The sequence below is a fragment of the Heptranchias perlo genome, chromosome 29, assembly GCF_035084215.1.
Source record: "Heptranchias perlo isolate sHepPer1 chromosome 29, sHepPer1.hap1, whole genome shotgun sequence".
NCBI lineage: Eukaryota > Metazoa > Chordata > Chondrichthyes > Hexanchiformes > Hexanchidae > Heptranchias > Heptranchias perlo.
In genome coordinates, this window is record NC_090353.1 from 9748417 (window position 1) to 9892595 (window position 144179).

Below are 144179 nucleotides of genomic sequence, written 5' to 3' on the forward strand. Positions count from 1 at the left end.
TATGTCCTCCCACAATCTCCTGCAGTCTTCCCTCACAATGTGCCGTACTTCCTAATTTGGTATCAGCAAGCTTCAGTATCATCCCAAAGAACCATTGAAGTTTACAGCGCAGAAGGAGGCCCAAAGTGCTTGTCCCTATGTCCAAATCATTTACATAAATGGCAAACATGAGGTCTCAACATAGATCCCTGGGGCATTCCACTTCTCAAATTCAAATGGATCCATTTACCTCTATTCCTTACTTTCTGCCCCCTAGCCACTGCTCCATGTGGCTGCACTCCCTTTAATACCATGTGCTTTCATTTTTACAAGTCACTTATTTGGCAATTATCAAATGCCTTGAAAGTCCATGTATACAACATCCACTATGTCCCCTTTAGCTACACAGTAATTTCCTCAAAAATCTAACTAGTCAAGCATAACCTACCCTTTTCACATCCATGCTGACTGTCCCCAATAAGGCTCTGCCTTTCTAATCGTTCCCTAATTTCCTTCCATATTATAAACTGTAAAAGTCTACTCACAACTGACGCAAGACTAACTTGCCGACAACCCTTTTCTTGAACAGGGATGTAACATTTTCCAACACTGACACTATTTTTGTTTCCAATAGATTCTTGGAATATTATGAATGGTGCTGCCACCATCTCCTCTCCAACTTCCTTCAGTATTTTGGGATGCATATCATCTGAACCTGATTATTTTTTAACTTTTAGTCCTATTAATCTTTTTAATGTAGTTTCCTTTTGAATATCTATCTCCAGTACAGGCTCCAACACATTCTTCTCAGGTACTCCTATAGTCTCACTATTATCTTCCTCTGTAAACACACAGGCAAAATATTTCAGCACCTGCATCATTCTCTCATTTCCCAAGTACAAGTGGTTTCATCCCTTTTGACTATCCTTTTATTTATTTATAAAAGTCCTTGCTATTTCTTTAAGTTTACTGTCTACCTTCTTTCATACTCCCTCTCAATCTCTCAATTTTGCTTCCCGACCACATTTTGTTTTATCCCATGTTTTTCATATCCCTTTTTCTAAACCTCATTTTTTGCTTTAATCTCTATTTATCCATGGAACCCCAGCCTTTGATACTCCTAATCACAATGCAATTTAACCTGTGCTTTATCCATCTCATATTTAAATAACTCCCACAGAGTGTCTGCTGTTTGATCCACTTTTTCCAATCAATTAAATCAGAGCTAAGCCCCCTATCAGACCACTGAAATGAGCTAACTCCCGATCCTAGGCTTTGAGTTTTGAGCACCAATTTCAATGAAAAACCTTCCTTTCAATGGCTGTAATAATGTCCTTAATTAGAATCATAGAAGTTACAACATGGAAACAGGCCCTTCGGCCCAACATGTCCATGTCGCCCAGTTTATACCACTAAGCTAGTCCCAATTGCCTGCACTTGGCCCATATCCCTCTATACCCATCTTACCCATGTAACTGTCCAAATGCTTTTTAAAAGACAAAATTGTACCCGCCTCTACTACTGCCTCTGGCAGCTCGTTCCAGACACTCACCACCCTTTGATAAGGCCTCCCACACCCTTCCCTTTTTCGTTCTGTATTTTTTCTCAAGTTGCTAGCAAAGTATATTTAGTTCCCCTTCTTACCCTGTCTGAGGGCAAGTTTCTATCAAGGTTGCGACATAATGTCCCTCCAATCTGATTACTGCCTCTAGTTTCCCCAACTTCATTTTTAATGCTTCTTACATTGGCATATAAAAACTACAACCCTGAACTATTTATGCTCCTTGGTACATTTTCTCCTTTTTTATTCTTTCCTTCTCTAACCTTCGCCTTAACCTGTCTCCTATCTGCCCTAAAGATTGTGTCATTACCTCCTCTACTTGAGCTTACTACTTTAGACATTTTTTTCCAGAATTGCTATACTTATTCTTAACCCGTGCCTGAAAAGTTTAAATCCTCAACTTCTCTCTATGGCAACACTGGTATAAGTCTAGAAGTAGAGTTTTTCCTATACTCCATAAATTGCCACAATGTCCCAGGAATGTGAAAACCCCTTTCACACCAACTTTCTAGCCATTCCTTAACGTATCTAATCTGTTCTTCCAACATATGGCACTGAGAGGAATAGGAAGATTAATTGTGTTGCACTTTAATGCAAAACCAAGCTCCTCAACCCTTTGCAAGAACACCACCCTACTCTTTCCTATGTAATTGATTCTTCATGAACCACTACCACTAGCTGGATACCCTCTTTTTCCCCAGATTTTTTTCACGTGTTCAGTTTGTCCCTTACTCTGGGACCTGGAAGGCAACACACCATTTGGGATGTCCAGTCATGACTATAAAACAGGCTCACAGTCCCCATAATTATGGTATCCCATTACAACCGCCACTCTCCTGTTATGGACAGTGTCGTTCTTTTCCTCATGGGCACTCATTGCTCCACAGGTCTGCTCTTCATTACTTCCCCATGTACCTCCACTTTTGTTCTTATAGGTGTCAAAAACTATATCTATTGGACAAGTCCAGACCCACAGGGGTTTTGGTGTACCTCTCATCTTCTCCTCCTCCCAAACCCAAAGAATGTCACCCACTTCCCTTCATCTGCTTCAGTATTCCTTTCGATCTGTGGGGTGACCACCCTTTGGAACTTGTCTTTGAGAAATCTTTCCACCCTGTATGCGGCAGAGTGTATCCAAGCTGGCTCTTGTGCAACACAACCCTAACCCTAACTCTGCATCAGTATCAATCTCCATTTTGGGTCAAACTTGCTTCCTTACCTTCTTTCTGCAAAAACACTTAGTCAGTTTGCATCTTCCAATTCAAGAACTTCTAGTCTTAACTTGAGGCTTGTTAGTTTCAACTTATGCTCACAGTCCAAATAGCCTGCTTACATCTTGGCATTTAACACATCTGGATCATTTTCCTCTCTTTCCATCTTCTTTTCTCCAATTATGCATCTCAAGAATATTTGACTATAAGGCAAACCAAGTTATTCTAACCTCAGATCTCTGGTGAGTTTACATTTGAAACACTGTGCAATTTTGGGCATTCTACTTTAAAAAGGATGCAGATATATTGGAGAGGGTTCAGAGAAGATCAACAAAGGAGGATTTTGGAACTGAGGCTCAAGTTTTAAAAGGAGAGAATCAGTGCTGAACTTGTTTTCACAAGAGGAAAAGATTGAAGGAGATATGGACTTCAACAACCCCAAAGGCAAAAGCAAAATGTCAAACTCATGACACCAGCCTGTCCCTCTTCAAAGTGATTCTTTTTTTAAAAAAAAGGAAACTGCTGCAAAACTAGAAGCTTTCTGACAGAATTATATGCATCACTGCAAAACCAAAACATGATAGAAAATAAGACAAACTAACCAGGAATGAATCAACTGTGCCAGAAAACCAAAGTTGACATGTGGGCAAGCAATCTTATATCCGACTGAACAATCAGTAGTGTTATGGCTTTAAAAAGTAGATTTATGATAAGCAACTCCCAGCTATCAGTGAACATCTGCTTTTAAAACATCTTAAGACTCCATCCCAAATAAGTAATTAATATCTATACAATTTAACAAAATGTAATAGGTGTGACCTTAAAATCATCTCAAAAGATTTTGTTGACATCTTAACTATCCACGTGTCCTTTTGCTCTTTCAATCTTTTCAAGGCCTCACTAAAGGACCTTCAACTTACGTAAGAATTTTCTATCAAGTAATATGTAGGTTATTCAACCTATTAACACTCATTCTAATTGCAGTTTCTGTTTGCTCTCTTCCCTCTTTATTTGTAGCATTGAGCTCATTAAATTCCAGTATTTTAAAGAGAAAAACAGTACAATGCCTGGTGAAGAAAGCAAGATTTGCATTTATGCATCAACTTTCACATCCTTAAGACACTCAAAGCACTTCACAACCAATTCATTACTTTTTGGAGTGTAATCACTTTTTATAGGCAAACACAGCAGCAAGTGGGGGAAAGGAGTGTGGTTGCACTGCCACCAATATTGGGACAAAGAGAGAGGGGAATATACTGCCACTAATGGTAGGTTAAAGGGAGTGTGGATGATCAAAGGGAGTGGAGATGCACTCCTACCATTAAAGGAATGGGGGGGGGGGGGGGGGGCGCGCGGGTTAGGGGAATTTACTGCCAGCAATGGTGGAGCGAAAGCAGGTTACAGAGGGCTAGAATTGGAGGATCAACAGCTGTGGGGAGGATTGTAAGGCTGCAGGAAATTGCAATGATACAGTGTAGTGAGGACATGGAGGAATTTCATGATGAGTTTAAATTCAACACATTGGAGGGTACAGGGAGCCAGTGTAGGTCAGTCATTACATGGCTGATGGATGAGGGCATAGTGCAGAGTAGGAAACAGGTGGCAGAATTTTGAATGAGTTAAGAGTTTATGAAGGGAGCAGGATGAAAGGACAGGTAGGACATCATAGAAATGGATTCTGGAGGTGATGAATGTGTGGATAAAGGATAGTGGCAGTAGGTTGAAGTAGCGGCGAAGGTGGATGATTCTGTGGGAGTGGAATTTAGCAGTCCTGGTGATGGATAGTGTGTAGAATTTGAAACACAGCTCTGGATCGAACAGGACACAATGGTTTCTCATGTCCTTATTCTGCCTAAGCAAGTACCAGGAATGGAAACAGTTAGCAAAGTTCATGACCAGGGCCTAAAATGGTGGTTTCAGACTTTCTAACATTCAATCGGAGGAAACGGTGACTCATTCATGACGTCAGATGGCAAACTAACAATACTGGTTTTGGGGGGAAAATGTAGGTGAAGGATCAAACCCATAGTGTAGCACACCAGCAAGGTTAAAGAGTAGGATGTTGTGGGGTTGATGGAAGTGCTGATGAGGTGGAGCGGAGTGTCAACAGCAGACATATGGAAGCTGACCATATGCCTGTAGATGATGTGGATGAGGAAGAGAAAGGAATGAATCATATAAGCTTGGGGAAATTCTGGAGGTAACAGTGTGCAGGCAGCAGGAGTTATTCTGGATGCATTGGGATAAGTGGGAGTGAAATCTAGTCATCGTCCTACTCTTTAACCTTGCTGGTGTGCTACACTATGGGTTTGATCCTTCACTTACATTTTCCCCCCAAAACCATACCAACTAAAAGTTCAATCTACCCTATACAAAAATGGTTAATGTACTTGCCTGTCACATTATCAGCAGCATGTCCTCCATTTCAGTACAGAGTCCCATGTGCAGGTCTCATTAGCTCTCTGAAGGTATTCCATTGGGATGTGCACGCACACAAAGAACCATCTTGCGCTGCAGTCCACTAAATTGTGATCATATATATCTATCACAATTGCAAATCAGTAAATCTGGACTTGACACCTAATTCTGAAATGACATTAATCACATACCTGAAGTACAGGAACAGGAACAGCAATCAACCAACCAAATTTGGAACCTCAAATGAAGTCTCATTTCCACTCATACTCTATATTCTGTGCTCAAATTGAGTCGTCTTATGGTTTCCTGCTCTACTTTATCCTCTCAGGATCTCAAAAATGTGTAGCGGTCCTTACCTCCTTCAGTCTCCTTCCTCCTGTCAAGCAGGCTAGTTTTATGACTGAAGTTAAGATTTTAGGGGCTAGTTATCTAATGAACCTGTCAGTTCTACCACATTGAAAATGTGAACAATTACACCAAATCTAAAATTAGTCAGCAGTTTATTCATTGCAAGACTTCCAATAGGGCAGCTGTTTAATAGGTAGTACCTTTCCAAAACGCATTGATCTTTGATCCGATTAATCCATTTTAAGACAAGACGTAAAGTAGCTTTCCCGAAGGTTTACTGGTGAAAGGCTTTGTTTAGTGAGGTACTAAGCCATACTGATCACATGGTCCCCCAGATTTCATTTGCGGTATTACAATTGGCTATATAGTGATACTGCACTCTAGAAGAGGAAAAGAAAACTCTGCCAAAACTCTCATTCGTAATAGTTATCCATTGACTCCTCTGGAAAGTGAAGCTGTGTGGATAGCAGATTGTAGAACGTGTTGTCATTTCCCAGATCAGTGCCTATCTCTCCCTCAACTTCTTATATAAATACCTCCAAACAGGTTTCTGTTGCTCCCACTGCACTGACGTGACCCTAACCAAAGTCGCAAACAATATTCTACGACACTGACTATGGGGTATTGTCCCTCCTCTGCCTTTACAACTTCTCTGCAGCCTTTGTTCCTACAATCTTCCATTATCCAGCTTGGTGGGACTGCTGACACTTGGTTCCAATGTAACCAATCCAATCATAGGCAGAGCATCTCCACCAAAGACTTACTCCCTCGCACCATTACCTCTAGTTCCCCAAGGATTTATCTATCTATGGCACTCATCCCATCTTTGTGACCTTCTCCAAACCTACGACCTCATACTCTGGCCTCTTTTACATCCCTCCCACCCTTTTACCCCACCATTGGTAGCTACACCTTCAGCTGTCTAGGTCCACACTCTGAATTTCTTGCTTAAACCTCCTCAGCTCACTCTCTTCAAAACCAAGCTTTAGGTTATTTTGCCTAATTTATACTCTTTTAGCTCAGCATCTGTTTTTTTTCCCCCTTGCACCTCTGAAATGCCTTCAGACATTTTACTACATTAAAGTCATTATAAAAATGCACGTTATTGTCACTTTTGGATAAGGACAGGATTGGGCTGGGCTTGTGTATGATGCCTTCCACAGTTGAATACACTGCTGACATCAATGTCTAAGCCTACACATGAAGAACACAGGATATAATGTATTTAGAAAGGATAAGGAAGGAAAAGGGGGGGGTGGTGGGAGTTTGCTGTACCAGAGACAACATATGGCAGTAGAAAAAAACATTAAGATAGGAACAGAATCCATATGGATAAGGATAAGAAGGGATCAATCACATTAATAGGTATATTCTACATATCACCAAATAGTTCATCCTCCACTTCCCTTCCACTATAGTCAAATCTGTGAAATGAGTAAAAAACATTGAACAATCATGGGAGATTTCAACTACCCCCAAAAGCTGGCAAGAGGAGATAGTGAAAGGTAATGGAGTTTTTTTTTTAAAAAAAAGGTCTACAGGACTCCTTTCTTACCCAGTATATGAGAAGCCTAAGAGAGGAATCACTGTTGGATCTAGTAATGGGAAATGAACCAGAGCAAATGAGAAGTGTAGGGGAACATCTAGGCAATAGTGATAACATAAGGTTTAAAATAATGATTAAGACATAAATAAGACAAAGACCAAAGATTGGAAAAGTGCTAATTTGATGGGATAAGAATGAAACTAGGGAAAGTAAACTGGAAAAAAAACTGACAGATATAGAACAGCAGTGGGAAATATTTAAAATCAGCGATCAGGAGTTGAGGAGAAATATATTCCTCTAAAAAGCAAGAGGAAACTAGTAATAATGAAACACCATGGATGAATAAAGGTAAAATTGAAACTGAAGAAAAATGCATACTTTTAAGTACACAGACAATTGAGAGGATGACAAAAAGGAATACGAAGAGGTTAGGAAAGTCAAAAAAAATTATGAAAGTAAAGGGGAAGCTAGATAAGCATGAGGGAGAAAATAGAAGGGTATGCTGATAGGGTTAGATGAAGTAGGGAGGGGAGGTGGCTCGTGTGGAACATAAACGCTGGCATAGACTAGTTGGGTCGAATGGCCTTTTTCTGGTTTGTAATTTCAACGTAACTCGATGTAACAGCCACTTAGGTGAGGTACTGGAGGGCAATCAGCACCTGCGGAACCGTAGCCCAGTAGGGTTGACAGCTTCAGGAAAGCAGGGCAGAAAACAGGCAGAGAGAGTTTGAGAAATAACATGCACTGAATTAAGCGTTACAATTATTTTAATGAGTTACAATGCCATACACTCATTATAAAAGAATAAGAATCCATAAAAATATTTTCTTTTAATAATACGCACTTTGAATACTCAGTAAAGTTGTAGTTGGCTCCTGCCCTGAAACACACTCCTTGGGTGGTGCTGCTTGCAGAGGTTAAAACTCAAGTCTTTTATTGAATGATGAGAAACCAAGTTCCTATGGGGATGCATTTCAGAAACACGGCTGCTTACCGGAACAACTGAAGCGTGTTTTTTTTTTGCAAAGTGGTACGTCAAATTCACAGCAGCACGTTTGGGCATGTCTTTTGAAGCCAAGAGTAATCATTTGGCTTTAATCTTCTCTTTCTCCCTACCGTCGTGCAGTTTTCAAGGCATGTACAAAAGCTGAAAATCAAAGCTCATGTACAGTTTAGGTGAATTAACTGATTCCACACTGTACCGTTAACACTCATGTAAATTAAACCAAAGTAAGTGAATGTTAGGTTTCTGAGTCATCAAATCACAGTTTAAAACCAAATTCAATGGGATGTGTAGTATCCCCTCTTTGCTCAGAAATAAAGTTGCAAAGAAAATGCTAAACTGGCGTAGTTAGGGCTGAGGATTTATGTGGGGGGGCGGGGGGAGGACACGTTGTTTGACAAAAAGCAAGTCACCAGGGGCCGAAGAAATCAGCAACGGTCTAAAAAACATCTTTCCTTTCTTAATTGTCGTTCATTTTTTTTCTCAGAGGTATTCCTGTAGGAAGTGTAGCAGCATTATCTCATAGTGCTCTCCAGACTCAGGGCAGCGAATACTGTGTCTTTCATTAGGATAAATCTGCAGCAACAGACAGACAACATCCTGTTATTTGCAAAGCATGGTTACATTGGAAAACTACTTACACAGTTGGGTAGCTCAGAACTAAGGGATACAAGTATAGTGCCCCTCGAAGGCAGTGGTACAACATTGAGATTCCCAACCCTTAGAGGGAAGGCAAAATTCCAAACACAGCTAAGATTAAAATCATTTCCCTAACTTCCCTGGTGGCCTAGTGGATGAAGACAGGGCCCGATGTAGCAAAAGGCCAGAAGGTTCCAGGTTTGATTGCCAACCTGTGCTGTTCCAGTACAGCAGCTGGGGCACTAAAGTTAGGGTTAGGGTTAACCCTAACGAAGCTCTGATTCCTATCCAGTGACCACTGCTGGAAACTCGTGTGTAACCATCAGGTGAGAATGGACTGGGCCTGGCTGGGATACCATGATCGAATGGCTCACACTTGAAGAATGGCCACTTGTGCGAGTTATTGAAAGGTGACCAGCACCTGTGGAACCATACACCGGGGAGAAGTCAATGTTTTCGGTGGAAGGGGGTAAAAAGCACATTCTGGAGCAGTGTATATTCACGCTTGTTTGGATTCAAATTCTGCCTGTGTTTACATTCCAGAATGAATGCCTTCATTGGAAAACTAACAAAAGGCTTATTAAACAGCAAGGTTGGCAAAGCTTTAATGCCACCAGGAAGTGGAGCCTTAGCTTCTTCCAAAGCTTACAGCTCCCCTACACCAGTATGGATAAGGACACACCTAGCACATGGTACACAGCTTAAAGAAAATTGGGGCCAGTAATGTATTTGATCTATTCGCTGCTCGAGATTACAGGATTACGGGTTTCTATGCATGCCAGTAATTAGATAGCTGCAATGCGCATTTGACATACGTCTTTCTAGGGTGCTGGGCTGGCTAATTGGTGCTTTGGAAAAATCTTACTGAACATTCAGATCTCAAATGTGACTAATTAGTCATATTTTTAGACATTTAGGAATTGGAGCAAAAAAACTGCTGGTATAATGTAATTAGTGAAGGTAGTTAGTCACAAAATACTACCTTACCTGAAGCTGATATGGCTTTCCGGCTCTGATTAGTTGTGATACTAAGAAATTTGTGTGGAAAAAGTGCACATTTTCATCTAAAAATCCATGCAGGATCAGCAAACGGTTGGGCCTGGATGAATAAAGTAACAAAACATCACAATAATGAACAAAAGGCAAAATTAACCTAAGATGACCGTTCTTTTCCTTTTAAATTTGGCTCCATTTTCTTCCCATCGGTGCTGTTCAGCAAACATCCTCCTCTGGCCGGGGTGGCCCAGGCTATAGATATTTCCACGACCTACCATTAATGCGATTTTGTAGACAACCAGCAAGAGGCAATGCAAGTACAGCAAAATCGTCTTTTCAACCTCTCCATGGAGACAAAATACTGTGTGGAGCCTCGTTGAGCAGTCTAGCTAAAGGTAGATAAGACTCATTCAGCCAGAGGGTCCAAAGCCAAGGTTGAGTTTGGGTAATTACTTTGTTGACCAGCCAATCTTCCATTTTATTTCAATTCTAATTAAGATTTGTCGACTGGTATCCACAGACAATTCAAAAACGCTCATTTACAAGTCACATTAGCTTTATCTAATTGAAGCAAGTCCATTATACCCATCTCCTTCAAAAGAACTATTAAGTGTAAGTGAGTTTATGTGAATTTGCACTGAGATTATGGCCAGATATACAGAACTAGAATGTCTCAAATCAACCTAAAAAACTGAGCTTGGGCAATATGGTGACCGTTAATGAATCTTCAGCAGTAAGATAAAGATATTACCAATGATTCCATAAATCTTTTACAAATTATATACAAAACTCTGGTTGAGTTTCATTAAATACCACTCCTGAAACAAAGTCCAGATATCCGGTTCAGATAATATCTGGCAGCTTGTGATTATGAACAATTAATATCAAATTCCAATTATTTTAGACTTTAAATAAAATTATTTTTCAGATTTAGAAAATCAAACTCAACTAAAATCCCTCACCCTTCTGCATTTCAAAAGGTACTCGCTCTCCACAAATGAGCGAACTGCAGGTAGTACTGTTCGGCATCAGGACACTGGAAAGCTGAGTGTGCTCCAATATTCGTGTATTCCACCCCCCACCATACTCCATGCATGATTACACAACTCAGGGCGAGGAACTGATATCCAACTATTAAAGGCAACTCAAAAAATGTATGGATATTATTGTCATAATCCAATTACCATTGGGCTCTATGCTGCCATAAGAATTACCTTAAGCTCATTACAGTCAGACCTGTTGGTCATTGGGAGAATGTAGGCTGTACCATTATAACATTCAACATATACTGTCCTCATTCAGATAATGTGTTACCGTCCTGCAAATCATGATGCATTAAAACACCTAATCTAACACTTTATTCAATTTCCACTCATGTTCCTGCCCTCTTGGGGCTATTTATTATTCATCTTTAAATGCACTCAGACTGAGTGAGACATCCTTTGTACACCATCCAGCACTTTTCACCTCTTTAGCTTAAAAAAATGTTCAGTGTCTGTTAAACCTTTTAGTAATAGTGCTTATATATTTGCTTCACCAGTTGGTCTCCCCTCTGTTTTAGTCAGTCAGTCTTTTTCCCCCCTTTTCTAATGAAGGGTCTCCACCCAAAATATCAGCCTGTCTTTTTAGATGCTGACAGGCCTGCTGAGTATTTCTAGCATTTTGTTTTCCTGTCAGATTTTTTCCATTTCCAGGTTTTTTCCCCTTACCTAAACCTCTATACAAATACTTCCTGTATGAGAGCAGAGATAATGACACGGTGTGTCAGAGATCTGAATCCAAGTCACTTCTTGCAATCTACAATTCAAAATTACGAGTGCACGATCAACATGGTAGAATCGTCCCTCACATCAGAAACGGTACTAGTCAGAAATCTCAAACTCAATACTAAAATGCTATCAATTTTGAGCCTTTACATGCCCCATGTAGCACTCTGCTTTGAGAAACAACTATATTACTCACTCATTCGGTAGTTTATCAACGTGTAGCGCCACTGAACCAGCCTCGTAACCCTGTCGGTTACTCTCTGGGACATCCATATAACGCTCAGTGTAACCAGTGTCGTAGGCCATCCAGACTGTGACTGGTGCACCAGCTACAGCAACCTGCAAGTTATCAAGATACCTTGTTATAAACGAGATGAAATTTGTGTAGTATGTCTTTTATCACATGGAGCAGCGTCAGTGAGATCAACTGCTTCAATTAAAAGAATCTTTTGCCCGTTTTTGTTTGTAATTTCTGCTTCTTCCTTAAAATTACTAACAACACATCGCACCTCAACTAGGAAGGTGGGCAGACAACCTGTTGCCAGCCTTACAAACACTGGCATTTATGTAGCACCTTTAAACGTAGAGAACATCCCAAGGTACTTTACTGGGGAGGGGGGTTGAGAAATAGAACAGATGCCAAACTGTGGTGACAGAGTTAGAAATGCAACCAAAAGCTTAGCCAAAAAGATGGATTTTGAACATTTTTTAAAAAAATGTACGGAGAGGAGCAGGGAGGGAGTTCTAGATTGTAAGGCCAAGGCAGCTGGTGGGATGAAGGGAGATGGATATGCACAAAAGTCCACAGTCAGAAGGCTAAAGGGTGAACGAAGGGTCTTGAGGTTGCAGAAGTGTGGTGTGGTGAGGCCATGAAGATGAAGATTGGGAGTCAGTGTAGCTCAGTGAGTTTGAGGGTGATGAGCGACTATGACTCAGTTTTGGACAAATTGGAATATATGGGAGAGGGTGACACAGGAGGCTGACAAGGATAATAATGGAGAATTCCAGGCTAAGGGTGGCAAAAGCACGGACAAGGTTTTTGGCAGCGGTGTGGGAGAGATAAGGATGGGCCGGGCACTGTTGCGCGGACGGAAGTGGTTTTGCATTGGATGTGGGGTTTGAAGCTCAGATCTGTGTTCAACAGGACTCATGGCCTGATTTAGTCTATGTGAGTGGCCAGGGAGTGGAATTAACAGCAGGGGGAAGAAACACTGGCCTCTGTCTTCCTAACATTTAGTTGTAGGAAGTTTTGACATCCACGACAATGACACAGGTAGTAGAACAGCAAAATGGTTAATCTTAGGGGTTGTGGTAGAGCTAGATGTCAGCAGCATGTAGATGGAAGCTGACTATGTCTATGGGTGTAATGACCAAATGACAGTATGTAGATGAGGAAGAGGAAGAAAATAAGGATAGTTCCACAGGGGACTCTGGTCAGGAAGTGAAGCCACTGTTGAAGCTTTGCTGGTTGTGTTGGAACAGATAACACTGGAACCAATGAAGGGTTGTCCCAAGTGAGTAGACAACAGAGGAGAGATGATGGAAGAGGGTTGATGGAGCAGGATGCATTAGGGTTAGGTAAAATGCCAAAGGTTGAGGTGGACAAGGAGGGATAATACACTATGGTCACAATTACAGAAGACTTTGGACAGAATGGTCTTGATGTTGTGAGCAGGGCAGAAGCTGAGCTGAAGGCACGGGAACATGGACTTGAGAGAAAACTGGGCAAGCAGCTGGGATGTGATGACACGTCCACAGATCTGGTGGGGGGGGGGGGGTGGGGGCGGTAGGGAAGGGAGGTTAAAGATGGAATAGTAGTTGGAGAGGATGGACGGACTGGGCATGGGCTATTTGAGGAGGGAGGACTGATGGCAATTTTGAAAGGGAGGGGAACGTGCCTGAGGAAAGAGCCTTCAATGTCAACAAAGTATATGACCTGAGGAAGGAGGTAGCCTCCGAAAGCTTGTGAATTTAAAATAAAATTGCTGGACTATAACTTGGTGTTGTAAAATTGTTTACAATTGTCAACCCCAGTCCATCACCGGCATCTCCACATCATCAACAAAGTATAGGAGGAAGGAGGGGTAATTAAGCAATAACCAGCATTGAAGGGATGAGCTTGGAGGGGACGGGAGTGAGGAGACAGCATACAAACTGCAATGAAGGTGGAGTTGGAGGTAGAGTAGATGGTGACAGGGACAGCTGTTCAGGGGGAAGGGGTTGGGCTAGTGACAGATGGCCTCTATCTGAGAGACACAGAAATCCATGAGCTCTTCACATATGGCATTCCAGGTCAGGCTGGAGGGACGGGGCAAGGGGTTTATCATGGAAAAAAGGAGCCGTGGGCTATCCATCCCCTCCAGGTTAATCCTGAAGCACGATGAGGATTTGACTGAGGAGAACGAGACAGCCATGTTTAACCTAATTTAGTCAGGTCTGATGGTGAATGACTAGATCAGGTGCACTGAAGTTTCAGGCCCTTGACTTAAAGGAACAAAGTTGGGGCCTACTGAGGGAATGGCATGGGTGGGAGATGGCATTCGATTTGGTGGAACGTTCAAAGTCAGATGCAAGGAAGCAGCTGACTAAGTCAATGGCAATAGTGGTATTGTGATGGGTGGAAGGTCAGACAGGGAAGAAGACAGAATTAGTGAAAGGGTTTTGGTGGGGGGGGGGGGGGGGCACGGTGGGGAAAGGGGAGCAGATGCTGGTGGTCAAAGGGAACATGGTAATGATCAGAGTGATTGAGACCGTGGAAATGGAGGGCTTGAGAGTCAAATGAGGGTTGTGGGTGACTGAGTGAGGATGGAAGGACAGAGAAGTCAAAGAAGAAACTGGAACTTTCAGTGAAGGTTGAAAATCTTAGGATAAGGCCTCAGAGTAAAGGGAAGAGATCTGAGTAAACAGACTAGTATGGGAGTTGGGAGCCCTAATCTATTTACAGCTGCTGTGAAATAGGCTGCTCTGGAGAACATCTACAGCCTCCAATGGACAGCAGAGATCAGAAATGTTGTATATTTAGAAGAGGACAAAGCTTTACCTCTCCCCTCTAGAGTACAGCAGGCTACAGCAACACACCGACATCACTACAGTACAGGAGATTACAGCACCAACTCACTGTCACTACTCATCAATGCAGGTTACACCAACTCAATGTGCCACCACTCTTTGCATGTCTCTCGTGTCTCAGTGGACACGGTGTTCAGGGTATTGTTTTAATAGAACACTGTACACAATTTAAGGATGTCTTCTTTTGAGGTGCTTTCTTTCCTTATTTATGGGCAAAACAAGTTCACAACTTTTTACAGTAAAATTATTCCAAAATTGAAATCACATGCTGACAAAAATGCTCCATCACCATGTGATAATAATCACTAATTTGCGTGCAAAAATTAGGAATTTCATCTCGGATTCCATGACCTAATGTTAATTGATTTGTGCAACTAAACAAGTAATGTACTCCGCAACTGATCCCAGAGATGTTATTTTATCCAGCTTTTAAATAAAATGATTGGAAGTTTTTAAATATTATTCATCCGACAGATTCCACTAGCGCTTTCATTACCTTGAAAATTTTGGGCCTGTGGATCAAACCCATGAGGGAGAGAAAACCTCCATATGACCAGCCATGGATGGCAACTCGGTTCAGATCAATGAAGCCATATTTCTCCGCGACCCACTGTAGTCCCTCCACCTGATCCTCAATCTCTACCTGGCCCTGTGGCGGAAAGGAGAAAATGGAGATGAAAGGTTTCAATAATTACAGAGTTCCACACCTAGAAGTTGAACGCCTAAGGGTAAAAACAGAACATTGTCACTTCTATAGACTGCCTAGTGGCTACTTTATGAGCATTAGCACAAGGCTGGAAGCAGATCACCTGCTTGTTCTCTTGCGTGGAGAATGGTGCAGGGGCTTAGGTAGTGACATTGAGAAGCTGGGAATTATTTTATGTTCTAAGAAAAATGGACACTGAAGAGGAGTTGAGTTTGGTTTAGTTTTATCAAACAAGACTTAAATCCTCTCCTCTCCTCTCCCCCCACCCTCAATATTTATTTAGTAGGGTTACCTCGGTCTATTTACAATGGGACAGTAGCAGTCCTGGGGAAGTTGAAAATCCAAGATTCCAGAATGTTAATTCATGGTAAGTCAGGCATGTGGGACTGCAGCCATAAACCTAAATAAGTGAAAAGCTAATTCAAAGCAGACCTCAGGGAAAAAAAAGTTATTCAGAGGGTGATGAATGCTTAGAGTTACCTACCCGATGAGGTTAGGACCTTTGAATTCTATGGAAGGATGAGCCAGATAGGCCAAATGAGCTCCCTCATCTCTATTCATCTTTGTGATTAGGTGATTTTAAAATGTTAGATGGCTGCCCAGCTAGGTGAGTTGGATTACTAGATGTACAAGCTGGATAGGCTGAATACTACTTGCTCTTCCTTGACTTTTTCAGCACCAAGTTGATGTCACTGCTTCAGATTTGGGAAACTAAAAGGAGAATAGCATCTTGGATTACCCACTGCAAAATCTGGCAAAGCAAGGCTAGCACATACACTGCTTGGCAACATGATACTGATTTCTTATGTGGCAAGCTCTCTCAATTATGCCTTCAGGCATTAATGCTTGCCAGCAGGGAGGGAAACAAACACCCAGAGTCCACTTTCACATCTCTTGATGGTGGGTGGTTACAAAGTGGCAGAGGCCTCAAAGCTGGTCACATCCCTGCCTTATTGGGTGCTGGAAGAAATCTACAACAGGAGAAAAATTGGGACGTGGGTTGAAATCTAGCTTAGCCTGATAAGATGAAAGTCGTCTGTCTTGGTTGTTAAATGCAAAGTTACTGTAGCGTCAGTCCAGTTCTTAATAGCATGGCCCTCAATATAAAAATTGCCTTGAATTTGGCACCAATTGGCAATCGAAGAGGTCACATTGGTGCAATGTTCTGAGGATGGAGCCAAGGCACATTGTTGGGGCTGAGTAGATAAAGCTTTATTTTGCATCTAGCCATCCTGTACTGACCTGGGTGTGCTTGGGTCTGACAGGAGCTGCCGTTATGGAAACATTTCCATTCCCCAGTGCTGGCATTGTCATCTCGAGCAGCAAAACATAGCCACAAAGAGAGTATGGGCAGAAGGGGGTACTAAAAATTTCCACTTTTTTTGTGCAGCAGAGAACACATTTACTCCTGTTACACAAAGCATTTAACTGGCTACTTCCGTACATTAAAATTAGATATGCAACGGCAGCGTGTTTGAAGTTATGGGTGAACATTGATACAAAGCACTCAACTTGTCCAGATTCCAACTGAAATATCAAAGTTGGGAGAGAAATTCAACCCTTGATAAACAGAATCCTTGATTTAAAGCAGTACATTTACAATAATGGTCAGTGTTGCAAGTCAACTGGGTGCTCGAGTTGCTTGTTTGCCACATTCTTGAAATAACCTTTTTTAATGGGGAAATGAGCTTTTAGGAGGAGGACTGTGTCTGCTCACTACTGAGGTGTGTGAATATTTGGAATTTTCTACCCCAAAAGGCTGTGGATGCTGAGTCGTTGAGTATATTCAAGACTGAGATCAATAGATTTTTGGACACTAAGGGAATCGATATGGGGATCAAGTGGGAAAGTGGAGTTGAGGTCAAAGATCAGCCATGATCTTATTGAATGGTGGAGCAGGCTCGAGGGGCTGTATGGCCTATGCCTGCTCCTATTTCTTATGTTATGTTCTTATGATACTCTTATTTGCCCACGTTTGCACAAAGTTTGTGGAAAAAAATATGATGTCTTATAGCAATGGGAAGCAATCAATGTACTATAACCAGTTCAACTCTGAGGGTACCACAGAGAAAGCTCAGGACCAAAAACCTACAGATCATATCTCAGCAAGTAGCTTAGAGTCAGAGCTATTGGCACCAGGGAATTTGAACATGGAGCAGTGTTGTAAGAGTGACATGTGTCAGAACACATCACATTTTTAAAGTAAAATGAGTGATGACTTCCAGGATTAATCAGCCTATTAGCACTCAACATTAAGGATTACACATCAATAACCAGTGTCTGTGGAACCTGCGTCCAGTGAGGATATCCATGACTTCCTTAGAGGAGGGCTTGAAGTTGGAGGTTTTTTTTTTGATGATCTAGTTCTTCTCCCACCTCCCCTTACATATTCAGGCCACAGATACCCAATCCGATTTCAGACTATATGAAGAACACAGTGGGCATGGACATGTTTAATTAGATGCCACTTTAAAACTGCTGCAGTAAAATAGACAATACCATTTTGTTTTTGAGGGCACCTTCGAACAAAAGACCACGTTGGCAGGACCCCCTGCCATCGATCACGACTACTGCATAGCCAAGAGACGCCAGTGTATTCAGCCTCAAGTACTTTATTCCCTTGAACGAGTTGTTCACCAGCTGGACCTGCATGAACAAGGAAGCAAATTCCAGTCAATATTCTCAGTAACCAGGTGAGTGAAAATGTTGAGTTGAAAGAAACTCTTCCAATGTTGAATGAACTGTCTAGTCTCAAACTGAGCCTCACACTCTGTTGGTTCCCAGTTCAACCTGGATCTGTACTTGTTACCTGATTACAGCCGTGGTGGCAGTATAGACACTATAATTGCCCTAGGCACTCAGATAGAGACAGCGAGCTATTGCAAAATATAGCGAGAGAAAATCAGCCAAGGTTCCCACCTTGGCTGCTTTACAAGAGCCCACATAAAAGTTTATGCGGATGTCAAATAAGAACACGATTAAGGTTGGCTGTGAATATCGCCATGATTGAAAAGCCTGCTGACTCACTGAACAGCCAAAATACTGCACCTGTAACCTAACCGAGAAACTTCAGAAGTGGAGAACACAGCCTGCTGGAGATGTTCAATCTTGCAGGAAAAACAGGAACTCTAAACTGTTAGCATGCAAATGCTGCAATTCAGCACTTTCAGAGATAGTGTTTCACTGGCTGAGATCACACATTGAGTCAATTTAACAAACTAAATGCAAATATTTTGTCGTTGCAGCTGTGCAGCACCTGATGCGAGCAATTAATGAACTCCCACTGAAATGAACCAAGAAATCTGCAAAGTGAACCTCAAACCACAAAACCTTAACATTGCAATAAATGTGTTTGTGTCACTTTATGGCACAGAGGAAATTAAATCCTTTTGTGCTGTCACCAGTGACAGCCAGAAAAAGAATAGCAGGCTGGGGACTGGGTTCATGGCATCATTGATTTAAAAAAACTCCAGCTCACAGGCAGCTTTTGACCAATAGATCTAAAACTTAAACTTCGGGGAGGGCCAATGAACAGAGATCCCCTTTAATACCATTTCAAATTAAGTGGCAACTCATTGCAAAACTGCATATTTCCAGCCTGTGATTTCTTTTTCATTAACTTTAATGGACACAAGATTAGAGACTGGGAATGCGAAATTTTGTGTGTTTATCAGTGTGTGCCAGGAGCAGGTGCAGGAGAATTTTTAACCCTTTTGTGCCTATACAAAGCGTGCGCACATTTGTTGCTACACTGCTACATTTACTGTATAACACATCATAAAGCTGCTGCGGTACATTGGCTAAATCACAGAACGGCAAAATCCATGTGAGTATCTTCTTCACACCATCTGCTCTGGACTCAGCTGAGCTGTATGTAGGAGGGGTGGGGAGAAAAGTCACAAAGCTCCACATGTTTCCACAGAGGCAGGAAAGAGATTGGCCATGCTCTTCTTGGGCAACACTTAGTGAGCAGGACACCTGTTTGGCCAGAAAGGTTACATGGAGAGAGCAAGTGAACGAGAGAAAATGTAAACAGATTAAAAAGGTAAGGGAGACAGGCTACCTCGAAGGCTGTGTATAGATGCACCATGAGATTAGTATCGAACCATTCAGACCAGGAAGTGTCCCTGGTTTGATTTCTGGTCTGTGACATTACTCAACCTCAGCCAAGCGAGTAGTGGAGATGCTACAGTTGACCTCTATGCCCTTGGTGGGTGGACATTGGGTGAGAACAGATTGCTCTTGGCGTGATACCCCCACAGGTGGATAATATTTTGAAAACACAAACATCAGGACGCACCGAAGAACTAAATATGTAGAACCACATTAAAAAGGTCACCGACTCCAAGTTAAATAGGGTGCAGTGGGACAGCTCCACTCAGGGACTCCTAAAATCCTGCTACTAAAACAAGCAAGTTTCAGCACAAGAGGCAAGTTTAATATAGGGAGGTAGAACTCAAAGCAACTGCTACCATAGAGTCTTACGATGTACAGCACAGGCAAAAGCAAATTTAGACAAATTAAGGTCTAAGTTAAGTGAAGGAAAGCTGAATTGAAAGGGGAGCACCTGTGATAATCAGAAGTTAAAGGGGATCCAACTGAGTTCAAAGGAAACAAAGTGAAGTAAAATCATAAAGAAGGCATACGAGAGAGGGGCACATATTATGGAGACGTCATCACCTTGAGGAAAGGGAGGTTGGAGTTGGGCAGAAGGTCATGGTTGGTTCGTTGTTTTTTTTTTTGAGGTGATGACAGCACTTTTGAAAGGGGGCAGTGTGTGAGAAGAAGGAACCATTTACTAGCATGGGGGCCAGGAAGGGAAGTTGGGTGGTCAGCAGTTTAGTGGGCATGGGGTTAAAACAGAAGGTGGGTTGCATGGATAAGATGAGCTTGGAGGGAGGGCAAAGGGAGATCAAAACCAGAGAAAGACTCAGGTTCAGAGTTATGGTGGAGGAGCAGAGCATCAAAGGCAGCTGAACAGATGGCCTCAGTCTTACTGAGAAATAAGACCATGAGCTCCTTCCACACATTGGTGAGAAGGGTTTAAGGAGATAGTTGGTAATGGAGAAAAGAAACCAAACTTTATCTTGGTTCCCCAGGATGATCGTGGAGTAGTTGGCTGTTGGCAGAGGAGAGAGAGGCCCAACAACACTTGATGTGGTCCAACCAGATCTAGTTATGATGGAGGCTATACCAAGGGGAACAACTGGGGTGGTTTTGATGGGAACAAGGGATCAAAACATGGAGGCAAGGGACCGGTTGAACAAAATCAATGGCTGCAGAAATATTGTGAAGAATGGAGGGCCAATGGCTAGGCGGTTGAGTCTTTGGAAGTGCAATTGTGAGTATTTGCACCAGTAATATCTGACCCAGTGCTTACCAAAACAAACCGGGGACTTCTTAAAAACTGCATCAGAATTTGCATGCATTAGGATGGCCGGTCAATGAACTCAACTCCCTTCCGCAAACACTGTAGTGCTACTTCGGTTGTGCGCTACATTTCCTCATCTGAAGTATTCGCAATATATATTTAATGCAGCACCGATGCAGAATAATTCCAGGAAGTGGAAAGCTTGCTAATAATTTGGTGTGAACAGGCACACAAATGAGTATTTCCACACAGAGCGATCAATGGCTGAAACAGATTGCCAGCCAGGGTGACTGAAGCCAGGACAATGGGCTCAAGAGATTGAAGGGGTTTTGGAAAGTGTGGGGGGGGGGGGGGGGGGTGGAGAAAAGAGGGGGGCAGCAGGGTACTCAAAAAGATGCCAAATGTCCAAAGGGCTTTCATCCAAATGTGGGTGAACTCCCCAACACTCTCTGCCAATACTCACTGTTCTAAAGCATACTAAAAAAGCTGCTGCTTTGGGGAGGTACTCAAAGCTATCACAGCCTACCGAACTACATGCCAGCATGAATCATCTACAGTGTGCAAGAAGCAAGAAGAGAAACCAGAGCCTAAAGTGGAGAACAAAAAGAAATGGATGACAAGAACCTTTACTTCACTTGGTGTCGACAGGCACAGAAACCCACCATGATTAAGAGTCTCCAAATCAACCTAATGTCAGATATAAAATAACCCTTGCACTTATAAAAACACACTTCCTTTTGTTGTTTAATTTAAAAACCGACCGCAACTAAATACAGCTTGAAAAAAAAAAATCTCCTGGTAGCCTTACCTGTGGCCCTCCATAAACAAAAAGGACTGTGGGGTGCTTGCAGGCTGGCTGTAGATTGTGAGGTTTATACAACATGCCGTACAGCTTGAAACCAGATTTGCTAGGGAAGTTGAAAATTTCAGGTGGCACGTAATCAGGGGGGCAACCTGTACAACATAAAAGGAGAAAAGTTATAACTTACCTTATCAAGTAACAACTTGCAGCTATATAGCACCTTTAACGGCATAAAATGCACTAATAAAATTTGACACCAAGCTACATAAGGCGATATTAGGACAGGTGACCAATAGCTTGGTCAAAGAGGTAGGTTCAAGGGCCATCCTAAAAGGTAGAGCGGCACAGGTGTTTAGGAAGGGAATTCCAGAACTTTGGAAAGCATGGCCACCAATACAGGTCAGTTTATTGAAGTATTGTCCAGTTTTAGATACTGGCACCAGCGGTATTAGCACTGTTCAAAGCTCAGTTGCAGCTCCCCCATTGACATGGCAGATATTGTATAAAGTGAAGGACTAGTATAGTATAGTTTTAGGGCTCTAAAACTGACCTCAACTCCCTTATGTTGGGGTTCCCACTCAATCATTAGCCAGTGACCTGTACTGGCAATGCACGTGTGTGGATGTCAGAAATACAGCATGCGGCTCGGGTTTTCCCATAGATGAACAGCCTGCCAACACTATTCGTCTATGTTTACACATTATGAATCTTCAGTTGGATGAGATGTGTACAGCAGCTGGGACTGCACCCAAGCAACAGTCACTGACTTCAGGGTGGAGGGAGAGAAAAGAGCTCAATTAGACTCAATCCATCATTTATTTTAAGATCGTCCCTCTCCCAGTTAGACTGCCTGAAACTGTCCTTTAGAGCAGTGTCCAAACTTTGTCTTTACAGGCCACTTATGTGCATATCATGGAGCCTCGCGGCCCCATGTAACATTTAAATAAATATTCCCATTAATCTGTACATATTCTAAGCTGTGGACTTAAAACATGATTTTGATGTTCTGATTTAGAATTTATCCATCAATGAGTCAACAGGGTTAAAAATAGCCCTTTCCAAAGCCAAAGGCCCACATAATTAGAGCAGGACACACCAGTAAGCAGTAAACACAATTAGGACTGAGTTACTTGGGCTTTGAGGACCAGAATTCCAGGGCTTGCAGGCCTTAGTTTGGGCACCTCTGCTCTGGATGAGAGTGTTTTCCATCCAAGCCACCCTATGATGGGCAGCAGGATGCAGGACTCCTTTCTCTGAGGCAGAACTCCACCTTGTGGCTGGCCAAGGAATGTCAGCATTTGCAGTTTATTCCTTTTTAATCTCAGTTACAGGTAGTCTCCGCAGGACACAAAACTTGTGAACTCTGCTTACAGCTGCATTCACTTCTCATGCTTTAGTAAACTATAACACCTCCTTAAAGGCGTTGACTCTTACTGGAATATGATGCCATGGTACCAGTTGCACACTGGTATCTTAATAGGGAGGCTATTCTCATGGGTGCTCTAGACAGTGAATACCAGTAGGCTCTTCAATTGTAGGTGCCATCATAGCCAAGCCCAAATCCGTCCTCAATTGTCACCCACAAACCTGCAATTCAAAAGAGGAGTTTGCTGGATAGTAACCAGGATCACCGAGGCCAACCGAAGTGTCCCTACTGGTGCACAGGTAATTCAGCATAAACCAGAAATTGCACCTAGCCTCACCTTCCTGAATTTTACGGCTCAACTATTCAGTGACTCAACCAGCTGACCCATTACGGAATCCCAGTCATAGCTTCAAAGATCAGTTACTGCAGCAGCTGTGTGTGAGGTTAACATTTGATAGGTATGCAACAGAAAGTACCAACAGTGGAAGTTAGTTATCGCTTCAGCAATTAAGCAACTGATTTTAGGACTCAAATGGTGTGCATTTGTAAATTGTAATCGTGGGAACAACCTTCATTTCATTTGTTGGGATATTTTTAAAAAATATATTCACTCCACTGGCATACATCTATCCAACCAAGGATTAGGGTGGAGCTTTATATAGGATAGAGTTCATACCACAAAAGAGAGCAAATTTTTCATTCATATACTTATTATAGAACTATTAATCACAATAAATATTTTTGCAGAGCTGCAAGATTAGTAAATAATGTTGCCTTCTATGCAGCATACAGGTGAAGTGCACAGCATAATTTTAAATTTTCTGCCAGTAGGCAGGTGCTCCACACCCGTGAACCTTTCTTTGCATGATTAGAAACTGTTCGAGTAAATAGGTCTGGCAAAATCTGCTACAGTATTATTTTTCTACCACTAGAGGAAGATGTCATGAATTTGTAGAGTTTTGCTGTGCCTTCCTTACTGTTAGTACAGCAAGAATGGTTTAAAAAAAACCGTCCACTTTACTGGTAACGAACAAAATTTTAGGACTGAAAATATGCCCTCAAATATGCTCCCCACTACTACAGATTCCAAAAGCAACAAAATATGGTACAACTGTATTTAATTTTCCATTGACAATTTTCTCCCCACATTAATTTCTTGCTGGAGTGAAGATCCACAAACTAGCTTCAGCACCACCTTGAAGTGGCAATTTTTTTTTATATGCGTGAGCCTGGACAGTGGACTATTCTACCGTGGAAGCCATCGCAGCCAGTCCAAACCTATCGTTATCAGATATCCACCCACATGCTGGAGGCACTGCACAACATAAAACCTGGCTGCTTCCACCCCCCACCTCCCCCCCACTTTCCTTAGCCCAGGAGCAATGAAGCAAATTGTAGCACTCCAGCTGCCACCATGGTTACGATCAGTTATGGCTGCACAGACTAGGCAACCTGCGATCTGCCTTTATCAACTGAGCTATTAGGGAGCTAGCTGCTTTCTATATGATGGGTCAATATGCAAACAGTATTTACTCTTCAATACGATGGCACATTCCATCAGGACACTCACCTGCAGCTTCCATCATGCTGGCACAGAATTCCGGCTCTTTGTGCAAGGGGTCTCCTTCGGGACCTGTCAGTTTGTATATGTGGACGCAGGGAGGAGTGCTGACATTACTGTAATGGCTGATGAACATGTCAAAATTCTGAGGAAAATTTGAGAGAGACTTTTTCAAGATCAGTACTTCACTGTTTTATAAGATCAGCAACGTTCTACACTGTGAAAGATACACACTTGTGTACATAAACATGCATGAAATCTTGATTTTACACAAAGTGACTAAGTGAGGTTTTTGCAGATCTAAGAATCAACGATTACAGCACTGGAGATGCTCCTTTTTGGGTGGACAGTTCAGATGCCAAACAGTAGCTTTTACAGTTCAGTGTTTGTTTCTACTCTTCTCCCCACTCTAGCCTTTGAGGCCAATTCCCTCCTCCTTTCTAGCCTATTTCTACTCACCATTTGAGTCACCAGGAAGCATACTCAGCATGAAGCAGTGATGAGAATCATTATAATAATTTTTTTACTGTCAATTTAAAAAGTTGGATTTTTTTTGAAGGGTTTTTTCCCAGTCTTTTTAAACACTTAAAAAAAAATCTCAGGGGGAAAATGGACCCCAAGAAAACAAGGAGACTTAAAGATAGGGTCAAGCTAAATGACAACCCACAACATTCCATTTTTAAGGGGCTCACCATCAGATTCTGCCTTAACCCCTAGATAGGTTATTGATGTAACTCCAGCCACTTATTTGCCACTATGATGGGATAATAAAAATTGTTACAGATTACACAGAGAACAGCTAGAATCTTGCTTTTGGTAAGCAATGCCTTGGTGCGTGACCCAAGGTGGCTTTCGATTGATGACCTCCGGCTTAAAGAGACTATCAGTGTGGTGACTGACTCAGTGCACTGCCTTCCCTACTCTTTACCTAGCTAGGAATGGAAGATTTGCGAATGCTGCAGCATAAAGATTAAGGCCCAGACAGCGCTACATAATGATGACCCAGGTCCCCTTAGAATAAATCTAAAAATTGCATAGCCATTTGTTTTGTTTCCTGTCGAAGGATCTATTCCATAGATGCACACGGAACATATCCATGGCCAGCAAAGCACGCAACATGTGATGTCACTGATGTGCATGCAGCTCCAGGCCTGATTTTTGTAAGAAAACACTGGGAAATTTCAGGAAAGTGAGGAGGAGAGTTCTCAAATTTAAGACCAAGTTATTTTTTTTAAAAAAACCAATTCAACATCTGAAACAAAAAAAAAAATCTGGAAATCAGTAAAACCTGATCCCTATCCAGTGAACACTGCCAATCTGATCTTCCTTAGGGAAATAGCCGCACCTCCCTGTAGCAGCACTGCTGATGTAAGGAACACAGCAGATTCATGGAAATTGAACCTGGGGCCCACCACCCTGTTACTGATCCAAAAATGTTACACCGATCAGGAAGCAGCAAATAAAAAAAATATTTGACTCCCTCCTCTGCTTCAGCAGGAATGTAAAATAGATTCATGAAGACTTTTTTTCTAAATGGAGAAACCTAGGTGAAAACCCATAACACAGAACATCACCAAGGTTGAAAAGTGTAGAATAGAGGCGATATATCAGGAAGAGATGATCAGGCTTGTTTGGGTTTAAAAGCCTGTAAACTGTAGGATAAAAGGAAGGCAGGATTGTAGGAGTCCCATAGTTGAGCTCTTGGAAAACAATGAGTTACAGTAAAATACTCAGGCTTGAAATTATGCTGTGCAATATCAGCATATGAATGTTTAATGTATTTGGATTAAATTCCTTTTCTATTTTAACTGCAGTGTTAATTTTGTTAATGAGTTAATAAATGTTAAAATTGCAGACAAAGGAATTTAACACAGGCAGGTTAAGCATTTGCACCCCATTAGTGGCACAGCATTATTTCAGGCCCTAGTGCATGGTGTGGTATGGAGTAATGCAGAACAGGTAGGTTCCTGGTTCAATCCCCGGTCTGTACTGTATTAGTCGATAACTGGCCACCTTCTCGTCTTGCTATAAGTGGAATAAGCTCCTAATTATTTTTGATTTTTTTTCCACTACTTCCCTGAATTCCAGGAGTGACAATACTCACCTGGCTCACTGAGCAGCTATGCGAGAAGCCAGCTTTTGTTAGCTGAACTATTTCTCCTGGAAATTCATAATTTACCACATAGAGGTGATGTTCTAATGGAGTGTCTTTAGTGGCTTGGAAATAGACCAACTTCGTTGCTTCGTTCACCCAGATCTGAAAAAAACATAACAGGCACAAATGGTCTTAAGTCCTAAAGCGTTTCAAGGCAAACACACTGTTTGAAACCATCACACAGTGTTCTTACATAGCTTAACATTATACGAAATCACACTTAGTGAACTTTAATGTTATGATAGTCCCAATTCAAAAGGAACAAAAATTGTTCCCATCACTGCCATCACCAGCATTAGATCCGTAACGATCAGTGTTGTACAGCACTTTCCAGGCACATTCCGCATTTGGCAGGACAAAATTCACAACTAGAATTGTGCAGAATACTCTTGAAGAAAACACTAAAAAAGTCACATGCCCACCACTGCGCTCCCAGTGACAACAACGTCCAGGTATTGCTAACAGAGGAGAACTTCGGGTGAATGAGGGACCAAGCTTGACTGTGCTGCCCTCCCCTCCAGGATTGAATTGCCTGCCATCAATCACTATCTAGGCTCAGAGATGAATAGTGTACAGGTGAGCAAAGGTGAGGAAGTGGCCAGGGTTTCGGCTCTGGGTCCCTACCCAGCAACACCAGTTGGAAGTGGTGCGTGGGGTTCAGGGGAAAGATTAGGGTCCTGTGGCAAAACAGCCCACCAACACTCACGTATTGTGGCCTCAAGACGAGGATCGGTGCCTATGGAACTGTTTCTGAGCAAGCAGTCAACCCCTTCAGGAGAGAAGAAAAATAGTTTGGAAAGTAAAAGTTTGGTTGAAAACAAGAAACAAAATCATGTACATGCAAGTATTATGGATACTTGTATGTACACAGGTAGAGTTATTTAAAACCCTGCTTATAGAAATTGCTCAATTAATTGGAAATTATTTTTTAATAAACCTACAAGAGGACACCGACAATTCTGTTGATAAAAGCAGTTTGTAGCAGTCATATAGCCCAGAGGGCCCCAGTTTAATTTACCTATCTACAAGCACACCAAAGTCTGAAAAGTGATCCATTGTGTGAAGCACTTGGAGACATTCTGAAGACCTGATCAAGCTCAATGTATTGCTTTTATCTTTTGATCTGCAGTATGTGCAGAGTTAGCTGACCTCAGTTGGGATGGCAATAAGGTCACTGTTCTAACTCTTGTACTCTGTGCCCCTAATTATAAAACCCAAAAATGCTGTTGCTGTTTATGGCTTCATCGACCTGTAATTCACATTTTTAGGGAATTATCCCTTAGGTCTCTGTTTATCTACATCCTTTAGTGGATGCCTTTTCAGTAAGTGTATATTCCCATTCCTTATTTTTCCTCCAAAAATGTATTACCTCACACTTATCCACAATCTCAAGCACCACATATGCACAAGTGGATATGTGTATGATTGGTCACTGACAATGAGGGTCCTGTGGCTGAATAGTGAACACTCATCGGCAAGGCTCATACATGCGTAATGAGCACTTAAAATAGTTATCAGTGGGCAACTTGTGCCCATGGAACTGTACCAGAGCAAGCTTCCAACACCTTCAGGACAGGAGAAGAATATTTCAGGGCTGCAGTCTAATCATGAGTGCCATTCACTCGGTTTACAACCTTGACACAGCATCGCTACCACTCCCATGTAGCTCATAAGCAAAGCGATCTTTACAACCCATCCACTGTAAACTTACCCTCGAGCCATGTCTTGCCAGCACCTCCCACTCACCACTAGTTAGTGCAACCTCCTCTTTGATTGGGCATTTAAAATCATCTGAAAACAAAGCCAATAATTAGTCCGACACAATGGTACAATAAAAGCAAGGTTATGAGAGTAGCTTGCGGAGAGGGGGAACGGAAAAATGGAATTGCGAGGCGTTGAATTTCTGACCACTCATCTGCAATTCCACCCACGCCACCCCAGAAAAACAAATTGTGGAGTACAAGTCTCAAAATACCATAAAAATGTTTGGAAATCCCACAACTGCATATAATAAAATCAGTTTTTCACTTCTCTTGCCATAAAGTGGTGGGCCCAATTGTAAAATGGACAATTGCAAATACAATCCTACAAATCCCAGAATCCCATGCAATAATGGAATTTGACTCCGCTGTTGTAAACCTGTGGCCCTGACTACCGGATATTCAGTCAGACACAGGACCACCTTTTTGTCTAAATTAGGAATTCATTCAGGTTTTGGGACAGCCTGGCAACAAAAGGACTTTTTATTTTAGGAATAAAAATTTCTGAACACTGTTCTTTAACATGTGGATCTCACCCCTTTTAATCAATTTTCAATATCTGCTATTCCAGCTTAGCTTAGATATGTCTCAACTACATAGGTTTAAGAGAAATAACTGTAAAATGTGGCAAAAGTCAAAGCTTTGTGCTGATATGTTCTTTGATGGAATGGTCATTGCAGTATAACTCAAGGGCCCAATTTTTAAAACCAAACGTTATAAATCCCACTGCACCCCATCCCCACCCCCACAACCCCAAAAAAAAGACACAGGCTTATGTTCAATTCCATGGGGGCTGGGAGATCTCTACTGTAGTTACGTGCCTAGACAGAAAGCTCTTTCAGAGCTGGCACAGGCACAATAAGGCCGAATGGCCTCCTTCTGTGTTGTCTGATTATATAAGTGCAAGTAAGATATAAACAGCTAAGCCCAAACTTGTTCTCACCATATGAACCATATGCAAATTTTCCAGCAGGGATCATTGTTGCTGTAAATTGTATGAAACTAACAAGCCATTTGGCCTAACTGGTCTGTGCTGGTGTTTATGCTTCATACGAGCCTCCTCCCACCCTACTTCATTTAACTTTTTGCATATTCTTCTATTCCTTTCTCCCTGATGTACTTATCTAGCGTCCCCTTAAAGGCATCTAAGCTATTCGCCTCAACTACTCCTTATGGTAGCAAGTTCCACATTCTAACTACTCTTTGGGTAACAGTTTCTCCTAAACTCCTTATTGGATTTACTAGTGACTCTTGATTGGGAACGTGAACTTTGGCTGCTTTTCCTCTCGCTAACCCAGGGACGCTGAGGTCAATTGAAGTGCCCCAATTAGCACTTTGGCTGAGACCAATTAAGCACAAATCAGGTCTTGAACCTGGAATTTTGAGTCAGGTATATGCTCTCTTGACAAATGGCCACCATGGCAGGGAGTGGGGGCTGGGACGAGCTCTACAGTAATCTTCCTATTATTCACAGTATTTCCCTTTAGTCAGCTGCAATCAAATTGCTGATAATTTATTACAACATGCAACAGAATTCATTAATGTGACATACACAGGAAATAATGACAACAGTCGCCACAGCAATCAAGGTTTGATATCCTGTGTCAGCATCCTAAATGCATCCCAAAGGAACAATTTTATTTCGCTGTTAACAGCAGACACCTCTGACAACATGATTGCAACATTAAAAATATGGCCAATTTAAGAACATGTATTTATTACATTCATGGTTAGACATGGTCACAACAGATTGAACATTGTCCATTCACCTCTGGGACCTGGACAGGTTTGAATAAAATCCGGATAGTAGGAAAGTCTGTCAGCTGTCGCGATCTAATGTGGAACAGTTCTGATCATTTTTAACCAATTTCTTAATGGCCACAAGTCAATTGCACTAAACTGCCCATAAATTGACACCTCCGTTCAAAGGCCACAATGATATTTTTTTTCTATTTTGCCCAACAAACACCAATGCATCTGGGATATGGTATATTATTAGACTGAAAAGCTTTACTCTGCACCTGGCTATAATAATTTAACTTGCAAACATCTGATGCAAAAAACCACCAAAATGCTTAATCCCTGCTCCAGCATCCTTCACTTTTTTGTACTATAATTAATATATATTCTATCTGCCATATTTAATATAGTAACCCTGCGATTTGATCCTGATTCTCTGTATTCAGCATCCCCTGCACAGTATAGATAATGAGGTAGGTAAGTAATAAGAAAGAACAGTAGCTCACCTGTACTTGGACTGAATTGCTTTGCCCATCGGTAGCAGCCTGGTTTTAAAATTGAAGTCATTCTATATAAATGGCAAAACCCTGTCTGTGATTCATTAGCCCAGATAAAAGATACTTCATCATCTCTAGTTTGTACAAAGGGATAGAATATGTCATGAACCTGAGAGAAAGGGGAGGGAGAAAGGACATTAGCATGGTTCTATAGAGTAAACAAGTATGGTGCAAACAGTCTGGTAAGAACACAAGAAAACATGGAAATCAGAAAAAGGTCAACCCCCCCACCCCAACAAAGACTCAAATACCCCATTGGATTCTATTCCACCTATTTAATCTCCTGAAACTTCTACATAAGCACTCCATGATTCTCAAATGTAATCAAATTTCCAGAATATTCATCCACCCATCTCCACTATTCAACCCTAGCCTGTTTATCTAGCTTCTCTGACAACTTTGGCCAAGAATCGTGTGCGTACGTACACTTGTGGTTAGGTGACATTTATCTCTGCCTCTTATTTTACAGACTTCAATCATAATTGCGCTCAATCATCTTTTCTCCAATGGAAATAAGTTCAGCTCTTCAAATCCCTCAAACTGCTTGCTACAGTCCTCTGTAGAGAGTGGCCCAAAGAATTGCAGAATCTATCAGAGAAGCTGCACTCAGTGGACAAGCAATTTAGGAATTGAAATCTGCAACCATCTGGCAGCCAGTATATTGCCTGTGCAACCAGGTCATTCCAAAGCATTGATCAAATTTTAGTCAAACATTTACACTGAGGAATGCAGCGTGTTAGACATGGGCCTTTCACTCTGGTGGCCCGAGTTCAAATCCAATACAGACTAATAGAATGGAAGTCCCCAATGGGGGTGCGTTGGGCTCAGATAGAAACCCCATTGCTTAATAATGCAAATGTGGGACTAGGCCCCATATTTACTTCCCTGCTTCAGGGGCCCTAACTAGCTGTTGGGTACGACATAAAATGAATCTGGTAGTCTAAATCTAGTTTGTAGTTAGCATAGGCTAACAGAAAAGTTACTGATGCCAATTGGCTTGATGTCAAAACTGAAAGACTTGTAACAGAAAATGTCCCATCTGCCCACAGTGAGAAATGTAAAACTTCTCAAAAAAGAAAAAAGTTTTGCTCCTCTGACTGTTCTGTACTTACATTTATCCATATATCAGTTACTTCTTCATAAATAATGTGTGGATGAACATTTTCTGGCACAGCCTCTACAAACTTAATCCGTTCGTTTTCATCCTTAGTTACAGGAATAAATAGTGATGGAGGAATCAAAACTAAATGGAGTCTCTGTTGAGGTCGATCGAGTAACACTGCCCAGGCACTGACAAAGAAGAGAGAAAAGAAGTTATTCACTGCTGTAATTTGGGTTCTCCAGTGAGGGTCTCCCTGGAATAAGCATCGGTTGCCATGTTAGAGACAATAAACTTCAGGTCTAAAGGTAAGTTCACTCTTCCTGTCTCCAGTATGAGATTTACATGTTCTCTCCTCTCCAGGCACCAGTCTTTGCGCTGGGCTCAGATAGAAACCCCATCGCTTAATAATGCAAACGTCGGACTTGGCCCCATGTTTACTTCCCAGCTTCAGGGGCCCTTACTCTGACCACAGATTTGCAGAGCCACACTTTCATGAGTCAATGATGCAATCAGTTTCTATGGGTTGGGTCCTTTATACTTATATACTTTGTGCACAGCTGTACTGGCTGCACTCCTCTAGTGTAAAAATTCCTTTGAATTCCTCTCTTGAAAAGATGCTAACATAGTACTGGGCTCAGAGGACTCAAACTATTCAGGGATTTTGAGAAATGAACCAACTGCTCTCCTAATGGAGAACAATTGAGGTCTGACAAAGCTATATTATAAAAACAGTTAACAAAATCCAGTGATAGAATTTCTCTGAACTTCTGTACTCAGCGTTGGGCATGAATACAAAATTTGTACACAATGTTTTCCACCTTTTTGCAATTTCTAACGTACTCAATAAAACAGTTGGACTTATACGACAAGACAGATATACTATATGTATATTTATAGAATAGAAAATTTCAAGGCGGGAAGAGACCATAGGTCCATCTAGTCTACTGATGTGTTTCTCTCCAAGATACTTGTCTGATTTTACCATGGAGATTGAAGCTCCTTGCTCCTACACCCTCTCAGTAAGCTGTTCCAAAATGAGCCTCCCATCAGTAAAGCAACATTTCTTAAAAACACTACCCAATTCTACCTCCTCTTGGCTTATATTCACGTCCTCTTGTTCTATTGTCTCGTGACAATATAAATAGCCCTAATGACCCTCTACAACCAGGCGAAGGATTGGATTAAAAAAAAGCTAGTCCCAAACCAGCATATCGACATTAGGTCAGGGAGACAGTGGAAGTAGAAGGTTCTTGCAAATTTAAGAGAAATAGGAACAATGTTGGAGGTGAAGGGGAAAAAAAAGGGCAAGCAGTTGAGGGGTAGTGGTTTTTTGAACTTTGAGTGTGCCTAGATGTATTACAATGGTCTCTTCCTACCCTTATCAAAACACTCAATTTTATTACTTTAGTGAACTAGCATAGTTACTTTTTTAAAATAAAAAAAATGGTCAGTGTCAACTACATGATAACACACAAGGACTGAAACGTACAAATTTCCATCTTTCGTCCATCCAGCTCGTGCTATGTACTCAATACCAGGGAAAAGAATCTCAAATGGCTGAACCAGCTCTTTATCTTGTGCACTCAGGATCTACCAAAGGAAAAAACATTAGAGTTAGGATTAGCACTGTACTGTGTTGTACAAACACAGTGCAAAAAAGGCCATAAAAAAAGGCAAAAATCAAGCACTCGGGTTCATTTCCATTGGGATAGAATTGAAAAGCAATTATGTTAAACTTGTATAGAAGTTTGGTTAGACTACACTTGGATATTGTGCAGAGTTCTGGTCTCCATATTATAGAAAGGATATAGAGGTATTGGAGAAGGTGCAAAAAAGATTCACAAGGATGATATCCTTATCAGGAAAGGCTGAACAGGCTGGGACTCTTCTCTAGAAAAGGAGCTGAGTGGTGGTCTTTAAGATAATGACATGATAGGATAGACATGGATAAAATGTTTCCACTTGTTGGTGGGGGGGGGGGTCCAAAATTAGAGGTCATAAATATAAAATAGGTCACTAATAAATCCAATAGGGAATTCAAGAGAAACTTCTTTATCCAAAGAGTGGTAAGAATTTAGAATGCACTAATCACAAGGAGTAGTTGAGGCAAATAGCATAGATGCATCTAAGGGGAAGCTAGATAAGCACATGAGGGAGAACGGAATAGAAGGGTATCCTGACAGTGTTAGATGAAGTAGGGAGGGAGGGAGGAGACTCGTGTGGAGCACAAATAGTGGCACAGGCCAGTTGGGCCGAATGTTTGTGCTGTAGTTTAGATGTAACTCGAAGTAAAACATGGGAGCATCAACCCACTTGGGATTTCTTCCACCACATTAATTCTAACTATATTTTCAGGGATCCTGCTAATTGTGGAATTTGCAACACACTGTTGGGGGGCAGGTGGGGGGAGAAAGAGGGATCACAGTTTGTTATACAAAAATTTAAGTGGTCCTGGCATTGTGATCCCCCAATATTAAAGAATCATAGAATTTTATGGCTTTAAAGGAGGCCACTCAATCCCATTCACCTGCCTTTTTCCCCCTGCCATAGCTGTTAAAAGGGAAGTGCATAAATATTTAATACGGTTCTTTTTCTGCTTCTACCGTAGTTTTTGATCGGGCATGCCCCAACATTGTTGAAAAAAGTCAATTCAGCTGCCCTTTCATTAGGATCTTAAATTCATATCTTCTACTGACAGACTCTGCCTAGTGGAAAGTCTTCTTTCTCCCCCCACCCCATCATTTACCTTTTCAAAACCCTCCAGTTGTTGAGCACCGCTTAACATTTTACATTCCAGTAAGAACAGTAAGTTTCTCTAGCTCCTTTTCATAACTAAAGCCTCTTATTTCAGATATCATCTTAGTAAACTTCTTCCATGCTCTTTCCACAGCCTTGATATCCTTCCCAAACTAGCGTACCCAAAACTGGACATTGTTGTAACTGTGACCTAATCAATGATTGAATAGGTTTGGCATTACCTCTTCACTTCTGTATACTAACCATTATTCATTAAACCTAGGAACCCATAAAATATTTTTTTTTTTAAAAAACATATCAACTTGCCTCTCACTAAGATTTATGCATCTCAATCCCAAGTCTTTCTGCACTGCCACTCCTTTTAAAGTTTTATCATTTAGTGCACATTTAATCATATTCTTCCTCCAAAAATCTATCCAAGGAATACCAAAGTCTACAGGAGTATGGGCAGCATCTGACATTTTGTATTAAATCAAAACGCCCAAGTTTCACTGCCTTTAGGAGAAAAGGAGATAAAATGGGGAAAAAAACAAATCCACAATTTACAATAATCTGAACCTCTCAATAGGAATAAATATTTCTAACCACTCCCAGGCATCCAATAAGTTACATTTGAGGAATACTCACCGTCCCATGGCTGTCTGCTCTGAACTCAGATAATTTAAGTGTTATCTTAGGATTCTTACTCCCTGTAAGAATGAGATATTAAAAAAAGTCAAAATGTTAGTTCCACAACAAATAAAGTTCTAATGGAATTTCAAACCCTGCCCCTGTAATTTTAATAGGTTACCAACACTTTCAAGAGACTTGTTAAATTCCATTCCGCAAATGCATTAATAGAAAGTCACTTTTTGAAAATACCACGTCTCAAAAACAACAGTTCATTAACAGATGCGTTGACTGGAGCAGTCAGAAACCATTCTACGCAGAGCGGTAGCAATTGCAGCTTCAGCCACTAACTAGAGCATAACCTATACAAATGGGACAACAGATAGCAACTTAACTGATAACATAAAATACATTTAATTAATGGCACTCAAGATTAATTTCCAGAATATAACAGTTAAATTTTGAACATCCACTTCACAGACCAAAGATTTTCAATGTTGTTTGGATACAATGTTCAACAAAAATTTTGTAGACAATTAAATGCAATTCTCTCCCTGATAAAACTGATCTTTATGGAAGCACAGCTTACGCTCTAAAATATGACATTTGGAATATGAATTACACATTTTAAATTATATATATCTAAATGTGTAACATAACAGCGGATGGAAACTGTATAATGGCTCTTATCACATGTAATATCACTGAGTGCCATCATAATCAATCACTTATACCCGCCCTCTAGTGCAATAGAAAAACTTGCACTGTCCTTCACTGAATCCTTTACCCAGGGAGGCAATGATCGACTCCATGAGCCTCAACAACTGCTCAAGTACATCCAGTTTATATACTTTTAGTTATGAAGTGTTGCAGGCTGCAGCACAATGTTACAGAGTGTCACTAAGCTGACAGCGACACTATCAGTACTGTTAGTCATATTACACACGTATTCTATGAATAACACAGCAACAACTTGCACTAATATAGCATCTTTAACGTAGGAAAACGTCCCAAGATGCTTGACAGGACCTTAAGAAAAATTATATACCTGTATATCAAAGATCACCGTATACAGGGTATGGGTGGCGGGTTCCTACATTAGTCCTGCAATAATTATTTTTTTCACACTTTTGAAGCAGCCAATGGAGCCACTTGGCCTCAAGTAAATGTTAGGCAGCTCTTCTGGGTTGGTACATAGTTCCAGATTTTAAGAGATCACAACTTTAAACATACAAGTCAACTTCATATGGGAGAGAAATTGATTAAAATTCCACTGAATTTCAAAAACTTATTTCCCTAACCTAAAAGTTGATTTTTAAAAAATCTGTGCAATGTATAAACAATAAAGCTTTCACATTGATTGTTATTCTCTTAAGCCAGGATATCAAAAATCATGAGCTCTACTTCCAACCTGTTCTTGGGTATCTGTAGGCATCAGCTTTCCTCTCTTCCAGCGTGGGGGAGGGCACATGAATGATCTCCACCTCTGACTCATCCACTTCCTCGTATAAAAGATAATACGTCCTTGCACCATCTGGACCTACAACCAAGACAAAAATGCTTTCATGCAAGTCAAGGTGATGCTGAAAGTTGTACCTGGCCTTGGTGAGCTGGAGTATTGTGCTCAGTTCTAAAGAAATACCTTGCCTTTATATAGCACCTTTCACAACCTCTGTGTCTCAAAGTACTTTACAGCCAATGAAGTATTTTTGAGGGGCATCCGTTGTAATGCAAGAAATGTGACAGCCAATTTGCATACAGCAAGGTCCCAGACACAGCAATGTCCCACAAACAGCAATGAGATAATAACCAGATAAACTGAGAGTGATGTAGGTTGAGGGATAAATATTAACCAGGACACAATGCCCCTGCTCTCCTTCAAAATATGCCATGGGATTTTTATGTCCACCTGAGGAGACAGACGGGACCTTGGTTTAACATCTCGTCTTAGTATTGCAGGAAAAAACAACAGAATTATTGAAGTCCAGGATGGAGCTGCAATTCTGATTCCTGAACCACGAGGGCTGATATGAGGAAAGACTGTCTACCCTGGGAGTTTATTCTCTGGAAAGGACGATGATGGGGGACTTGATAGAGGTCTAAGATTTTCATATAAGGAGAAGTTGGATCCATAGTTCTGGTCAGATGCAGGATTCAAGGACTAGGTGACACAGCTTAAAGGAAAAGAAATTTAGGCAACATTTCTTAACAGGGCGATTTAACTGTGGAACATATTACCACTGTGGTGGGGGGTGGGTGGAAGAGGAGAGGGTGGAAGGGAGGAAGGTGGCAGAACCAAAAGCAATGACCTGGTTTAAAAAAAACAGATGAATTCCTGTAAGTAAAAGGATTACAGGGCTATTAGTTCTAGAATCAGGTGCCCAACCTGATGGAAGGTTTGAAAGGTAAACTCGATAGACCAATGATTATCTGCCCAAAACATTACAATGTAAAGCTATAGTTATATCCCCAACTCTTCAGGACTGGTTTGCAGATTTCACATTTGTACATATTCACGTGCCGCCCGACAGACAATAACTCAAGTCACACAAAGAAATCAGAGTTTAGAGATGGTATTGTAATGCAGTCTCTACAGTTTTGGCGTAGAATAGGAGGCCTCAACTGATCAGTTCTCCATTCCATCCTGTAGCTTTCTAAATAGTACACTAAACCAGAAGCTGTCTGACCTCAACATGGTTATTGACATGTTAAGCATTTGACGACAGCTTATTACTTGCTCCAAGGTGACTGTTCGATACAAAGAGGGCTTCAGATCAAGCTTGCAAATTGGTCGTTCTGCACATTTTTATTTGGTTTGGAAGCGATTGTTTTAGAACAGAACCACCTGCTTTTGGGAACGTTGGAAGAATGCTACTTCTAAACTCCCATTACCTTAAACCCACATGCACAACTAACCACTCAAATGACAAATCAAGACATGGTTACTGTAACCCTAATTACTTTGATGGGATCTTCGCAGAATAATATTGCAAACATTGTTCGATGTATGCTCAGACATAAAGCATAATTTAGGTGTTGTTTCAGCTTATGGTCATCCAAACTTATACATCGTGTTTAAAGCACAAGGGAAAAAAAGCAACTCCTACAGAAATTACTGCAATCATTTTGGGCATTAAAAGCAAGGCCGGCTATCTACCTGCAGAGTGGAAATTTGAATCTCACTAGTCTAGACTGAATTTAAAGTCAGGCGAATCAATAATGCACTAACTTGCTGAAGGCAGTGTGATTTTGAATTGATATGCAGACTGGGGCTGGATGAACAGTTTGAATGAAACACTACACTGTTCAAGAGCAACAGCTGTTAGGAGACCACTGCTTCTTATTTGAAGCCAAGAAACCACTGAAAGATTATTTAGTCCATGTCGAGCTTAATCTTTCATCAGCTGCAAGAACACGGAGTACTGCTACCAAGGTCATACCTTCAGTTCCTGTAGGGCACCACCAGTAACCTGTAAACCTGTCAAATTCTTCCTGTATTACAAAGGTTGCTACTCCTGCAGACTTGGGATCTTCGATTACATTAGGCAAACCTGGTAAAGAGGAGAAACATCTTGGTCACATTACATTCTCCTGTGTAATAAAAAAGGAACATTTAGGCAAATGTACATGTTTCTCAGTCGCAGTTCTCCATCAATGTGTGACACATTCAAGCCACGGACAGCTAATCTGGACCAAAACAGACCGTCAGCCAGCCTCCACCAGTCACTGCACTTCAAAAAAAAAAGTAATTCATTATTTGAAGAACTTCGAGAGGACACATTTTAAGGCATTATGCAAGTTTAAGTATTATATGGAGCAGAATCTATAGCTTCTATGTATGGCTGTAAATTCAGCTACCACAATAGGTTTAATTTGACTAAAGGCTCTCCAGGTAGCCGAGTCAGTAAATACAGCTATTGTTGATCCAACAGACCAGGACAGGCCAAGGTTTAATTCCTGGTCTATGTAGACTCAGCTTGGCTCAGTTAGTAACACAGTTCGGCTCAGTTAGTAACACAGTTCCAAGTCAGAAGGAAGTGGGTTTGAGTCCCACACTACGATGTGAACAAGTCTAGACTGACACTCAAATACTATTTATTCTGAGGGACAGTGCATTATCTGAGGTGTTATCCTTTGCCTACCTCTAAGGTACGCATTAAAGATCCTATGGCGCTATTTGAAGAGCAGGAGGGTCTTCCAGTACCCTGACTGGAATAGGTCTTCCTCAAATAATACCACCAACAGATTAACTGGCCATTCATTCTTGCAGGATGCTGCTGGTGCAGAATGGCTACATAGCAGTAGTCACTGCCCTTCAAAGTAATTCACTGTGCAAAGTGCTTTGATATAAGGGCCATATATATGCAATATCATGGTTACAACAGCAGTGGTGATCTTATAGTTGACCTCCATATCTATTGAACATGTAGGTCTCCTGTTCGTGACCATCGACAGGTAAGTTTGTTAATGAGGGTAGAATCAGTAAACTGACAGCAGTTCCAACATTCCCTCCCCCACTACCCCAAGTCCTTTGGCCTGTCAACATGAACTAGGGTCACACATGAAGAACAGCCACTTTAATATATCAAAAGGTTAGCCTCCACCCATACAACAATACTCCAAGCTCGAGCAGGGGAAGACAGGAGAACTTGGGAGGGGGGGTGGGGGGTGGGGGGTGTGCAGAGATAATTTGCACAATTCTCAGTGTACTTTTGTCAACTCCAACTAATCACTGCCCTCAAAGATGGTTTGAAATTGGTTCCAACATAAATGGAATTAGAGATTGAGAAACAGCCCTGCTGGAGTCTCAGCTTAATCTTCTGTCCAGCACTTGGTTTAAAAGTAAAACTGGCTGCTGCAGAAACTGTCGTTCTGACTCAGAACTGTGTTACTAACTGAGCCAAGCTGAGTCTGCATAGACCAGGAATTAAACCTTGGCGTGTCCTGGTCTGTTGGATCAGCAAAAATAGCTGTCTGGGGCGAATCGTCCAGTTCCTGGGGCCAAAGCTGGTCTTGCAGAACCATTCGCTGAAGTAGTTCCACAACATGTACTTTAGCAGCCTTTTACTATCCAATGGTAAATTGCCATACCTTTATGGCAAAATGTTAATCGCTTCTCCTCTCCAGATCCAATGTTTGATATCCACAAGTCATTGTTATTTATAAATGAGATGAAGGAGGGGTCTTCAGGACATATCTTGGGATCCATCCGAGGACCTGAACAATGTGTCTTAATCTCTACTGGCTTCATTGGCGATATCTGTAAAAGAGGAGCGATCTAGCTAAGGAAAAAGGAACAGATCGCATTTGTGGTGACAAAGCATTATGGTGCTGGCCACAGCTTAGATGTAGGTAATACAGACCTAGCATAACTTTAATTGGCAAAACCTAAAACACAAATATCTCAAATAAATACTTTAGGACCCCATATAGGTCTGCTCCACTTGATCAGAGAAGCTACCTCTGGTGAGATTTCATGCTGCTTGATCTTGGTTCTACCCCAATTTACTACTACTCTTCCAAAATGGCAGAAACTATTATAGAAGGTTATAGCACGGAAGGAGGCCATTCGGCCCATCGAGTCAGCATTGGCTCCATGCATGGGCAATCCAGCTAGTCCCACTGCCCCACCCTTTCCCCGTAGCCCTGCACATTTTTTCGTTTCAATTACTTATTCAGTTCCCTTTTGAAGGCCATGATTGAATCTGCCTCCACCACCCCCTCGGGCAGTGCATTCCAGATCCTAATCACTCGCTGTGTAAAAAAGATTTTCCTCATGTCACCTTTGGTTCTTTTGCCAATCACTTTAAATCTATGCCTTTTGGTCAGTGACCCTTCTGCCAACGGGAACAGTTTCTCTCTATCTACCCTGTCTAGACCCTTCATGATTTTGAATACCTCTATCAAATCTCCTCTCAACCTTCTCTTTTCCAAGGAGAACAATCCCAGCTTCTCCAGTCTATCCATGTAATTTAATCCCTCATCCCTAGAATCGGTCTAGTAAATCTCCTCTCCACCCTCTCCAAGGCCTTGACATCCTTACTAAAGTGCAGTGCTCAGAACTGGACACAAATCTCCAGTTGTGGCCGAACCAGTGTTTTGTAAAGATTCATCATGACTTCTTTGCTTTTGTACTCTATGCCTCTATTTATAAAGCCCAGGACCCTGTATGCTTTTTTTAAACCGCTTTCTAAACCTGCCCTGCCACCTTCAATGATTAATGCACATATACCCCCAGATCCCTCTGTTCTTCCACCCCTTTTAGAATTGTGCCCTCTAGTTTGTATTGCCTCTCCTTATTTTTCCCACCAAAATACATCACCTCGCTTTTCTCCGCATTAAACTTCATCTGCCACGTAACCACCCATGCCACCAGATTGTCTATATCCTCTTGAAGTCTATCACTATCCTCCTCACTATTAACCAAATGTCATTCTTCATGTTTAAATCTAAACAGTGAGTGCTGGCAGCATATTCAGTCCTGTCCCATTGTTCAGCAAGAGTTACTGGATAGCAAAAAGAGCTGTTTTTTTCCTCTAAGTCCAGGCACCCATTATTGCTATACTGGCTCGGAACAAAAAAAGTGCCTTTCATTTTAAAAAAAAACAAAAAGCACTTATTTAGCCTGCAATTAAATCACCCCAAGACTGCAAGTAATGCAAACAGTGCGCACAGTCATAACACAAGATGGCGAGAAACAACAGGAAATCTGGTCAGACATGCAAGGAACTCACTACCAGTAGCTACAGCATCAACCTTGTACTTACATTAAATCCATTTTTCCCTCCATCCTTGCAATAGAAAAGGCTATTGCTAGCTTGGAAAAGGAAAAGTCCACTATCCCTGTGATAGTCATACGAGGTAATTCCAAATGTCCCGAGGCGCTTCCTCTCACGCAGGAGCTCCTCTTCCCGTGAGTACATCCCATGGTGTGGAGTCGCCTAGAAGATAGAAGAACAAAAACTAATCTGCGACAATTTGTTGAATAATGATGTACAACTATTAGCAGAATTGGCTCTATTCAAAATAACCCCAAAACACAGCCAGCTCTCACCTGAGGCCACAATAATTTTAAAAAAAAATTAAGGTCAGTATGCACATATGCAAAACTACTTGCATGATGCATGAATTAAAACAGTGAATAGGATGCAGAATACAGTGCATAGAAGGGAATGGATGTAGTGATCTGGGAGGCTGTCTACATTTCAATGCTCTGAACTGGAATAAGATAGTGTAGCGCTGGTTCAAATTCCACCGTGGCAACTTCATAGTATGTACAAGCACAGGAGGAGGCCATTCAGCTCATCATGCCTACTCTTTGAGCTATCCAATTAGCCCCATTCTCCTGCTCCTTCCCCATAGCCCTGTAAATGTTTTCCCTTTCAGGTATTTATCCAATTCCCTTTTGAAAGTTACTAGTGAATCTGCTTCCACCACCCTTTCAGGCAGTGCATTCCAGAGCATTACAACTCGCTGCGTTTAAAAAAGTTTCCTTATGTTGCTTCTGGCTCTTTTGCCGATCACCTTAAATCTGTGCCCTCTGGTTACCGACCCTTCTGTCACTGGAAAGATTCTCCTTACTCGGTCAAAAGCTTTCATGATTTTGAACACTTATCAAATCATTCTTTAACCTACTTTGCTCTAATGAGAACAACCCCAGCTTCTCCAGTCTATCTAAAATTGAAGGCTCTTTATCTGAATGCACGGAGCATTCGTAACAAGATAGATGAATTAGTTGCACAGAGATAAATGTAATGATCCAATAGTCATTACAGAGACATGGTTGCAAAGTGACCACGGTTGGGAACTAAATATTCCAGGGTACATGACATTTAGAAAAGACAGGCAGAATGGAAAAGGAGAGGTGTAGCCCCAATAAAGGATGACATAAGGACAGTGGTGAGAAAGGATCTTGGCTCGGAAGATCAGGAAGTAGAATCATTATGAATGGAAATAAGTAACAAGGGGCAGAAACACTGGTGGGAGTAGTTTATAGCCCCCCCTAACAATAGCAACACCATTGGGCAGAGTATTAATCATAAAATAATAGGAGCTAGTAACAAAGGTGATGCAGTAATTGTGGGGGACTTTAATCTACACATAGACTGGGCAAAATAAATTGGAAAAGGTAGTTTGGAGGATGAGTTCATGGAATGCATGAGAGACTGTTTCCTAGAGCAATAAGTCATGGAACCAACCAGGGAACAGGCTATTTAAATCTTGTATTATGTAATGAGACAGGGTTAATTAGTAATCTCACAGTAAGGGATCCTCTGGGGAAGAGTGATCATAAGTTCCTCACTCTCAAACATCATATTAAGTCAGAAACTAGAGTCTTAAACTTAAATAAAGCCAATTACATAGGTATGAGGGGCGAATTGGCTAATTTGATTTCCTAATCTACCTTAAAGGGTATGACAGTTGAAAAGCAATGGCAAACATTTAAAGAAATAGTTTAATATTCTCAACAATTATACATTCCATTGAGAAATAAAAACTCAATGGGAAAAGTGATCCACCTGTGGCTAACTAAAGAAGTTAGAGGGTATTAGGTTGAAAGAAGTTCAGTATAAATGTTGCCAAAAGTAGTAGTAAGCCTGAGGATTGGGAGAGTTTTAGAAACTAAAGGGCGACCAAAAATAGAGAGAAAATAGACGAGCAAAAAATATAAAAACAGACTGTAAGAGCTTCTACAAGTATGTAAAAAGGAAGCGAGAAGCAAAAGTAAACATTGGTCCCTTAGAGGCTGTTTCAGGAGAAATTATAATTGGGAAAATCAGGAAATGGCAGATGCATTAAACAAATATTTTGTATCTGTCTTCACAGTTGAAGACAAAAAACGTACCAGAAATAGTGGGGAACCAAGGGGCTAATGAGAGTGAGGAACTTAAAGTAATTAATATCAGTAGAGAAAAAGTACTCGAGGAACTAATGGGACTAAAAGGCGATAAATCCCCAGGATCTGATGGCCGACATCAGAGGGTTCTAAAAGAGGTGGTTGCAGAGGTTATGATCTTCCAAAATCCCATAGATTCTAGAATGGTCCCAGCAGATTGGAAAGTAGCAAATGTGACCCCGTCATTCAAGAAAGGAGGGAGAGAGAAAACAGGGAACTACAGGCTAGTTAGCCTGACATCAGTCGTCGGGAAAATGCTGGAATCCATTATTAAGGAAGTGGTAACAGGGCACTTAGAATACCATAATATGGTTAGGCAGAGTCAACATGGTTTTATGAAAGGGAAATAGTGTTTGACAAACCTATCAGAGCTTTTTGAGGCTGTAACTAGCACGGTAGATAAAGGGGGACCAGTGGATGTAGTATATTTGGATTTTCAAAAGGTATTCGATAAGGTGCCATGTAAAAGGTTGTTACACAAAATAAGGGCTCATGGGGTTGGGGGTAACATTAGCATGGATACGGGATAGGCCAACGGACAGAAAACAGAGTAGGGATAAACGGATCATTTTCAGGTTGGCAGGCTATAACTAGTGGGGTGCCGCAAGGATCGTTGCTTGGGCCTCAGCTATTTACAATATGTATCAATGACTTAGATGAGGGGACCAAGTGAAATGTATCCAAGTATGCTGACTAGACAAAGCTAGGTGGGAAAGGAAGCTGTGAGGGGGACACAGAGTCTGCAAAGGGATATAGACCGGTTAAGTGAGTGGGCAATAAGGTGGCAGATGGAGTACAATGTGGGGAAATGTGAGCCTATTCACTTTGGTAGGAAGAACAGAAAAAATATTTTTTAAATGGTAAGAAACTATTAAATGTTGGTATTCAGAGACTTGAGTGTCCTTGTACAAGAAACACAAAAAGTTAGCATGCGGGTACAGCAAGCAATTAGGAAAGCAAATGGCATGTTGGCCTTTATTGCAAGGGGATTGGAATACAAGAGTAAGGAAGTCTTACTACAATTGTACAGGGTTTTGGTAAGACCTCACCTGGAGTGCTGCGTACAGTTTTGGTCTCCTTATCTAAGGAAGGATACACTTGCCTTAGAGGGGGTGCAATGAAGGTTCACGAGGTTAATTCCTAGGATGAGGGTTGTCCTATGAGGTGAGGTTGAGTAGAATGAGCCTATACTCTCTGGAGTTTAGAAGAATGAGAGATGTCTCATTGAAACATAAGATTTTGAGGGGGCTGAGGGGCTTGACAGGGTAGATGCTAAGAGGCTGTTTCCCATGGCTGGAGAGTCTAGAACTAGGGGCATAGGGCTCGATTTTACCACCCGCTATCGGGTGCGTTCTCGGCGGAGGGCCCCGAAAATCGCGAAATCCGGGAACGGGACCGGATCCCGCCCACTTCCGGGTTCCCCGCTGACACGCCGGCGTGCGTGCGCAGCCCCCGCTGGTGGGAATCCCGCAGGCAATTAAAGCCAGCGGGATGCCACTTGACAATATTTAGTTAGGTATTTCAGGTCATTAACTGACCTGATTAAGGGACTGTGTGTGATTTTGGATCAACATGGGACTTTTCCCACACTGGGGGAAACACTCCCAGCTCGAATGGACGTGTTGCAGCTGTCAGCCTGTGGCAGCTGCAAAGGTCCATTTGACAGGTTGGGGGCGGGGGGGGGGGACCCTCACCCATTGCAGGAGGCCACTCTGTCACTTGGGACAAAGTTTGGCCTCCACCACCCTCCTCCTGACGGTCAAAGTCACCAACCTGCACACTTACCCCGGGTTCCGGAGACATGTACCTGCCTTGCGGACCCCCTCAGATGTACATCTTGCGGATGGGGGCCGCCGTAGCTGCAGTCATGACCTCCTCGGAGGGCGAACAGCATCACCAGCCATGCCATCCACCTCTGACACGTGGAGCTCCACAACACAATGCTGTGACACATCCACCTGTACAGCAGGAGGGAGGGCTACCGCAGAGAGAGATGCGTCGCAGAGGGCACTACCCTCGCCACAGGTTCCACAGACCGAGGCTCAGCCTCCTGGACCTCTCTGAGCAGCAGTGCACACGGAGGCTCAGAGTCACTCGACATGTAGCCGTGGACATCTGCAGCCTCTTTCATGCCGAGCTGCTCCTGGCTGGCCCGTGCACCACATTCCTACCTGTCGCTGTCAAAGTCACCACTGCCCTCCCGAACCTCTCCTCCGCAGCCTTCCAGGGTGCAACCGGGGACATCGCCGATGTCTCAGTCGTCTGCGCAGAACAGCCCTGCAAATACACCTACACCCACTCTGCAGTGACACAATGGGTGGCATCAGTGGTGGGTCCTCAGTGATACCCAGGAGCGGGCATTATTGCACAAACCGGAAGACTCGAAGACATGGCAGTAGTGGTGCCAATATAATGTGTGATGAGTTGTTCTGAAATTCAATATAGGTAACAACCATGACAAACCCTCAAACACCCTTGCGCATCCCCTTCATGCTCACGACATGTTTGCCTTACGCTGCCTACTGCACATATGTGATGCATGCTCTGTGGCTGCAGCACAGGTGGTGGCAGGTTGAGTGAGGCTGGCCGTGAGAGAGATGCACGAGAGGGTGAGTATGGGATAGAGCCATGAGATTGTATGAGGATTGGGTTGCGTGGTAGTGGCGGGGTGAGTACTGGCGAGGTGAGTAGGGGTTTGAGTGGGTATGAGGGGTGATGTGACAGAGTAGTGTTGGCAGTGCCGAAGGAGATGTGGGATGGGGGCAGTGACGTGGCAGACGGAGTGTAGGGAAAAGACTACGTGTACTCACTGTGGCTGACCTACTGAGGTCATTGGACCGCCTCCTGCACTGTGTGCAGGTGGACGATATGTTGGTGGCGCAGGTGACCCCCTCTGCCACCTCGAGCCAGGCCTTCCTGGTGGCGGAGGCGGGGCCGCTTCCTCGTGCCCGCCGGGTGGAAGATCTCTGTCCTCCCCCTCCTCCTCACCCCATGTATTGATACCTGGGGTGAGGCATCATTAAACTGGGAGCAGCCTTCCCCCTGGGCTGCTCCATGCAGTCATCTTTGCTATTGGTTGCAGCCTGTCAGTGGAGGACTGCCCCTTTAAATAGAGTGCCTCCAGCTGACAGATCTTACTGCGCATGTGCAGCCCGCCCGACGCGCAGATCAGCAGCGGGGAACCCGGAGGAGCAGGTAAGTGAATCCAATTAGTGGTTTGCCTGCTACGATCGCGCGGGAAACCCACTAATTTCACCGGGCGCGTTACCCACGCGCCCGCTAGCCCATCCGCCGAGAACCCGCAGGCCTGCTAAAATCAGGCCCATAGTCTCAGGATAAGGGGTCAGCCATCTAATACTGAGATGAGGAGGAATTTCTTCACTCAGAGGGTTGTGAATCTTTGGAATTCTCTTCCCGAGGACTGTGGATGCTCATTGAATATATTCAAGGCTGAGATAGATTTTTGGACTCTAGGGGAATCAAGTGAAATGGGGATGGGGCAGGAAAGTGGATTTGAGGTCGAAGATCAGCCATGATCTGACTGAATGGTGGAGCAGGCTCGAGGGGCCGTGTGGCCTACTCCTGCTCCTATTTCTTATGTTCTTATCAACATAACTGAAGTCTGTTATCCCTGGTACCATTCTAGTAAATCTCTTCTCCTCTCTAAGGCCTTCCGAAAGTTTGGTGCCCAGAATTGAACACAATACTCCAGCTGAGGCCTAACCAATGTTTTATAAAGGATTAGCATAACTTCCCTGCTTTTGTAATCAAGGCCTCTGAATAAAGCCCGGGATCCCATACGCTTTTTTTTTTTTAAAAACAGCCTTCTCAACTTGTCCTGCCACCTTCACAGATTTGTGTATGTGCCCCCAGGCCTCAACCCCTTCAAAATTGTACTGTTTAGTTTATATTGCTGCTCCTCATTCTTCCTACCAAAATGTATCATTTAACACTTGTGCATTAAATTTCATCTGCCATATGTCTGCCCATTTCACCAGTCTGTCTATGTCCTCCTGAAGTCTGTTACTATTCTCCACATTATTTGCTACATTTCAGAGTTTTGCATCATCTGAAAACTTTGAAATTACACCCAAGTCCAGCTTGTTAATATATATCAAAAAAGTAGTGGTTCTAATACTGACCCCTGGGCAACACCACTGTATACTTCCCTCCAGTGTGAAAAACAACTGGTCACCATTACTTTCTGTCCCTTAGCCAATTTTGTATCCACACTGCCACTGTCCCTTTAATCCCATGGGCTTTAATTTTGCTAACAAGTCTATTATGTGGTACTTATCAAATGCCCTTTGAAGGTCCATATACACACATCAATCACACTACCCCCATCAACCTCTTCATTACTTTAAAGTTTCCCCACCATCATTAGGCTGACTGGCCTGTAATTGCTGGGTTTATCCTTCTCCCCTTTTTTGAACAGGGGTTTGACATTTGCAATCCTCCAGCATCGTCCCCATATCTAAGGAGGATTGGAAGATTGTGGCCAGAGCCTCCACAATTTCCACCTTACTTCCCTCAGTACCTAGGATGCATCCCATCAGGACCAGGTGACTTTTCTACTGCGTACGGCCAATCTTTTAAGTACCTCCTCTTTATCCAAACCAATATTGCTACTATCTCCTTTACTGCTACAATGGCAGCATCCCCTTCTCCAGTGAAGACTGATGCAAAGTATTCATTTAGTGCCTCAGCCACGCCCTCTGCCTCCACAAGATTTTTTTTAAAATCCCTAATCTGTCCCACCCTTCCACCATTTATATGTTGAGACTTTTGTGTTCCTTATATTAGCCGCTAATCTATTCTCAGTCTCCCTTTGCCCCTCATTCCTTTTTTTAGATCTCCTTTGTACTTTCTGTATTCAGCCATACATTTGTCAGAAGCCTCCTTTTTCTGTTTCATTTTAATCTGTATCTTTAATCATCCAGGGAGCTCTACCTTTGGATGCCTTGCCTTTCCCCTTCGTAGGAAAATATCTTCTCTGTACCCAAACCAACTACTCCTTAAAAAGGCCTCCCATTGTTCAATTACTATTTTGCCTGCCAATTTTTGATTCCAAGCCACCTGGGCAACATCCCTTTTTAACTCACTGAAATTAGCCCTCCTCCAGTTAAGTATTTTCACATTTGATTGTTCCTTGTCCTCTTCCATAAATATTGTAAATCTAATGATATGATTGTGAAACTGAATTCAATAAATCTGGTGGGCTGACATCAAAGCTGCCGGTCATTAAAACCCAACTGGTTCACTAATGCCCTTCAGGGAATGGAACCTGCCAGGCCTGACCTGTGTAACCCCAGTACCAAACTCCTCGATTGACTCTTAATACCCTCTGAAGTGGCCTAGCACAATTGGTAGAAGGCAGTCACCACCTTCTGAGGGAAACTAGGAATGAGCAATAAATGTGGCCTTGCCAGAGAACAAAAAAAAACTGTCCCAGGCAGGAAACTTATCTAGAGATCATTGCTTTTGTGCCAGGAAGGATTTTGTGTGGAAGTTAGAAAGCACACTGATAACCAGAAATCCAGCTTAAGCAAATATTAGGATCTGCTTTCACTTCTGGCTGCTGGTATAAAACAGGATACCAGTCAGCCCAGGCACTGTTGCTCTTAGTGACCCATTCAAGAGCTGCATTGGCAGGGGTCCTACAGCTGGTTCCCTACCCCCTCAACCACAGAATGATGCACAACATAGGGAACCCTAGAGAGACAAACCCCTTGGAAAACAAGAGGCAAAAGGTATATTTTATGTGTTTAGTGTGTCTTGGAAAGGTGAAAACCACTAAAAACTTAGATGTTGTGGACTAACACTGGAAAGTCAATGAAGTTGTCCCTGTGTACACAGCAACCTGAACCTCAGTGGAAATGTTAGCAATTTATAAATAACATTTATAAATGTCAAATGTTAACATTCTCTGCTATTTTATTGCATCGGATTTGGCCACCCTACAGAAATGGCTCTAAACAGGGTTTCAGATACACTTCATTTGCAGAAAATACTAAGTCACAAAGCGACAGGGGAAGAGCAATTCATTCATGTCGGCCAGAATTTGATGTAGCGGGGCGTCTGCCATTAGTTAGACTTGCCCGTTTAGGTTTTTAATTTTCTTGCGTGACAAGTTGCTGGAAGTGCGAGCTGACAACATCACAGTGAGGGAAAAAGGCCATCTGGGGCCTGCGTGAACAGGGCACCTCCTTAACCAATCAGATTGAAGGACTGTGAAATAAACAGTGCAAGGACTGAAGTGTAAGTTAGAATGGCAAATTCATTGTCAAATCAGGTGCAGAAAGAATAAATAAATATAAATAGAGGGAAAGAAAGATTGGATTAAGAGTAAAGAGGCAAAGGAAAAGTTAAGAAAAACTAAAAATTTTAAATTTTACATTTAAAAAAAACTGCAACAATTCCTGAAGGAATGAGACTTCACACTTGTAATATTTAATTTTTAGTGCCAGAGGTTAATTGGCAGTAATTAACAGTTGCATCATTAAAGGGGTACTCAAGACTTGAAATGACAAGATTTAACGTTCTGTGGCAAGTTTAGTTAGTATCTACCATGCCATTCAATGCAGGTCAATGGTGAGGCAGACAGCAGGGTAGCATTTTCGCTAAGCTAATGGTGGAGGGGCACAACTCTGACAGCAACTTTTGGTATTGACATTTAAATGTGCACCTGCTCCTCGACTGAAGTTGGATTAGCCTCACCGTTATTTGAACAGCAAATTCTGGCTCAATACATTAATCGAACAGCTTCTCTTCACTTGGATTACAATTGCAATTTTTTTTCAACTTAGTAATTATTGAGATTCTGTTTCCTTGCAATAAGATTTTTTTAAATGGAGGGGGGGAAAAAAAAAACGATTTTACCAAACCTGCCTAACATTATTGCAAATCAGTAGCTGGAGTACATTAAAAGTTGAAGTGATGTTAGATCAAGCCATGAATTACACTGCACAAGTGATGTCCCAACTGCATGAAGGACTGGACGCTTCACTTCACAGGCTCTCAGTTAATAAAGTTAAGGTAGGCGCAGGATTTCATTCTGCCTTTTAGATGCCAACAGGTTGTTAAGTATATACTGTACCACAGACCAGAGCAGCAAGGGGTGCTTTTCCAAGGTCGGGATTAAAGGAAGTTACACTGTAAAGGGCGCGCGCATGTGGAAGAAACGTCGTTTTAATTACAGACTAATTTGAATTAAAAAACTATGACTACTCTGAAAATTTGTAAAACTAGATACTCTCAGCTAACAAGAAGGTTGGGGCCTAGAGTCATGGGCCTAGATTTTGCTGGAACGGGGCATCTCGCAGCATGCCCTGTTAGACTTGCTCGAGCAGGTTTAGGTTTTTAAAAAAGGTTTTGCCCACAAAGTTGCTGGAGTGCAGCAAGGGTAACAGGGCATCTGGGACCTTGGTGAACAACTGAACAAACAGTGTATCTGCTTAACAAATGAGGTTTAAGGATTGAGAAATAAACAGAGGAAGGACTGAGAAGGAGGGCGAATTAGAGTGGGTGAGTTCAATGTCAAATCAGATACAGACAAGATTACAAACAATGACCCATCCAGTAATGCAGCCTAGTCACCCACATAAGATGCTGGAGACATGAATTTATAAATAGTGGCACTGCACGTTTTGCTCAAAAATTGAAAGTGGATGAGCAAAGTTAAAATAACGGCATGATTTTAAGGGTCAGATGGTATTTAAGTGCAAGACCTACAGGTACCACCTTTGCCCACTTGTTACAAAGAAAGAATTGAGCACAGGTGAAAGGAAAAAAAAAGAAAAAAACCTCTGTCTCACCTTGGGCTGCGTGTGCACATTTCTTAGTAACAGAGCAGCATGGACACCACTGAGCAAGTTGCCTGCCCATATCTTCCTCTCAGCCTAGGTAGGAGGTGTGGTATGAGAGAGATGACAAAAAAAAAACAAAAAACCCTTAATTTTAAGTTTTGCTTTGTAAAAAAAATGCCTGCTCATGGCTTACGCCATACCTGCCCAGGAGGGCACGGGTTTGCTACTCCATGGTCTTGGCTGGCACGCTATTTGGTAACAAGTAGTGAGAGCAGGCAAGGTTACCAGGCAGCTGATATTCCCTCCCATTTAAGGTGATGCTTTGTGTTGCCATATGACAGAGATTGGCAGCAATGCACATGAAGAATCATGGTGATAAATCCTTGCCCTACCACTCCACAGCACTCTACATTGGAGCGTTAAAACACTCATGTGGCACCATCATGCAACCCAAAGCTAAAAGAATTCACAGAATAAATCTCTCACCTGGAAGTGATCAAGCATTTGTTTCCAAGACAGCAGCAAGAGAGCATCCTTCCGGGCCTTTTTTGGGATCTCAGAGTACAACAGAGAGTTCTCTCTACTCCCGTAAGGCATCCCTGTAGAAAAGACGGTTCTCAGTGTTAATCAGCAGTAATGTTACAATCCAGAGGTGATTCAGTCAATCACACAACTTTGACCAAGTTGTGACCAGTGACTAAAATGTTTCTACTCCAACTTTCAGCAGGGTCCATCCCCCTGTCCTGTCAGTTAAATGGCCAACTCTAGGCTGTTTTGTGAACACACTGGGAACAGTATCAAAGACAATACTTAGAGAATTGTATATTTGATAAGTAGCAACCATATATTCAATTTATCTCTGATGTGAAGTGGGATTTTTTCACTAAAACAATGAGTTATCCAATGATTTGAATTGAAAATGTAAATAAAGTAAAACGGAAATTTAGTGCTTAAAATATTCAAATGAACAATTTGAATTAATAACTTCAAATTAAGAGACTATAAAATGATATAGATTTTTACTATCAGTTTTAAAGAAGGAAATTTAGACATTTTACGTAAGGGAACTGGAATTAAGATTCCCACCAAATGCATTAAATAATTAGGTCCCTCATCTTCAAGTGCAAGAGATCTGCTACAGAATTATGCCAGATATGTTCACACTGCTCGATACATGTGCTGAGCTGTTCCAGATTAGAATCATCTACTAGTCAGTGACTGCCTCAGTCAGCTTTCAGTTGAACTGGCACAGAAGAGGATAATTGGAGTTTGCAGCAAGTGAGTCACTCCATTTACGTGGGATATCTAACAAGGGAGAGGCTCTTTTACATTCTCATACAGCAGGACCTGGGGATGATTCACAGTTGGGCAACAAGCCACAGAAAATTCCTTTCTGCCTCTTGCAATGTCACTGGATACTGACTCAGTCAGCGTCACAAAATTGACATTCTGAATTCGTAGAACCTTTGAATCTTGCAGCACAAAAAGAGGCCATTCATCCCATCATGTCCATGCTGGCTCTTTGAAAGTTATCAAATTAGTCCGACTCCTCTGCTCTTTCCTCACCGTGGCCCTGATAGTTTTTTCCCCTTCAAGTATTTATCTAATTCCTTTTTGAACATTACTATTGAATCTGCTTCCACCACTCTTTCCGGCAGTGCATTCCAGATCATAACACCGCATCAAAAAAATTCTCATCTCCCATCTGGTTCTTTTGCCAATTATCTTAAATCTGTGTCCGCTGGTTACTGACCCTCCTGCCAGTGAAAATAATTTCTCCCTTTTTATTCTATTATAACCCTTCATAATTTTGAACACTCAAATCTCCCCTTAACCTTCTCTGCTCAAAGGAGAACAATCCCAGATTGTCTCTTCTCTCCACATACAAGTCCCTCAGCCCAGGATTCCAAACAAAAAATAAACTTTCCATTTGTGCTGCCTTCTAGCTCTAAGTCACCAGATACTGGACTTCTCTACCTCACCCATACCTGCAGTGTATTTATCATGCATTTCCTCTATCAACATATCTTTACTGCACTAGAAGCTTGTATCAACTCAACTTAACTGGTTCTCGAAAGGATTTGTTGCTCATGGTGGATATATTGTAACATTATTGCAGCAATATGGTGCTTAACTGAAAATGTCAATGCGCTATGAGCACAGCTTCTGCTTCCATATGTGCACATGCAACTCAGAGGGGGCAGTTCAGCCAACCTGGTACCTGCACTGAGTTCAATTGACTCCCAATAACTATCAATTTGTCTCAAATTATGGGTACATTCCCCTCCCATTTCATCTAGCAGAATCAGTGCCACTGGAAACTAGCATGAAACCATTTCAAGCTTATTTTTCTTAGGATTCTTACAATCGGAACAGAAGAACACAAGAAATAGGAGCAGGAGTAGGCCAATCGGCCCCTCGAGCCTGCTCCGCCATTCAATAAGATCATGGCTGATCTAATACTAACCTCAAATTTAAATTCATGTCCAATTTCCTGCCCGCTCCCCGTAACCCCCAATTCCCTTTACTTCTAGGAAACTGTCGATTTCTGTTTTAAATTTATTTAATGATGTCGCGTCCACAGCTTCCTGGGGCAGCAAATTCCACAGACCCACCACCCTCTGAGTGAAGAAGTTTCTCCTCATCTCAGTTTTGAAAGAGCAGCCCCTTATTCTAAGATTATGCCCCCTAGTTCCAGTTTCACCCATCCTTGGGAACATCCTTACCGCATCCACCCGATCAAGCCCCTTCACAATCTTATATGTTTCAATAAGATCGCCTCTCATTCTTCTGAACTCCAACGAGTAGAGTCCCAATCTACTCAACCTCTCCTCATATGTCCACCCCCTCATCCCCGGGATTAACCAAGTGAACCTTCTTTGTACTGCCTCGAGAGCAAGTATGTCTTTTCTTAAGTATGGACACCAAAACTGTATGCAGTATTCCAGGTGCGGTCTCACCAATACCTTATATAACTGCAGCAATACCTCCCTGTTTTTATATTCTATCCCCCTAGCAATAAAAGCCAACATTCCGTTGGCCTTCTTGATCACCTGCATACTAACTTTTTGATTTTCTTGCACTGGGACCCCCAGATCCCTTTGTACTGCAGTACTTTCCAGTTTCTTGCCATTAAGATAATAACTTGCTCTCTGATTTTTCCTGCCAAAGTGCATAACCTCACATTTTCCAATATTGTATTGCATCTGCCAAATCTCCGCCCACTCACCCAGCCTGTCAAAATCCCCTTGTAGGTTTTTTATGTCCTCCTCACTCTCTACTTTCCCTCCCATCTTTGTATCATCTGCAAACTTTGATAGGTTACACTCGGTCCCCTCCTCAAAATCGTTAATATAGATTGTAAAGAGTTGGGGACCCAGCACCGACCCCTGCGGAACACCACTGGCTACTGGCTGCCAGTCCGAGAATGAACCATTTATCCCAACTCTCTGCTTCCTGGTAGATAACCAATCCTCCACCCATGCCAGAATATTACCCCCAATCCAGTGATTCATCACCTTCAGCAATAATCTTACGTGGCACCTTGTCGAATGCCTTCTGGAAGTCTAAATACACTACATCCACTGGTTCCCCTTTATCCACCCTGTACGTTATGTCCTCAAAGAACTCAAGCAAATTTGTCAGACATGACTTCTCCTTCATAAAGCCATGCTGACTTTGTCCTATTAAATCATGTTTATCCAAATGTTCCGCTACTGTCTCCTTAATAGACTCCAAAATGTTACCCACCACAGATGTTAGGCTAACTGGTCTATAATTTCCAGCCTTCTGCCTACTACCCTTTTTAAATAAGGCTGTTACATTAGCAGTTTTCCAATCTGCCGGGACCTTTGCCGAGTCCAGAGAATTTTGGAAAATTATTACCAAAGCATCCACAATCCCTACTGCCACTTCCCTCAAGACCCTAGGATGTAAGCCATCAGGTCCAGGGGATTTATCCGCCTTGAGTCCCATTAATTTACTGAGGCTTGCATCCCATCATTCTGCCCTTAAGGTCAATACCACAATCACCTCCTTCAAAAGGATGAAAAAAAATCCATGTTTCTCCAGCCTTTCCTCATTACTAAATCATCTGATGCTCAGGATCAGCCTATCTGAACTGCCTCCAGATACTGGATGTCTAAGTCTTGGTGACCGGAACTGGATACAGCACTCTAGGTGTCATCTGACCAAAACACTATAGTTTGAGCATGGCTTCCTGTGGCTCGTACTCTTGTTTGCCATGTAGTTCGACACTATTACGATCTAACACTTACCCAAGTAATAGACACGGTGGGAGTGCGGCCCAGAATCATCGTTTTTTGGAATGAACTGGAAATCATGAGGTGCTTTGTTAATGATGATGCCGGGGTACTTCCTGCTGCTGTGGATAATCTCTCTCAGTCCATCCCACGAGTGCTTCTCAATGTGGAACGGGGAGAGTGCATCCTCCATATCCACCACCTCTGTGCTTTCAGACAGCGCTTCCACCGTAGCCATTTCCTCGGCCCTTGCTACACAGCTGCAGCAAAAATAAAAACACGCTCTTTTCAATGTCACATATGTAAAGAAATGTACAGACAAGAAAAAAAGCATACAGCTGCTGTAGGCTCCTCCACTGCGTTTGCAAAGTCAGCAGCAAACATTATAGCTTTACTCTGTACAACACGAGACGGCAGTGGAAATACAAATCTGGTATGCACAGTATCAAAACTGAACTGATTTTCTTGGTCTACAAAAATACTCCATCCCCAATTGAAAACTTACAAGTATTCGAAAATCAGAATATTCTGATCGGCAAAGTGATGGGATAAATCGTAAGGCAACCGCAACTCACTTGTGATTGCCTAATGCACAAGCCATCTGGTAAGCTTCATTGTCAGAGATGGCTATATTCCAAAGCATAGTCTTGATGCAACACAGATTAATAAGCTCCGGTCAGGAGGGGATTCAGTTTGTTCTTCAAGAACTGCAAACACTGTTCAACTCAGGATGTCCCAAAACGCTTTATAGCCAATTAAGTATATTTGAAGTGTAGCCACTGTTGTAGTGTAGGAAACAAGGCAACCAATTTGCATACATGGTCACACAAACAGCAATGAGACAATGACCAAGATAATAGCTTTTTAAAAAAAAATTAAATGGTGTTGGTTGAGGGAAAAATAATGGCCAGGGCACCGGGAGAAGTCTCCTGTTCTTCTAACAGTGCCATAGGATCTTCTACATTCACCTGAAAGAGCAGACGGGCCTTGGTTTAATGTGTTATCCAAAAGACGGCACCTTCAACAGTACAGCAAACCCGCAGTACTGCACTGAAGTGTCAGCCTGGATTATGTGCTCAAGTCTCTGGAGTGAAACTTGAACGCACGAACTTCTGACTCAGAGGTGAGAGTGCTACTACTGAGCCACGGCTGACACCTTGAAGGTTGAATTGAATCTCTCAGCCTATTCCCAAAGTACATAAAATCTCACACTGGACTGTATGTGGAATTTAGCTACGTCTCAGTTCTAGCACTTATTACTGGACTGAAACACTCCTGTTGCATATTTACGGCATTATGGCAGCTAGTGAGATCTTTAAGAAAAAGCAAAGTAATTGAAATTGGAAGTGAAAAAAAAAACGTTTACACGAATCTACAGAGCACCGTGAGCAAAGTTAGGAACTGGGGTCTTCAACAAATTAAAGAGAAAGGAAAGTCTAAGAAACAAGCAATTTCTCATATATCCCCTTATAGTTAGTCTTTGGCCTTTAAGAAATATTTACCACATAAAATTATTGCTTTTAGTTCTGAGACCAGTTCCTTACTGTGTTGCCATCTATCAAATGAAGCAAGTGTGCAACTTTCTTGTGATGAACTGAAATCACATTGACAATCAGCTGCTCGATGTTTCTTTCAGTGCCTCAGCAGATTGTCGGGGTGATTTTAGTACAGGAAATCTTCACACACGCACTTCCCTATAACGTCAGCAATTTAAATAAATAGTCACAGCCAAGGGAGCCTCCCTCCCTCATTAAAAAGGAACTTTTGCAATTAAAAGCACCAATATAAATAGTAACGAGACAACTATTAAGTGTGCTCATTTCTTACATTTTTGTTTTAAGCATGCGACTGCAAAACAAAACACTACATGGAAACCACATGCATCCGCTGGCCTTACAGCCCAATCACCATCAGTCCTCATCTGAAATGTGGAATATCTTCTCCCTTCCCAATTCTCTTCCCACTTCTGAAGATGGTGATTCTTGCTGTCGTAACATTTCCATTGGTATCAGCAATCCTCTGATACCTCACTCAAATAGCCATTCATCTCAGGAGCAGAGACAGTGAATACTAGCTCATCTCCCATGGTGCTACTCACAGGTAGTATGGGGTCTGGAGCTTGGGTCATGATGGTTAGCAGCTAAACTGGTCTGCCATTTAAGAACAATGCTTAACTTAACCTGTCCTTATAAGAGCACTGCTTTACGTGCTCCTGTGGGAATCCAAGTCATGTTATTTGCTTGTAAACTTGAGAGCAATCACAGGACTGTAAATTTCAGATCAACACTTCTATAACAAAGTGTGACAAGTCCATCAGGATTATGAAGGATGCCGGCTTGATGCAAAATAGTTCATATAAACATCAGCAAATTTCCTGTAGCACCGCTTACAATAAGAGACGACAGGCTATTTTAAAAAGGACAGGAACATTATACCATACATAAGACAACATTTTGGTTTTGCTAAAATAGGTTACAAAGTCTAATGGCTGTTAAGTAAACACTGGGTGAGTTCACAGAGGTCGAGAGAACAGCTGCAGACATACTGACTCTAGCATCTTGTGTCCCTGGAAAATGCCTGTTTCTTTGTATATATGTAAAGTGCAACAAGCCAGATTTGCTGGTGGTGGACATAAAAACAGCATGCATTTCCTATTTTATTTGAGCAGAACAGGGGGAAGAGGCAAATGTATCATGACCAAACTGTTCCTGCTCGGGTCCACACATTTTTCAGCAAGAATCACTGGACAGCAAACAGGAGTGGGAACCCAGATTGATTTCCCCCCTCCCTAACCCTGGGGTGTTGAGGCTAATAGTTGCACACCAATTGCTGACCTGCTGAGCTTAACTAACGCAGCACAGTCCAGGGATCAATCCCAAGATATTCTCTGCATGGCTCAGGACCACCCTACACAGTAGATGATGTTGAACACTGGTCCCACTCTGTATAAAACAGAACTCTAATGTTTTATGCCCACATTCAGAGCCATCACATCCTAGAAATGTTAGGAGTGATGTGATCCGAATGAATGCAAATTTATTTAAATGCATGAAACTCTTTGTTTTAGCTGTTGTAACTGCAGCTTTAGTGTGAGGTGACAACACATCCCAGACACTAGTCTTAAACGTGAATACACATTAAAAAGTAGTAATATTTATAAACCAAAATGTTGACCATGCCCACTTACAACAATGGTGCAAAGAGCATCACGCGTAACTAAATGACTATCACAGCAACAAAAACATGCAGGAATAAGGGTTGCTCTTCAGCAAGGTGTTGGCCCACAGGACAGTGGTCATTCATGTAACGGTGCAACCAAAAGAGCACGAACCTCAAAGTGGAATCATTATTCGTTCCATCGCATCACATCCAGCTTACTATCAATAATTCCCTGCTTTTTGATAGTACAGTCTACACCTGACATTTTGAATTGTCAGATAATTTGAAAGAGAATTTAATGCTAAAAAAGTTTGAATCAAATAACTTTGAATTAAGAGTAAACTGCATTCCCCTCAACGTCATGTGATTAATGTAACCAAGGTATGCTAGATAGCATTGAAAGAAAGCGCATTGCCTGCCTTTGAGGGAATATGGCTCTCTACAGAGAGCTTAACTTGCAGTGAAGACGAGCAATAAGAAATGATCAAAGAGCCTGGGCTGATAAATTTGCAAACAAGGTGGAGGTTGCTCTCCAACAGAAGCAGAGATGCATTTGCAGCATTTAAAAGGCTAAGTCATTACAGCCTCTGTATTTCAGCCGCAATCAAAGCCTCAGATGGATTCCTGCTGGCAGATCAGAACATGCAGATTCAGCAGCCTACTTAAATGTCCATCCGCACCACCTTCTGAAGTGTTATCCCACCCGGCTTCCATGGCAGTACCTGACCAAAGCATTTCCACCACGAGGGGAAGTCGCTAAGGCTATTACAACTATGAGGTCAGGCAAGGCTCCAGCGATATACCAGTAGAATGTCACAGCTGGTGGAGATGCAGTGAATGACATCCTACACCATCAATGCAATGTGGCACAATCACCGTGTGCCGATTAGTATATATAACAGTGTGAATTGGTGCAAGTTTGCTTTCACCAATATTATCACAGCAGCCAGTTGTCCAGTGAAACTAGAACGGAACAGAGATGACAAATTATTTCAATTTCTAGCATCTTCTGCTCTTATTTCCAGCATTCGAGTTTTTTTTTTAAAACTCCCAATACACGTGCTGGAGTCTGGATATCCAAGTGGATTCCATCCCCCTCCCCCCACTCTATTACCAGAGACACTCAGGTCAATTGAAGAACCCAACTGGTGCCTGGCTGAGATCAACTAATTCACCACAGACTGGGAAACATACCTGGGACTTTCTGGCATGTACAATGCCATTTGGGCACTGATGCATGCTAAAATGGCAATAAAGCTGTAGCCTAAATTAACCAAATGTGCCCAGACTGTATTTTTAGAAGCTACTTCCCCCACCCCCCCCTTTCCAACAATGGAGAGAACACTTTTTGTTAAACATGGTTATACCATCCACAAACAAGTGTGGAGGAACATCTTTATTTTGACATATGCTGCTAATCACTGTTGTAATACTTTGTCTCGCACAGCAGGTGCTGCTAATTGAGGATGGCTGCACCAGAGCCACTAGGAATGGAGGGATTTGTGGGCTGGGGTTCTCCTATCAGTACATGGTTGGCAGGGTGGTCCGCACCCCTGGGGTCTACCTGTCTTACTTTTGCCATATTCCCAGGCCATGGGAGCCTTCTCTGGCAGATTTTCTGTGTTTCCCACCTCCTCTGCTGCAACCATTTACACCCCCTCTGGACCCATATTTTGTTTCTATACTTCTCATTGTCACCTCATTTTGCCTTGCACGATCATCATGTTCGTCGTTTAATCACTCCTGCCCTCCACCCTAACAGACCTCTCCCTTTTGTTCCCTTCCTCCCCCTTTTCCCTGGCTCCGTACTTGTTTAAAAGCAGTTAATCTCCAACATCTTCCAGTTCTGATGAAAGGTCATGTTAACTGTGTCTCTCGCCACAGATGCTGCCTGACCTGCCGAGTGTTTTCTAGTAGTTTCTGTTTTTATTTCAGGTTTCCAACACCCGCAGTATTTTGCTTTTGTTGTTCTGTTGTAATGGGAACCTTGTTACATGAACACTGAATAGTTTGTTACAGACTGCTTATTTTTAAAAAAAATATAGAATGAAATAGGAGTCATATCCTTCACAGGATGCTACATCACTGTCTCCAAGTATTGAAAATAGACTTCAAAAAGGTCTCTTTAAAAAACAAACAAACGTCTCTCAACATAACAGTGACCATAAAACTACAACAAATTATACTGAGCAAATTCAGCTCAACACTGGAAAGTAAAAGGTGGGGAGGTGAGGAAATTCATTTTTAAAGTTAAATTTTGAACTAAGGAATTTATTTTTAAAAATTAACCTCTCTGTCCCCCAGCAGCTCAGCTTGAATATCCAGTGCTGTTACCTGGCTCCTTTAGCATTCTGGGGCCAATAGTCCATAAGAAAGAAAAAAACTCATTTAAAGCCAATACATTTTAATATTGTGCCAAAACACATTGTTTGATGCTTAGTTCATCACTTCAAATTTGTCCCACCCAGTGACAGATCTGTGACCACCACCAGTACTTCACTTTAGTACAGTATTACATTATTCAAAATCTGTAATAGCACTGCTTTTCACAATTCAAGTAGACTGAACACAAACTTCCACACGCTAGCCATTTCAGTTCACTGATATCCTAGTGACGACACTGGACCTGTCCCCAGGACTCTGCTACGGGTGTGATATCCTAGTGACAGAACCGGGTCCCTGTACTCAACAATTAGACTCTTATTTTCCCTGCCTCAAGACCCCTCCATATCTACATTCTTCCCCCTTCATTCTGCACCACCACCACCCTCCACCAAAAAAAAATGCAGGTGCTTATGGGGGGAATAATCCATGCCCAACCACTTCATAAGTGAAAACATACTGGCACACCTCTGCATTGCACCAAGCTCCCTGGAAATAATATAAAACAAGGCTAGGACTTACACTCTGCATATATTTGCTTCACGAAAGGAATAAAGGCGTGTGCATGAAAGTCTTACTCTACAATTCGGTGAAAGGATTTAACGATGTAAGCTGCAAAGAAACCATTGTTTATACAACAGCATTGACTATTTTCACAGTTTTAAAATTGTGGCACTTAACTATATGATCCTTGCGCACCTCCTGCACCTTTGCCAGTGTCTCCTGAATACATGTGATAGCCTAATTTCTGACGTTGCTGCTGAAGGGTCTGCCTATCTTTTTCGGACACATGGCTAGCCAGCTTCAACCCTCCGAACTTTTGCCCTCGCTTATCAGGCCATGCCAATCGGATCCACGTGTGCATTCACCACATGCATGTTATATGCAACATCTTGCTTTACTGCTCCGCTCTGGAAGAGAATGCAAGAACTGGGTTCTTAAATTACTACACTCTCCATCTACTTTTCCTAAAAACAAATGAAAAAGTTGCCTTCTTCACTTGCCACGGCAGTAACTATTCTTGCCCCAAAAAAAGAGACAAATGCATTAAACTGATTGATAAACCACAGTTGATTGTAACATATATAGGGAAAGAAGTCAGCAAAGTTCCAGGGATTATCTTAAATCAATAACCCCTTAGTATGCACATATTCTGTATCAACTATGCAGAATATTTGGTTGGCAAAGGTCATGCCTCCCACAACAAATATAAACTCCACAGTATATATATATATTTTTTTTAAATATTTATTTTATAGAAGGATGCATGGGACTGATTTCAATCTTTCCTAGGGTTCAGATGATGGTGATAAACTCCTTGAGTTTTGTGGTTACGGTTTCTCATCACCTGACCCCCAGATCGGATTACCTTGCAATCACAATCAGGCATCCATTATATACAACCTCACCCCAATACAGCAGATGAAAGCACTGGTTAGTGCCTCTGTAGTGCTTATAGTATGGAGTCAGCTCTCTAAATGCAATGGAGTTAAAAATTCAGTTTGCTGACTTAAAAGCAAACCTTTGTGCACTACTTAACACATTAGGGAATTTCCATCATAATGTAAAGGTGATGTGCCACTGGATATAAGCAGCAATCTAATACATAAATTCAGACAAGCAGTACAGTCTAACATCTCAAAAAAATGCAATTCTGGTAGAATTCCATCAACTTCAGAAGTCAAGGTCAATATTTAAGCATACAGGGGTAGGACAACCTTTGAAATCACTTACCTTTTCCAACTTTCCGTGGTATCGTCTTCAAGTTTAACTTTCTTTACTCTATGCATTAACAGGCTAACAAGCCTCCACCAAGTCAGCAATCTAGGAAAAAAGAGCAGCACTTCAATAACTCAATATTGGCACGATCAAAGCCATCCTATTCAGCTCTCACCTAAGACTCTGCATCCCAGTTCTTGATTCCAGCTGCTCATTCAGGCTGAATCTCATGGCACACTGCATGATCCTGAAAGAGTCGAACCCTATATATCCTATCCATCACCAAAACGACTTATTTCCACCTCTTATTTTGGTGGCCTTGGCGATGAATAGGATGTGTCAGCTCGGCTTAGCTGGCAGCACGCTCACCACTGAGTCAGAAGGTTGCAGGTTCAACACCCACACCAAAACTTGAGCAGATAAGCTGGGCTGCCATTTCAGTGCAGTACTGAGGGAATAACGCATCGTTGGAGGTGCCGTCTTTCACATGAGACATTAAAGCAAGGCCTCCTCAGTTAAATGTATAAGAATCCATGTGCAAAAAAGCAGGACGTTGGCCCTCATACCAACACCAAAAACAGTTTAATTGGTCATTTACCTCATTTGCTGTTTTGGGACCTTGCTGTGCATAAATGGTTGTCATGTTTGCCTACAAAACAACATTTCAAAAAATAATTCAATATGAAGTACTTTGGGATGTCTTGAGGACAAGATGCTATTTAAATGCTAATGCTTCGTTTCTGTCTCTGCCCCTGCCTCTTCCCCCATCACCAGTCAAATCCTCATCCACACCTGTGTCACGTATTGGCTTGACTTCTGCAATGCTCCCTCATTAGTCTCCCAAGCTCCACACCTACATCAAAATCAAGCAAAATTCTAATGCTCACACCTTGTCGCACCCGGTGCTCACCAACCTCTATTGGCATTGAATCCAAAAGCCTTGCCTATGAATTCCCCCATGGCCTCGCTCTTCTATACTTCTGCAACTTCCTCTAGCCCTACATCCAGGACATGCCCTTTGCTCTTCAGACTCTAGCCTTCTTTGAATCCCTTATTCCACTCCACCTTGTGGCAGCTCCTGGAGCACATCATGTCCCCACATACTATTTCTAAACCTGTTCCCACTTCTCACTTTCAAATGCCTCTACAAAACATAGTTCATTCACGGACTTTGATAACTTCACCTATTGCTAGGCAACAATTTTTGTGCCTCCCTAACTCATGGCAGAGGCCAATTGCATCACCCAAACTGCAACTCCAGCAGAGATCAACTCCCTCAACACAGACTAGGCATGCTCTGGCGTGAATGGTGCTTTCTTCAGATGAAGTTAAAACAATGCCTTGTCTCCTTGTCCTGTTGGGCATTGGTAGATCCCAGGGAATTCTCCCAGTATTCTAGTCAATATTCCTCCTTCTACCACTACCACCAAAAAAGACAAGTTGATCATTTATTTCATTGTTTGTGGGAACTTGCTGTGCACAAAATAGCTGCCATGTTTACCCATTATAATTGCATAATAATACACTTTGGGATGTTTGAGAGATGTGATAAAACCTCAAATGCAAGGTCATCTCCTCTATGACTTAATACTACAGGGGTGCCTAAGTTTGAATTTTTGTGGGTTATATGGGTGTTCCAAGAAAGAGTGTCACATATCCATATTACCATTCGTTCATGTATAGCTCAGCCTCTTCAATGTTAGCTAACCTTGTTGTGATTTAGGATTTACCCACCTTTGAGGCAATAGTGCTAAGAACAGCCCTTTATAGACCTCAAAGATCCATAAGCTCAACTAAGACTGCGTTGCGCTGGGCTAGGCTAGGGTGCCACAGGTTGGGTACCCTGCTATACTTCACAAGAACCACTGATCTTCAAGGCCTTCAGGGAGCCCTGAAAGTAATTAGGCAGCAGTTACCATGGATACAGCTGCACTGACTGCCATTGTATAATTGCTTGAAAATGATTTTACAATTTCCAGTGGGTCATGAGAAAGTAGCGCTGATGACACGAGTCCCGGTTGGAACATTATGTGGATTAAATGCCTTATCCCACACACATGGGAACAGGTCATCCAATGGTGCCATTGGCCACACACTGTGCTCTTAGAAAACATGAGGGGTTCCTACTTCAACCAAGGGGTAGAAATGCAAACTTGCTAACAGTAAAAAAAAACAGTAGACTTACCAGCAACTACTTTCAAGCATGAAATGACTGATCCGAGACAAAGTCTTTTACGTCATAGTCAAAAACAACTGGATGGCGCAGCCCATGGTACAACTGGGTTTCTCAGACAGAATCTGCATCAACAGAAACAAGAGATAATAAAGATCCTTCCCAAACACTCTATATACCTTGCGTATAGTAATAAGGTGCTGGCCATGGGAGACTGTAGTTGGACCCAGCCCACTGTTGCTTTGGGCTGAAGGACGCAATGCAGAGAAGCTGCAATTCATTCAGCAGTCCCAACAGGTATTCATTCAGGAAGAATGTGTTGTCTTTAGGAACTATTGAAAGCTGTGCAGTGATTTTAAATGGTGTGCATAGCAACAGCCTCTAACAAGAAAACAACAGGAAACATTTTTCCTCTACCATGGCCAGCAGTACCTTTATTTCTCTCTCTCTCTACTATTCTGCTCAAACCTCTTCAGCGATTGGGGAAATCGGACAGAAGCGGGAATTGGAGAGGCTAGTATTTTGCCTGCACTATCTGACAACAAATAGAAATCAGGGAAAAGAACACATGCTCATACATACCACTATAACATATTCCTTTGTTATTTTTATACTTCATTTAGTTCCCTCTACCCTCCAGCATTTTCAAATAGAACTGAAGAAGCTGGGTAAAGACTAACTGGTGCGGTACAGTAGTGTAGTGGTTAGGTTAATTAGTTTTTCCAGAGGCCTGGACTAATAATCCAGAGAACATGACTACAAATCCCATCATGGCCTTTTGAGAATTTGAATTCAGTTTAAATAGAATATGGAAATAAAAAGCTGGTATCAGTAAAAGTAACCATGAAGCTGCCGGATTCTCGTAAAAATCCAGCTGGTTCATTAATGTCCTTTATGGAAGGAAACCTGCCACCCTTACCTAGTCTGACCTATATATCACTAGTCCCACACTAATGTGGATGATTCTTAACTGACCTCTGAAGTGGTCTTGCAAGCCACTCAGTTGTGCCAAACCACCTTCTCAGGGCAACTAGGGATGGGCAATAAATGCAGGCCTTGTCAGCAAAGTTCACATCCTGAGGATGAATGGGGGAAAAAAACCCTCAATCTCAGATCAGGAAGGCCCCAGATTCAATGCTTAATTGCAGCTTTGTTAGCTGACATCATCCAGGGAGGGGGGGGGGGGGGGGAGAAAGAGAAGAGAAGCAGAGGGGCATAAAGTCAACCAGAGTTATGTCTGGTTCAGGCATGAAGAATAGTCACTTGGGCCAGGTATGGGAGGGCAGCTGAGACCTGTGGAACTGCACCCACTGGTGAGCCAGCTCCTTCAGGGGAGAAAATTGGAAGGGGATGGGGAGAAATTAGTGAAACCTAAAGTGTTGCCAGCACTTTCTATTTTTACATCAGATTTCCAGCATTCACAATTTTTTTAAATCTCTAGCTTACGTGAGCAGTTACAACAGCTGCAGATAAGGAATTAAAGGGTCCTGTTGCCAAGGATAACCTACAAGAAATCTCCATCTTAGACTTTATTTGGCCTATACTAGCCAAGGAAAAGTTTTTTTTCCATATAAAGAGAATTTTCTCAGTGAGGAGGAATATATGCAGAATTTGTATTGGATAAATGTAAGGAGTCGCACAACACCAGGTTATAGTCAAACAGCTTTATTTGAAATCACAAGCTTTCGGAGCTTTACTCCTTCGTCAGGTGAAGTGAAGAGATGCATATAGGCACAGCATATATAGTCAGATTACAGATAATCTTTCTAACTGCCCTTTTTCACACCTCGGCAGAGAGATAATCACAGCAATCAAAGGAGTGAATGGTGTTCAAACAGGTTAGTCAGGGAAACATTACAGCCAAGAATACCAACGCTATACACCAGATACATAGACGACATTTTCTTCCTATGGACCCACGGCGAAGAATCACTGAAGAGACTACACGATAACATCAACAAGTTCCATCCCACCATCAAGCTCACCATGGACTACTCCTCAGAATCGGTTTCATTCTTGAACACACGAATCTCCATCAAAGACGGGCACCTCAGCACCTCACTCTACCGCAGGCCCACGGACTACCACACGATGCTCCACTTCTCCAGCTTCCACCCTAACCACGTCAAAGAGACCATCCCCTATGGACAGGCCCTGCGAATACACAGGATCTGCTCAGACGAGGAGGAACGCGATGGACACCTACAGACGCTGAAAGACGCCCGCGTAAGAATGGGATATGACGCTCGACTCGTCGATCGACAGTTCAGACGGGCCACAGCGAAAAATCGCATAGACCTCCTCAGACGACTAACACGGGACACAACCAACAGAGTACCCTTCGTCGTCCAGTACTTCCCCGGAGCGGAGAAACTACGCCATGTTCTTTGCAGCCTTCAACATGTCATCGATGACGACGAACACCTCGCTAAGGCTATCCCCACGCCTCCACTACTCGCCTTCAAACAGCCACCTAACCTCAAACAGACCATCGTTCGCAGCAAATTACCCAGCTTTCAGAACAGCGACCACGACACCACACAACCTCTGCAAGACATGCCAGATCATCGACACAGATACCACCATCACACGAGAGGGCACCACCCACCAGGTACACGGTTCATACTCCTGTGACTCGGCCAACATTGTCTACCTCATACGTTGCAGGTAAGGATGTCCCGGAGCATGGTACATCTGCGAGACCATGCAGACACTGCGACAACGGATGAACGGACACCGCACAACAATCGCCAGGCAGGAGGGTTCCCTACCAGTCGGGGAACACTTCAGCAGTCAAGGACATTCAGCCTCCGATCTTCGGGTAAGCATTCTCCAAGGCGGCCTTCGAGACACACGACAACGCAAAATCGTCGAGCAGAAATTGATAGCCAAGTTCCGCACCCATGAGGACGGCCTCAACCGGGATCTTGGGCTCATGTCACGCTACATGTAACCCCACCTGACGTAGAGTCATCTGGACTCAAGTCGTAGTTGGCTTGTTCTCCATACACAGATGCGGCCGGACCTGCTGCGATTTCCAGCAAAAAAAATTATCTGTTTTCAATACAAACCCAGCATCTGCTACATTTGACCCCTTGTGACCCCCACCTCAGTATTCTTGGACGTAATGTTTCCCTGACTAACCTGTTTGAACACCATTCACTCCTTTGATTGCTGTGATTATCTCTCTGCCAAGGTGTGATAAAGGGCAGTTAGAAAGATTATCTGTAATCACCAGGCTTTGTTCTCTGACTATATATGCTGTGCCTATATGCATCTCTTCACTTCACCTGACGAAGGAGCAAAGCTCCGAAAGCCTGTGATTTCAAATAAAGCTGTTTGACTATAACCTGGTGCTGTGCGACTCCTTACATTTGTCCACCCCAGTCCATCACTGGCATCTCCACACCTTGTATTGGATAAACCAAGGATTTCCTGGAGAAATGGCAGTCAGAATTGTTGGTATAGCAAGACAGGATAGGGATGAAGTAATGTTGTTCCAAGCAGCTTTATTGATGGGCTCCAGGAGACCCCCGAATACCAATCGAGCAACAATACTGCAGATCTTCACCGAGGCCTTCACTGATGCTAAACGCAGTTCCAAAAAAGTGCACATTTATTCTCCCAACAAAAAAAGAGGGCAGTGTAGCAGCAGCAGCACTTTTACACAGACGGTGAGGCCATTTCACCACAAAAGGTTTGTGAACAGTAAGGTCTGTTCTGAAATGCTCTCCAATGTCACCGCTGAAAGGCTGGCATGCAATAGCCAATAGGGAAGACAAATAAGGCGTTTTAAAACTATATTCTGCACAATTTCCATCAAAAAATCAAAACCTAGTTTTGAAGGAATTACTTATTTTGGGGAGCGCTGGCTTCAGTACAAATCCTGTTGTGCAATTTGATGCACCAAAATGCTCCGTTACATCAGTGAATGGGTAGAGCACTTTGGTGCATCACTAGTAGCAAAGTAGGCACCCCACCGCCCGCCCCGACCCCCAACTTTTGGTATGGAAATCAGTAACCAGACACGCAGCAAATAAAAACACACTGATAAGTGGCCTCCATCCACTGCCTCTTCACATCCAACATCTTGCATTTATATAATGCTTTTAACACAGTAAAATGTCCCAAGGTGCTTCACAGGAACGTTATCAAATAAAATTTGACACCAAGCCACACAAGGAAATATTAGGACAAATGACCAAAAGCTTGGTCAAAGAGATAGGTTTTAAAGGAGCGTCTTAAAAGGAGAGAGGCGGAGAGGTTTAGGGAGGGAATTCCAGAGCTTAGGGCCTAGGAAGCTGAAGGCACGGCCACCAATAGTGGAGTGATTAGAATAGAGGTTGCGCAAAAGGCAATAACTGGAGGAGCGCAGAGATCGCGGAGGGTTGTAGGACTGGAGAAGGTTAGAGAGGGAGGGGTGAGGCCATGGAGGGATTTGAAAACAAGGATGTGAATTTTAAAAATTGAGGCGTTCCCAGACCAGAAGCCAATGTAGGTCAGCGAGCACAGGGGTGATGGTGAATGGGACTTGGTGCGAGTTAGGATACGAGCAGCGGAGTTTTGGACGAAGTGGAAGATGGGAAGCTGGCCAGGAGAGCATTGGAATAGCCAAGTCTAGAGGTAACAAAAGGCATTTTTGAGGGTTTCAGCAGGTGAGCTGAGGCAGGGTCAAAGCTGGACAATATTACAGAGATGGAAGAAGGCGATCTTGGTGATGGAGCGGATATGTGGTCAGAAGCTCATCTCAGGGTTAAATAGAACGCCAAGGTTGCGAACAGTCTGGTTCAGGCTCAGACAGTGGCCAGGGAGAGGGATGGAGTTGGTGGCTAGGGAACAGAGTTTGTGGCGGGGACCGAAGTCAATGGCTTCGGTCTTCCCAATATTTAGTTGGGAAGAAATTTTTGCTCATCCAGTACTGGATGTCAGACAAGCAGTGTGACAAATCCAAGACAGTGGAGGGGTCAAGAGAGGCGATGGTGAGGTAAAGCTGGATGCAGTTAGTCATTCAAAGCACATTTTTGTGCAAATCAACCTTGAGTAGGTGGGAGGTGATTAGATTAGTACATTAGGAGACTTGCGCAATAGCTATACATTAACACAACACAGCTAATTTTGAAGGCTTCTCATCTTCCCTTCTTCCTCCACTCCCAGTTGCAAGACAGCAATCTCAAGGGCACAAGATGTACATACTGGTTCCGAACCTGGTCCCGTGTTACAAATGGCTGAATGGACAGGTCCGCCTGAAGCCTGTTACTATCCTCCACATTTACTACATTTCCGAGTTAGTGTCATCTGCAAACTTTTAAATTATACCCTATAATCCCAAGTCCAGGTTATTAACATATCAAAAAGAGCAGTGGTCCTAATACCGACCCCCGGGGGACACCACTGCATACTTCCCTCCAGTCTGAAAAGTAACTATTGACCACTACTCTCTGCTTTCTGTCCCTTAGCCAATTTTGTATCCACACTGTCTGTCCCTTTAATTCCATGGGCTTTAATTTTGTTAACAAGTCTATTATATGGTACTTTATCAAATGCCTTTTGAAAGTCCAAATACACATCAACCCTCTCTGTTACTTCAAAGAACTCAATCAAGTTAGTCAAACATGATTTTCCACTAACAAATCCATGCTGACTTTCATTTATTAGCCCATACTTTTCCAAGTGCTAATTAATTTTGTGCTGGATTATTGTCTCAAAGCTTTCCCACCACCATTAGGCTGACTGGCCTGTAATTGACAGGTTTATATCTCCTTTTTTGAGCAGGGGTGTAACATTTGCAATCCTCCAGTCCTCTGGCACCACTCCCATATACAAGGAGGATTGGAAAATTGTGGCTAGAGCCTCTGCAATTTCTACCTTTACTCCCCTCAGTAACCTAGGATGCATCCCTTCTGGACCGGGTGACTCTTCTACTTTGAGAACCTCTTCATTTTCATCCTACCCACTATCACTACTACCTCCACCTTTACTGCTACATTGACAGCATCCAGTTCTCTAGTGAAGACCGATGCAAAATATTCATTTAGTACCCCTCTGCCTCCACAAGATCTCCTTTTTTGTCCCTAATCGGCCCCACCTTTTCACTATACATTATAAAAGACTTTTGGGTTCCCTTTATATTAGCTGCTAATCTATTCTCACTCTTTTTGCCCCTCATTCCCTTTAGATCTCCTCTGTCCCTTCTGTATTCAGCCTGGTTCTCTACTATATTACATATCTTACATTTGTCATAAGCCTCCTTTTTCTGTTTCATTTTAATCTCTATATCTTTAGTCATCCAGGGAGCTCTAGTTCTGAATGCCCTTCCTTTCCCCCTCGTGGGAATGTGTCTACTCTGTACCCGAACCAACTCCTTCTTGAAGGCCTCCCATTGTTCAATTACTGTTTTGCCTGCCAATTTTTGATTCCAATCCACCAGGGCAAGATCACTGAAATTAGCCCTCCTCCAGTTAAGTATTTTTAAGTTTGGTTATCCCTTGTCCTTTTCCATAACCAATCTAAACCTAATAATCACTTCCCCCACCCCCCTCCCCCAAATACTCCCCCACTGAAACATGCTCCACTTGCCCCACATCATTCCCCAGAACTAGATCCAGCACTGCTTTCTACCTCGTTGGGCTGGAAACACACAGATCAAAAAAGTTCTTGTCTACATTTCAGGGATTCTTCTCCCTTTGTCCTTCACATTGACTATCCCAGTCTATATTGGGATAATTGAAGTCTCCATTATCACTACTCTACAGTTCTTGCACCTTTCCGTAATTTACCTGCAAATTTGCTCCTCTATCTCCTTCCCACTATTTGGTGGCCTATAGTATACACTATAGCATTATAGCTCCTCTATTGTATAAAACATTAAGTTAGGCCACAGCTAGAGTACTGCATACAGTTCTGGTCACAACATTACAGGAAAGATGTGATTGCATTAGAGAGGGTACAGAGGAGATAGAAGAGGATGTTGCCAGGACTGGAGAATTTTAGCTATGAGGAAAGATTGGATAGGCTGGGGTTGTTTTCTTTGGAACAGAGGAGGCTGAGGGGAGGTTTAATTGAGGTGTATAAAATTATGAGGGGTCTAGAGTGGATAGGAAGGACCTATCTCCCTTAGCAGAGAGGTCAATAACCAATTAAAGTAATTGGTAGAAGGATTAGAGGGGAGAGGAGGAGAAAACTTTTCACCCACAGGGCGGTGGGGGTCTGGAAGGGGTGGTCGAGGAAGAAACCCTCACCACATTTAAAAAGTACTTGGATATGCACTCGAAGTGCCGTAACCTACAAGGCTACAGACCAAGAGGTAGAAAGTGGGATTAGGCTGGATAACTCTTTTTCGGCCGGCAGACACGATGAGCCAAATGGCCTTCTTCTGTGCCGTAAATTTCTATGATTGTTCCTTAATTCTAACCAATGGGCCAACCCCTCAACTACATCATTCCTTTCCAATGCTATAATAGTTTTTGATCAATACTGCCACACCCCTTCCTTTCTTTCCTGAATACCTTGTAGCCAATCCTCCCCTTCTTTGAGCTAAGTCTCTGATATAATGGCAGTAACATAGTCCCATGTGTCGACTTGTGCCTGCAGCTCACCAAGCTACGTGCATTTACACAGTCACTCCAAACTCATCTTAGACGACTGAGCATTTGCCCCGTTTGATCTAATTTCTGAACTATTCTTTACTCTACTGCTATTTACCCCTCCCAGTCCTGTGCACCTTATTTCTCCTCTCTAATGTTCCATCCTGGTGCCCATCACCCTGTCAAATTAGTTTAAACCCTCCCCCACAGCACTACTTAACCTCGCCACAAGGCCATTGGTCCCAGCCTTGTTGAGATGCAACCCGTCCATCTTGAACAGATCCCTCCTGCCCAAGAACTGGTCCCAATGCCCCAGGAATCTGAAGCCCTCCCTCCTGCACCATTTCTCCAACCACGCATTAACCTATCTTATCCTACTATTCCTATACTCACTAGCGCGTTGCACTGGGAGTAATCCAGAGATTACTACCTTTTGAGGTCCTGCTTTCTAACTTTCTCCCTAGCTCCTGAAACTGACGGCAGGACCTCAACCCTTTTCCTTCCTAAGTCATTGGTTCCCACACGCATCACAACTTCTGACTGTTCCCCTTAACCCCTCAATATTCTGCACCCTCCCAGTGATGTCCTTTCCCCGGCACCAGGGAGGCAACACAATGCGGGACTCACGTCGGCAGTTACAGAAAAGTCAGTGTCTCCCTGACTATTGAATCCCTTATATCCACTGCATGCCTACACCTTGCTGTGCTCTCCTGTGCAGTCCTTCCCCTCAGTGCCATACTCCGGACTGCACTCCTTCGAGGTGTCGTCACCCTCACCAGTATTCAACACTGAAAACCGGTTAGTGAGCAACACACTCCGAGGATTCCTGCACTGCCTGCTGGATGGTCACGCACTTACTGTCCTGAGCTTTGTGGCTGTGGGGTGACCATCTCCTGGAACGTATGATCCAGGAACTGCTCAGCCTCCCGTATGTCCTGCAGTGATTCCAGCCACTCCTCAAGCTCAGACTCTCAGCTCGAACTACTGGAGACACTTCCTGCGCACACGGTCACCCAGGAACCCACCCCTTCATCTCTAATGATATTTATATGTTTTAATCTTAGTATCAGTTTAACTCTTATTTATTTAATAGTTATTTCTCAATCAATAATAACCAGCTGCAATTATTAGAGTGTATACGAAATTGACTTACCTTAGTTTACACGGGCTCATCGGCAAATGTCACATTTGCAAATTTTCTCAAGTTTCTTTTCCCTGCTCTCCCGCTGCTCCGCCACGCTGCTGTTTAAATACTTGGGACCACTCCTGTGGTGCTCCACGCTCTGCCTATTATCTATTAATTCAAATTAAAATTGCACAAAAGCCTCCTGTACTTTAAAATTACTTAATTCATATTACTGGTTAATAATTTTTTTCCAGCAAATGAAACTTTGAATTGACAAGAGTGGTCTGTAAATCATGAACCAGCGAGTAATGGTTCTTCCACAAGGACTGGTTAGGATTATATGGAGTGTTTTTTCCCACCTGAAATATCTAAACAGAGTCAGATGCATCACTCCTGTACATTTAGACACTGCATTTTCCTCAAAGTAAACCTATCCAGGGACCCATACGACCTTTCCAGTTGAGGTTTGGACACTACACTGACACATCATGGAATAATGGGTTACAGCAAGGATGTGCAAACCATAACTTGCGGGCTACATGCATCCCGCAAGCCCTGGCAATCCACGTCCACGAAAGCCAGCTAACGTTCATTTCTATTTGCTCTTGCACTCTATTTGCCGAATTTTATGGACCTGAAGGGATTATTTTTGGTGGCTGTTCGTCTCCTGGGTGGAGGAACCTTTAAATCAGAACACCAAGATCTGTTAGAATCCACCATTTGAGTTACATGCAAATCACTGGGACCACTGTTGGTAAGTGAACCTATAAGGCAAAAGGCTTTGACGTCTGTTACAGGGCTCTCTGCCATGTTTTATCACAGCAATTTATCAACCTGGGCTGAGATGCTAAAGAGTGGTGCATTTCCTCACGAAGAGGGAGGGAAATTTAACAAGAACACTTGTTGGCTGCTCTCAAGCCCCTGCAGCCACCAGTTTACAAGTACATCTAATTCTAAGACTCAACCAGCAAAATCACAACTTCATAATAGTCAAGTTTTTTTTAAAAATTGCTCAACTATAAGCAAAAAACAAATTATAGTCCAGTTAGACTTGATCTCCTTTTAACTCTCAGGTTTCACTTGACCTCTGACAGACTCATGCGAACATACGAATTAAGAGCAGGAGCATCTACCCCTTCAAGTCCCCTCAGAATCTTATGTTTCAATAAGATCATCTCACATTCTACTAAATTCCAATGTAAACAGGCCCAACTTGTCCAACCTTTCCTCACAAGATAACCCCCTCAACCCAGGAATCAGTTGAGTGAACCTTCTCTGAACCGCTTCTAAAGCAATTATGTCCTTTCTTAAATAAGGAGACCAAAACTGCACACTGTATTCTAGATGTGGTCTCACCAAAGCCCTGTAGAACTGTAGCAAAATATATTTACTTTTACATTCCATTCCCCTTGCAATAAATGACAACATTCCATTTGACTCTAGTTGCAAGTAGAGTACAACAATACTGGCAGAGGTTGAGAGCAGGTTGCCCACCAACAGGGTTGGGCTGAGGCATGGTACTCAACATTAACCATCTAAAAGGAGGCAATAAAGCCTCTTCAAAAAAAGTGAGTCCCTATTATCTTCTCATTTCAAAGCACAATGGTATCTGGCCTAAAACAGCTCTCAGTTTCCATTGTACATGCTGTTAACTCTGTGACTGCACTTATTCCCCAGAGTGTTCTGGAATTCCAAGATACTGTGAGGACCAGGAATTTGTAAATGTCCACTTCTCTATGGACTCTAATTCTGCCTCGTCACCTCTAGGGCTTTAGGACAAATGCAAGACTTAAAGAATGAAAGTCTCCTCTCCAACAATTACTGACAGTTCTAATGAAATGAGTTTGCACATCATCAATCCCATTCATAGAACACTCATCAGCTGTAATACTGTACCCACAGCCTTCTACTTGGAAAGGTTACATGTTAGATAATAGAGCATACGTGGCACAGAGGCACTTTCCCTGTGTATTAGAAGCACTGCAACTCTTAGACTGCTTCTGCAGTCATCTATTTCGAAATGATGCAGGATGCGTTGGAGTGCTGTATCCTCAGACTAAAATATCAAGTGCAGCTCAGTTTTACTTCATGGCTTGCATACCACACGGAATAGAATACAAATCATACAACGCGACATTGAACCTGTACAGGGCATTGGTTTGTCCCTAATTGGAGTATATTGTGCAGTTCGTATTATATTACTTCAACAGCACCCCCTAGCCCCAAGAACAGAGAGATCATGGAAACACCATCACTGCCAAGTCACACACCATCCTGACTTGGACACATTGTTGCTGGGTTAAAATCCTGGAATCCGCTACTTATCACGGGGGCACAAAAACCAGAGCGACTGCAACAGTTCAAGAAGGCCCAGCACCTTCTCATGGAAATGAGCGACAGGCAACAAATGTAGTCGTTAGTGTCACCCAAAGCCCAAGATAAAATTTTCAAAAAAAAGTTACAGGAAGGATGTGTGCATAAGGAATCGTTAGACCTTGGGGCAAAATTCACATCTAGGATTTCCCGGAGCCTTCTTCGATTTTTTTTAATAACTTGCAGACTGTTCCATTTTAATGATACTTGCATAGAGCATCCTTCAATAGAGCTCACCTTGGCTTCAGTCCAACTCCCTATTTGAATTCCGTATAAAACTACAGCAAGACCACGGCAAAATTGCTAAACTGAAATCCTTCTAGGAACATGGGCCAGGTCTGTTCCAGTGATTGTGTAGCTGCACACTTGTAGATATTTTACAAATCACGTGTGCAAGCGCAGAAATTTTTCCACATCTGTTGTTATCGGAACGATCATACAAATGGAAATGTCACCCTGGAGCAGCCAAAGCTGCTATGCCATGGTTGGTTTTTGTGCACTGCAGAAAATGCCTCCAGCTGGATTGCTTACTACAGAACAAAGCTCCCACCAGCTCCCCTTTACCCAGATCCAGTCACAGCAACATCCCAGGACAGCACTTTCATCAAGCTGCTGAGCATCCATGCGACATTAAAGTGCCAACACAAGAACTTAAGCATGTGCAGGAATCAGATAAGCAAGGGTACATTTACAGATTGCACCATGATCCCTATCAAGTAGCTCAGCCTCTTATATTTAAGAAGTTCTCTTCCTTCCCATTAGAGCTTATCTTCCTTGTCCAGAATTTCTTAAATCTGCTCTCATATCAAGGACGCTCGACTCGGATATTAATATCCTTCATTCTCCTGTCAAACAAGGAATCCCAGCTGTATATTTACTAGTGGCCTCTGCTCCCTCCCATCTGCAGTAGGGAACGCCAAATCTGAACGCTATAAATTTTAACCACCCTCCTGCAGGTCTACATTCACCAGTATTTCCTTCCCCAGCTCGATTTCAAACTCACCACATCTAAAGACGTGGTCACAAAATGTTATGATCCAGGATCAATACATTTTAAAAATACAGTACTGGTCCAGATACTGTAATCGAAACAAAGTGATTGAGCAACCTGGATTACTGTTGTAAGTATTTTCTTACTGTTAAATCTTTTCACTTTTCATTCCCTTCTTAGTTTCCTTTCGACTTATTCCGACTGAGGTTTAATCGTGGTCAGAGTATCGAGATCAAAACTGAACACCCAGCCTGAATGTTAGTCCATTCATCCTAAACTCCAGGACTTCGAAGGAACATTGCCTGTTGATCCACATCTAAAAATAGCAGTTTCGGACTCTCGAATCTTTGGAATTTGACCCTTAGTAGGAAAACATAGCTCTGCACATACAAAAAGGTGCTCCTGATCACCAGCTGTATGTGGCTGGCTCCAATGCAGGAATGTGTAATTCCTCAACCTAAACATAATCAACACTATTAGCAAGTTTAGAAAAACAGGATTTTGCTTTTCTGCTGCTAAAATTAATAAAATGTTTCAGAGTAGAACTGAGCCACACACATTAAAAAAGGTCTCCGGTTTGACACTTAGTCTGTGCTGATTTAGCTCACTTCAGCCAGTGCGGTGGTCACTACATTAGCAAATTCTCGGTGTCCCTGGGATTTTGGGGGTGGGGCGAGGCGAGTATAGAAATAGGAGGATAGAGCAGATGAATGCATGGCTGGAGAGATGGTGCAGGAGGGAGGGCTTTAGATTACTGGGGCATTGGGACCAGTTCTGGGGGAGGTGGGACCTGTACAAGCTGCATAGGTTGCACCTCAACACAGCCAGGACCAATGTCCTCACTGGGAGATTTGCTAATGCTTTTGGGGAGGGTTTAAACTAGCTTGGCAGGGGGATGGGAACCTGAGTATAGATGCAGAAGGGAGAAAAGTAGAACTGGAAATGAAAGGCAGAAAGCTGGTAAGTGAGTTTGGAAGGCAGAGAAAACAAAGGTTAGAAAATAGACAACAAAGGAGTTTGGCAGTGCTTAATGGTATATACCTCAATGGAAGGAGTATAGTGAATAAGGCAGATGAGCGAAGGGCACAGATAGACACATGAAAGTACGATATCTTAGCTATCACTGAAACATGGCTTTATCAGGGGCAGGAATGGCAGCTTAACATTCCTGGTTACCGGGTTTTCAGACAAGATAGAGAGGGGAATATAAAAGGATGGGGGATTGCAATATCGGTTAAAGAAACAATTACGTCAGTGAGGAGGGATGATATGTTAGAAGGATCATCAAATGAGGCCACATGGGTTGAGCTAAATAACAGAAAAGGAGCAGTCACACTGCTGGGAGTGTACTATAGACCCCAAACAGTCAGAGGGAGATAGAAGAGCAAATATGTGGGCAAATTTGAGAAGTGCAAAAACAATAGGGCACTAATAGGGGATTTCAACTACCCTAATATTAACTGGGATACAATCAGTGTAAAAGGTATAGAGGGTGCAGAATTCTTAAATATAAAAAGATAGTAAGAGTTTCTACAGGTATTTAAAAAGGAAAAGAGTAAGTAAAGTGAGCATTGGTCCTCTAGAGAGTGTCTGGGGAAGTAATAATGGAGAATAAGAAAATGGCAGATGAATTCAACAGATATTTTGCATCCATCTTCACTGTAGAGGATACAAATAACATGCCAGAAATAATTGTGAATCAAGAGATGAAAGGGAGGGAGGAAAACTAAAACATTTACAATCACCAGGGAAAGGGTTCTGAAAAAAAATATTAGAACTAAAAGCTGACAAGTCCCCAGGTCCTGACAGACTTCATCCTAGGGTCTTTAAAGAAGTGGCTGCAGAGATAGTAGATGCATTGGTATTAATTTTCCAAAATTCCCTAGATTCTGGAAGGATCCCATCAGATTGGAAAATAGCAAATGTAACTCCTCTATTCAAGAAAGGAGGGAGACAGAAAGCAGGAAACTACAGGCCAGTTGGCTTAATATCGGTCATAGGGAAAATGCTAGAATCTATTATTAAGGAGGTTATAGCAGGGTACTTAGAAAATCTCAATGCAATCGGGCAATCAAAACGGCTTTGTGAAAGGGAAATCGTGTTTGACTAATTTATTAGAGTGCTTTGAGGAAGTATCAAGCAACGTGGATAAAGGGGATCCTGTGGATGTGGTGTACTTGGATTTCCAGAAGGCTTTTGACAAGGTGCCACATCAAAGGCTACTACACAAAATAAGAGCTCATGGTGTAGGGGGTAACATATTAGCTAACCAATCCTTTATCCGTGCTAACAGGAAACAGAGTGGGCATAAATGGGTCATTTTCAGGTTGGCAAGATGTAACGAGTGGAGTGCCACAGGAATCAGTGCTTGGGCCTCAACTACTTACAATCTATATCAATGACTTCGATGAAGGGACCAAATGAATGGTTGCTAAATTTGCTGATGACACAAAGGTAGGTAGGAAAGTAAGTTGTGAAGAGGATATAAGGAATCAGCAAAGGGATATAGAAAGGTTAAGTGAGTGGGCAAAAATTTGGCAGATGGAGTATAATGTGGGAAAATGTGAACTTGTCCACTTTGGCAGGTGGAATAGAAAATCAGTATATTATTTAAATGGAGATACTGCAGAACTTTGAAGGTATCCTAAAGTTAGTGTGCAGGTGCAGCAAGTGATTAGGAAGGCAAATGGAATGTTGTCATTTATTGCAAGGGGAATGGAATATAAAAGTCAAGATATTTTGCTACAGTTCTACAGAGCATTGGTGAGACCACATCTAGAATACTGTGCGCCGTTTTGGTCTCCTTATTTAAGAAAGGACATAACTGCTTTAGAGGTGGTTCAGAGAAGGTTCACTCAACTGATTCCTGGGATGAGGGGGTTATCTTATGAGGAAAGGTTGGACAAGTTCACATGTATACATTGGAGTTTAGAAGAATGAGTGGTGATCTTATTGAAACATAAGATCCTGAGGGGACTTGAAGGGGTAGATGCTGAGAGGATGTTTCCCCTTGTGGGAGGGATTAGAACTTGGGGCCACAGTTTAAAAATAAGGGGTCTCCCATTTAAGACAGATGAGGAGAAATTTTTTCCTCGGAAGGTCCTGAGTCTGTGCAACTCCCTTCCCCAGAGAGCAGTGGAGGCAGGGTCATTGAATATTTTTAAGGCTGAGTTAGATAGATTCCTGATAAGGATGGAGTCAAAGGTTATAGTAGGTAGACGGGAAAGTAGGGTTGAGGTCACAATCAGATCAACCATGATCTTATCAAATGGCAGAGCAGGCTCGAGGGGCCAAATGGTCCTGCTCTTAATTCACATGTTCGTATAAATTATTCAGGAGAACTTTTTTAGCCAGTACGTAGCAAGCCCAGCAAGACCTGGGGTGGGGGGGGGGGGGGGGGGGGGGAGCAGTTCTGGATTTAGTTTTAGGGAATGAAGCTGGGCAGGTGGAAGGAGCATCAGTGGGAGAGCATTTTGGCAGTAGCAATCATAATTCAGTTAGATTTAGCATAGCTGTGCAAAAGGACAGAGATAGAACAGGAGTAAAAGTTCTAAATTAGGGAAAGGCTGATTTTACTAAGCTGAGAAGTGATTTAGCAAAAGTGGACTGGAAACAGCTACTTGAAGGTAAATCAGCGTCAGAGCAGTGGGAGGCATTCAAGGGGGAGATTCAAGGGGTTCAGAGTAAACATGTTCCCACAAAGAAAAAGGGTGAGACTGCCAAATCTCGAGCCCTCTGGATGACAAGGAGCATACAGGGTAAGATAAGGCAAAAAAGGGAAGCCTATGTCAGATATCAAGAGCTCAATACAGCAGAAAGCCTAGGAGTATAGAAAGTGCAGGGGTGAAATTAAAAAGGAAATTAGGAAAACAAAGAGAGGGCATGAAAAAATACCGGCAAGTAAAATTAAGGAAAACCCTAAATGTTTTCTAAATGCATAAAGAGCAAGAAGATAACTAAGGAAAGAGTAGTGCCTATTAGTGACCAAAAAGGTAACCTATGTGTGGAGGCACAAGATGTTGGGTATGGTTCTTAATGAATACTTTGCCTCTGTCTTCACAAAAAAGAGGGGGACGATGCAACGATTGTGGTTGAGGAGTGTGAAATATTGGATAAGATAAACATAGTGAGAGGCAATATTAAGGGGTTTAGTATCTTTGAAAGTAGATAAATCACCAGGCTCAGATGAAATGTAGCCCAGGCTGCTGAAAGAAGCAAGGGAGGAAATAGCAGAGGCTCTGACCATCATTTTCCAATCCTACCTGGTTGCAGGCGTGGTGCCATAGGATTGGAGGACTGCTAACATTGTACCATTGTTTAAAAAGGGAGAAAGAGATAGACCGAGTAATTATAGGCCAGTCAGTCTAACCTCGGCGGTGGGCAAATTATTGGAATCGATTGAGGGACTGTGTAAATCGTCATTTAATCAAGGACAGTCAGCATGGATTTGTTAAGGGAAGGTCATATCTGACTAACTTGATTGAATTTTTTGAGCAAGTAACAAGGAGGGTCAATGAAGGTAACGCATTTGATGTAGTGTACATGGATTTTAGCAAGGCTTTTGACATGGTCCCATATGGTAGACTGATCAAAAAAGTAAAAGCCCATGAGATCGAAGGGAAAGTGGCAGGAAGCAAAGGGTACTGCTTGATGCGTGTTTTTGCCACTGGAAGGCTGTTTCCAGTGTGGTCCCGCAGGGCTCAGTACTAGGTCCCTTGCTTTTTGTGGTATATATTAACGATTTGGACTTCAATTTGGGGGGCTTGATCAAGAAGTTTGCAGATGATACAAATATTGGCCGTGTGTTTGATAGCAAGGAGGAAAGCTGTAGACTGCAGCAAGATATCAATGGACTGGTCAAATGGGCAGAAAAGTGGCAAATGGAATTCAATCCAGAGAAGTGTGAGGTAATGTATTTGGGGAGGGCAAACAAGGTACGGGAGTACACAATACATGGGAGGATACTGAGCGGTATAGAAGAACAAAGGGACCTTGGAGTACATGTCCACAGATCCCTGAAGGTAGCAGGACAGGTAGATAAGGTGGTTAAAAAGGCATACAGGATACTTTCCCTTAGTAGCAGAGGTATAGAATATAAGAGCAGGGAGGTTATGCTAGAACTGTATAAAACACTAGTTAGGTCACAGCTGGAGTAATGCGTACAGTTCTGGTCACCACATTATAGGAAAAATGTGATTGCACTAGAGAGGGTACAGAGGAGATTTTTGAGTCTGTTGCCAGGGCTGGAGAATTTTAGCTGTGAGAAGATTAGATGGGCTGGGGTTGTTTTCTTTGGAACAAAGGAGGCTAAGGGGAGATTTAAGTGAAGTATATAAAAGTATGACGGGACTAGATAGGTTCTCCCTATCCACTCTATCTCCCTTAGCAGAGGGGTCAGTGACCAGGGGACATAGATTTGAAGTAATTCGTAGAAGGATTAGAGGGGAGCGGAGGAGAAATTTTTTCCAAAGTGGCAGGGGTCTGGAACTCACTGCATGAAAGGGTGGGTAGAGGCAGAAACCCTCAACTAATTTAAAAAGTACTTGATGTACACTTGAAGTGCCGTAACCTACATGGTTAAGGACCAAGTGTTGAAAAGTGGGATTAAACTGGATAGCTCTTTCTCGTCCGGCACGGACACGACGGGCCGAATGGCCTCCTTCTGTGCCATAACTTTCTATGATTAAATAGGGTTTAAATTATCCTGTGGTTAGCTTGATATGAAGTGAATGTACACATATATGCATCAAAAAACTGCAATTTATTTTAGTGAGTATTCTGAATACCAGTGTATAACACAATGTGTGGAGCAATACAGCTTTAGTCAGATCAAATTTATTTGCACTCTCCCAGATTCCTGTACTGGACAGGACACACTACAGGCACTGGCTTGTCATCTGCATGGCATGTCACATACCACAGTGCAATACGATACTGCAATCCTTAACTGGCACTTCACATTATGGAAAAGTTCAGTCTCCTTGCAGTAACCCAGGGATCAAACACCCTGCTTAAATTGGTGCATGGAAGGAGGTTGTATCCAAAATCCAAACTGGCAAGATGGTAGTAGGTAGAAGAGGCCATTCGGCCCATCGGGCTTGCTCTTTGAAAGAGCTATCCAATTAGTCCTATTGCCCTGTAAATTTTTTCCCCTTCAAGTACTTATCCAATTCCCTTTTGAAAGGGACTATTGAATCTGCTTCCTCCACCCTTTCAGACAGTGGATTCCAGATAGTTACAACTCGCTGCATTAAAAAAAAGTGTTTCCTCATGTCGCCTCTGACTCTTACCGATCACCTTAAATCTGCTTCCTCTGGTTACTGATCTTCTGCTACTGGAAACAGTTTCTCCTTATTTACTGTCAGAACCGGTCATAATTTTGAACACCTCTGTCATGGCTCCCTTTAACCTTCTCTGTTCTAAGGAGAACCACCCCAGCTTCTCCACATAACTAAAGTCCCTCATCCCTGGTACCATTCGAGTAAATCTCTTCTGCACCCTCTCTAAGGCCTTGACATCCTTCCTAAAGTGTGATGCCCAGAATTGAACAATACTCCAGCTGAGGCCTAACCAGTATTTTATAAAGTTTTAGCACAACTTCCTTGCTTTTGTATTCTATGCCTCTTAATAAAGCCCAGGATCCCATATGCTTTTTAAAAACAGTCTTCTCAACTTGTCCTGCCACCTTCAACGATTTGTGTATGTTCATTAAACATAGAAGCCTTCAGTTAAAGGTAGCAAATCTGTCATTTTAAAAGTAAACCCACCCAATTAGCAGGCATGCTGAACTGATTCAGACTTGTCAGCATGAGGTATAGGCAGACTCACCCACTTGATTACAATGACATGCTGCCAGCACATTTACAAAAATGTTATTCAATTGCAAGGAATCTGCCTTTTCACAGTTCCAGTATAAACAGAATAGTATTTTGTGCCTATATTGTAAGGGAGCAACTGTCCAATACCTTAGTGACCAAACCACCATATGGTATGGTAATGAGCCAGAGTCCCACACACACTCCTCCCACCCTGTAACAAGACTCATCACACAGTCGCATACTTGAACTTATTCTTTCCCAGGATCTCAAAACCCTTACCTCATTCAAGCTTTTAAAGCAAGATTAAGCATCACCTATTCAATACTTCCTGAATTATCTAGCCTTCTCTTTTACTATTTTCAATCTTAATGGTGTCCTGGACATCAACTCTTCATCTAGGTTTCTCAATAAAAGAACACAGAGCAAGGTGGCCTCGGCTTCAACCCCTGATCTGCTGACCAAGGCAACAGTGGGAGTTCTACAATCAGCGGCACCCCCAGGCTGAGAAGGGAGAAAAAGCATCAATGAAGTGCCTGACCTCTGAACACTACACACCGATTCCTGCTGGAATGTGTGGGATGGCAGGAGGGGCGTTGTCTGTGATGCCCACATGGTCAGAGAGCCTGCCAATACTCACTGGCTCGGCTCACATATGAATAACTAATCAACTAGATAAAGTACTGCAGGTCTACCGGCACCTGTGGACGTGTACCTGAACAAGAGCCAGCACCTTCAGGAGAGGAGGCAAGAAAGAGGTGGAAAGAAGGTGGTGAAACAAGGAGTTAACTCCTGGGCTTTCTGGCTAGAGAAATCCATAAATAGCAGCCTTGTCCAGCCCAGAAGATATGACCCATTTCCTCCCCTTCCTGTTCGTTGTCTGCTGTGAAACAGGAGAGCAGGAAGTCTGACCCAATAAACTTTCCCATAGTTACCATCAATGCAACTCCCCCCTCCCCCATAACTGGTCAGGAGAAAGCACAATGTGAACAGGGCAATTCAAAGAGGATCAAGTCTTTCTCAATTCTACCCATAAGCAGGACAAAACATCTTTCAACCATCGCATTCCATCTGATTAACAAAACCTCATTCACTGTGACATGATTGAGGGACAGGCATCCCTGAAATATTCCCACCACTTGTTCTAGAACCTTCAACTTGGCTTGTTCCCTGCACACAGCACTGAAGTCACAAACTGTACTCTGTGCAACTGTAGCTCTTTGTCACTCCTCTCTGCGAACTTTGACCGCTCAATCCATCTCCGACATCACTTCTCTTCAGTCCTCCTCCTCCTCCTCCCACATGATCACCTCTGGTGCACCCCAAGGGTCCCTCCTTGATCCCCTTTCTTTCATTAATATGCAACCTTTAGGCAATACATGGGAGCTTAGGGTCAACTTCCACATGTACACTGACGACACACAGTACTATCTCTGCCATTAATCCAAAGGCTGTTGCTACACCTTTTGACTGCCTGCCCAATATCAAGACTGCTTTCTTCCACCTCTGCCCCAAATTTTCACCCACTGCTGCCCGCTGAAACCCCTAATCCATCTTTCAAGGCTCCAATTCTCTAACACTCTTCTAGCCGATCTCTTGCCTCAATCCTCCACCACTTACAATTCATTCAAAATGCTGCACGTGCCAACGTCCCGGACACACACCTTCTCCATCCTCCACTGACTCTCCATGGCCCAGCAAGTTGGGTTCAAGAGTCTCCATTCTTTCAAACCTTTCCATGGCCTCGCCCCGCCCCACCCTTTCTCAGGGATATCCAACCTTATGTCTGTGGAAATGCATAAAGAGATACCTGACCATATTAACTCTCTCTAATACACCTAACCCACGAATGTAGAAATGCATCATGGATATTTGACCATATTAACTGACCAGCTAATTCAATTTAAAGCTCACAATAGTTTCAGAGAAGCACAATTGTGTAATTACGTTTAAGCCTTGGTATGTTGATAATTAAGTTAGCTGAGCAGGTGCTTAGTACCGTCTGGCCCCCCGAGCAGATAAGGGTATTGCTGACTACAAAAATATAATGAGAATACAGTTTCTTGAAAGGCCATGTGGTGTTGAGACTGACTTCAGCCCGAATGATAACCAGGACAGAAATGTGGGAAGGATGAGAATGCTCAGGCCTACGTGCCAAGATAATAAAGGGCTATGGACGATCAGGGGGGCAGGCTCACTACTTGATTGACCAACTACCTGAACCAATAAAGAATGTACGTGTACGCCCATATTCTATAGCAGATGGGCGTCGTTACTGAACTGTATAAACGGGAGATGTTTCTTGAACTCAGCGAAGCTGTACCCCCAACCATTGTTTGGAGGTGCTCTTCCCTTGTATACAAGTTTCTTAATAAATTCTTACTTGTCTGAATTAAGTGTTTGGGAGTTAATGCATTGTATATAATAGGTAATATTAAGTTTAAGTTTTCGACATGTCCCTGCACCCACTCTGCACTCAACACCAAGCTTCTCCCTGTCCCCATTCACCTTCCTCCATGCTTTCAGGAACCTTCTCCAAACATACTTCGACCATAGACCTCCTCTCAGTTTTCCCTTCCTGCAACACCTCCACTGTTTTGTCCTTGATCTACAGCACTTTGAAATGTGAGGAATGCAATATTAAAACAAAAAGCAGGTGTTTTTTTTTTATTTGTTCACGGGATGTGGGCGTCGCTGGCGAGGCCGGCATTTATTGCCCATCCCTAATTGCCCTCGAGAAGGTGGTGGTGAGCCGCCTTCTTGAACCGCTGCAGTCCGTGTGGTGACTGTGCTCCCACAGTGCTGTTAGGAAGGGAGTTCCAGGATTTTGACCCAGCGACAAGGAAGGAACGGCGATATATTTCCAAGTCGGGATGGTGTGTGACTTGGAGGGGAACGTGCAGGTGGTGTTGTTCCGATGTGCCTGCTGCTCTTGTCCTTCTAGGTGGTAGAGGTCACGGGTTTGGGAGGTGCTGTCGAAGAAGCCTTGGCGAGTTGCTGCAGTACATCCTGTGGATGGTACACACTGCAGCCACAGTGCGCCGGTGGAGAAGGGAGTGAATGTTTAGTGTGGTGGATGGGGTGCCAATCAAGCGGGCTGCTTTATCTTGGATGGTGTCGAGCTTCTTGAGTGTTGTTGGAGCTGCACTCATCCAAGCAAGTGGAGAGTATTCCATCACACTCCTGACTCGTGCCTTGTAGATGGTGGAAAGGCTTTAGGGAGTCACTCGCCGCAGAATACCCAGACTCTGACCTGCTCTCGTAGCCACAGTATTTATATGGCTGGCCCAGTTAAGTTTCTGGTCAATGGTGACCCCCAGGATGTTGATGGTGGGGGATTCGGTGATGGTAATGCCGTTGAATGTCAGGGGGAGGTGGTTAGACTCTCTCTTGCTGGAGATGGTCATTGCCTGGCACTTATCTGGCACGAATGTTACTTGCCACTTATGAGCCCAAGCCTGGATGTTGTCCAGGTCTTGCTGCATGTGGGCTCAGACTGCTTCATTATTTGAGGGGTTGCGAATGGAACTGAACACTCTGCAGTCATCAGCGAACATCCCCATTTCTGACCTTATGATGGAGGGAAGGTCATTGATGAAGCAGCTGAAGATGGTTGGGCCTAGGACACTGCCCTGAGGAACTCCTGCAGCAATGTCCTGGGGCTGAGATGATTGGCCTCCAACAACCACTACCATCTTCCTTTGTGCCAGGTATGACTCCAGCCACTGGAGAGTTTTCCCCCTGATTCCCATTGACTTCAATTTTACTCGGGCTCCTTGGTGCCACACCCGGTCAAATGCTGCCTTGATGTCAAGGGCAGTCACTCTCACCTCACCTCTGGAATTCAGCTCTTCTGTCCATGTTTGGACCAAGGCTGTAATGACACCTTCCATCACTTTGCTGATGATTGAGAGCAGACTGATGGGGCAGTAATTGGCCGGATTGGATTTGTCCTGCTTTTTGTGGACAGGACATACCTGGGCAATTTTCCACATTGTCGGGTAGATGCCAGTGTTGTAGCTGTACTGGAACAGCTTGGCTAGAGGCGCAGCTAGTTCTGGAGCACTAGTCTTCAGCACTACAGCTGGGATGTTGTCGGGGCCCATAGCCTTTGCTGTATCCAGTGCACTCAGCCGTTTCTTGATATCACGTGGAGTGAATCGAATTGGCCGAAGACTGGCTTCTGTGATGGTGGGGATATCGGGAGGAGGCCGAGATAGATCATCCACTCGGCACTTCTGGCTGAAGATGGTTGCAAACGCTTCAGCCTTGTCTTTTGCACTCACGTGCTGGACTCCGCCATCATTGAGGATGGGGATGTTTGCAGCCTCCTCCTCCCGTTCGTTGTTTAATTGTCCACCACCATTCACGACTGGATGTGGCAGGACTGCAGAGCTTTGATCTGATCCGTTGGTTGTGGAATCGCTTAGCTCTGTCTATAGCATGTATGTAGTTCTGAGTTGTAGCTTCACCAGGTTGGCACCTCATTTGTAGGTACGCCTGGTGCTGCTCCTGGCATGCTCTTCTACACTCCTCATTGAACCAGGGTTGATCACCTGGCTTGTTGGTAATGGTAGAGTGAGGAATATGCTGGGCCATGAGGTTACAGATTGTGCTGGAATACAATTCTGCTGCTGCTGATGGCCCACAGCGCCTCATGGATGCCCAGTTTTGAGCTGCCAGATCTGTTCTGAATCTATCCCATTTAGCACGGTGGTAGTGCCACACAACACGTTAGATGGTGTCCTCTGTGCGAAGACGGGACTTCATCTCCACGAGGACTGTGCGGTGGTCACTCCTACCAATACGGTCATTGACAGATGCATTTGCGACAGGTAGATTGGTGAGGACGAGGTCAAGTAAGTTTTTCCCTCGTGTTGGTTCGCTCACCACCTGCCGCAGGCCCAGTCTAGCAGCTATGTCCTTCAGGACTCGGCCAGCTCGGTCAGTAGTGGTGCTACCGAGCCACTCTTGGTGATGGACATTGAAGTCCCCCACCCAGAGTACATTTTGTGCCCTTGCTACCCTCAGTGCTTCCTCCAAGTGGTGCTCAACATGGAGGAGGACTGATTCATCAGCTGAGGGAGGACGGTTGGTGGTAATCAGCAGGAGGTTTCCTTGCCCATGTTTGACCTGATGCCATGAGATTTCATGGGGTCCAGAGTCAATGTTGAGGACTCCCAGGGCTACTCCCTCCTGACTGTATATCACTGTACCGCCACCTCTGGTGGGTCTGTCCTGCCGGTGGGACAGGACATACCCAGGGATGGTGATGGAAGAGTCTGGGACGTTGGCTGAAAGATATGATTCTGTGAGTATGGCTATGTCAGGCTGTTGCTTGACTAGTCTGTGGGACAGCTCTCCCAATTTTGGCACAAGTCCCCAGATGTTAGTAAGGAGGACCTTGCAGGGTCAACTGGGCTTGGTGTTTTGCCGTTGTCGTGTCCGGTGCCTAGTGGTCCGATGCCGGGTGGTCCGTCCGGTTTTATTCTTATTATGACTTTTCGTAGCGAGATTTTACAACTGAGTGGCTTGCTAGGCCATTTCAGAGGACAATTAAGAATCAACCACATTGCTGTGGGTCTGGAGTCACATATAGGCCAGACCGGGTAAGGATGGCAGGTTTCCTTCCCTAAAGGACATTAGTGAACCAGATGGGTTTTTACGACAATCCGGTAGTTTCATGGCCATCATTACTGATACTAGTATTTTAATTCCAGATTTTTATTTAATTAATTGAATTTAAATTCGCCAGCTGCTGTGGCGGGATTTGAACTCATGACTCTGGATTTTAGTCCAGGCCTCTGGATTACTAGTCCAGTAACATAACCACTCTGCTACCGTATCCGTTGCTGCCGGAGCCCAGTCTTTCATCATTCTGGTTAGCAGTCGAGCACTCAAACAGTTCTAGTACCAAAGCACCCTTTATCAGAAAGGATCCTAATGACTGAATTACTTGCAGCTGAATCACTGTCCTCCACTTTCACCCACACAATTACTTTTAACTACTTTTTTAAAAAAACTGTGCAGCACATTCCAATTTAATCATTAGCTGGCTGTTTCTAGAGTACCTGAAATCTCATGAGAAAAACTAAAGGAAATACAAAGAATTGGTTACTGAAAGATTAAAGAAATCCTTGGTCAAGGAAAAGAAAACATCTAAATCTCACAAGTACAGTATTTAGATGAACTGCTAGCTCCAGATCAATACACCCCACACATTAAAGTGAAAAGTAGAAACTTGTCAATTAACGCCAACCCTTAATAAAAGAAATCTAAATTTCCTCCCTTGCTCCTTTGGTCTCCTACACCAAACAATCAGAACAAAAAGGAAGCAATCTGTTCAGGGGATTCTGCCAATGTTGCTCTCAATTCAGCAACTCCTGAGGTATGTGATAACAACCGCAGGTGACTCACTTACCAACTAATTCCCATCCTGCAAAATGCCTGTACCTGCTGTAACAGCATGACCATAATTGGATAACTGAGCAGAAATTAGCCAAGCTGTATACAACCTGCCCTGAGCCCTGCAGGCATTAATGCTAGAATATAAACAGTACACGTGCTAACCCTAAACTATCAGTCTCTTAACAGGGTCTGGGTGTCTACTCCCAAAAACCACAGCACTGGAATTGTAATTAGGGGACATCACAGCACTGGAGATCCAAACTGGAATTCCAGCATTTACCTCCCATAGGAACTAGTTCTATCTGGAGGAAATGAAAACCGACTAGCCATTGATTGCTTCCTATTTTACTCAAGGACACCTCTTGACAAGTCATTAAGCAGCAACATTGATACAGTCTGATCATTCTATTATAAGCAAATATGATGAGCAGAGGAATATTTCAAAGGCTGATCAGACTCTGCCGCATTTAGTATTTAATAAATTCAAATCCTGAGCCGAGATGCTACATTCAGCATTGTTTTTTTTTTAAATCTCAGTTGTGGGCAGCACTGACAAGGCTGCAGTTGTTGCCCATCCCTAGTTGCTGAGATGGTGGTGATGGTTCTTCTTAAGCCATCGTTTTTACAACTGAATGGCTTGATAGGCCAGTTTGGAGAGCATTAGGAGTCAACCACATAGTGGGGGACTGGAGTCATGTGTAGGCCAGACCGAATGGGAGCCGCAGGTTCTCTTTCTCAAAGGAAATCAGTGAACCAGCTGAGTTATTCCAGCAGCTTCCATGGTGCCAGCCCACAAATTCCCAGATTTACTGAATTTAATTTGTCTGGGTTGCTAGTCCAGTACCATAACCACTGCACTACCAGACCTTATCACTTCATTATCATAGAAAGGTTACAGCACAGAAGGAGGCCATTCGGCCCAACGAGTTCATGTCAGCTTCACGCAAGAGCAATCCAGCTAGTCCAACTCCCCACCCTTTCTTTGTAACCCTGCAGTTTTTTTCCTTTCAAGTACTTATCCAGTTCCCTTTTGAAGGCCATGATTGAATCTGCCTCTACCACCCCATCAGGCAGTGCATTCCAGATCCTATCCACTCGCTGTGTAAAAAAGTTTTTCCCTCATGTCGCCTTTGTTTCTTTTGTCAATCACCTTCAATCTATTTCCTCTGGTCCTTGACCTTTCTGCCAATGGGAACAGTTTTTCTCTATCTACTCTGTCTAGACCCTTGAAATCTCCGCTCAACCTTCTCTGTTCCAAGTAATTTCCAGACAGCAGCATGTGCAATATGAGATCAATAAACAGACATGATTAGAGGACTTGTTGGCAAAATTAAAGCACACAGTATTTGAGAGAGTGTGGCAGCATGAACAGTAAGTAGGTTAAAGGACAAAAATCATAGTAATAGTTAATGGGTGTTTTTCAGAATAAAGACATAGTAGACTCGTTGTCTCCAGCTCAGTACTATTCAGCCGTGGCTCAATTGCTAGCTCTCACCTCTGAGTCAGAAGGTTGTGAGTTCAAGCCCCACTCCAGAGACTCGAGCACAAAATCTAGGCTGATCCTCAGTACTGCACTGAAGTGAGTGCTGCACTGTCGGAGGTACCAGTCTTTCGGTTGTGACGTTAAACCGAGGCCCTGTCTGCCCTCTCAGGTGGACGTATTCGAAGAGCTGGGGAGTTCGCCCCAGTGGCTTGGCCATTATTTATCCTTCAATTAACATCACTTTCTTTTTAAAAAAATTATCTGGTCATTATCACATTGCTGTTTGTGGGAGCTTGCTGTACACAAATTGGCTGCCTTGTTTCCTACATTACAACAGAGACTACACTTGAAAAGTACCTAATTGGCTATAAAGAGCTTTGGGGAATCCTGAGCTTGTGAAAGGTGCTATATAAATGCAAATTTTCACTTTTCTTTTACTTCTGCCTATGATATCAGAAGTCGAAGTTCATCCCCACTAACAATTGCAGGCCAGCTTACCAGTCCAGCTCAGCTTCTCTTTGGGATGGAGGGAAGTGGGGGAGGAGACGGGGAAATTATTCTCCTCCTGTGCTCATGCAAACCTGGTCAGTTGGCTCAGGACCAGGTACGGCTGTGTGTTTGTGGAGACCAGAACAGTCCATCCCTTGGAAAAGATAGCACCGCTCATCTGTCACCCCACCCTGGCTCTCTGTCCCTCAACACATTGAGAAAGCTGCAGTTCACTGAGAAATTGTGACCTGAAATATTAGATTAGTTCAATCCATGATGACAACATCAATGAGAGCTGACCACCATTTATAAAACACACAACTTTGTTATGATCCAGACATTTTGATGCAGGACACCTTACTTTTTCACCCAATAACTATGATGCCATAAGGTTTTTCTGATGGGGAAAGAAGAAATCCCTGAAGTCATAAAAACAAATGACAACCACTATTCCTAACAGCAAATTAAGGGAAAAAAAACAAGAGTGCTTTTCTTTAAAATCAGTTGTGATGATTTATTTCTGACAGTTTATGTGTCTCTTGTAATTGGCTACAAAACCACCTAAACAACTTCCCATTCCTAGAATTATCATCATGGAATTATTTTAAGTACAAGTTTAGCTCTGAGATAGCTCTCTTGCCCAAGTCAGAAGGTTGAGACTTTAAACTGAGGCCCTGTCACAAACCCCACTCCAGGACTTGAGGACATAATCTTGGTTGACACTCCAGTGCAGTACTGAGTGTAATGCCAGAGGAGCTACCTTTTAGATGAAATGTTAACTGAGGGCCTGTCATCCAGTTCAGGTAAAAGGTCCCAAGGCATTACTTGAAGAGCAGGCAGTTGGCTTGGTGTCCTGATCCATATCCCTCCCTCAACCACAACCATCAAAAAGACAACAACTTGCATTTATGTAGCGCCTTTAATGTAGCAAAATGTCCCAAGGCACTTCAGAGAAGCATCAAACAAAATATGACACCAAGCCACATATGGAGATATTAGGACAGGTGACCAAAAGCTTGGTTAAAGTGGTAAATTTTTTTTAGGAGCGTCTTAAGAGGAGAGGGAGAGGTATTTCGGGAGGGAATTCTAATGCTTAGGGCCTAGTCAGCTGAAGGCATGGCCTCCGATGGTGGCATTTGCTGTTTGTGGGACTTGCTGCGTGCAATCTATCCACCACATTTCCCAACAAACAACAATAACTATTCTTCAAAAAAGAAATGTATTGTCTGTGAAGCGCTTTGGGACATCCAACAGACATGAAAGATACATTATAAATGCAAGTTCTTTCTTTGTGATAATGGAAAATAATGTTTCTTTAAAAAAAAACCTTTAGTTTCCTTTGTTTTCTCCCCTCTTGAAGATGTGGACTTCTATAGGTCCATGCAGCCTCAGCTACCTCAGACAGATGGCTATTCTTCATATGGTGAGCCTAGACACTGAACATGGGCAGGATGTTCAACTATAAAGGAGGGCATCCCAGCAGAGCCCAATCCAGGCTGAGGCCCAGCCCTAATTCCCATGTACCTTTCAGCAGAGGGGCACTGGATAGTGTTCAGGAGTGGGAACCAGAGATGCTTAGGCTAATTGTGGGGCCCCCACTTACTACCACTCAGCAGAGACAGGCAATTAAACCTGGATATAAATTATCATTTTAAACATGGTATAAACTGGCAGGCACAGGAAGAAATTGAGATATACTTGTAACAAATGCATCAAACACTCTGCACACAAAAGTACAGGTATGAAAGGCAGATATATCACAACAGTGACTGCACTTCAAAATTAATTCAGTTGATTAAGGGACTTTGAGATGTCCTAAAGATGTTATAAGATGCTGTACAAAATTTGTTCTCACAAATTCAGGGTGCACAACTGATGTCATGATACCACAGGCCAGGTGTTCTCTGTATACTGTTTCCCATTTTTTAAATGAATTATTTGGATATAGGCACAAGAGGAATGTAACAAAACCAGGGTGGGGGTGGGCATGGCAAACTGAGGAAGAATGCAGAAGATTGCAGGCATATGTAGACAGGTTAGTAGTGTGGGCAGACAGGGGGCAGATGCAGGTTAATGAAGGGAAATATATTTCATGAAATAACTGAAAGGAAGTTTACCCAAAAATCAAGTGAAGGGACAGAGAAACCCAAGGGGGCAGATACATAAACCTTTAATGGCTAGCGTGCATATCAAAAAGGCCATAAAAAGGCAAATAGGACGTGGGGTTTATTATACAGGGCATTGAATACAAAAGCAAAGCAAGTAACGTATATTTGTACAAGACAATGACAGATGTTACAGCTATGGAAAGGGCACAGAAAAGATTGACCCAGAATACTCTTTTTAATACTGAAATAGAATATAAGTTAAGGGAGAAGTTTTCAAAATTATAAAAGGTTTTGAGGGTAAACAGTAAAAGATTGCTCCCACGATTCACACTCTTCCCTTGGACAATAGTGCGAAGTAGTGGAAGGATTCGCAGGCTGATGGTAGGCTGTGAACACTCCTCCCACGGCATAACCACCTTTATACCAGTCGATAGGGTGGTTAGTTCTAAATGGCAGGAGGGTTTTATGGGCTCCCACAACACAATTTGGGAGGGGGGGAAAAAAAGGGGCACACAGCTACCAGACTCCAGAATCCCGCTGAATATCAACCCAGAATTCAGAGCCGATGCCACTTGCTGGGACTGTTTGGAACAGGGCTCAAACTCTGCAGCACCTGACTCAGTGCTGAGATTGCTACCATAAAATCCAAAGGCTCTCTCCCACTGGTTGGTGAACCAGTAAGAAATTTTATCACAGGCTTATTGGAATGTGGAACACTTTACAACAACTTGCATTTAAATAACACCTTCAATGTACAAAAACATCCCAAGGTGCTTCAGAGGCATAATCAGACAAGAAATAGATGCCAAGCCAAGGATGGAGATATTAGGAGGGGTGACCTAAAGCTTGGTCAAACAGGTGGGTTTGAAGCAGAATTTTAATGTGTTTATATTTTTGCTAGAATGCATAGCAACTAAAAAGAGACATTTATATAGTGCCATTCACAACCTAAGGACACCCCAAAGCACTTTACAGCCAATGAAGTACTTTTTGAAGTCTAGTCACTGTTGTAATGTAGGTAATGCAGCAGCCAATTTGCACACAGCAATATGATAATGAGCAGATAATTTTTTTTTTAAAAAGTGATATTGGTTGAGGGATAAATATTGGCCAGAACACCGGGGAGAACTCCTCTGCAAAATAGTGCCATGGGAGCTTTTACGTCCACCTGAGTGGGACAACGGTTTAATGTCTCATCTGAAAGATGCACCTCTGACAGTGCAGCACTTCCTCAGTACTGCACTGCAGCGTCAGCCTAGATTTTATGCTCAAGTCTCTGGATTGGAACTTGAACCCATGACCTTCTGACTCAGTAGAGAGCGCGCTGCCACTGACAACTAAAGGAATTCTTATCACATAGATGTGTGACCTTGGGCTTCTCACTGAAGGTGATGCCACTACTGGAGAGCAGCAGCCAGAAGCCCCTGGTGCCAGCAGCCAGGAGTGCAGCTGCAGAGGTCTCAGGGCTGTAGCCACACATGTCTTCTGCCTTGCCTTCTGGTGCTAGGCTGGAGGAGTGGGTATTCATCAGCCACTGTAGCAATCTGATGCCACTGCAATCGTACAAACGTTCGCAGGTCCAATTAAACAATAACTTGTATTTATAAAGCACCTTTTAATGTAGAACAATGTTGCAAGGCACTTCACAGAAGCGTAATAGACAAAAATGGACACCGAGCCAAAAAAGGAGATATCAGGAGAGGTGACCAAAAGGTTAGTCAAAGAGGTGGGTTTTTAAGGAGCGTATCACACAATGAGGGAGGTGGAGGGGTTTAGGAAGGTAATTCCACATGACTATAGAGGCAATGCAGAAACGATATCATTTACGAGGCAATTATGCAAGTATTTGGAAAATATAAAAGGTGATGGGAAAGATAGGAAATGGAATTAGAGTCGATAGCTCATTGAAGAGCTAACTCAGAGGACCAAATGGCCGCCTTCTGTGCTTCTAATTTCTATTACTCGCTAAATTGGAGGGGCTGAGGATTGCTGACCCTTCAGTCAATCTCTTGCCTATATATCCATGAATGGAATTAAGAGTGATGCGCTAATGATCCCACGAACAAGTGCAACAAAGCACTCTGCCTTGTGCGATCATGACAACAGCATTCACATGCAAGCAGATAGGAGCATCAGGCCGCTGCAAAATAAACTCTTTCCACCCACCTCTATACAAATTCCCTGTAACAAATCCAGTATGGAAATATTCACGTTTACTTTTTTAAAAAAAAGGTTGCGTAAGTTTCGACAGAAACAAAGTCAGGGTGCCCATCAGACACTGTTTATCCAACAGACTAAAATGTGCAGCAAACATAACTATCGCTCAAGGCTGCTTTACCCAACGAGCTAACAAGCCAGGTCTGTTCACTGGATCTGTATAATCAACTAGACACTGACCCATATTCTCTGCACAAGAGGCTCCAGTCCAAAACTGAGAGGTACAGAACCTGCAAAAAAAAACACATCCCAAATCCTGCTTTAAAGCTGGCTAATGTGCTAGTTACTGAAACTACCAAATTCAGCAGTTGCGCAGGGATGATTAGAGTGTCATAAATAGTGGATGGATAAGGTATATAACCCCAAATGCTACTAGGGGCCAATATGCACCACCGGAGGGGAAAAAAAAGCAAGCACCGCTGTAATTCTGCTGTTCATCTGAATATTTGCCATATGGCACAACTTACTTCAGCTGCCTTTCTTCACAATAGCTGAAGAATCAGCAATGCACGTTGGCTGCACAGATAAGACGTTTGCACAATTTAACATTTTTCGAGGACGTCACAATTCACGTGCATCTCAAGCACAAGAGTAGTGTCCATCCAAATATCTTGAATAAAAAGATCTATGTTTGTCATTTCAGATCACAGATAGACGTAAAGTTTTAATTTAATTCTGAGCTCACCTACTCCCCAGTTCAGGACAAATCCAATCCAGCCAATTACCACCCCATCAGTCTACTCTCAATCATCAAAGTGATGGATGGTGTCATCGACAGTGCTATCAAGTGGCACTTACTCACCAATACTCAGCTTGGGTTCCGCCAGGACCACCTGGCTCCAGACCTCATTACAGCCTTGGTCCAAACATGGACAAAAGAGCTGAATTCCAGAGGTGAGGTGAGAGTGACTGCCCTTGACATCAAGGCAGCATTTGACCAAGTGTGGCACCAAGGAGCCCTAGTAAAATTGAAGTCAATGGGAATCAGGGGGAAAACTCTCCAGTGACTGGAGTCATACTTAGCACAAAGGAAGATGGTAGCGGTTGTTGGAGGCCAATCATCTCAGCCCCAGGGCGTTGATGCAGGGGTTCCTCAGGACAGTGTCCTAGGCCCAACCATCTTCAGCTGCTTCATCAATGATCTTCCCTCCATCATAAGGTCAGAAATGGGGATGTTCACTGATGATTGCAGAGTGAAGCAGTCCGAGCCCGCATGCAGCAAGACCTGGACATCATCCAGGCTTGGGCTCATAAGTGGCAAGTAACATTCGCGCCACGCAATGACCATCTCCAACAAGAGAGTCTAACCACCTCCCCTTGACATTCAACGGCATTACCTTTGCCGAATCCCCCACCATCAACATCCTGGGGGTCACCATTGACCAGAAACTTAACTGGACCAGCCACATAAATACAGTGTCTACAAGAGCAGGTCAGAGTCTGGGTATTCTGCGGCAAGTGACTCACCACCTGACCCCCCAAAGCCTTTCCACCATCTACAAGGTACAAGTCAGGAATGTGATGGAATATTCTCCACTTGCCTGGATGAGTGCAGCTCCAACAACACTCAAGAAGCTCGACACTTGATTGGCACCCCATCCACCACCCTAAACATTCACTCCCTTCACCACCGGCGCACTGTGGCTGCAGTGTGTACCATCCACAGGATGCACTGCAGCAACTCGCCAAGGCTTCTTCGACAGCACCTCCCAAACCCACGACCTCCACCACCTAGAAGGACAAGAGCAGCAGGCACATGGGAACAACACCACCTGCACGTTCCCCTCCAAGTCACACACCATCCCGACATGGAAATATATCGCCGTTCCTTCATTGTCGCTGGGTCAAAATCCTGGAACTCCCTTCCTAACAGCACTGTGGGAGAACTTTCACCACACGGACTGCAGCGGCTCACTACCACCTTCTCAAGGGCAATTAGGGATGGGCAATAAATGTCAGCCTCGCCAGCGACGCCCACATCCCATGAACAAATAAAAAAATTCAATCACCAGTGAACAAAGTTTTAACAGCAAAGAGCAGTCACTTGTGTGACGCAAAAGGCCCGCAGGTCATCATGAACAATGGGAATATGGAATCACAAGGCCCTGACCTAATAAGTTCCCTGATTACAGTACAAGATTACAGTGAGTAGGCTATTCTTCTATAGGGACATCACAGCTAAATCTAATCCCATCCTCACATGCACTTCCCAACACGTGTCCCCAAACAGCAACGAGGAATGCTAATTCTCCCCCCCCCAAACCTATGGATATCGAGGCCAACAGTAGTGAATCTACTCTTACCCAATTTCAGATAATCCAAACACAAACTAGGACTCACACTTGGGACCATCACCAGGTGATGCATTTAGTCATTAAGCCATCAGGGAATGGCACAAAACTCATCCTTAATTTACAAACGAGATGGTGTGATGGTAGCAAACATTCCACAACTGAAGCTGTACTGCAAGATTTATTACCTAGCCAGATTTTTTTATTTTTTAAGGAAAAACTATCTTGGGGGGTTCAAAACAGACCTTCCAACACAAGGGAAATTTCACGAGTGAAAACTCCCATTAAGTGTCCATAGGTTTGAGGTGCAGCTGGAGACTCAGGGGTTTGCTTTGCATCCCCTCCCCAATCTCAGGTCATTGACCCTTCATATACTCTCTGGAGCCAAAAGGGAAATAAAAAAACTGCAAACGCTGAAATTCTGATTTTTAAAATCACTGCTGCAAATATCCAGGAGCTCCATCGGCATCCGGGAGAAGGAAGGAGAACAGGGGAACTTTCCGAGGAGAGACCCGGCTCGATGCCTGAATCATGAAGGTCTGGTCTCTCGGGAAGGGTCTCCGCCCGAAACATGAAGCCACCTCGCCTCCTGCTGGAAGTGCCCAGCCCCACACACCGCTCATTGATAATAATTAGCCCGGTAATGAAAGGGAGGGCGATCATGGAAGCTGCTAGGGGAAGCTGGAAGGGCTGGGCCCGGAGCAGCCCCCCCCCCCTTCACATCCCTACAATCAGCTGCTAAACCGGAGCCAGGCCGCAAGGGCCGAGCCAGTTCACGGTTTAATTTAACCGCAGCTCCCCAGCCCGGGACAGGTCGCCAATGGGGGCTTCAGCAGCGCCCGGCCCCAGAGACTGGCTGCCGCCTGGGGCCCCGGCTCAGCCTGACTCATTGTCTCAGGAGCACCGGTGCTAAGCCTAGGCCTAGGCCGTCGCCGCGCTCTCACCTTTCACCCTCCTCACTCACCCCGCCAGCCCCTCACCTGCCACCGGCTCATGCAATAACTCCGGCTCCTCCTCCGGCTTCATTCAAACCGACAGCGGATCTCGGCACTAGGAACCCACACTGCCGCAATCTCGGCCTTTTATCCCGCGACAAGGCAGCCGCGGCCGCAGGAGCATCCTTACCCCGCAGAGAGGCGGCGCCTCCCGCGGCCCGGAGGACCCACAGCGCCACCCCGCGGCCCGGAGGACCCACAGCGCCCACCCCGCGCCCCGGAGGACCCACAGCGGCCCGGAGGACCCACAGCGCCCCCCCCGCGGCCCGGAGGACCCACAGCGCCCCCCCCCGCGGCCCGGAGGACCCACAGCGCCCCACCCCCCCCCGCGGTTCGGATGAAAGGAGCCAGTGGCATCGAGGTTGAAGGCAGTTGCGTCTTTCACCAACACCTGCGGAGCTGTCCCGGTTGCGGAGGGGGTTTGGTTGCAGGAGACGGCAAAGTTTGTTGACCGCTCTGCTGGTGAAGTACAAGAGGCAAAGACAAAGCTCCTGGGTCATATCCAGGTAACTATGGGGCGGTGCGGACAGCCGGCTCCTCGGGTAGGTGTGGGCCTGCTGACACCTGCCTCTGCTCAACGGCTTTCGGAGCAGGAGTAAAGGAAAGAGTTAACGCATTTATATCACGACTTCAGGACGTCGCAAAGTGCTTCACAGCCAATGAAGTAATTTTGAAATGTGGTCACTGTTGTAGGAAATGAAGCAGCCAACTTGCTCATAGCCATTTCCCACAAAAAGCAATGAAATAAATCACCAGGTCATCCATGTCAGGTGTTGGTTGTGGGATAAATATTAGCCAGGATACCAAGAGAACCCCCCAGCTCTTCTCCAAATAGTGCCATTGGATCTTTTACAAATATGAAAGATTTGAGGATAGGTGCCAATACAAGCCATCTATAGTGGGTTCGTTTGGCAAGAATCTATCTGAAATATACCGTTAGTCTCACTGCTCACCTCTCCAAAGCTCTTTGAACGCTTTACCACACATGGTCACACAGCAGCAATCATACACGCTGCACTTTATCCGACTATTGTCAACTGAAGTATTAATGGGGCTTCACACGACAAACCCTTGCAACACACCCCAGCTGCACGATGTGTGAGCAGTTACTGACACATGGAACGGACCACAGATTGGACACTATTCAGCCAATTCAGCAAGGCTGTGCTCCCACCAGGGAGGCTCACAAGACATCGCTGCCAAGCTCTGTGCCAGGAGTGCAGCCTTGTCAATCATTCCCTTATATTTGTTCTTTAAACTTACAACATCTCAAGTCTACCTGGCTGCATGGCACAAAATAATAAAGGAATTGAACAAAACTGTAGGAGGGTCCAGAAATTACATGCCTCTGACTCCCTTTCAGTCGGCCAACCTAGACAACATCGAGGGAGTAGGGGAAGGTGAAGCTGGAAGCTTTCCCCATGCTCAGCACTGGTACCATCCGGCTTCAGGGGAGACATTAAACCAATTCCCTCACAGGTGGACGTAAAAGATCCCATGGCACTATTCGAAGAAAGCAGGGGAGTCCTTCCCAGTGTCTCGGCCAATATTTATCCATCAACCAACATCACTAAAACAGATCATCGGGTCATTATCACATTGCTGTTTGTGGGATCTTGCTGTGCTCAAATTGGCTCCTGTGTTTCCTACATTAAAACAGTGACTACACTTCAAAAAGTAATTAATTGGCTGTAAAGCGCTTTGGGACGTCCTGCGGTCATGAAAGGCGCTATAGAAATGCAAGTCGTTCCATTTCCTTTCCTTTTGCTCTTATGTCTTGTCTCCTACTCACTCATAGAGACACAGACCCACGCACAACCTCAAGAAAATCACAGCAGTGCATTACTTGGAGTGGCACTGTAACATATTTTGCCTTATTGTGGGACTGAAGGGCAGCCTGCCAGAAGTTGCAGTGGACCCCAAGCAGGCCAGCGCCTCACAGCACCGTGTGTCCCTCTCACCAACATTCATAAAGGGGGAACACAGCTGCACATCCCCCCAGAGAATGCAGATAGTGAGGAGGCTGCATCCAGTGCAACACAGTGCACAGGTGAGGAACAAGTGGTAGTGGAGGAGGAGGAGAGGGGACCAGCTGCCAGGATGGTCATAGGGCTGCCATCACTGATCCTTTGGGCAATGCAGCAGTGCGGTGAAATTGGCAGTGGTGTGTGGTAATTACGCAGGGTGTTTGGAAGATGGTTGGGGTGTGCAGCTAGAGAATAGCTCCCTTTTGTAAAGGACATCTGAAGAGATAAGGGTTTGATGGTTAAAGAAGCTAGTAATGGACATTCAAGTGTGGGGATGTCCAGAGTGTAGTAAACAAGCTAATAAATATTAATGAGCATGTGCAACAAATGATAACAGCTAACCTAACCACTAAACGAGCTTACATATCAACAGCATATACACAGAACGTACTGACCCAACAAGAACTTGCATTTATATAGAACCTTTAACGCAGTAAAATGTCCCGAAGCATTTCACAGGAGTGATTATCAAACAAAATTTGACACCGAGCCACAAAAGGAGATATTAGGACAGGTGACCAAAAGCTTGGTCAAAAGGGGTAGGTTTAAATAAGAGTCTTAAAGGAGGAGAGAGAGGTAGAGAGGTTTAGGGAGGGAATTCCAGTGCTTAGAGCCCAGTAAGTGACCGTATAAATACAGGCTTCCTTGTTGTACTTTAGGAGCTCTGTATAGTCTGATCCAGGACTGCTGTGAGTGGGGGAGAAAAGCCAGCTCACCAGATTTGATGAGTTCTTTGTGTGTGAGTATATTTGATGTTGATCTCATGGACACTGCGTGTAATTGGTTGTATTAGTGTGTTTATTGATAAAAGTTATCAATCAGACATCTCTATATTTCCTACATTGAGGTGAAGGATAATGGGTATCCTAAAAATCCAGCAGCACGTCCCTGTTGCTATTCACTGGGAAAGTTCTGGGCCCTGCCCGACAACGCATCGAACACCTGTCCAACGCAGCACAATGACTGAGACTGCAGGTAGTCCCTGGGCAGCTTAGAAGGAGGCAGAGGCTGAAACGTTCTCAACACCCAAGCAAGAAAAAGTAAAACAAGGAAAATGCCCTGAGAGTGCTCCTCCCAACAAGGTTTTGTGTGGAGATGGGAAAGGCGAAATGGGAGGCAGGGGATTCAGGATGAGGGGTTTATAACTTTGCGTCATCAAAACAGGCTTTTTAAATTTAATTCTACATGAGCAGTTCTTGTAACTCCAGTAAGAAACTACATGATAGAGACCCAGTTTTAAGAACCAAAAAAAAATTGTTCAAAGCTGATAAAAGAGAGCTCTTTCGGTAGAAATGATGACACTTAGATCAGCCTGTGCGTGTGTGGAATGCCACTTGTATTTTATTAATGCTTGAGTTGTTGTTTCCAAATTTCGCACTGGTTTACACATTGGTGCAGTTGTACATGTTGCATACACAGTACTTACAGGAGGATACAGTGACACAGTGAGCCTGTTTCTATAGCTGTAGCACAGCCATATCCCGGTTACATCTGTAACTACAGCGCCCCCTGCTGCATGCACTAGTGATAACGACTGGAGTTAATAAAAAAGGAAGTGATTTCCATAAATGTCTTACAGATTGAAGCATTCAGTGATCCCATCAGAAACTCTTAAAAAAAGAAAAGTTCATCTTTTTTATGTTGGCGACGCTGGTAGCTGGAATTTTGTTGCCTTCTTTTTGCGAGTGGTAATCTGGGGAAAGGCAGGAATTCCTCATGTGGCTAAATAAATGGCATCATAAACACATTCATGAAGATTTTCTATGTTTCATTTATTTCCAATGGTAAGTACGATCTGGCTCAGTGGCAGCACTCCCGCCTCGAGTATTTGAGCTTCACATTTCAATTGATACCACGGGCAGTTTACTTTTTGTTCTTGTGATGTGGGCGGCACCAGCAAGGCCGCATTTCTTGCCCATCACTAGAAGAGCAGTGGACAAGAAATGTGGCCTTGTCAGTGTCGCCCACATCCCGAGAGAAGGTGGTGCTAGGCTGTCTCCTTGACCCGTTACAGTCCTTGTGGCGATGCTTCTTCCACAATAGTGTTGAGTGGAGAATTCCAGGACTTTGACCCAGTGACAAAGAAGGAACAGCAAGTCAGGATGGTGCATTGCTTAGAAGGGAACTTGGAAGTGATAGTATTCCCATGATCTTGATGCCCTTGTCCTTGTTTGTGATAGGGGTCACAGAGGAGGGAGGTCGTGTTGGAGCACGCTTGGTGAGTTGCTGCAGTGCATCCTGTAGATAGTACACACTGCAGCCGCAATGCACCAATGGTGGAGGGGGTAGATACTGAATCTAGTGGCAGGGGCACTGATCAAGTAAATTGCCCTGTCCTAGATGGTGTTGAACCTCTTGAGCATTGTTGCAATTACACCCATCCAGGCCTCCATCATCCGGACTTGAGCCTTGTAGGTAGGGGAGAGGCTTTGAGGGGTTAAGAGGTGAGGCACTTATCACAAGACTGTCTTGCTCTTGCAGCCATGTTGTCAGTATAGCTGGTCTAGTTAAGCTTCTGGTCAATGGTGACCTCCCCAGGATGTTGATGATAGGGCACTCAGCAATGGTGGTACCTTGAAGGTCAGGGCAAGTGGTTGAGCCTCTTCTTGTTAGGAATGGTCATTGATGAAGAAGTTGAAGATGGTTAGGCCTAGGAAGCTGCCCTGAGGAACTCCTGCAGTGATGTCCTGGGGCTACATTGTTTGGCCTCCATCAGTCATGACCATCTTTCCTTATGTAGGGTCTGACTCCAGCCACTGGAAGGCTTTCCCCATGACCCTCATTGGTCTCAGTTATGCTAGGGTTCTTTTACGCCATACATGATCAAATGCTGCTTTGATGTCAAGGGCTGTTACTCCAACCTTTCCTCTGGCATTCAGCTTGTGTCCATACCTGGATTAAGGCTGTAATGAGGACTGGAGCCGAGTGGTTCCCATGGTACCCAAACTAAGCATCAGTGAGCAGGTTAGAGGTGAGTAGGTGTCACTATTTATGACTCCTTCCTTCACTTTGCTGATGATTGGCAGGAGGCTGATAAGGCAATAATTGGCTAGGTTAGATTTGTCTTGCTTTTTGTGCCTAGGACCATAAGACCACAAGAGATAGGAGCAGGAGTAGGCCATTCGGCCCCTCGAGCCTGCTCCGCCATTCAATGAGATCATGGCTGATCTGATTTTTACCTCAACTCCACTTTCCCGCCTTTTCCCCATATCCTTTGACTCCCTTGCTGATCAAAAATTTGTCTAACTCAGCTTTGAATGTATTCAATGACTCAGCCTCCACAGCTTTTTGGGGTAAAGAATTCCAAAGATTCACGACCCTCTGGGAGAAGAAATTCCTCCTCATTTCTGTCATAAATGGGCGACCCCTTATTCTGAAGCTATGCCCCCTAGTTCTAGATTCCCCCATGAGGGGTAACATTCTCTTAGCATCTATCCTATCGAGTCCCCTCAGAATCTTGTATGTTTCAATAAGGTCTCCTCTCATTCTTCTAAACTCCAATGAGTATAGACCCAACCTGTTCAATCTTTCCTCATAAGACGACCCTTCCATACCCGGAATCAACCTAGTGAACCTTCTCTGAACTGCCTCCAATGCAAGTACGTCCTTCCTTCAATAAGGGTACAGTAGCATAGTGGTTATGTTACTGGACTAGTAATCCAGAGGCCTGGACTAAAATCCAGAGTCATGAGTTCAAATCCCGCCACGGCAGCTGGCGAATTTAAATTCAATTAATTAAATAAAAATCTGGAATTAAAATACTTGTATCAGTAATGGTGGCCATGAAATGACCGGATTGTCGTAAAAACCCATCTGGTTCACTAATGTCCTTTAGGGAAGGAAACCTGCCGTCCTTACCCAGTCTGGCCTATATGTGACTCCAGACCCACAGCAATGTGGTTGATTCTTAATTGCCCTCTGAAAGGGCCTAGCAAGCTACTCAGTTGTAAAATCTCGCTACGAAAAGTCATAATAAGAATAAAACCGGACGGACCACCCGGCGTTGGACCACTAGGCACCGGATACGACAATGGCAAACCAAGCCCAGTCGACCCTGCAAGGTCCTCCTTACTAACATCTGGGGACTTGTGCCAAAATTGGGAGAGCTGTCCCACAAACTAGTCAAGCAACAGCCTGACATAGCCATACTCATAGAATCATACCTTACAGCCAACGTCCCAGACTCTTCCATCACCATCCCTGGGTATGTCCTGTCCCACCGGCAGGACAGACCCACCAGAGGTGGCGGTACAGTGATATACAGTCAGGAGGGAGTAGCCCTGGGAGTCCTCAACATTGACTCTGGACCCCATGAAATCTCATGGCATCAGGTCAAACATGGGCAAGGAAACCTCCTGCTGATTACCACCTACCGTCCTCCCTCAGCTGATGAATCAGTCCTCCTCCATGTTGAGCACCACTTGGAGGAAGCACTGAGGGTAGCAAGGGCACAAAACGTACTATGGATGCGGGACTTCAATGCTCATCACCAAGAGTGGCTCGGTAGCACCATTACTGACCGAGCTGGCTGAGTCCTGAAGGACATAGCTGCCAGACTGGGCCTGCGGCAGGTGGTGAGCGAACCAACACGAGGGAAAAACTTACTTGACCTCGTCCTCACCAATCTACCTGTCTCAAATGCATCTGTCCATGACAGTATTGGTAGGAGTGACCACCGCACAGTCCTTGTGGAGACAAAGTCCAGTCTTCGCACTGAGGACACCATCCAATGTGTTGTGTGGCACTACCACCGTGCTAAATGGGATAGATTCAGAACAGATCTGGCAGCTCAAAACTGGGCATCCATGAGGCACTGTGGGCCATCAGCAGCAGCAGAATTGTATTCCAGCACAATCTGTAACCTCATGGCCTGGCATGTTCCTCACTCTATCATTACCAACAAGCCAGGAGATCAACCCTGGTTCAATGAGGAGTGTAGAGGAGCAGCACCAGGCGTACCTAAAAATGAGGTGCCAACCTGGTGAAGCTACAACTCTGGACTACATATGCGCTAAACAGCGGAAGCAACATGCTATAGACAGAGCTAAGCGATTCCACAACCAACGGATCAGATCAGAGGTGAGGTGAGAGTGACTGCCCTTGACATCAAGGCAGCATTTGACCGAGTGTGGCACCAAGGAGCTCTAGTAAAATTGAAGTCAATGGGAATTAGGGGGAAAACTCTCCAGTGGCTGGAGTCATACCTAGCACAAAGGAAGATGGTAGTGGTTGTTGGAGGCCAATCATCTCAGCCCCAGGACATTGCTGCAGGAGTTCCTCAAGGCAGTGTCCTAGGCCCAACCATCTTCAGCTGCTTCATCAATGACCTTCCCTCCATCATAAGGTCAGAAATGGGGATGTTCGCTGATGATTGCACAGTGTTCAGTTCCATTCGCAACCCCTCAAATATTGAAGCAGTCCGAGCCCGCATGCAGCAAGACCTGGACAACATCCAGGCTTGGGCTCATAAGTGGCAAGTAACATTCGCGCCAGACAAGTGCCAGGCAATGACCATCTCCAACAAGAGAGAGTCTAAGCACCTCCCCTTGACATTCAACGGCATTACCATCGCCGAATCCCCCACCATCAACATCCTGGGGGTCACCATTGACCAGAAACTTAACTGGACCAGCCATATAAATACTGTGGCTACAAGAGCAGGTCAGAGTCTGGGTATTCTACGGCGAGTGACTCACCTCCTGACTCCCCAAAGCCTTTCCACTATCTACAAGGCACAAGTCAGGAGTGTGATGGAATACTCTCCACTTGCTTGGATGAGTGCAGCTCCAACAACACTCAAGAAGCTCGACACCATCCAAGATAAAGCAGCCCGCTTGATTGGCACCCCATCCACCACCCTTAACATTCACCACCAGCGCACTGTGGCTGCAGTGTGTACCATCCACAGGATGCACTGCAGCAACTCACCAAGGCTTCTTCGACAGCACCTCTACCACCTAGAAGGACAAGAGCAGCAGGCACATGGGAACAACACCACCTGCACGTTCCCCTCCAAGTCACACACCATCCCGACTTGGAAATATATCGCCGTTCCTTCATCGTCGCTGGGTCAAAATCCTGGAACTCCCTTCCTAACAGCACTGTGGGAGAACAGTCACCACACGGACTGCAGCGGTTCAAGAAGGCGGCTCACCACCACCTTCTCAAGGGTAATTAGGGATGGGCAATAAATGCTGGCCTCGCCAGCGACGCCCACATCCCATGAACGAATAAAAAAAAGGGCACCAGAACTGTACGCAGTACTCCAGGTGTGGTCTCACCAGCACCCTGTGCAGATGTAGCATGACTTCCCTGCTTTTATATTCCACCCCCCTGGAAATAAAGGCCAATATTCCGTTTGCCTTCCGGATTACCTGCTGCACTTGTATGTTGATTTATTGTGTTTCATGTACAAGGACACCCAGATCCCTCTGTACCACAGCATTTTGTAGTATTTCTCCATTCAAATAATATTTTGCTTGTTTATTTTTCCTCCCAAAGTGGATGACTTCACATTTTCCCACATTATATTCCATCTGTCAAATTTTTGCCCATTCACTTAACCTGTCATTATCCCTTTGCAGACACTTTGTGTCCTCATCGTAACTTGCTTTTCCACCTATCTTTGTATCATCAGCAAATTTGGCCACAAGACACTCTGTTCCTTCATCCAAGTCATTGATATATATTGTAAATAGTTGAGGCCCCAGCACTGAGCCCTGCGGCACCCCACTAGTTACAGATTGCCATTTTGAAAATGACCCTTTTATCCCGACTCTTTGTTTTCTGTTAGTTGGCCAATCCTCTATCCATGCCAGTATATTACCCCCGACACCATGAGCTCTTATCTTGTGCAGTAATCTTTTATGTAGCACCTTATCGAATACCTTTTGGAAATCCAAATATCCTGCATCCATTGGTTCCCCTTTATCCACCCTGCCCATTACTTCCTCAAAGAACTCTAATAAATTTGTCAGACATGATTTCCCCTTCATAAAACCATGTTGACTCTCCTTGATTGTATTATGAGTCTCCAAATGTCCTGCTACTGATTCCTTAATAATGGATTCTAGCATTTTCCCAATGACAGATGTTAGGCTAACTGGTCTATAGTCACCTGCTTTCTGTCTCACTCCCTTCTTGAATAGGATATACCTGGGCAATATCCCACAGATAGATCCCAATGTCATAGCTGTACTGGAATTGCTTGGCTGGGATGGGGGAAACTGCTAGTTTTGGAGCACAGGACTTCACCACTATAGCCAGGATGTTGTCTGGGCCCATAGTCTTCGCTGTATCGAGTGCACTGAGCTATTTCTTAATGGAGTGAATTAAATTGGCTGGACGATGTGAGTGGGATTGTCCACATGGCATTTTTGGCTAAAGGCACTTGCAAACACTTCAGCTTTGTCTCTTGTACTCACCCTTGTACTCCACCATTTACATCCCCAAGATATAAATGGTGGAAGGAGGAGGCTACATTTACATCCCCAAGATGGGGATGTAAATGTAGCCTCCTCCTTCCATTAGTTGCCTGATTGTCACCATTCTCGACTGGATGTGGTTGGGATACAGAACTTTGCTTTGACCCGTTGGTTGTCATACCCTTTAGCTCTAGCCACAGCCTGCTGCTTTTGGTGTTTAGTGCACAGGTGGCCCTGTGCCTCATTCTAATATTTGCCTGGCGCTGCTCCTGGCACGGCATTTTACATCCCCTGTTGAAACAGAGTTGGAACCCACTCAGCTGGACAATAGAGAAAAGGCACTGGAGGAGGAGAGTGTATCCGACTGTGTCCAATACTGCAGAGAGGTCGAAGAGAAGCAGGAGGGAAAATACAAGACAACTTTGTTTAGGGCCATTTTGGTGCTCTGGGAGGGGTGAAAACCTGATTGGAGAGTCAAACAGGGAGTTGCAGGAAAGATGGGCACAGATTTGGGAAGCAACAACACAGATGAAGAACTCTGGAGATAAAAGGGAGGTTGGAGATGGAGTGATAGTTTACAAGGACAGAGGAGTCAAGGGTGGTTTTTTTTTAGGATGATGATGGTGGCTTTGAAAGGGAGGGGGAAAGTACCTGAGGAGAGGGTATCACATAAAATGTGGACTAGCACGCGGGCAAGGAAGGGAAGTTGGGTGGTTAGTAGTTTAGTAGGAATGGGGTCATGGGAGCAGGAGGTGGGTCTCGTGGAGCAGGTGAGCTCGGAAAGGGCATGAAGGGAGATGGGAAAGAAATGAGAGAGAGGCAAGGGTTCAGGGCGAGGGCAGGGGGGAGCCCGGGGGAGGTTTGGCTTGGTGAGCAAGGGGAAGGGAGGGAAGCATCAGAGGCAGTGGAACGGATGGTCTCAATCTTAGTGACAAAAAAGTCCATGAGCTCTTTGCACTTGGAGGGGAGGGTGGAGGGGGCACAGGATAGGGTGTAAGGAGACAGTTGGCAGTGCAGAGAAGAAGCTGGGGAGCTATCTTTGATCTCCAAGATGATCCTGGAGTAGCGGGCAATTTTGGCAGAGGTGAGTGAGGCCTGATAGTGCTTAATGTGGTCCAGCCAGATCTGGTGATGGTGTGCTAGATATGCTCAAGTCTGTACCCCATGAGGGAAATGAAGATGGGGGTGATACTAGGGGGAAGAACCTGGAAGGGAGCAAGTAAAGGCTTTGCTGGGGACAAGGGCATCAAAGGTGGAGGTGAGGGAGTAAAAATATTTAAAAGGGTATGGGTAGGGGAATAGGACCAAGTGGATTGCTCCTTCATAAAGCCAGAGGCTGAACGGCCTCTTTCTGTGCTGTAAATATCTATGAGTCTATTAAACCATTGGCCCGGTTATAGTTTTAATAAAATGTGTTCACTTGCCGTATGGAAGCTGATACCGCCTTCCGCCTTTCAGCATTCCTTTGCCTTCTCTCACTGGACAGCAAGAGAATGACAGCATGGAATCCCAGCTTGGCCAACATCCCACAGCTGGGCAGCCTGTGGATAGAGGCCCTGAAACACATGGAACAAACTAGTCAAGGTTCACCGAAGGGAAGAGCTGCAGATGCGGTCAGCCCACCACAGAGGGAATAATAAAATGTACCGTGTGCAGTTTTGAGCTCCACACTACAGAAAGAGAAACAGGAACAGGAGTGGGCCATTCAGCCCCTCGAGCTTGTTCTGCCATTCAGTTAGATTATGGCTGATCTGCACCTCAACTCCAACTACCCGCCTTTGATTCATATCCCTTGATACTCTTACCCATCAAAAATCTATCGATCTCAGTCTTGAAAATTTCAATTGACCCAGCATCCCCAGACTTTTGGGGAGGAGAGTCTCAGATTTCCACTACCCTTTGTATGAATCTAGTACAGCTTCCTGGTTTCACTCCTGAATGGCCTAACTCTAAGGATGTTGGGGCAATGAAGTTGGTACAGCACAGATTCACTCGGATTTTGCCTGGTATGAGGAAATACAAATTTGAAGAAAGACTTGGAAAATTGGGGCTATTTTCATTAGAACAGGGGAGATTCAGTGGCGATTTGACAGAAGTGTTTAAAAATATGATGGGATGGAACAAGGTAGGAGGATACAAATTGTTTCCAGTGGTTATGGGGACATGGATATAATATTAAATATAAGCAATTTAGGACAAAGAGCAGGAGAAACTTTTTTTTACACAGAGGGTGGTGAGGCTGTGGAATGCACTCAGAATTTAGTGATTGAAGCAAAGACCGAAGCTGCGATTTCCTCAGGAGCTGCTCCCGCTCTGCCAGTGTACCTTTGCCGGAGGATTAGCGGAAATCCCGTTCTCTCGTGTGGAGGATAAACTGGATCGAGAAGCTTATTTCATGTTGTAATTTCTATGTAATTTTGTGTGAAATGGCCCTCACACTGTAGTATAGGACCACTGAACTATGGAGATTGGAATATTCAACGCAGTCAGTAACTTTAACTGTCGTGCTTAGAAGACCGGGAATACTCAAAAACTCGTTAGTTAAATGGTTCTAGAAAACTAGAAAGCAATGCCCATTTAGTGTGAATCTAGTACAGCAGGGTCCTGCTCACAGTAGTCGGACTCTGATGGTGTGCTCAATGCAGTGTTAGCACTGGCTGCACCATCGAGCCTATTTACAGCACGGCCTTGGTTATAACCAAGCTCAGTCTGCAGCTGAAGCCCATTTCAGCTGTGGAAGCAGACTCTGGTAAAATGCAGTGGGTTGAAAGAACACTACACCCACCCCCCCATTCCCCCCCAAACTGTACTTGGGATCCGTCGCCAATCCTTAAACGTTGCCAACTTCTCTGGAGTCTTCACTGGGCTGCCTGACCTACAAAGGAAATGTGAAATAATTACAAAGCTTGTTGCTTCTCTGGGATGTTCTGCACTGGCTGATGTCAATTGCAACAGCTGAATTCGCTTCAGACGGGACATTAACCTGTTCAATTCTTTCATGGAGCGATTAAACCCACAAGATAATTGCAACAGTAAGGACTGCAGGCAAGAGCGGGGGCTGTAATGCTTGTGTCACACTCAGATCACTTTCAATGAAGAGTGGACCTACAGGTAGATTCAGCGCTCCTGCATGCCCAGCGTTAACCTGCTTTCAAAGTGAATGAGGGCAGGGGCAGGACTACAACACTGTAACCCTAGTGTTCTGATCCGCACTCCCTTTGAGCCTGGCCCAATCTGGCAGCGGAGGAGCACCGAATTTACTGTTCAGTTTACATCACTGCAGTTGGCAGACTGACCTTCACCAGTGACACTCTACAGCTGGTTGCTCGGGATGAAAGAGTAGCTCTTGGTGATGCGACCTTGTCGCGTGTGCCTAGAAAGCAAGGGCTGGATTTCCTTCCTTCTACTGGAGGAGGGTCAGACTCACCACCCTGACCCCACTGTGACACCCAACCCAACTTCCTGGGTCAGGGTTCGTCTCTCTTGCTTGGTGGGCCCCAGGCAGAATCTCCACCATTAAGAGGGAGCCCCTCCCCTCCGCTTCTAAGGGGGGGGGTGAATACAGGACCGTCCCTGCAGCAGCAGAAGAGAGGCCGCTTAAATGAGGCAGGAGATCCCCAAAGATAGGAAGACAGAGCTGAGGCCTAAAAAAGTAACATTTTTTGGGCTGTGAGGAGAGCCAGCCCCATGGACGCTGGGCCCCCTCTCCTGACAGTTCCTTGGGTCAGCGACGCCTGTGCTAAAAGAAAGAAAACATTTATATCGTACCTTTCATGACCTCACGATGTCCCTCAGCGCTTTACAGCCGATGAAGGACTTTTGAAGTGTAGCCACTGTTGTAATGTAGGAAACGCAGCAGCCAATTTACGTACAGCAAGGTCCCACAAACAGCAATGAGATAATGATCTGATAATTTGTTTTAGTGATGTTGGTTGAGGGATAAATATTGGCCTGGACACCGGGGAGAACTCCCCTGCTCTTCTTTGAAATAGTGGCCATTGGATCTTTTACGTCCACCCGAGGAGGGCAGACGGGGCCCCTCGGTTTGACGTTACATTCAAAAGACGGCACCTCCGATAGTGCAGCGCTCCCTCAGTACTGCACTGAAGTGTCAGCTCTGCCCCCCGCCCCCACCATTAATTAGATGTGGCAGGGTGATAAAGGACGGCTGGAAGCCTTCCCTGCCGGGGTGGGGGTGGGGGAGAAATCCTGGTCGGAGTGGGGATGCTGCTGTAAGCCTCGCCATCCAACTTACCCTTAATTTCCTCCGCTATACCACCCAACGTCTGGCGGTTTAGCAGAGGAAACCCAGCCCTAAGTGTCAGTGGGCTATTCCTCTGCAGGGGCTATCACAAGTGAGCTCAATCCTCTCAAAATATCCCCATACCTGCCGCTGGATAACAATCAGGAAGGGGGAGGCGTGGCTGATTGCCCCATCTATAAGGCAGGGATGATCAGACCACCATTGATCAGCTAACTGAACACAGACCAGGGGCTGAATGTGTTATTTTCCCAGCCTGTACCAACCGAGCGATTTGGTGGCAAGCCATGACCCTTTAAAAGTAGATGTAACAAATGCACTTTAATATAATTTGCCCAGTTAATCCCAACTGTAAAGACGATATTGAGAATGTCTGAGGTTTCTCATTGTTTGCAGGTCGCTGTGCTCTGCTGGTGCTGGTGCTCTGTCCTGTGCTGTACGGCAGACTGTGTCTTGTTGTCAAATCAACAGACAAAAAACAACAAAATCACTAGTCTTCCAAACAGAAGCAGGTCACAGATCCCGGTCCGGGTGGTTCAAATAAGATAAGATCATCATCTACGGCAGAGAAGCTCATCTATGAGACATGGAGACTTACTAAACAAAGAGCTGAGTGGCTGATGATTAAAAGACCTCCTCCGATTAACAAACTCCTTATTAAAGGTTCCACTTTACTATCACATTAAGGTTTTGGAGGGGGTGCATTGATGTGACGCATCAGTATAACTAGGGACTGAGGCCAGTGATGTGACTCCAGACAGCGCTAAAGGAAAGGTTACAATGCACCTGCAGATGTGCTTGGACTATCCGTAGTACAACATGAGCTTTATATGTTCTTCCAGCTCACAGCTTTTGCTCTATACTCGCAATTTGATTCCTGGTTTCGCTACTGCTCCTCCTACAATGTGAATGGCATCCCTCCCCCAGTTGATTAGTACATCAGAGCTCTTAATACAGAGCTCATCCAATTTTGTAGAGACAAAGTGATTATGAAATGTCCCTTCTGCTTAGATTTATCTTATTTTCTTCTGATGGTGCTAATTCATTCTGGGCACAGTGCCAACTCATGCTGGGCACAATGCCAACTCACTCACAACACTCCAGCAGCTTGTTCAAATGTACCAGCCTCTACGGTGCTGGCACGCATTCGACTGGCCGAGTCTGCTCAACATCCACACGTGCAGATTTTCAAGCAGGGCTGACTGGATAGAGATCAGGCGAGGAAACCCTAGCTGATTTTTCCCTTCCGGAGCCCATGGCACTAAGGCCAGTTGTAGCACCCCTATTGTTGCCCCAGCTGTGATCAACTAAAACAGCACAGACCAGGTATGGAACCTAGAACCGTTCTGATCTGTATTTAGTTCACTTGCCCACTGAAGAATCAGAAATTAAAAGATAAATTTACCAATTAGGCATGATTTTCCAATGGAGAGAAAAATCACATGTGCGCATGGGAGTACCGGTCTGTGCACGTGCCTAAGTTTGTGTGCCCTTCCGTGTGTTGGTGCCCTTGTATACGTGTACATGCAGATGACCTGTATATGCATGCACATCTGTGTAGAGCCCTGTGTTCAAGCAAATGTTGGTGTACCCATATGTGTGCCCTTGTGCATGTACTTGCATAGTCACGTATGGTCATAGAAGTGCCCATGGGGGTCTGTGCCTGTGTGTTTATAATCTTGTATATGCGCACATGCATATGGCCATGTGCATCTACATCCTCAGGTGTACGTTTGTGCGTGCCTTGCATAAGTGCGCTCTTATATATGCATACGTATGTGCCCATGGGGCACTCAGGGCTGCATTCATGTTAAGCTCACCTGCACTACTCATTATTCTATACTTCTAAAAACAACTGGCTGTTAGGACTGATGTCACAAAACGCACCATTACACAAAAAGCGACCAATAGCTGCATGGTTTGGTTAGAGTAGCGGAGGCAGTTAGGTACTATGTTGGGTATGACTGGTATTGACTGTAGGTATCCTGAGTAACCAAAAGGATGGGTTAGATGGCCCGAGTGGGCTCCCTCATCTCTATTTATCTTTGTGAACAAGTGGTTTCATCAGAATCCTTCAAATAAATGACCATCTTTATTCCCTCTCAATCATCTATTATTTTTATAACATGATGCACTACGGCTTGACTAAAGTGAAACAGTGCTGATGAAAATTCGGAGCTCGCTTAAGCGACACTGGTTAGTGACCATGAGAGGCTGCTACCAACTCATCACTACAGAATAACTGACTCACAAGAGGAAATTAGTCTGTAGCTAGGAATCAGGCACTTGAGACCAGAGTATTGTAAAGCAGATTATTTCTGCAGGGGGTCAGATTTCAACAATCAACACGTCTGCCTATTCACTCTGAATATAAAGCCCAAGAGAAAGCTTGTATCATTAATGATCCTAAACAGAAGTCTTAAAACTCTCAAAACTAAGCTCCCTCCTGCAAAAATTTTGCCCCATCTAAATTATCTGGTGAAGGTGCGTTCAATATGTATGGGACATTGAGTAAACATGTACACAGACACATGCATGCATACACGTGTCTGTGCATGACAGAATCAAGCTCTGCTATGAGCTCAGTTGAATAGCTTGCCGGCACTCCATGTATAAGGCTGCCCATGATGAATAGCCATGTGGGTCGGGTGTTAGAACGCGGCCAGCATCTGTGTATCTATATAACAGATAAATGCAAGGAGTCTTACAACACCAGGTTATAGTCCAACAGCTTTATTTGGAATCACAAGCTTTCGGAGCTTTCCTCCTTCGTCAGGTCATCCTCCACTCACCTGACGAAGGAGGAAAGCTCCGAAAGCTTGTGATTTTAAATTAAAATTGTTGGACTATAACCTGGTGTTGTAAGACTCCTTACATTTGTCCACCCCAGTCCATCACCGCATCTCCACATTATATCAGATAAGGAAAGGGGAAGAGAAGAAAATTGGGCCTTTTAGGAGCATGGGTTAAGGATGCAGCTTGGCCCAGTTGATAGCACGCTTGGGTGAGGGATTGGAGGGCGACTGGTGCTCAGAACTGTAAAGGAAAGAATCTGCATTTATGCAACATCTTACACATCCTCAGGACATCCCAAAGTACTTGCGCAGCCAATGTATTACTGCCTGGAGTGTAGTCGCAGTTATTTTATAGGCAAACAGACACAGCAAGGTCCCACAACAGTAAATGAAATGAATGACCAGTTAATTTTTTTTGGTGATATTGGTTGAGGGATGAATATTGTCCAGGGCACCAGAACTCGCTGCTCTTGGAACAATCACAGAATCATAGTGCGATAGGATCTTTAACATCTGCCTCAACAGGAACTCAGAGCCTCTGTTTAACCATTCACGCAAAAGTCAACATCCCCAACAATGCAGCACTCACCCTACTGCACTGAAGAATCAGCCTAGGTGATATGGCTGAAGTCTGGGAGTGGGACTTGAACCCTTCTCACTCAGAAGCAACAGTGCTACCAACTGAGCCAAGCAAACATTATATCCCAGCAAAGAGTCTTTAGAAGGAGGGAAAGGGAGAAAATTAATGGAGAAGTGAGGGTCAGAAATGACCAACTGGCCAAGTACTGGTGAACAGCAGACACCCTACCACAGGGTGAGTCTTTAGGAGATGTTGACAGAAAAATGGCCAACCCTGGTCTCACTTGATATCCACGCACATGAACTGCCAGATGGGGTGGGGTAACTGGGTAGAGATCAGGAGTGACAGTCTGGCTGACACTTTCTCTCTAGTCCAGGGCCATAGAGGTCAATTATCAATACCATACCATATAGTGCATTACCCACTGAGCTAGCAGGGGAATGCACAATGTCTTTAATCATTTTCTAATATACAAATCTGCAATGTTCCTGAGTGAAACCTGGCTTGTGTCTACACGTTGCACCAATTTGCCCTGCTCCGCTCCTTGTTGAGTTATGGTTCTAGGAGGGCCAGGTGCCCAAATGATTGTTATTCACTGTGAGCCTTGATGGTGTTATCAGACTATGGGAAGCATCATGCCAACTCCATCCCATCCTCACTTCACGCCTATCCTCACACAAATGTACACACAGAAACGTACGCATGCACTCATGCATTCTTCCAGCAGGCCTAATTTTCCCCTCTAGTCCAGGGGCACTGTAGCTACGTCAGCACAGACTGGGGCTCAAGCCTGTGGCCTACCTGGGACTGCGTGGCTCAGCTATTCTGCAGAAAGAAACACTCAGAGCTATAGGGATCAAGGCAAAGCTTTGTGTCTTTAGACAGTTGTAAATAACTCTGCTAAAACCATGACAAGTAGCGTTAGTGAGTGTACCTATTGATGGAAAATTGGTGTGCACCTGTTTTTCCAGTCATGTAATCATCCCACTCTCGCAATCCTGCCGTTGCTAAAATCAAATTTTGCCTGAAGAATAATTGAGGGCCCGCCTTTGACCTGTCTTCTCTGCTTACAGCAGTATTGACTGAAGACTGAAAGGTGCCCTGACCATTATGGAACAAAAGGTTTCAGTAATTACAAAGTCAGCAGGTGTCCAGTGGAATCACATCTCAGTATGACTGGGAGACAGGGGTGGGGACCAAACAGGAACTGGTGCTCCGCGTCACCATGCCAACATTCTCACGCCTGTGTCTTGTTAGCTCTGCTGAGCGGTCACAGCCTTTAGGGCGCCTGTGGCAAATCGATGCGCCAGCACCCAGACCATACTGCAGACAGCGCCCGAGGCCACAATTTAATGACAGAAATAGGCTACGGGTGGCATACAACAGCTACATCACACCTGGAATTATTTCAATTTTAAAATAGGGACTAAATTATTCATATGTTCTTTATCCTCAGGCTTAGGATTTCACTATAAACAATGAAGGCACAAAGTCTTTCTCCCCTAATAACTGGATTGAATTCACTGGATCTTACTTGGAGACTTGAATTCTCAGTATTGCCCACATAATTATCATCACAATTCAATAATTCACTGTAAGGTGGTCACCGGACACCCTTTCCACTTTACACCAGGAGTACCGTTTGTTGACACGCAGACCAGAAGAGTCACAGGTTCAATCCCCAGCCTGTGCTGAATTAACTGACATCAGCTTGAGCAGCAACTATTGGCCTCAGCAAGGGAGGAAAATCAGCCAGGGATTCGACTGCTGGTCGCTGCTGGAGTGTGTTGAGTGAGGGCAGGATCCGCCTTGGGAAGGATGTCCTCTGCGGCGGATTATCCTGGTGACACTTGGAGTCCAAGGCCGCATGGGGAGATGGGCCACTTGGGCAAGACTCGGAACTGGTGTTGACATCTGTGGAGCTGAACTGTGAATAAGGGTCTGCGCTGTCATGAGAGAACTTTCTTCAACAGCATGCACTGTGTACATATGACAAACATGTACATACAGGACTTAGGCTTAACAGGCACCCCTCACTCCAAGTATCATACTTAGTGATTTGTTTTGCATCGGTAACTAAGAAAACGAAAGAAAGTCAAGAAATTTCAACCTGCAGCCTGGAATTTGAGCAGTTTACTGACCTCAGCTCCCATTTTCTCTCACAGCGGGTGCTGGTAATGGAGGATGGCTGCACCACAGCCACTGGGAGTGGAGGAGATGTGGACTGGTGATCCCCATTAGTACACAGCCGGCAGGGCGGTCCATACCCCTGGGTCGACCTGCTTTATTTCCACCACATTCCCAGGTCATGGGAGCCTTCTCATCTTTGCCACATTGTCCATCCTTCCCTTCTCCCTCTGCTATTCTGCTGTAACCATTTACACCTCCTCTGGACCCATCTTTTGTTTCTATACTTGTCTCATTTGCCTTGGACCATAGTCATGTTTGTCATTTAATCACTCCTGCCCTCCACCCTGTCCCCTATCACAGACCTTTCCTTTTTGTTCCCTTCCTGCCTCCCTCCCCCTATTTCCCTGGCTCTGTCTTTGCTTAAAAGCTATTCAGCTCGAACATCTTACAGTTCTGATGAAAGGCCATTGACCTGAAACATTAACTCTTGCTTCTCTCTCCACAGATACTGCCTGACCTGCTGAGCGTTTCCAGCATTTTCTGGTTTTATTTATAATTTCTATTTACCTGGGTTCCCAAAGGGAGTAGTTGAATAATGGTCTTAAAAGGGACAAGCCAAGGATTACAGCTACAACCCTGCTTCAGAACCCAATTAGGTCACGGGAGATCTGCCGTTGTGTGTCTATGTAAACAGGAGATTTTTTTAAATGTGCATCACGGAAACCTGAAACAAAATCAGAAAAGATGCAGGTTAATCCGCAGCTGGAAGAGAAAAGCCAGGTTCACATATTGGGTGGGGTCTTCATAAGAATAAAGCCAGCACTTTGTTTCTCTATAGGATAGCATTTAGCAGGCATGTACTCTATGCAGTTAGGGATGTGAATTTTTTGGGTGGGGATTTGCAGTATACATGTAAGAGGGGTGCAGTATATAGTTAGGAATGAGCGGTGTATAGCTGAGACTGTGGAGCACAGCGCTAGAGAATTGCAGCATATACCCAGGGGTGTGCAGTGTGTAGCTGGAGATGTGCAGCATATACCCAGGGGTGTGCAGTGTGTAGCTGGAGATGTGCAGCATATACCCAGGGGTGTGCAGTGTGTAGCTGGAGATGTGCAGCATATAGCTGGGTATGCACAGTATATAAAGTTTTCCCTGCCAGAAAACACACTCTCCCGATAAAACTTCTATCCAGGAGACTTCCAAGAACTATGGGGAGAATTCTGCGCTCCAGCAGAGAGCTGCACTCACAGGGAGTGCAAGTCTGAGTATCTCTGGCCTGAACTCAGAGTATAGGCTCCCTGCTGGAGTGTGGGATCACGGAATGACACCTTACATTCTTTAAAACAATCAGTTTCATTGACAAATAAAGCAGAGCCATTTCTAACCCAAAGTGGGTTGACATTGGGATGTGCAATAATATTGAGCCTGTTAATGCTCTTGTATGAAATTACTCTGCAAGCTTTAATCCTTTTAAAACGCACTTGTTCGTGCCTTCATTTCTAACGTTGCACCATGATTTCAGCAAAATCGCAATCTTGACCTCACCTGAATTCCACCCATACAAACACACCCTCTTCAGCAGGAGTGGCTGGATAGTGATCGAGAGCAGGAACTCTGAACAAAAAGCTAGGCCAAGACAGCAGTTGGGCCACTGCAATTGGCCCCAATGTCCTGCATTGGGGTGGGGGAAACATCAGCTAGGGTTTCTGGTCCTGATCGCTAACCAGTGACTCCAGCTGAAAACTATGTATCAGTATGAATTAAAGAACATTGGTGAATGATTACATGACAATAATGCCAATGAGGGATTCAGATAGCCAAACTCAAATGGTGTATTGTTATTTGATTATTTCCCCTACAATCACTTCCACTACTGTAATATATCGACAGCAGTGTTATTTTGAATGACGAAAGTTAAATCTTCTCCTGTCTTGCACTCCTGTCTTTCTCGTTATGTGGGCAGGTTTCCTTCCCTAAAAAAGGACATTAGTGAACAAGTTGGGTTTTTGTGACAATCCGACAGCTTCATGGTCACTTGTACTGATAAAAGCTTTCTATTTCCAGATTTTTTTTTTTAAAAAGCTGAATTCAAATTCTCAAACTGCCATGCTGGGATTTGAACTCTCGTTCTCATGATTAGTCGTCTGGGACTCTGGATTAGTAGTCACTTTTTTGATGTCATATCCAAAAGAAAGGGGATGGGGAGGTTAGGCTTGATTTAATTGATGTGCACAGATGTCCCCATGCAAAATAAAATTCACAATGTAAATTATTGAACGATGAAGGTGTCAACCATGATTCAGTGATATCACACTCTCCCCTCGGACTCAGAAGGTCGTGGGTTCAAGTCCCACTCCTGAGACTAGAGCACATAATCTAGGCTGACAATTTAGTGCAGTACTGAGGCAGTGCTGCACTGTCAGAGGTGCCGTCATTTGGACGAGACCTTAAACAGAGCCCATCTGCCCTCTGAGGTGGATGTGAAAGATTTCACAGCACTATTCAAAAAAGAGCTGGGGAATTCTCCCCGGTGTCCTGGCCAATATTTATCCCTCAACCAACACCTAAAACAAATAATCTGGTCATTTATTTCATTGCTGTTTGTGGGAGCTTGCTGTGCGCAAATTGGCTGCCGTGTTTCCTTATAGTCAAGGGATATGGTGATAGGGTGGGAAAGTGGAGTTGAGGTAGATGATCAGCCATGATCTTATTGAATGGTGGAGCAGGCTCGAGGGGCCGTATGGCCTACTCCTGCTCCTATTTATGTTCTTATGACAACAGTGACTTAATTTTTTTTTGAAAAACATGGAGTACTTCATGGGCTGTGAAGAAGTGTCCTGAGGTCACGAAAGGTGCTATATAAATGCAAATCAATCTTATTTTCTATTTGAACACAAGTAAAATTTGAAATCTTTTAACTGATTACAGGAAAACAACATTGCTGTGTATATTCTATCAATTAGTTCAAGAACACTTAAAGTTGAGACACATCCCTTTGTTTTGCACAATTTGTAATTCCAGATAGCTCCACAGACTAGAAGCTCCCAGGTTTGATCCCCGTCTGTGCCAGCTTAGCTAATTTCAGCAGAAGCACCACACGGACTGCAGCGGTTCAAGAAGGCAGCTCACCACCACCTTCTCAAGGGCAATTAGGGATGGGCAATAAATGCCGGCCTCGCCAGCGACGCCCACATCCCATGAACGAATATTAAAAAAGTGGCCTCAGAATTCCTGGGAGAGGGAGGGAAAAATGAGTCAGCGTTCCGACTCCGGGTTGCTGTGTCGTGACTCCTGGTGGCAAGTGCATGCGAGTACAAGTCAGGTGAGAACAGGATTAGGCTCGGCTGCGATGCTCTCTAAGATCAAATAACTTGCCGATGATCACAGTCAAGGCATGCACAAGAACGGTAACTTGGGAGAGGCACTCAAGTCAATGCAACACAAGTCAACACTGGAGAGGAGGGGAGAAAATCACCAACTGCATCTCAGAGAAATGAGGTCCTTATCCGGGGCCATGTAGGACATTAGCTTTCCTGAGTGAGCTTTCTGTATGTGTGATGCCTGTACTAAAAAACAAAAAAAGTTAAATAAGCGTACTGCAGCTCTTAGAGGGTTAAACAGCGGCTGGAAAGGCAGCTACACTCGTCTCTACAACATCAGCACTTCTTCAAACTTCTTTCATGGAACATCTTTCAGTCAGGTCTGAAAGGAGGCACCATACCCAGACTTACAGCTTTTGTGTGTAATTTGTTTGTGTGTTTGTCTTATGCCTATATCTGTGTGTGCAACTAGCTGTTTGCCTGTGTGTTGTGTGTATACGTGTGTGGGTGTGTAAATGAGTGTAATATTTCAACTAAAACATTTGGTCACCTCTGATTGATATAATTGAAAATTCTAGTTTGAATGTTTCTGACATCAAACCAATCAGAATGAAATGATTAAACATTTTATTACACAGTACATGTCCACTAAATTTTACTCTTCTCTTAATAGCAGTCATATAAATGAAGAGTGGGGTTACTATGACATCAGTCGCTTAGCAACAGGGAATTACAATGACATTAACAGCTTGGCCTAATAGCAAGTAAACTGCAGCCTCGCTCAAACCTGTGGATGGAGAGGCCTGTGATTCACAGGGCAGGTTGGTGATGGGAGAATTTTCTTTGTTACATAGAATCTACAGCACAGAAACAGGCCATTCGGCATTTGTGCTCCACACGAGCCTCCTCCAACCCCTCTTCATCTCACTATCAGAATATCCTGCTATTCCTTTCCCACTCATGTGTTTATCTAGCTTCCCCTTAAATGCATCTATGCTATTCACCTCAACTACTCCTTGTGGTAGCAAGTTCCACATTCTAACCACTCTCTGGGTAAAGAAGTTTCTCCTGAATTCCTTATTGGATTTATGTGAATGACGTATAACAAGATTGTAAAAGAGCCACAAAGAACAAGGTTACAATTTCCTTACACACAGCTCAGAAGAGCAAATGTTTCCTTGATATGACTGGCTGTTTCATCCCTCCACGGACTTGCTCCACTTTATCCAAGTTAAATTCTCCGATGTATGTCTGGACTCGGTTACTGCTCATCTCCACCCCCTCCCGTTCCACCCTCACATTGATCTTTCAGCCACAATGCACCTGTGTCTTTAAACTCCCTTCCTAATCACCGCGTCTTGGATCTTAACCTATCTTTTTTGACTGTACTTTCGGTCACCCGTCTCCCTCTGCCCTTATCCTCCCATCCCCTGTCGATGCCCCCCTCTCACCCTTGTAAAATGCTCGGAGACATACTTCTTTGTGAGAAGCATGGGAGGTGGCTGTGCTGTGGCCTACAGAGGGTTAAAGCACATGGTGTGTGAACAGGTCGAGGACGAGGCCCAGCAGACACCCTGCTGCGTGCTGACTGTGCCCATTGATGCTTCTCCCCACCCGCCTCACCCCATCCTCCTCCACACCGACAGATCTGGAAAGGGCAGCAAACAGCAGGAGGCAGAACACACGCCCCATTGATCCTGGCTCTTGAACTGTCTCCCACATCAGACAGTTAATCAAACACTGTCACCTGCTGCTGTCACGTTCATGCGGCACTTTGCCATGACAACAGCGCTGCGATTCACACCCAGAATTACCTGCTCTCCACCATTTCTCTGTAATGGCAAAGAAAAAGTATTGGAATGTTTAAATCACATAAATCTGAGAGACTTCAGCGTTGTACATAAGAAATAGGAGCAGGAGTAGGCCAATCGGCCCCTCGAGCCTGCTCCGCCATTCAATAAGATCATGGCTGATCTGATCCTAACCTCAAATCTAAAGAGCACAAGAAGTAGGAGCAGGACCCGACCACTCAGCCCCTGGGCCCGCTCCGCCACCCACAGGGCCTTGACCGATCCGAACTCAGCTTCATGTCCAATTTCCTGCCCGCTCCCCGTAACCCCTAATTCCCTTTACTTCTAGGAAACTGTCTATTTCTGTTTTAAATTATTTAATGATGTAGTTTCCACAGCTTCCTGGGGCAGCAAATTCCACAGACCTACTACCCTCTGAGTGAAGAAGTTTCTCCTTATCTCAGTTTTGAAAGAGCAGCCCCTTATTCTAAGATTATGCCCCCTCGTTCTAGTTTCACCCATCCTTGGGAACATCCTCACCGCATCCACCCGATCAAGCCCCTTCACAATCTTATATGTTTCAATAAGATCGCCTCTCATTCTTCTGAACTCCAATGAGTAGAGTCCCAATCTACTCAACCTCTCCTCATATGTCCACCCCCTCATCCCCGGGATTAACCGAGTGAACCTTCTTTGTACTGCCTCGAGAGCAAGTATGTCTTTTCTTAAGTATGGACACCAAAACTGTATGCAGTATTCCAGGTGCGGTCTCACCAATACCTTATATGACTGCAGCAATACCTCCCTGTTTTTATATTCTATCCCCCTAGCAATAAAAGCCAACATCCCATTGGCCTTCTTGATCACCTGCTGCACCTGCATACTAACTTTTTGATTTTCTTGCACTAGGACCCCCAGATCCCTTTGTACTGCAGTACTTTCCAGTTTCTCACCATTAAGATAATAACTTGCTCTCTGATTTTTCCTGCCAAAGTGCATAACCTCACATTTTCCAATATTGTATTGCATCTGCCAAATCTCCGCCCACTCACCCAGCCTGTCTATATCCCCTTGTAGGTTTTTTATGTCCTCCTCACTCTCTACTTTCCCTCCCATTGTGTATCATCTGCAAACTTTGATATGTTACACTCGGTCCCCTCCTCCAAATCGTTAACATAGATTGTAAAGAGTTGGGGACCCAGCACCGACCCCTGCAGAACACCACTGGCTACTGGTTGCCAGTCTGAGAATGAACCATTTATCCCAACTCTCTGCTTCCTGTTAGATAACCAATCCTCCACCCATGCCAGAATATTACCCCCAATCCAGTGATTCTTTATCTTGAGCAATAATCTTTTATGTGGCACCTTGTCGAATGCCTTCTGGAAGTCTAAATACACTACGTCCACTAGGGATGACAATTGTTCTTGGGGAAATGGTACTTGGGAAAACCTGTTACTAAGGCTTTTTCTAAAAAGAAAATGGTAGAGTTCATCACTTAAAATTACTTTAAAAAAAAATCAAATCCTTCATTCCCTATTCTCTTTTCTCCCTCAATTATCATTATGCCATCTTCTGGAGGCACTGACACTTGCTGAGGTGTGGTTTTACGGAACCTGGTAATTTCCCAGTACCTCAACCAAGCAGTCGCAGAACCAGAGGTTTACAGCACAGAAGGAGGCCGTTGTGTCTTCGCTAGAGCAATCCAAAACTAATTCCACTGTCCTGTTTTCTTCCCATTGCTCTATGTTGCTCTGCTTCAAATAGGTACCCACTTTTCCCTTGAAGATGCAACCGTCTCTGCCTCAACTGCTCCCTGTGGCAAAGCATTCCATGCCCCAACAATTCTCTGCATAAAGAAATTTCTCCCAACTTCTCTCCTCATTCCCCAAGTGAAGATTTTAAATTGGTAACCTCATCACTGACTCTCCAACCAGAGGAAAGTTTTTCCCTATTCACTATCAAAACCCTTCCTAATTTTAAAAACCTCCATTAAGGGTTCAGTAACCGAGTGCTTACACCACTGACCTAGCAACCCAAAGGTTGTGAATTCAATAAATCTGGTAATTTGTTGTAAAAGCCCAACTGGTTCACAGGGAAGGGAACCTGCCCCCCCGCCCCCCCCCCCGCCTGGCTTACATGATGCTCCAGCACACGCTACATGGTCAACTCTTACTGCCCTCGGGGCAACCAGGGATGGGCAATACCTAGTTGCACACATCCCAAGAGAAATTTTAAAAAAGTCTCCTCACTCTTCTCTGCTTCAATGTGAATAATCCCAATATCTCAAGCCAGTCTTCATGTGTGAGCTTTACCAGTGAGCGGCAGTACGATACTCAACTGTGAGGAGCATCATATCAAAGCCTGTTGCTGTTCTTACCCTCTGCTCTTCAAAATAGTACCATGGGATTTGTTTTTTTACATTCACCTGAGCAGGCAGACAGGACCTTGCTGTAACAAGTCATCTGAAAGACGGCACCTTTAACAATGTGACACTCCCTCAGTACTGCACTGAAGTATCAGCCTAGATTATGTGCTCAAGTAGAGAGTGGAGCTTGAACTCATGACCTTCTGACTCGGAGGCAAGAGTGCACCACTGACCCCAGTCATGCTGCACATGATGGCTTGGGTACTCTGTGCTTGTGTACCCGTTCTGCATGCCTCTTGTGTTTGCTACTTACTGTGAGCACTGTTTGTGCATGAGATGTGTCCTGCACTGCTGCTGTAGATTTGACAGGCGAGGGTAAATGTTATGAATGCACACTCGTAGTGAGCAGCCTTCCCCCCCTACCTGCCACGCTGGTGGTGCATTTTGGAAAATTGCAGGTGGGCTCCCCATGGTTTTCCATCTATAATGTACCCACAAATTCCTGATGTGTCCCAGTGGGCTAGATTGTCAACCAGGAGCATACAGTCGTAAAATTTACAATGCGATGTTCGGGCATCCGCATTCTTTCTGGTGGGTTTCCAATCTGCCTTACCATGCCTTTCATTATCGCTCTGTTAGCAATGGTCTGACTGACAATCTTGAAAGAAGAAAGGAGGAGACAGCAGAGTCAGGCACTGGACACTTGAACACTGGGTCCATGACACCCAACAGCCATCACAATCAACTTCAATTTTTATTTGGATAACTATCAAGAAACAAGCCCATGGCTGAAAGGTGAAAGCAATTGCATTGAACAGTCGGTCACCTGCAGGAATTATCAATCTGTGTTGCAGCCCACGCTAGGAAACTAGGTGCACAGATTTCTCCCACGCATGCCATTCACCTCCTCTCCAAGCTAAGTGCCAACCAGTCCAGCACCTGCAAGACTGAGGATTGGTTTAGTTTCTCAGTGCCCTGGGTCACCACCCATTGATTTTGGACAGTTTTAGAGTAGTGTGTGTAGAAATTTTTAAGAATGTAAACAGGACACTTGGGCCCTGAAGTTAGGCTGTGGGATTTAGCTTAATGAGTTCATCTGGAACTCATTCCTGTCTGCACTATTTTAGTGGAGGCCATTTTATTTTTAAGTCCTCCACTAAAATCCTGGAGAATGGACTATGTTCGTCATCTAGTGTTCCCGGGAGTCATTTCAGAGGCTAAACATCAACAAAGCAAATATCAGCATTCAAACCCCTGTCCCACTCCTGCTCTACTGCACCCCACCCCTGCTATGCTCCATCCCACACCTCTGACCCTCCCCTATCCCAGGCCCTTACTTTGCCCTACCTCACCCTCTGCTCTGCTTCATCCCTACCCTGATCTACCCCATCACATTTCTCTTCCCCCAATTCATCCCAGCCCCATGTGTTACAGCCTTTCTGCCCTTGTCTAGCTTTGGACTTGGCAAAAAAGGCAACCCTTAAAAGTTGCACAAATTTCATGAGGAGTCAGGACAATCTGCACAATGTTCCCTAAACCATCTGTCAGGGACAATCTTGGAATCAGCCTCCAAACATTGTTCAAAAGATCAGCACCTCCACAGAAACTGAACAGCCTCTGATTCTGTCCCTGCTCCTCAGAAAAAAACCAGCAGACACTGCTTCTTAAAGTCACTTCTTTCATCTCCCACAAACCTGTTGCTCTCATTATTTTTTTTTAAAAAGACTCACAACACGGAGCAGTGGCAGATCACAAATGTAGCTATTTAACATTTTGTCATTATTGTGCGGTTTTAATCTGAAACAGTGCCCAACACATGAAGCCCCAGCCCTGACTGATGTTGAATCATTACCTTATCTTGAGTTCATTTCACCATGTCGCTGGGTGGTCTCCCTTCCTCCACGAACATCCTGTGCCCAAGGTTACCTCCGGCATTGGAGGTTGCTATGGGAACGTTATTTTCTTTTTGTAAAATAAATGGTCTTCAAGAATTGTTCCGTCTCTGCAAGCAGATTGAGGCAGAGAGGAAGAGAGATAGAGGGAAAGGGCAAGAGAGACAGAAAAAGTAAGCAAGAGACAGATAGGAAAGAAAAAGGCAGAAAGAGCAAGACAGCGATAGAGAGATTAGACAGAGGGTGAGACAGACAGCGACAGAGAAAAGAGAAAGAGGGAGAGACAAATATGGCTCTAGTGTGCAGTGCCTTGTCACAGAACCACTCCGACCCACTTACACTCCGAGGCTCAGGCACCAGGTGCACTGACTAAATTGAGCCATTGACAGGGTTATGACAAATCAAAGGCTCAAAAAAATCTTAGCCAGTACAAAACATACCCACCAAACATCAAATAAATGACATCTATGCAACAACAAAAGCAAGAGACTGGGTTGATTTTAACTCAGCTGGGATATCGAGTTCTGCAGTTCAGTCAAAAATTGTAGCACAAGTGTAGCATTGAGCTATACAGACCAGAAATGTCCCAAGTTTCAATCCAGATCTGTGCTATGTTAGCTTATCTTAATCACGATGTGGAGATGCCGGTGATGGACTGGGGTTGACAATTGTAAACAATTTTACAACACCAAGTTATAGTCCAGCAATTTTATTTTACCTGAGGAAATTTTATTTAACCAATTTTATTTTATTTAACCAATTTTATTTAACCATTTCGTTCACCTGAGGAAGGAGGAAGCCTCCGAAAGCTTGTGAATTTAAAATAAAATTGCTGGACTATAACTTGGTGTTGTAAAATTGTTTACAATTATCTTAATCACAGCAGTAATTGGAGTGATACAAATGGGTGAGGAAGGGAATAAATTAAACAGGATTCCTGCTCCTTATTTGGAATATCCAGGATTAGACCCCTCCCATGGTGGGTGATAGAGGATCTGGAATAGGTTCAGAGCAGGGTCACTAGGCTGATACCTAGTTTGAAAGCCCTCAGTTACCATCATAAAGAACTTACATTTATATAATGCCTTTCATGACCTTCAAAAACTTTTTACAGCCAATGAAGTTCTTTTTGAAGTGTAGTCACTGCTGTAATGTAGGGAAACGTGGCAGACAATTTGCACACAGCAAGGTCCCACAAACAGTGTGCTTTGTGGATGTCAGATAGCGTCTGAATTGGGCTTGGCTATGATGCCCTCCATAGTTAAGTAGTCTGAGAATACTCACTGTCTGGGCTCAAGCTAAAGAACGGCCACTTAGTTGAGTTACCAGAGGACTATCAATGCCTGGAGAACCGTAGCCCAGGAAGATATCAGAGTTCTCAGGAGAGTAGGAAAAATCAGGGGAATGGAAAAGAAATTCAGGGCGGGCTTCCTTCTATGCTGTATGATTCTAGGATACAGGTGGCTATTGGGCAGCAAGGTGTGAGTTTTCACAGTTCCCTACATCGTAAGTTCCTGATATTGGCCAGGCTGTAAGGCACGGTGATGAACGTTTGTTTTTAAACAAATTCTTCAGCAGAAATCACTAACAAGCAGAGAACCCCCATTAAATACTGGAAAATGCATAGCAACAGTGAATGCAGCATTAACACTAAGCCACTTAAGCCGGTTCAAACTGTACTGCAGACTCACCTAGAGTACAGACAAGATCAGAACACTAAGCATGGATTTTTTTTTTCTTAGCAAAAGGCTTATTTAATACCTCATCACTTCACATGCAATGAATTACTGTGAAGTGCAGTGACTACTCAGTCAGTAAAACCAGGAGACATTTTGGACACAGCAAGATCCAGCAACAATGAGAGAAATGACAATCTGTTTTTGGTTGAGAAATAAAATGAATGTTGGGAGAACTCTTACATTACAACAGTGACTACACTTCAAAAGTACTTCATTGACTGTAAAGCGCTTTAGGCCATCCTGAGGTTGTGAAAGGCAGTATATGAATACAAGTCTGTCTTTCTTCAAATACTACCATGGGATCTTTAACATCCACCCTAGCCACAGGACTTCAGTTTCATGTCTCAATGGAAGAAGAACATCTTTGACAGCATTCCCTCGGAGTGGGGCAAGCTTTTTACTGGATGTTAATCCAGAGTTTAGAATGACCTGAAATTTGATACTAATTGTATAGATCTAAGGATAGGCAATGAGGAAAACAGGAGCAGGAGGGATACCCTTTGAAACAGGGATTTAAGCAGAAGCATAGTATTGGGGCAACATCCGAGGAACTCTGAACCACATCTAACTGGGAGGTACGCTCACTGTTGATCCAACGTCAATATGTCCCAGTTCTGAAGCTGTTCTTTTCTCACAGGATCTTTAGCCAAATCTCAGGGGGGGGGGGTGAATTCCCTCCCGAGTTGCTCCCGCTTCACCGCCATAACTTGGGTAGAAACCCTTTTTACACACGCGGAGACGTCTGAGGAAATTCACCCCCGTGGTCTTTGAGTGGTCAAGGGACAAATTTCCTGGGTGATGCACAGACTTCAATTGTCTTTTTATGCGCATCTTAAACACTCTTCCCCCGGAGAACAGTGTGAAATAGCGGAAGGATTCGTAGACTGATTAACAGTGCGACGTGATCGCTCCTCCCATGGCCGTAACCATCTTTATACCAGCCAATAAGGTGGTTGGTCGTATATGGTGGGAGGGTATATTGGCTCCCATAACCCATATGAGGAGGGTGGGGGGGCCACCTACAGCCACCGGACGCAAGTATCCTGCTGGATATCAACCCAGAACTGCGGTCTCCACTCGCTAGGACTGTCTGGAGCAAAGTTCGAACCCTGCACCTTCTGACTCGAGGTGGAGATGCAACCACTAAACTAAAGGCACTCTCACTGACTAACAAAGATATCATAAATCAAAGCTGATGTATTCATTTGAGATAATTCCTGGCAAGCTGTTCAGTGCTTTTGTTTGCTTTTCATTGAGGTGTGAAACTAGTATTCATATATTAACATCAGCAAAAAATGGTCCGCTTTACTTACCAATGCAACATCCTTCATGTAAAGCAGCAATAATTATAATTTACCCTTCAGTATTACCAACCACATCTAGCCTGATGCGAAATTTCACAAAAACAGTAGGGCTGAAATTGGGCTGTGCGATATCAATAACTAATTAGCAGATCTCCTGCGACATTGCTGTGAGCGATAGGAGACACTAATGTGTGATGACTAAATTAGACAGGTTATCCATCTTCACTAAAACAGCAAAGGAATTTCATATGAACATATTATGGCTTTTTAATATAATTGTTCTCAATGTGGGCAACACTGGCAAGCCAATTTATTGCCCAAGCCTAGTTGCCATGAGGGCATTAGGAGTCAACCACAGTGTGGCACTGTAGTCACATGTAGGCCAGACCAGGTAGCTGGGGCAGGTCCCATCCTTAAAGGACATTAGTTGGGCTTTTACAGAAATCCAGCAACTTTCATGGTCATTTTTATGATGCCAACCCACAAATTACCAGATTTACTGAATTTAATTACACATCTTGCTTTGGTGGGATTTGAACTCACATCTCTGGGTTGCTAGTGACATAACCACTAGGTTACCATAGGTACTAATATGGCAGCACAATTTCAACCCAAGCTTCTCAAATTATATACAAAGGATATACAATAAATCCATAAAACTCATGAAGAAAAAAAAACCTAATCATTCTCCAGCTTAACTATCCCATCCTTTGACCAGTCCTGACTTCAAAGAAAAAAAATCCCTATTTATATATAATCCTTTCCTGTAATCACTCTAATAAGAGGAATGGGTTTTGGACAGAGACACTGGTTCTTTAAACAACATTTATGACTGTGTTGCCTCAAGGTGATGGTTTTCTACCTGTGCTGAATTGAATCTCTCAGCCACACGTTGCCTCTCACATCATGTGTTGCTCCTCAGTGCATTCAACACTTCTCCTGTAAAAGTCATTTTCCTATGTTGCTTATTACCGTGGTGTTGATGCCTCTGCCAAGCAGCAGTCTCTTGCCTGAAAAGTTGCAGGGTTGTCACTCAATATCGCAGCTTGATGGGACTGGCTATGATCTGTCTAGACTAAAAGTCTTTCTTCAATGTTTACCCAAGTGGTTCCCTGCCTTTTGAAGTGGAGTAACCCTTCGACTGCTGGGATTTGCACCTTGCCATTTTTAAAGACAGTCGACTAGCACATTTGAGGCAGTCAGTCGCAATAGCTGCACGGCGAACCAGCTCTGTCATCCCAGCTGCTTCCCCTCCCTGACCTCAAAGTCATGATCCCACCACCCCACAATAACAAAAATTACATTTATATAGAGCCTTTAACATAGTAAAACGTCCCAAGGTGCTTCACAGGAGCAATTATCAGACAAAATTTGACACTGAGCTACACAAGGAGGTATTAGGACAGGTGACCAAAAGCTTGGTCAAAAAGGTAGGTTTTCAGGAACGTCTTAAAGGAGGAGAGCGCGGTATAGAGGCGGAGGGGTTTAGGGAGGGAATTCCAGAGCTTAGGGCCTAGGCAGCTGAAGACACGGCCGCCAATGGTGAAGCAATTAAAAATCGGGGAAACGCAAGAGACAAGAATTGGAGGAGCGCAGAGGTCTCGGAGGGTTGTAGGGCTGGAGGAGGTTACAGAGACAGGGAGGGCAGAGGCTATGGAGGGATTTGAAAACAAGGATGAGAATTTTAAAATTGAGGCATTCCCAGACCGGGAGTCAATGTAGGTCAGCGAGCACTGGGAGAACGGGACTTGGTGCGAGTTAGGATAAGGGCAGCAGAGTTTTGGATGAGCTCAAGTTTCTGGAGGCCAGCCAGGAGACCATTGGAATAGTCCAGTCTGGAGGTAACAAAGGCATGGATGAGGGTTTCAACAGCAGATGAGCTGAGGCAGGGGCGGAGACAGTGATGTTATGGAGGTGGAAGTAGGCGGTCTTGGTGATTGAGGATCTGGATTCTGAAGCTCAACTCAGGTCAAATAGGATTCCAAGGTTGCGAACAGCCTGTTACAAAATTTTCTCCATTATGATTTGCATGTGATTGAGGTGGCTGAAACCCTCCGTGTGGGATCTCTCAATTCTGATTTATCTACCCTGAGCGATGACTACAATCCCTTTCTGTTATCTTCTAGCCCTGATAGGCTTCTTCTCCATTAGGAAGCAGGGCTTTAGCATATAATCTAGGCTGACACTGCAGTACTGAAGGAGTGTTACACAGTCTGAGGTGCTGTCCTTCTGATATGTTAAACCGAGGCCCTATCTTCCTCTTCCAGTGACTGTCAGAAATCCCATCATGCTAGTCGAAGCAGAGCAATGAGTTCTCTGTCCTGGTCAACTTTCTGGAGACCAACCAGGAGACCATTGGCATAGTCCAGTCTGGAGGTAACAAAGGCACGGATGAGGGTTTCAGCAGCAGATGAGCTGAGGCAGGGGCAGGGGCAGTGGAAGTTGGCAGTCTTGGTGATGGAGCAGATTTGTGGTTGGGAGCTCGTCTCAATGTCAAATAGGACGCAAGGTTGCGAACGGTCTGGTTCAGCCTCAGACAGTGGGCAGGGAGAGGAATGGAGTCGGTGGCTAGGGAACGGAGTTTGTGGCGGGGACCGAAGACAATGGCTTCGGTCTTCCCAATATTTAGTTGGAGGAAATTTTTGCTCATCCAGTTGGACGAGCAATGTGACAAATGAGTCAGTGGAGGGGTCGAGGGAGGTAGTTGTGAGGTAGAGCTGGGTGTCGCCAGAAAGGCGCTTGCCCCTCCTCATCTCTTGGCATCACAGGGACAAGTGCAGGATCATGGCAGCAACCCTATGGCACAGTTAAGCCCTCAAACTGCTCCTCCCCTGACCCAAAGGACATTGCAGGATTGAGTAAATGCACTCAGTTGGCACACCAAGAAAGCAAGCCATGCATGGAGCAGAACAGCAGGGACCACAGCTAACAGCGAGTTGTGTAAGATTAAGAACAGTTAACTTACAAAGAAGACTGACGACAGACGTTTATATAGCCCCTTAATTTCCCAAAGTGCTTCACAGACCAAGAGTTACCTTGAAGTGCAGGGACTGTTATGTAAGTAAATGCAGTAGCCATTCTGAACATGGCAAGATCCCTCCAACGATGAAATGAATGGTCAGTCAAGCTGTCTTTGGTGGTGTTTGTTGAAGGAAAGTTGACCAGGACAGAACTTGTTGCTCTGCTTCGACTAGCATGATGGGATTTCTGATAGTCACTGGAAGAGAAAGATAGGGCCTCGGTTTAACATCTCAGCTGAAGGACAGCACCTCAGACTGTGTATCTCTCTCTATTTTAAGATCCTCCTTAAAACCTACCTCTGACCAAGCTTTTATACACCCCTCCTTTGGCTCAGTGTCTATGTATAATATACTAGACAATCTCCAGTAATATTGAACAGAGCGATCAAAATCAAGTATAGTCTTTAGGTGAAGCGGGATTAGAGAGTAGGGGATAATTGGGTCAGGGCAGCAGGTATAATTCAGTCCCCATTATATACTCATACATTATTCTTATTTTTACATTTCATTAGGAATTCCTGGATTCTCTGAATTACCACCCATTTTGGGGCAGATTTGGAGTATAAACAGAAAATGCATTTGTAAAGGCGACCAACTCAAATCCATCGCTAAGAAAAACTGCACCTGCAATCTCCTCCCAAAAAAACCACCAGTTCCCTTTAAAGCCCACTCTGCCACATTTAAATGGGGGTCAAGAAGGCATTGCAAACCCCTCCAGCCCATTCTCCTCCATTTCAGTCACAAGTAATTACCACCAATATATCAGTGGCAGTAAGAGCTGCTGCAGGAGGTGGATACCACACAGAGGAGGCCATTTTGTGTGATGCTACTGAAGGTTTGCCTGCATAGCGATCTTTACAGTACTTTGGGGTTTTGCTGCTACTTTTACACAGCTCTGCTCAACGTACTGATTTTCCCTCTAAATATGTTAGCATGGTGTTGGGGAAGGCCGGAGACAGTTCTGCAGATAACTTCAATTTTGTAAGTAAAGAAATCCATGAACTTCTCATGGCTACCATCAGAGAGGTTACTGGGGATTGGAAGGGGAGCTCAAAGAAGGTAGTTTGTAGTAGAAGTCTGGGATTTTCCTTGTCCTCCAATATGATTCTGAAGTAATAAAAATGGTTTGGTTGCAGAGGGGAAGAGGCTATATTTTTTCAAATGGTCAAGCTAGATTGGCCTTTGACAGCAAGGCTGGTCATGCACCATATGCACTTGAAACTGCAGCCCTCTGATTTGAAATGCAAAGATGGGTGTTGTACCAGGGAGAGAAACAGGAGTGGGAGACCAAGATGAGTCTCGCGAGTATGAACATATCAAAAGCAGAGGCAAGGGAGCTGCTGAATCAGCTGAGGAAAGCAATGGAATGACAGCACTAGAGGGCCAGAGGAGAAAGGATTGGATGTTGGAAAGGGAGTGGGGAGGTGGTATTTTTATCCAGAGGTGTGTTTGGAGCAGACAGGAAGATGAAGATAGCAAGGGAAATGAGGCAGTGCTGAGAAATGGGCACATCAGTGATAGAGGCCTCAGGAGGTGAAGATAGCCTCTTCACCTCCTGAGGCCTCTATCACTGATGTGCCCATTTCTCAGCACTGCCTCATGTGTAATGGTGAGATCAAAGGCTAGTTGAGATATAGATGTTCTCATTCACCCTCACTTTGCACAAGTGGACAGAAGATTTGGGGGAGAGGGGGGCTAGAGGAATTTAGGTGTGAGCTAAAATCACCAAGGATGTACAGAAGTGCTCTCAGGTTAATGCCACTGGTTTCAATGAAGTGAACATAGAAAATAGTTCTATGCTTTTGCACTCAGTCACAGCATGGCCCAGGGCATAAACCAACTCCTGACATGCAGTATAAACGTGGAAGGGCACCAGAGTGATCATTGAATAAATAGAAGTGCTTTAAAATACTGAGCTAAACAAATAAAACTGTGTAAAGCAACTACAAAAAGGAGTAAGATATGTAAAGGCTGGAATCAAAGATGCTGCTGCGAAGGAGGAGCCCAAGCCTCTGTTCTGCAGCGTCAGCTTGGCTCAGTTAGTAGCACTCTTGTTTGAGACAGAAGGTTCTGTATTTAAGTTCCATTCCAGGGCACAAGCACCAATCTAGACTGACCCACCAGTGCAGTACTAAGGGAGTTAAACCAAGGCCCATCTGATCGGCACTATTTAAAGACGAGCAGGGAGTTGCCTTAGCAAACATTACTCCCTCAATAGCTTAACTGGTTGATTCATCTCAAGTGGTATTTATGGGATCGTGTGTTCAAAATGGCTGCCAGCTTTGCCTACATAACAACAGTCACTGCACTAAAAAGTAATTCAAGGTATACATATGGCTCTTCAAATGTTTAAGGTGTAATAAGGTGCTATATAAATTCATATCTTTCTATTGTGTCCAGTGGCCTGCTGGTTGACATTACCTTTTGATAACTTTGAAGCAGAGTGCAAAGACTGGGCCTGAATGATTTCTTTTAGGCTGAGTCATCAGAGCTTTCAACCATAACTGCACAAACAAGATCACAAATACAAGATTGCTATTGCTTTGACAATAAAATTTTTTTTTAAGCTTTCTTGCTGCAAAACAGATTCAAGGTCAGTTTGGGTGAGAAAAAAAGCAGCACAATTAACCATTTGGAGCCTGTTTTTCTGCACTCTAATAGAATGGGAAATGGATTTTAAAAATATTATATTAATGCATGCAATTATCTGTACAATATACCTAAAATATTACTTCAAGGGTGTTGTGATGTATTCATTCACTGACGTATTATGTTTTGAGAGTGGTAGGAAACAGGCTTCATCCCATCCTTGTCCCACAATACAACTTCCTAATCCACCCTCCAACACGCTGTGCAACCAATGAATTTTGCAGCAATGTGACCTGGAGATCAGGTTGTGTCTTAGTGACTGGGATATAATATATTGGATGCTTGTTGCCATATCGCACAGTTCCAGGAATCAGCACTGCAAAATTACTAGTCCAGTAACAAACACTACACTACCATCACAGGTAGTGTATACATCATTGGACTAGTCATCCATAGAACAAGAGTTCAAATCCCATCATGGCAGTTTGGGAATTTGAATTCAGTTTTAAAAAAATCTGGAAATAAAAAAGCTGGAATCACAAAGCCAACATCACATCCACAGATAACACGTCAAACTACCCAACGTACCTCATCCCAGCAACATCGCCACTGGATTTAACGGCTCCACTTCTGCTGAGTAAGGAACTAAATGGGGCAGAAGAGCATGGGAGAAGTTAGTGGAGGATAGCTCTCAAAAACAGAACTGCAATGTAAAAGCACCTAAAGTGTGGCACAGGTGCCGCATGCCAGTTGTTGATGGCACTCCTTCAAATGGAAAGGGAGCCTTTAAAGATGATCTTGGAAACCAGATGCCCAGCTAATCTGGTTTGCGTGACGATTTATCGGGACTGGCAGTGAAAGAAAATCTTCCCACGAGAGCAGTCAGTAATGCAGAAACAGTAAAATATAATAAAGTCAGAGAGAGGACTCTCATGTGGTGAAGAATCCAGGCCTAATCACAGTGACTGCACCATTCCAGGTAAATCTCCAACAAGGTCATTTGAATTCAGCCTCATTTTTCATTTCAAGTATGTGTTTTTTTTAAAATAAAGGTTTCCATGGCTGGCAACACGCCACCTCGGAGTGTTTATTATAAAGAGAGTGTAAGGCAGACACGATGCTGCACTATTTATTGCCCCATTTTAAATCAGCACCGACATTGACAAGTAATCAGATGAAGGGACAATTATGAATCATGCATTTAATTTTTTTTTTAAAAAGTTATTTTAAAATTATTTTCCTGCTGGTTGCACCCTGACAAAGCAGGCAGGCATCTCACACCCAATCAGTGGTGCTCACCAATTTACATGGGACAAATGTTTTCATCCAAATTGCTAAACTCATCACATCCATCCTCACCATTGATCATTAAAGAACGTCATAGCATCTTCTCCTCATCTTAAAGCTCCTCACACAGAATTAGTTACATTGTGCAAGTTCTGTTGTTATATGGGTAAACATGGCAACCAATCTCAACACGGCAAGGTCCCACAAGCAGCAATGAGATGAATGATCAGTTAGTCTGTTTTTTTTGTTCTGTTGGTCTTGGCTGAGACAGGACAATGGGAGAACTCCCTTGCTCCTCTTCAAATAATGCCGTGAGATCTTTTACCATCCATCTGAAATCACCAGAACAGGCAGACAGGGCCTCAGTTTAACATTTCATTTGAAGGGTGGTACCTCTGACTACACAGCAGCCTGCACTGGAGTGTCAGCCTCAATTACGTGCTCAACTCCTATGTTATTTTTTTTAAATTATGGTTTGTTGCACCTGGAACCCTTTAAGAACCAAAATTAGCACCGACCGAACCATCGGGAGCTGAGTGCACTGGCCAGTGCGGAACAGACCAGGAAAGTCCCAGGTGTGATCTTTTCACTGCGCTCAGCTTGCAGTTGGGCTGCTACAATTGGCCTTAGTGCCCCTGGCTTAGGGAGAGGAAAATCAATGGTCCTCCTCCTGATTACAATCTTATGATCCTTCAGTTATTGTTAGGAAAGCAAGTACGGTGTGCACTATACGTTGAGATGTGACATTTAAAGCTCAGCATGTGTTGTGGCACTGAAACGCTGTGGGATTTATTCCTTTTATAGTCCGATGGTTTTAGTAGATACATAGGAGTTACACAGACTGAAATCTAATTAAGGGGCTCAGATGTTTTATACATGGAATAATGGATACCTGGGAGAGAATTGCAAACTGGTATCTAATTGAAGGGTTACTGGAGGTCACAGTATTGACCTCCTGATTATCATTGCTCCAACTTTTAGGTGCAGGCCAAACTCTGGCTCCCAGGAAAGCTGTGGAAATCCCAGGACAGTGTAAAGGGGCAGGAAGCTGGTGATCGGAATGCCCATCACTTTTTCCTGATGTTTGTGCCTTTTGTATGGGAGGGGGATTTAGGAAGTGAGTGCCAGGGGACAGGGTAGTAATGGCTGAAATTGTGGCCTCTAATGATGGCTTAGAAAGATGGTACTCAATTTTTGTAGAAAATAATTTTGTCTTAATGTGTATGTTGATAACATGAAAGAGTAAAATTAACACAATGGAATAAAACCTGAAAGTGCGGGCAAATAGATTTCATCAACAGTCAAACTTGTAAATCTCGTCAACGTATAAATCCTGTCTGACAAATAATCGTTTTGCTATCCTAAGCAGAGAATATTCAATGAATAACAAGTGTTCCTGGATAATATGGAAGATACTGAGTTGCATTGTGATTCGCTGTAATGAGTCTCTACTAGATGGCTATTGTTTCACCCATTTCCTAATATACAGAACACAGCTGCTCCCACACTGCACATAAAAAGCTATTCAGCTTTACAATGTCGCAGCTGAAAGGTGAAAACAACATTCACACAAACAGTGTCAGCCCGAGAATGAGGTAGGATTAACACTTCAAATGCTACCTCACCATTGCAATGGGATCAGTACTAAAGAAACGGGCAAACTGCAGACGTTTATGCTCACCAGAGTACCGCTAACTGTTGATCCTCAGGCCTCCCACAGCCACCGACACTGCCAAGTGTAAACATGGGAACAGGAATAGGCCCTTCAGCCCTTCGAGCCTGCGCTACCATTCAATTAAATCGTGACTGATCTGCACCTCAACTCCATTTACCCACTTTAGCTCCATATCCCTTGATAGCCTTATTAACAAAAATCTAGTGATCTCAGTCTTGAAAGTTCCAATTGTCCCCCAGCACCTAGTCTTTTTGGGGGAGAGAATTTTAGATTTCTACTACCCTGTGTAGAAAAACTGCTTCCCAATTTCCCTCCTAAACAGCCTAACTCTAATTTTAAGATTATGCCCCCTCATTCTTGATTCCTCCATAGAATGATACAGCACAGAAGGCAGCCATTCAGCCCATTGTTCCTGTGTCAGCTCTTTGAAAGAGATATCCAATTAGTCCCATCCCCCTGCTCTTTCCCCACAGTCCTGCAAAGTTTTCGCCTGAGTATTTATCCAATTCCCTTTTGAAAGTTACTATTGAATCTGCTTCCACCACCTTTTCAGGCAATGCATTCCAGATCATAACTTGCTGCATAAAAAAAAGTTTCCTCACGTCACCCCTAGTTCTTTTGCCAATCACCTTAAATCTGTATCATCCGGTTACTGACCCTTCTGCCACTAGAAACAGTTTCTCCTTATTTACTCTATCAAAACCCTTCATGATTTTGAACACCTCTATCAAATCTCCCCTTAACCTTCTCTGCTCTAAGAAGAACAATCCCAGCTTCTCTACGTAACTGAAGTCCCTCATCCCTGGTACCATTCTAGTAAATCTCTTCTGCACCCTAAGGCCTTGACATCCTTCCTAAAGTGTGGTGTCCAGAACTGAACACATTACTCCAGCTGGGGCCTAACCAGGGATTTATAAAGGTTTAGCATAAATTTCCTTGCTTTTGTACTCTATGCCTAATTATAAAGCCAAGGATCCCATATGCCTTTTCTACAGCCTTCTCAACTTGTCCTGCCACCTTCAAAGACTTGTTTACATATACTCCCAGGTTTCTCTGTTCCTGCACCCCCTTTAAAATTGTACCATTTAGTTGATATTGCCTCTCCTCATTCTTCTTACTAGAATGAATCACTTCACACTTCTCTGCATTAAATTTCATCTGCCTTGTGTCTGCCCATTTCACCAGTCTGCCAACGTCCTCCTGAGGTCTGTTCCTATCCTCCTCACTGTTTACTACATTCATGAGTTTTGTCTCATCTGCAAACTTTGAAATTATGCCCTGTACACCCAAGACCAGGTTATTAATATACATCAAAAAGAGCAGTGGTCCCAACATCAACCCCTGGGGGCACACCACCATCAGAGGAAATAGTTTCTCCGCATCTACTCGATCGAATCCGGTTAACACTTTGAACACCTCAATCAGATCACCCTCAATCTTCTAAACTCAAGGGAATACAAGTCAAGTTTATGCAACCTGTCCTCATAATTTCACCCTCTAAGCCCCAGCATCATTCTGGTGAATGTGCGCTGCACCCTCTCTAAGGCTAATATATTCTTCCTGAGGTGCGGTGCCCAGAACTGAATGCAGATGGGGTCTGATCAAAGTTCGATACAAGTGAAGCATAACTTTGTAATCCAGCCCCCTTGAGGTAAAGGCTAACATTCCATTAGATTTTTTGATTACTTTTTGGACCTGTTTAGTACACAAATCATTAAAAGCTAGTAAACAGCACATCCTCCACATACTTGCCGACACTTTCTCAACGGTCGCCTCAATGTACCTGCAGAACAATGGCCTCTCTCACTGGATCCACAATGCGCCGAGCCACTTCAATGCGCTTGCGCCGCGATGCAAAATGGCGTTGAGATGCAAGCACGTGGCCAGATTGGTATCAAATTCCCTGGCCCACCGCTGCATAGAATTGTTTCCAGTCCCGGCCCTGAACAGACTTCTGACAGGACAGGCCTACACAAAGATCAGAACAAGGCAGCAACTAAACGGGAGTGGAGTGGGGAGAAAGAGAAAGGAGTGCCGCGTACGTAGATCAATTGGTCATGGTTCTAGCTGGACCAAATTTCCCTGGACCCTAAAAAGTTTAAAGCACAATATGTAAAAATTATTCCATTAATCCCAGCACATTATAGTAACGGTAAGATCAGAGAACAGCAACAGTGGTATTAATTTAAAAGAAAACCATAATTAGTGGAAACCTGAAATAAGCCAGCATATGCTGGAAATGCACAGCAGGTCAATCAGTACCTGAAAGAGAAAAGACGGGTTAACTTTTCGAAACATTAACTTCCTTCTCTTTCAGATGCCAAATTGAAGCAATTGTGATCATCTTGGATAGCAGTTCTGTGGAATTCACCCCAGAGAGGATTCTGGAGTACAGATGACAAGTCAGAAGCAACAGCATATACACAAGTCCCAATTCTGCTGGACCAGCCCCTATGTTTGTCCTAATTTGGTGTCAGCCATGGCTCAGTGGTAACCACTAGTCTGAGTCAGCAGGGGGTGAGTTCAAGTCCCTTTCCAGAGACTTGAGCACTTAATCCAGGCTGGCACTCCAGTGCAGTACTGAAGGAGCACTGCACTGTCAGAGGTGCTGACTTTCGGAAGAGATGTTAAACCAAGGACCCGTCTGCCCTTTCAGGTGGATGTAAAAGATTCTGTGGCATTTTTCAAACCGAGTTCTTCCCCAATATTTATCCCTCAATGAACATCACAAACAGACTATCTGGCCATTATCTCATTGCTGTTTGTGGGATCTTGCTGTGTGCAGATTAACTGCCACACGTTGCCTACATTACAACAGTGACTACACTTCAAAAGTTCTTAATTGGCTGTAAAGCACTTGGGACGCCCGAAGGTTGTGAAAAGCACTATATAAATGCAAGTTCTGTCTCTCTCTCTATGTTTGGAGAAGGCTGTGTAAAGCTCACTGTGAAAACCACATTGCTTGCCTTGGATGGGTAGGCTGAAGTGGCAGGTTAAATACTCAGGCTGTATGGGCATGTTGAGGACTCAGCCTGATTGTGGCCTGCAGGAATGGTGTTTGACAACAGGGCCTATTCCTCAGCAGGAGCCAGTTACACTGCTGCAGAGACAAACTTTAACCCTACACCTGTCTGGTGGGCAGTTAAAAATCACCCATTCTACTTACCCACGCTGAAGCTGCCGGAAACTGACCGATTGCAACTTTAACCTGTTCAACTGAGCTGGCGGCCAGGACTCCCACACAAAACCGACTGCCATTTTAACTAGGTGGCCTGAGTAAGTTTCCCGCCAGGTCAACCCAGCGGCAGAGAGGATCGGAGCCAGAAGAGACCAAAAAAGGTAAGTTTTAAAATTTTATTTTACTTTTTGTGGGGCCAGGAGTGCTCCTCCGGGCCCCACAAGGAAAGCTTAGGCCTCCCATGCAGTGATGTTGCCCTGCACCTCAATAGCAGGGCCCCCACGGGACGGCCTCATAGCTGGTCTCGCCACTTATCTGCTGTTGGTAACAGGGGATTTTCCTCCACTTTTTAAAATGAGACCCAGCCATTAAAATCAGCCGGATCTCATTCTGCCGCAGGCAGGAAACTGACTCGCCAACGCGGATTCCTGCCAGAAACCCACTGGCCGTTAAAATCCATTGTTGAGGTGGTTCTCTGGGCTGCCAGAGTGAGTTGTCCA

At 43.9% G+C, this 144179-nt stretch overlaps 1 protein-coding gene across 5 annotated transcripts; it reads right to left on the minus strand.

The window, feature by feature from the left end:
* Positions 1-7812: 7812 nt before the first annotated feature.
* Positions 7813-100462, minus strand: dpp9 (dipeptidyl-peptidase 9). Of its 5 annotated transcripts, XM_067968085.1 has the most exons (23): positions 100286-100462; positions 74158-74298; positions 65434-65546; positions 63264-63353; positions 56004-56248; positions 52213-52325; positions 41790-41963; positions 40114-40282; positions 38463-38573; positions 36434-36562; positions 35041-35102; positions 33146-33246; positions 31667-31844; positions 30504-30663; positions 28209-28288; positions 26447-26599; positions 24352-24487; positions 21422-21567; positions 17742-17888; positions 15033-15185; positions 11664-11806; positions 9693-9804; positions 7813-8642 (listed from the first exon to the last, which is right to left on the minus strand). In XM_067968085.1, the coding sequence occupies exons 4-23, from the start codon at positions 63317-63319 to the stop codon at positions 8550-8552; spliced, it is 2661 nt and encodes an 886-aa protein (XP_067824186.1). In that variant the 5' UTR covers positions 63320-63353; positions 65434-65546; positions 74158-74298; positions 100286-100462; the 3' UTR covers positions 7813-8549. The 5 variants fall into 5 exon arrangements, with proteins under 5 accessions (XP_067824186.1, XP_067824185.1, XP_067824187.1 ...); XM_067968084.1 differs by lacking the exon at positions 74158-74298; XM_067968086.1 differs by lacking the exons at positions 74158-74298; positions 100286-100462 and adding an exon at positions 77641-77765.
* Positions 100463-144179: the final 43717 nt, after the last annotated feature.

Coding starts and splice junctions, on each gene's coding strand:
- dpp9 (XM_067968084.1), bottom strand. CDS start 63,319: ATGCATAGAGTAAAGAAAGTTAAACTTGAAGACGATACCACGGAAAGT. Junction 52,326..56,003: donor CCACCGTGTCTATTACTTGG/GTAAGTGTTAGA, acceptor TCTTTTCTACAG/GGATGCCTTACGGGAGTAGA. Junction 15,186..17,741: donor GTGCCCTCAAAAACAAAATG/GTATTGTCTATT, acceptor TTTCCGCCACAG/GGCCAGGTAGAGATTGAGGA.